Source organism: Tauraco erythrolophus, chromosome 10 (genome assembly GCF_009769465.1).
Source record: "Tauraco erythrolophus isolate bTauEry1 chromosome 10, bTauEry1.pri, whole genome shotgun sequence".
In the NCBI taxonomy this organism is placed as follows: Eukaryota; Metazoa; Chordata; class Aves; order Musophagiformes; family Musophagidae; genus Tauraco; species Tauraco erythrolophus.
In genome coordinates this window covers 22,028,072-22,172,250 of record NC_141474.1, presented here as the reverse complement: position 1 = coordinate 22,172,250, position 144,179 = coordinate 22,028,072, and the positions used below count along the sequence as shown (strand labels likewise).

Sequence of the window (144,179 nt, the reverse complement as noted above, 5' to 3'; positions counted from 1 at the left end):
GAAACAATCTGTTTATTTGGTAGCAATAAGCCCATCAGCCATTTGATGGCCAGATTCCTTGGCTAAATGAATGCCTCTGAAAGGACTTCTTGATCTCTTCTTGTGACAGGATCAAGATCTAGATTAAAACAGAAAATGTGTCTTTGCTCTTCATAGTGAAAAGAACTACAATGCAAATAGGAACATTACAAATAGTAGCAAACCTCTGAGCTCTCCCTCTCCCCCTCCACCTTCAAACTCCACCAGGGAAACTGTGGCTATTTCCCCTTTGTTCCGTCTACAACAACTCTAAACTCATTTACCAGGAGACACGTCTCATTATCAAGAAGCAAAGAATTGAACTTCTTTGCTGATAGGGATGTTTAGAAAATGAAACACCATTATCCACAGCTGTACTTCCAGTAAGAGCAAACAGTCCCTTTTTAGATATCAGCAGGTGGAAATCTCAGCAGAAGAATGCATGTTTATTGTTATGATTCCTGATGACTTTTCTTGTTCTTATTCCACTCTGATACTTGCACGTTGGTGTTTTTAACCTCCTGAACTGATTTGGGGTTGTTACGAAACACCATTAATTTCTATTTAACTACCTAGGAATTTCCTCGTTTAACTTCATTGGCCGGTGTCCCAATTTAGGCAGTACTTATGCCAGAATTTGTGACTGCTTTATGAACTACTTCATGGTGAGGCATGAAGGTCAGAGTGGCAGTTATCTGAATGACAAAGCCATGGATGAGCTGTTCTGCACATTTTGCTGAACCATATTTTTTTAATCAAAATGTTTTAATATTTTTTAAAATTAGCATTTTGACTATGCCAGGATACTGGAGATACGTATTTCATCCACTCGCCTCAAGAATCAAGCAAACTCAGGACACTGAGACCGGATCTTTGAGGAGATATACTGCAACTTCCATTACTTGCTTCAGGTACCTATGCTGTCTAACTGCACAACAATATGACAGTGCATGTGTTTTTAGAAAACATCTCTTTTCTAACTTGGGCAGAAACTTATAGTTCTGTCTTAACACTATCAAGCCAGGACCTAAATCAGAAATTATACCTCAATCTGAAAGAGGACACAACAGTTACCTAATGCTTTTAAGAAAGCTTTGTTTGTTAAATTTATATGAGCTTCCAAATGTTTAAAAATTGCTGACATCCTTTATTGAACTCTTATTGCCCTTTTAGTATACCCATCATCACCTTCCATATTATTGACCTAATTTTCTGCCTACATTTTCCAGACATGAGGTGTAATTAATTTCTAAAGGAAAATTAGCCTAGAACAGTCTTAACTGTTTCCTAAAATATTATGAATTGACCTTCACTTATATGTGATTTAAAATCACAATCTGTTTGAAAATCTGCTGTAAAACCAAGTTAACAACCTCCAAACAGACATGTAACTTATTCCTCATTTTCTACTAATGAGAATAATAATTAATGCCACTAAAAATACAAGAAAAACTAGTAATGCAGGTGTTCTTAAGGAGTGACTCAGACTTTCAGGACTGTAATTTTTCATGTCCATGTTTCTGCTCTCTGCCTGTTGCTAGCTTCAGAACAAGGCAAGCCTCTGCCCAGCTTACCTCTTGAAACTCATCGTTTGCATTTATTTCATTTTTTAACTCAGCCAGACAATATTTATAATAGTGTGCATGCATCAAAAACCATACAATATTGCCTGATGTAAATTCCATCTACTCTAAACCTCCTTTCTCATCTTCATTTGAATATCCGCTTTTCCTTTTGAATACCTCATTCATATTGTACAGCTGGATCTTTGACAGAAGTTGCTCCATGGGGGTGGCAGGGTTAACACTAACTTCAGAGGAGAAGGAAGTCTTGAAGGACTGCTAGTTTATAAGTGGAAGGCAGTAACTCTAACCCTGCATGCCAATGGGGGCTGTAGGACTTGCTGTCAATGTCTGTGACTTCAGAAATCTTTTTTATCTTAAACAATTACAGGCTGAACAATGTGGCATTTAGCCGAAGGATTTTCACTGACAGTTTTATTTGGCTGAGGTGCCCAAATCTGAGCCTATTTTATTAATTTCCATCTATAGTTATTTTGATTTACTACTTTTGTCTCCCAAATATGAAGACTTTTATATCACTGATATTTCACTAAATTTGATTAGTTGCAAAGATGACATTTACTGTTGTCATGCACAAAGAAAAAAAAGTTCCCAATGTTTTGCAGCACGAACTGCGAATAATGTAAAAAAGTCTGTAACAGCTGCCATTGAGGGCGGCAGAAGAAATTTAAGACAAGATGACAAAAGAGGAAGAGATCTTCTGTTATTTGCCTTCTACCACCTTTGATACTGCTACTGAAATGTCTACCTGTTTATTTACTTCAAAGTTGTCTGGAGTTGGTCTTTAGTGAAAAATTAGTGCAGCACTTGAGTATGCTTCTGGATTTGTAGCAGGAGGCTTTGAGGATTTGATTATTGTGCACTTCATTTGCCAACCAGCAACATACTTCCCTATCCAGAAGAGGTTTTTTACATTTTCCTCCCACTGTTTGGACTTCGATAACCAATGAATGGATTGCAATTGTCACAGCACATGGAGACGCAGACTGCCTATTTATCTCTGCATATACATTGTACTAATGCTTCTGAATTTAAGCTCATTGAACATAAGCTGATTACTCATGCAGTTTGAAACTTGGGGCAAAAAGAGTATTTATCTTCTTGATTCTCTAAGTATCCAGGAGTCCAGGGTTTTACAACAAACACAGGGTCCAAAACACATTCAGAAATGCTGAAGTCAGTGAGCAAAGCCAACAGCAATACTTCAGTTCTTCGGTCTTTTGCAGCCTCTGAACAGCCAGAGCACACAGAGCCTCTAAGCAACACTCCCATGTGACTCTTGCACCTATAGGTTTTGTTTTCGGCCACAGAAGGGACTCTATCAAGCCCTGCTCCGTATTGGTTTATTGGCAAACTGTTGATGAGAAGAAGAGCTACTGCCCTGATGAAGACAACATTAATCCTTGCTCTGCCTTCTTACAGCTCTGGCTCAGGCCTACGACTTGTGAAGGGACTGCTACTCCTGTCAAACCAGTGATTCCCCAGCCTGGACACACAGCAGAGGCTGCAATGTGGCACCTTTGGTCACTCCCCCTGTTTTGATTAGTAATAGGAAATGAAGAAAGTTGATAGTCATTGTGAAAAGCTTAGTTCTGCTGGCATCATTGCCAGTTTTCACTCCTCTAACACCTTCTGAAGTCACCTTCCTACTTAACCATAACCCTGCAAAACCACCTCATTCCACAGAAGCCACTATTTCAGCCATTCTTGTCTCAGGAGCACACGAAGGTGTACAGGGCTGATCCGCAGGCATATCTGTCCTGCTTATGCAGGTGCTTAACTTGCCTGCTGCAAAGCAGCCGGCTCACAGCACAAAACTCTTCCTTACTCTAACCACTTTTTTACAAGCACACTGAAACATCTTTCTTGAGGTTTTTCTGTTCTTCTCTCTGGCTCAATCTACCTGATAATGGTGTTTTAACTTCTGCCTCCCAGACGGCAGAGTCTTGGAGTACCAATTTCATTGCTTCTTTTCAAACAGATTTGTCTCCATCTCAGGAGTGATGGGTGAAGAAATCTGGGTAAGAAAGGCACAGTGCAAGCTGTTTGTAGTTTGAGATCTCCATCTCCATTTATTTCTGGGCAGGGAAACGTAAAATAAACTCTTTTCCTCTGCACTTTAATGGGCAATAATGTATCTTGAGATGTTTCTATATTTTATTGTTGTCTTAAAAAAAGAATTTCTGGGAATTTATAGGTCCCAATCAGACCAAAATGACCATTTTTTTTCTCACTGTATTGTAAGATGCCAAAATCTGACAAGAGTTTTCAGGAAGAAGGTCATCGCCTGGTGCTTTTAACTGTTTATGTGTGTAACTTGAGCTACTATCTGAAAGAATGGATTTAGCTGGCCTGTGTTACCTCACTGCTGGACTAGGGAGAGAGAAATTGTATCTGTAGTACTCAAGACATAAAGGTAAGCAAAAACCATAACATGTTTGAGAATTTTAATTTTTATTTTATATTTTGACCTTGCTTTTATATTTTGGCTTATTTCTGTACTAAGAAATTTTAATAAAAAATCCCATTCAGGTCTGTTTGGAGGTGCTGGACATCGATGGATAAGAGAACTCAAAAGTTATCTATAACTTCAAGTTGTAACAGCCTGAGTATGTGATGGGAAACAAAGAATCCTTGGATCTCTAGCCTTATCCATAGCATCATCCTCATCTCCCTGTGTTCTCGTCATATCGCTTCACTGGAGAAACAGTTCAAGGCGCACCATTAGCTCTATGCAGTCCGGTAGGTGCAAGGGGCATGCGCCAAGTGATGTGCACAGCTGCATCCGTGGCAGTATCCTGGGGGTTATCCCTTCCTGAGCTCCCTGTGCACGGGTGAAGGGGGTGGTAGGGCAGAAGCACATGGAAAGCCAAGGGACAAAGTAGGGGCTGAAGACAGATGTGGTCTCTTGGTTGCCCCATGAGCTGCTACTGACGTGGCTGCAGTACGATGGGCAAGAACTCATCCCGCCTGGCTGGGGGGGCAGTGTGATGGGACGAGGCAGACTGGCCCCCCTTGCCGGAGACTCTGCACCCCGGCACGGCAAGGCAGGAGGCTCTGCGCTGCTGTGCGAGGGACGAGCTCCGTGCTCCCGCGTCGGGGGAAGGCCTGCGCTCAGGGTTCCCACCTTCTCGGGTCAGAGCCGGGAGCCTCGGGGCTGCCCGAATTGTCCCGCAGCCCCCTCCAGGAGGGCCGGACAAAGCGCCGCCGGGGCGAGGTGGGGGGGCAGGTGCCGCGTTCCCGGGCGCACTCGGAGCCCGCTGGCCGCCCCGCACGGCGCGGGGCAGGAGGGATGCAGGGGGTCGCAGAGACCCCGGCGGCGCGACAGCATCGCCCTCGCGAAGAGACGGCGCCGGGCAGCGCGACCGCACCGCCGCTGGAGGGTGGCCGGGCCGGGGGCGGCGGGCGGGGGGGGAGGGCGGGAGGCAGGCGGAGGGAGGGCGGGAGGCGGGCGGTGCCGGGCGGGCGGGGGGGCGGCGGCGGGCCCGGCGGCGGCAGCGGCCGGCGGGACACCGCGCTGCGCCGCCGCGCCTCTCCTCGGCGCCGCGGAGCGAAGCGGAGGTGAGCGGCGACGGGTCGGGTCCAGGGAGGGGAAGCAGCGGTGCGCGCCGGCGGGGCTGGGCGCTGGGAGGCGCGCGGGGTGCGAAGGAGCGGGGCCGCTGCGCGGAGCCCGGCGGGTCGGGACCGGTACCGGCAGCAGGCGGTGGCACTTGTGCCCGGCGGCACCGGTGCCCGGCGTGACGGGCTCGCCCCGCCCCCGACAGCGGCGGCGGCGGCGCGCACTTAAGGGCGCTGCTGGCGGCGAAGGAGCGCTGCGGGCGGGAGCGCCGGGGCCTCGTGTCCGCTCCCCGCTTCACCCGGCGCTGCCCGCGCGGCCGCGCAGGTTCGCTCCGCTCGCGGCTGCCGCGCTGCAGCGGAAGGGAAGGGGAGGCAAGGCAGGGTGCCCCGGGTGGGGAGTCTGCCCGCCGCGCTCCCGTTCGGCATTCCTGAACGACAGAAACCCCTTCGGCCCGGCAATGCCGGTGTCTGACCTAGCGCAGAAACTCGGAGACTGGAGCGCCTCTTCGCAGTATGCGCCGTTAAAGCCTGCGCTGTTTTCTGCATGGGAAGTTTTTGCCAGCAGGAATGTCCCGGGAGTAGAGATGGGAGATAAAGTGTAAAGTAACTCTCGGAATTGGCTTCTGCATAAGGCAGCGTCTAAAATACAAGTTCGCGCTTCAGTGAAGGAACTGGGGAGTTGGAGACTTCAGTATTGGTTACGTTAAAGCTTTAAAACATTGAATGGTGAGAGGAGAATTATTTGGAAGATGTTAGAACATTGTTTTGAAAATAAATGCTAAACAGTGAGAAGAAAAATAGAGTGTGATTATCATCTCAAAACATTCTGGTTTGAGTATTTCACTCAAATGGTTGGGCTGATAAGTACTTTCATTCTAGGAGCATGTTGCAAAAAACATTTGTTTATATATGTAGATTAACCACCACTATGTTGTGTTTGGTTTCTCTGGTTATATATACATGAACGTTAATTATTTTATACTTTATTTTGTATATCTTATATACGCTGAGACTAGAGTGATGCTGTACACTACATCTGCATTGTATAATGCATACAGATAATTGTTTTCTCTTGTGACTGCTGCGCATAAAATGTGATGCCATATCATATCACTCAGAAAACCAGTAAATTAGATTTGTACCACAGGCTAATATTATGGAATTTCTGCTTCAAATGTCATTTGAACAGTGGTGTGCCTTTTACAGTGTGTGTGTATTTGTTTTCAACATTGCAGATGCCTTTTGATTGCAAGACTGCCGAGATGTTTTGAGGGCTGCCTCTTGTTTCCTAACCATGAACAGTTCAAAATCACCAGGGCTGGCTGGATTTGGAATCTTAAAAAACACAACCTGCCACACGGAGAAGAAGATTTCAGTTTTCTTTTCAATAATCTTCATGACAGTGGGAATTTTGTCCAACAGTCTTGCAATAGCAATTCTCATGAAGGCGTATCAGAGATTCAGACAGAAATCGAAAGCCTCCTTTTTGCTTCTTGCTAGTGGTTTGGTCATCACAGATCTCTTTGGCCACCTCATCAATGGAGCCATTGCAGTGTTTGTGTATGCATCGGATAAAGACTGGATTCGATTTAACCAGTCCAACATTCTTTGCAGCGTTTTTGGCATCTGCATGGTTTTCTTTGGTTTGTGCCCACTCTTCCTGGGCAGTGTGATGGCTGTTGAACGGTGCATTGGAGTCACTAAGCCGATATTTCACTCTACAAAAATGACTTCTAAGCATGTGAAAATGATGTTGACTATGGTATGTCTGTTTGCTGTTCTTATAGCTTTGCTGCCTATTCTTAGGTTTAGAGCCTATCAAATTCAAGCATCGAGGACCTGGTGCTTCTATAAAACAGAACATGTTGAGGACTGGGAAGACAGATTTTATCTCTTACTTTTTTCTTGCCTTGGGTTTCTGGCCCTTGCTATTTCACTCTTGTGCAATGCTGTCACAGGAATTACCCTCTTAAGAGTCAAATTTAAAAGTCAACAAAGACAAGGCAGATCTCATCATTTTGAAATGATCATTCAGCTCTTGGCTATAATGTGTGTTTCTTGCATTTGCTGGAGTCCATTCCTGGTAAGAGCCCAATGTGTTTGCCAATTTTTAATGCGCTTCACTGTATGAAACTTATACTTTTTTTACCTCCAGGTTTTAAGGTGCTTTAGCTGTGATAACAGCTCCGTTCACTCTTCAATGTATTCATTTTACAGCATATTGCCCATAATGAATGTACCTATGCATATATAACAAAACCGGTAATTATTCTCCACTTCTGATCATAAGCAAAATAGATTGAGTAAGCAAAATGTATAGGGACTGTGAGGGCTTTATTTCCAGTGCTGCAAAGCAGACAGTGGTAGCAGAAAAGTAGCTAGAATAAATCAGAGCAAATATTGAGCTTGTCCAAAAATTCAGTGAAATCTTGGAGTGGCAAGTCAGTTTAGTTTGTATAATATAATTTTTATTTATGGTGGTCTGTTCGTTGTTGTTGTTGTTACAGTTTACTGCTACTTGTGAACTGTGGTATGGAAGATAACAGCTAAGAATGTAAAAATTCTCCACTCCATTAGCAGAGTATTAAAGGCTTTGCTTTAGAGTCATGTTAAAAAAACATGGTTGGCGGTGGGTTAAAACGAAAATTTGGTCTAGATCTGACTAATCTGGGTTTGTAATGTGGAGGGATGGATAGCAAAGCTGCTCTGTGCCGTTGCTGTGCTTTCTCAGCTGTCCTGGCTGTAACTTTGGACCTCTTACTGGTAACTGCTGTGACTCTTCTGAAGCAGTAAGTGTTGCTCATGTCAGTGTGTGCTCTGTCAGAAAGCAGGGTTAAAGGAAGCAAAATTATTATATGGGAAGGAATTCAACAGCTCCTCTTGTATGATGGCCTTATAAAGCTGATATTAACTGTGACTCTACCTGACTGAAGAAAATTTATATTTTAATAGGGTGAGAGAGGTTGTCACACGTAACATGAAATATTCATTTGTTTCTAGAAACAAGGTCCCATAGTTTTCCTCTGATACGGATGAGGAATTTCGGATTGAGTTTACAAATATAGAAATTTAAATCTGAGATCTGAATCAGATCCAGCTATATCTCGTCTACTCACTGCCTATGGTATAGTATGGAGTTACCTGGACTAGTTCTACATTAGATGCTGATAGTAGCCTAGCTGCAGCAGTTAGATATACCTGGCAGGTGGCATTTAATTAATCTGGTGTCACAGACTTCAAGGAGAGAGCCTGGGTATAAATCTCTGCGTCACTGAAATGCACAAAAACTCTTTCACTTTTATTCAACGCGCACAAAATTTTCCCCTGCTTCTCTATTGATTTTCTGGACTTGCTCTACAGCGTGGTTTAAATTCATGTTGGTATTTGTCAGTGTCCTGACTGTAGTGTATAGCATAGACAAAGTCAACAGAGGAGTATACTAAACTTTTGTAGTGAACTTTCTTCCAGTTACTTCCAGACACACAGTCACCTCCTGAAATTTGACTGGGGCAAGCCACAGAATGGTTTTCAAGAAAAGGACCTCAAATAATTGTTTTAAATTTTCATGAAAAAACAGTATATTATCCTCTGGTGACATTTATTTTCAGATAAAATAGCGATTCTTATACGTAGGAAGTAATTTGATTTTTAAAAAGCCCTTGGGTGTCAAAAAAAATATAGACTTTTTCAATTCAAAAGAGATATTTCATTTATTCAATATATGAAGGAACACTAAATTGTAACTACTGTGGTGTTTTTTTCGGTGTTGGTAATTTTATTATGCCCTTCTCTTTTTATTAATTATAAAAATATTTTTAATATCTTGTCAATCTTTAATGAAATCACAACACTACTTTTGTTCAAGTATTTTACTTCATCTAAGTTTTAGTCGACAATGAATTATTATTCCAGCTGCAAAAATTTTTTTCAGAGACCAGTGAAATTGGTTTATTTTGCACTTGGTAGTTTTGGGGAATGTGTTGCGAAGGGAGGTGATACAGAAGCAGTTCTGGTTCAGTGGGTGCAAATCTGCCAGTGCTCTCTGTGTGTTCTGGGGTCACAATGCTTTCCTTCTGAAATCTCTTTTGAAATGAGATTAGCCAAATTACCACCAAAATTAGCCTGGTAGTATGGAAAATAGTTCTGCAATATGGACAAATTTATGTTAGAAATGAGAAGTTTAAAACCCCCAAATGTTACGTAAGGTAGGATTTAGTTCTTGAAACAAAGTTTGAAGGAAGTCAATAATTAGTGTTTTAGGTGCGATAGTCTGGGAAATACAACGAGACAGGTTCCTTGGTAGGTGTTACCTTTCTTAGCAATAGCTCTAATATAGCTCTCTTTAATAGCTCTAATCCTAATAAGGATCAGAGTTGACATCAAAGTTAATTGTCTGAATTACTAATTTTTTATTTTGATAGCATTCAGTTCACTGAATACAAAGAGAATTATAAGCAGAGCGTTAATTTATCAAGCTTTATTGGACTGCAGTGGAGCACACAGATGCAGTGGAATAAAGCTTTGCCAGGAACATACTGCTAAAAGTGCTACAATGAAGAGTTCCCGGGTTTATCAAGGCGTATGATTTGTACTGAGTTGCTGGTTCAAGTCTACTCGTCTGATTTATCTGAAACCTCTCAGGACTTTTAATCTTTGAAATTAATCATTTAGATTCTGTAATTTAATCAGCACATACCAAAATAAGTATTTCTTGAAATAAATATTGAGCAGGTGTTCATAGGTGAAATTATTCGACAAAGTAGCTAAATACATGCTTATTTTGTATTCATTTGCTTGTTTTTCCCAAAGCGAAATCTAGGATTCAGTGTCAGTCTTTGAATTGTGAATTTTACCCATCTCAAAGAACATACAGAACAAAAAGTTACGTGAGAGTGAATTGCCTCTCTGTATACCAGAGTGATCAGAAACCAAACAGACCTTTGGAAGAGAAAGAGGAGGAAGGTGATGCGGTTTATGCCGCATGTGGTTTGCAGATACAAGCATCTGCGTTTATTTGGTGTGATTCTCCATCTGATAGGGAGTTTGCTTTGTTTATTTTTCTTCTGTTTTTAATCTAGTCGGGTGTTATGTCAGTTGTGATACGTGCACGGCTACCAAAATCAACTCTATCCCGTACTGTAACCCAACTACATATTTACTTTGCTATTAGATTTTTTTTTTTTTTCCAAGTGGAGTTGTATATTGAGTCACTGTCCTGTGCTAATATCACTTGTAGATGATATTAGAGGCACCAGATCCTGGGTTGTCCTTTATGGTATCTAGTGTGGAACTGAACTTGTCTTCTGCATCTGCCCAGTGGTAGTTAACTTGTTTTGGTGCCTTTATATATCTGTGTGTATGTGTATATATATATAACATCTAATATTATATATAATAATATATAATATTATAATCAGTCATCACTTCTATTTTAAGACTCCTGGAGATCTGGAGCATTTTTCAGAAGCAGAGCCCATGGCATGGCTCCTGTGGAGCTCTATCTGGGGCTGTTGGACAGGGTCTTCCTTCTGATTTCTTTTCTTCTTTCTGATTTTTTTCCTGAAGATCCATCTCAAATGTTCCTAAAAAATGAACAGCTTTTTCAAGTTTTCTGCTGTTATGTGGGAATCTTTCCTTAATGGACTACCAAAATAAGGGAAACTCCCTGCTTCTTCCTTTATGGGGAAACATTTATCTCCTTTTGAAGAGTTGAGAGCCGGAGGGAATTGACAAAAAAAGCAACAAGTGAAATTCATGAGTTTTCAGATAGTCTATGTAGTCAATGATTTACAGAGGCACGTTTGTTCTGACAGTCCAAATAATTTTGCTTTGTGATGGGTAATTCCAGGAAAATATATTCTGAAGATAGTAACATCAACTTCTCTATGTAGTTAGTCATCTTTTTTTCATCCTTGCCAGAGTTTTAGCCTTTTGCTAGGAATATGTGAATTTTGTTGGATAAATTTTGTTCCCTAGGGTTTGGATTCCCAAAGCAAATAGTTAGGCTGGAGCATTTTGTGACAAGCCTCTCTGATGAAATAGATTGTTACATAAAGCTGGTTTTTGGCTGTGACTTGACGTCTGGCCTGTCATGAAAAGACCTTAGTTTTGGAGATATGTTCGTATGAGCAAATTCTGACTTCAGTACGTTAAATTCTGTGGGGCTCAAGGGATAAACATACTTTAAATTTTGGTTTTGGAGTAGCAAAGTGAACTCCCTGTAACTATGGACAGGAGGGGTTTATTTCAGAGTGAATTTGTCTATGGGAACATATTATGATATTGAGAAATGTCTAATCTTTTTCATGTGCGGAACATAGCCTGAGAAAAATACTTCTACATTTAAATTATTCTTGTTAAGATCTTTTTTCCATGAAGTTATCTGATGACTTTCATTCCAGTTTTACCTCCCCTCTACTGTGGAAAATAGCCGCTCCTTCTGTTTGTTTGTTTTGTGTTGTGTTTTTTTTTTTCTAAAAGAACACAGCTATTTATTTCATATGATTAAATCATTTCTTATTCAGTTGCTTTTTTTACTGCCTAGATTAATTTCTAGCAGTCTCTTCTTGAGTCACGTCTTCTCTTTCAAATTTGTTATGCTAATTGCATCCCTCTGAACTTGTTCTGACTGCTTGTCTCCTGACTGTCTCATGCAATGGGGCTTGATGGTTGGTTTTGGTGCACCTGGGGCTGCATTTAGCTTACAGTTTGCTGAATCACTCCAACCTAGAAGCTCCCAGAGCTGGCCTGAGTGGTCCTCAGTGAATACGTTGCTAGAGGTGGCAAGAAGGACAGTGCAGTGCTAACGGGGGTGCTCTCAGTGCAATACCTTTACCCCGGCCCACCTCACTCTGGGTGCTCCACCAGGTATTTCGGGTGCTGAGACAGGCTTATGGTTGGTATGTGCTGAAGGAGGTCAGCGGGTTGCGGGTTTTACACTAACTAAGTTCTAGGCCATGTAGTTGAATACAGTATAAGGTACTTTCTTGTACGAGACAGTCCCTCTGTGCCTCTCATTTTAGTATTTCTGTATGTGTAGTCATGTATATACTTGCACAGTGACACTTTGCCAGGAGTTAATTAATATCCCTGTTACCCTTGAAGTATCTCCCTCCGTTCCTGTTTTCTGTATTCTTTAACAAGCTGGCAGTTTAAATATCTTTTATACTACCTTATGCTTATATGTGCAATGGGCATCATTTATATGAGCTCATCGCTTTATTGATGTTGTTTGTATGCCTTCAAATATTGTTGGTTGTGCTGTCCCTACAACAAAATAGTTACTTTAAAATTTGTCCCTTCTCTTGTGCTCTCTGGCTGATGATGTTCATAATTGAAAAATGCAGCTGAGGAGAAGCAGACACAAGATGTCCCAAGATGCAGGTCCACGCTTTGCCAGTGAGACCTTTGTCGCCATGTACAGTACCGCCAGCCCAGATCTCAGGGGTGGCTGCTCTGCTGAAGCGTCTGCTTTTACAGACCCACTGGCAAACTACTAGTTGTTAGCCAAAGTGCATCCTCTGTGAGCTCCTGGTGCCTGCATAGGCACCGTCAGTAAGAAGAGTGATCTTTTCTTTTGAAAAAGAATAAATTAGGCTTTCCAGGCATTTTTCCAAATTTCCAAGCATCTGTTTCTGAAGACTGAAGGAGAAACTCTTAACATGTTTCGCCAACCTTGCAGCTTTGAATGCTATTGTAAAAGATTTTTTAGAAGATAATCAATGATAATTACTATGTTTGTGCTGCCTTTTGTCATTGAATTCTTGTCATATTTTGCTAGAACTGTTGCCTGTTCACCCCATACAAAGACAGGATGTGTTGTCAGAGTAAAGAAGATGTGGTAGGAGTTGGGTCTGGGCTCCGCTTGACTCCTTGTTTGCAGCAGGCTGATGGCCACAGGAGACGTGACCTGCTGTGGGACCTCTGTGGCAATACCCCTTGGAATTGTTGTTGCATTTCTTGGGCTGGGTGCAAGTCCATCGCAGGAGCCCACTTCTGCCACAACAGTTTTAGTGAATGAACCAGTTTCACAGGAAAAGGAGGAAAGGTTTTTGCTAGCAAAAAAAAAAAAAAAAAAGATCTTAGTAGATCTTTATCTCTATTCCAAAGCATCGATACAGTAGTGGTTGTTGTCAACTGGAGGTTGTTATTTCTCTTCCAGGCTTTGCTGTGTCAGAAGAGGTCAGATTAGGAGCAACTGAGCTGCTCCCTGAGTTCCTCTGGAAATTAAAAAATAAAAAAAATTTCCTATGAGTTTGCTTGTCTTTCAAGCTACATTAGGAAAAGGGCTCTCGCTCTCCCTCATATTGTGGTCTTTTAATTGCTTGCTGAGTTTCTCAATATATCTGTTAACACTGTGCAAATTCAATTACTATTCTTGCTTGAGGTCTTCTGAATGAGCTTCTAATACTCAAGGTTAAATTGCAGAAATGTTAGTGTCATTGCTAATATTGTGAGCCAAAAGAGATTTTTGGAACAAATAGCTGATTTTAGGGGTTAAGATGAAAGAGAATGCTCATTTTGATTGAAGTTTTTGATAGTCTCAAGACATGTGTCTTTTTAGTTGAGTTTCCTATGGAATAAGGTTTAAGCAGCAACTCAGACAGTTTGAGTGTGCTTTTGTATGTCACCATGAAAATACTCTATGGAAAGAAATTGTAGGTGTTTGCAGAGAAAGAATAACAAAGTTTAATACAATGCATTTAAAAATTCCATCCATTTATTCAGATGTGTTTTTGTGATACTAGAAACCCTTGGATAGATGTTCATGCCTTTTTTTTGGTATTGATTTTAGAGATCTTTCTTTTATTTTGGATTCTTAAGAGGCATAGGTGGCAAATTTCCACCAGGTTAGATGAGAAATAGAATGAATATCATTTTAGAGTGTACCCACCTAAAATGATACTGAATTTCAAAGGTACTGTTTCAGTGTTCAGAATTGTCTGTTCCTATTTTCAACTTTTACAGTTTGTAGAGCTCGTACAGGCCTTAGCCCTTCTGAGAAATATGAATCATTTAAAAAAACATGTTTTTAAGTGTGGGCCAGGCTGTAGTTTATCATAGAGTGCTTAGAAACTCTATGTTAATTGTGGCTATATTTGTGATTCAAGTGCTTATCTCCCTCTACAGAAGTCATGGCATTTAGCAGCTGATATAGATACTCTCTCAACAGGAAAGAAGTTCTGGAGAAGAAATGGACAGTGGTCAGCATATTGTCTTACCCTAGTGACAGGAACCAGGGAAAGAAGAAGAGCTGAGATTAACAGAGGCTTTTGGGGAAGCATAATTTTAGTTTTTGTTATCTATGTTTACTTGTGCTGTTTGGAAAAACTTACGTAAAGCCTTTCTCTGAAAATACAGTGCCATCAGAATGCAACGAGGTTGGTTTGTTTTGGAGAGAAAAAGTAGGGAAAGCAGGTTTCCAGTCATGTGAGAACATTGCATTTCCAAAACAACCCAGTCCTGTTTTTCTTTCAAAAATGCTTGCCACTCAATCTTTAAATTTGTGTTATATATACAGAATTAAACCATAAGGATCTGTAAATTCCAGCACAATATTTCATTCCAAATAGATGTTAATGACTTTCATGGAAATTTTTTTTTTTTTTATTTTGAAGGTGTCATCTCAAAAAATCAAATTCTGAAAACTTCGGCTGGATAAATTTCTATTCAAAATCTCCCCTTGTTTATTCAGGTGATGAAGTTTTTGGATTCTGTGCTTGAAGCCAATTTGATATACATTCCAGTTTTGTTTGATAAAAGTGGATTCTTTCTAATTCCTAGATATTACACTTATTCAGGCCTTTCTTGCTTGAAAATATCATACACTGCATAGCCATTTTTGGAAAATGTCATACACGGCATAACCATTTTTGGATGGTTATTTTAGGAAAGCTCTTTTTCCTGACTATCTGAAGTCTTTAAATGGTATTAAACTTGTTGCTGAAAAGTCTCTGGGACAAATACACTCACATGGAACAACTGCAGAAACTCCTCCATCCTCACCAGGTTTAACATCGCAGACATCAGTGTGTGATACATGTTTGTATGTTCTGTGAGATATTTATTATGTTATTATGGTGCTAATTCATGATCTTAAGTTTCCCATGGTGTTTATAAACGTTTCTAGCAACAGTTATTTGTCTTAATAGCAGTGTAGAATCAGTTCATGTCTGAGAGCTCACATTATTTGGATCCTTTTCTGGGAAATATGCTGTTTAGCTTTAAAGCAGAGCAATAATTTTTATTTTGTGTGCTTTTAAGGCTTAATTTTCACATTTAAATATTCAGAAATTGCTGAATTGCAGCTGGTTACTTGGGTTACAAGCTCCATGAGGAAGGAAGGTGCCTGTTTATTGCGTGCATGAACAGGAGCATGGTCCCGTCGTGGGCTCTGTGTGTGTACAAAAATGCTAACAGTCAGGTAGCGGAACGTTGCAGAAAAGGTTTACACCAGGAGTTACGGTGAAGTTTTAGTAAGTGTGACTCATTCTTTCAGATTCGTTCTCATATCGGATGAGGCGAAATTGCTGAGCGGCTGAACGAACCTGATCGGTTTTGTAGGCAATGTATACCTGTCTCCTGCTGAAGGATTGCTCTTACCGGCTCCAGGCAGAGCAGGGAGTGGAGAGCACCTCATGAGCTTACTTTTAGCTCCTCTTTTTAATGAGTCATGTGAGGACCTCATTCAGAGATGCGTGCCAAAAGGTGTGTTTGAATGACATCGGAGTTGTGTTTCTGCACGGTTTCCTGAAGAAGGCTGAAGATGAGCCTGTGTGTGAGGGATGTCCTGAACTGAGGTTTTTAAGACAGTTAGACCTTAATACTAAACTCACAGAAACCAAAGGTTACTTTGTCATTGGGGAAATGGAAGTTAATGACTCATCTCCAGCCAGTCCTCTGCTTGCGCTGTCGTGGACGTGTGTGCTGGCAGCTGCCCTGGGTGGCTCGGACCCTGTGTACGTTGGCTGTGCCTGGGCTGCACGGCTGCCCCAAATTATGGGAGTGAGGGAGCATGTGAAAAATGTAGTGAGTCTGCCCATGAGAAACCTCATCACTCATGTCGCGACCAACGTCAGGACATGAGGATGTGGAGAGGAAGACTCTGGTGCTGGGGGACACACCGTGTTCCCCTCTACCTCACTGCGTGGAACAATGTTAAAACAAAAGGTGAGGTGGGAAGGGAGGTGAGGATCTGCGTGAGTGATAGCAATTTGTTTTAGGATTTACAGCTGATCCATTCATAGCTTCTTAGTGTACTTCTCCAGAATGATATGTAGAATAAGTCACTTTAATAAAGATGATTTTTTTAAAAAATAACATGAAAGGAACATATCACATCTTCTTTTACCTCTTGCCAGATTTGCAAATACTGCGCACCGAGTCATTAGGTGACTATGACTCCAATCAGTCTTTAAAAAGTTTTCGTTTTCCTCCATTGTGTATGTTGCAATTAAAAAAATAGCTGGGTAAGAACTGACAGATCCTGCATTCTCTATAGAAGAAAATTTTCTTACTCTCAAAGATGTAAGTGGAAGATTTGCCTCTGGTTGCTGAATCTATATAGTATCTTTCCTCAGGCATGTAAATACTGTGGAGGATGACTTTAGTAATAAAGCAGCATGAATGTGGTGATGTTTGAAAAGACAGTTCACTTCTAAGCTATTGATTTGATCTTGTGCATAACGGTAATTAAATGCAGAATTCATTCTATAATTTTAGACTTTTGAAGCTCCTTTTTCCTTCAGGTTGTCCATGTATTTGCCTTTTTTTTTTTTTTTTCCTTCTGTATTCAGACAGTTCTTCTCTTCTTCCTCAGTATTATGTGTTATTTGTCATTCTTTGTTTGGATATTTGTAGGATATCAGCGAGAGAAGTTCTGTTATTCCTAAATCAGTGAGAATATTTGTTTAACCAATAAAAATGTGATTGTTTTCCAAATGAGTTTGAAAACCTAAAAAAGCAAAGCAATAAAAAAAAAAGTAATAGGACATTTCCAGGTTTGAAATTTTACCCAACTGCTCCTAAAGGAAGAATGAATGGATCCTGACCTTAAATACTTACACATGTAGTCTGTAAATACTTATTTGATTTGATTGTTTTTCTCAGGATGATCCTTATTACTCAGTATTAGAAATACCATATTGTTTTCTGGTCCCAGTACGTCCTGTAAAATTTCTCTCAGCATTTCTGGGTAAAGAATATTTTAATTTTATCTGTAAAATTAATTTTTTTGTACAAGAGATTTTTGTTATAGGCCTTGTGTTAGGCAGCAATATATTCCTCACTCTATGGAAGCAGGCTTTCTTGTAGCTCTAAGACATGTAGCTCAGGAAACAGCATGTTTATTTGACTTTGATACAGACACTGTGTCTTTTCATTATGAAATGAGTAGTCTACTGTTTTCAGCACTAAACTCTTCTCTGTCCGTATCTGTTCTGCTTTCCTTTCAAGTGACTTGATCAATTAGGCTGTGAGAGTAATTATATTGCTAGTTGCACCAAAGTATTTCTAATTTTGAGAGGTGGAAAGGAAAGAAGGAAAAAAGGCTGCCAATCCAAGACAGAGATATCTGTATTCTTTCAGAGAAACAAAGAGAGGTGACCTGGAATGCTTCATTCAAGTCCATCCTGAATTTATGTTACTGCAAACCAGATACAAATAGGAAGCATCTAATGGGAAAGTTGACAGAAAAACTTCACTTTCAGTTAATGTTTGTAAGTTTATGCACACAAAGAAATCCTCTTCTCTGTGAGGCTTACTTCATAATTGCATTCCTGCCTTACATAGATTGTGATAATGCCAAAGGCAGATAATAAAATTTTAATACTCAGTATAATGTCATGACACTCTAAATTATTTTTTTTTTTAGCAAATTTGACAAATTCTTCTATACAGAAAAAATCCTATTTCAAATGATGTTTCTACATGTTTGTTCTGAAAGCACATTGCCATAGATAAATATTTTGCATAAAGCTGTAAAAAACACAGACGATGAAGATGCTACACTTTAATGGCAAAGCAATGGAGTGCAATAGGCTTCGAGTCCTCTGCAGACCTCACCCGCAGAGCCTTCACGGAATGTCATGGCTGCGGTGTTGGGTATGTGCTGCTGTACTGCAGTCCTTTCTTTGGCGTTCGGTTGATGTGAGGTCTGCCCTGCCAATTTGGAGGGGTGTCTGCACGTGCTGTTTCCAGGCACAGGAGAAAAGGCGCGTGTATCCTGAATGGTCCCGTTTTCATGAGGCAGCAGCATCGGCTGTGAGAAATTGCCTGGTCACGGAATCAGCTGTGTCTGAGAAAGGAATAGGAGAAACGTCTTTCATTTGCTTCGTATAAAATGTCGTGTCTTCCTCTTTTCTCTGTGCTTTTTGACTTTTATCACAGTAGTAGTGCTTTGGGAACACCTCTGAACTCTGAGTGCCTTTAGCTTTACAATGCTTCCAAAAGGTTTACGCAGCTCTGTTTTAAGGAGGGTAAATACGGAGCACATGGAGGCTAAATAAACTTCTACAAAACTTTTTTTGCAACGTCAGCTACCTTTGGCCATCACAATCTTTTCTCTCTATTTCTCATTTGGGTTCTGTGTTCCCCAAGAGAGACTGTGACCCTGAGAGGGGAAATTTTTTCTCAGACTAACTGCCTTTAACAGGGTAAGTAGAATCGCATGTTTATGGATGCATATCATGGCAGGTAGTAGTTGCCATCCTTGATTTACTTGGTTTGGACTAAAAATTGGTTTCAGGAGGTAGACACAGATATTTCCCCAACTGAATATTTAGCCAGTAGATCCACTGTTAATTTTTAGTGGCATTATTATTTTTTTACAGAAGTGTACATGAGAGAAACAGGAGACTGCCTTATTTTGCTGCTACTTGTCAAGAGCTGATCCTGCAAAACTTTACACATATCCCCTTAAAAGTACCCTCTGGACCTTAACGTGGAGGAAAACTTGCTAGTGCATTTTGTCTCCTCCAATTCCTTTTTAAACACCCTTTTTTTTTTTTTTTTTAAATAAAATTACTATGTTTTCTTAAAATCTACTTGATAGGCCAAATGATCATCTGGTATATAGAAACTGTAGATATAGTTCATGTTTTTCCCTTAGAAAGAGAAAGGAAAACATTAGGAGAAAACGTGTTGCAGATCTATAACATAAAAAGCATTATGTGGCATAAGTAGTACAGTGTGTGTACTAACATTTTGATTGCAGAAATGGTTAGCTACATTTTTTTCTTGGAAGCCCTTGCTTTTAAACTGATTTATATAGAATCAAATAAAAAATAAAATGTAATATACTCAACTTTATTGCAACAAATGCTTGTTTTATATACTGCAATGTCTGTATAGCAATGATATAAGCAATTTGCTGTCAGTGTTTCTTTTCTAATGACTGTTCTTAAAAGATATAAAGTGGTACATAAAATGTAAAGATAGATACATTTTGATTTTTCTCTCTCTCTCTTGCATATTTTTTCTTAAAATCTGTGTTTATAGAATACTACAAAGCAGCATCTTCTACTCAGCTCTTGCCTATAGCAGACTGCAACTTCTTTGTAGCACGTATGAACAATAGAAGTTCCAAAAACTTTTGGAAATTCAAAATAATTCTTTATTCTTTGTTTCTATGCAGTGGGACATAGTCAGTAGAATACCGTCTTGAGTCCTGTGTGGTTTAGGAGAAGGGAGATATGCACCTCTGGGTTCAGCATAGACATCAGTGACAAAATATAAGTACTCCTCAAATACAGAAAAAAAACACGGACATTCTTCCATTAATGGAAATTCTCAGAACTGATTGTAATGCAATCCAAAGGAAGAGGAAGAGGTTTGGGAGGGTCTGCAAGGTTCCCGCTGGGAAATGGAGCCTGAAGGCTGAGCTACAGAGGAAGAGAATTTCTGATATTTGTTTGCACATAAAGAAATTGGCCTGTCTGCTCTGCTTTCCATGTTGCTCTTTTGGTGACTGGTGTTTATCCAGTTTCCTGAAGTCAAGGATAGAACCTGGATTTAGAGCCTATGTGCTGAAATGCATCGAAGCAGTATTAGGGTTTGCCTTATTTCCTAGCAAGCTGTAAAGTCTGCTTCTTGTTTTGACTGGCTGTCCTTGAGTACTAACAGGAATGTGACTAAGCAGCACTGCCATTTAGCTTATTAGTTGTTCTCATATAATTGAGATCCAATTGGAAGGGAAATTAAAGACATGTTGTTTATATTTGGAGAGTGGCATGAAGCTTTGGAGCAGTTTTTTTTCAGTGTGTTGCACTGAGCTTTGTTCCTAAGGGAAATGGCAATTCTCTGCTGTTATCTGTTAGATGCAAAATTGTAGGAGTCAGCAATTTCAAAACGTTTTTAAAGCTTTTCCATCAGACTCTGGATCTTGCAAAGTGAGCTTTGGTTTTAGTGAAGCCTAAAATTGGGCAAAAAGGATGGCGAAGGTTTTGCTTGACACAAATTTGGTTTCTTTGTATTTATTTTCAGAGACAGGGAATTCTCAGATCTTTCCTTAAACCAACAAGGACTAATATGAGTCAGAGTAACTTTGTATCTTACAAGCACACAGCTTTAGTTTAAAAAGTAATTTTTACAGTTACACTTTTATACTTTCCTAAAGAAAGTTTGAACTGCATTGGTTACGTCATGCAATACTTTCATTGTTTTGCAAACCAGAGAGACATACTACAGCTGTGTCAATATAAACATTGTATAACACAGCAAAGTGCTACTTGGATTTTACTTTTCTAAATATATTAGAAAATGTCATGAATTACATTTATTATTTACCAGCTGGGTGTTATTTTTTTGAGTCATACTGCTGAATCTGCATTAATATTAAATTCAGTTGTAGAGATCAAAGGCAACCAGATATGATGCAATCCTGTTGCCTCTTCCTGCTTCCCCACTTGTATACTGATGGCTACAGAGAACCGAATTCCTTCGTCGTACTAACCTGATGGACCTACATGAAAAGAGAAAAAAAAGTCAGTCTTTGAATTGGTTTCTTGACTTTGAAGTAGTTGTTGAACAATATTAGTCAAATAAGAAGAAAAGAAGTGTCCTTTCAGTGAAATCCTCTATTAAACAGCTGGTAGTGTCTTACGTATTTTTATAGTTTATGATTTCAAAAGGACTGTGGAAGAGTATTTTAATAATTTAAATGTAAATAAAAAATTTAAATGAAAACATTATAGAAATAATAATTTATATTGACCTTGCTCCATTCTACCTCTATTCAGCTGGAGTTTAGGGTCTTCTCAAAATCATCAGATGACTTTTTAGAAAGGCTCCAGCAGCCAGGACATGGTCTCCTCTTTTCCCTCTCTTTGCATGCAGTTGGCTTCAGTTGTCTGTAGTTTTCTTCCCTCAGAGACGTGGAAGAGCTCCCAAAGCAGTGCAGGCTCTATGGAGGAGTGAGAAGCTATTTCACTTCATACCCAGAGACAATGTGATGGTGACATGTCCGTCACTACCGCTGCTCTGCCACAAGTATTTTAGAATAAAAATGCTTAGGAATCTCTCATGTTTGGGTTTGAACTGAGATTCTCTGTCTTAGTCCAGGCCTATGCAGAAATCTCAGCCTTTTAGAACTTCAAAAAGTTTGTTTTACATTGGTTTTAGTGATACAAGAAATGATTTTTTTTTTTTTATTATTTCAGTATAACACTCCTAAGTGTAATATGAATAATATGGCTAGATAATTCTTATTTTATGAAACAGAATTTGTGGATAATCTAGATTTTATCTTATTATTTCCAATGCAGAGATTCACAACTGAGTTGCTTAAACATTTTGCTATGTACATAAGCTGTACTTGCTACTTGTGAGTTCAGATATATTATTTTTTTTAATATCCAGTATTCAGAAGAGGCAACTTAATTGTTCTGGATGAAGCTTCTCTGAGTATCAGAATCCATAAAATTATGTATCAGATTTCCTTGTTGTCCTAATTTACTTTATGTAAATCTGTAATCAAACCAGAGGTACTTTATGTTGATCCAGGAAGTTGAACAGCAAACGAAAGGATTCACTTAGAGGTGATTACTACTAAATGGAAAGGAATCTCACAAGTTTGCTAGATAATGTGAGAAAATAATACAGTTTTACAAAGTCTGTATGGCGCTACTTTTTCTGCGTGGCAACATCTGCTGCCTCCTCTTCTGGGCAGGAAATCCATTGGATTTGGCATTTATTAGCTTTGCAGAATGTGAGAGAAGAACAACAAATCAAATTTTGAAGCACCTCCAGAAGCAGATTGGGAAGCTGTGTATCTCTATTAAGTTAAACATAGGATATGTTGGAGAAGGACATTGGTCTATGAGCTCTGTTGTGCTGTCATCCACTGCCCAGTCCTACTTGCATGAGTAAGGAGTTCTCTCTCTGAGTTTGGCTTGTGGTGTTGGACATTTAATAAATAAAATGTAGGACTGTCCTGAAAAAGCATCCCGTGCAGAAGCCAAAGGAGTTGTCCAAGTTTGGGTGGGCTGCTGATGTCAGAGTGGAATGTGCACAACAGTTGTGGGGTGAAAAGCAGATTCAGAGAACTGACTTGGAAGTATTTGTGTTGGCCCAGTGCTCAGACATTCCTCCTCCTCCTCGCACTGGTTCCCAGCTGTGCTTCTGTCAGTCTTACCAGCTTCCTTAGGAATGTTCCTAGGGGCTCTCTTCGTGGCTCCCATAGATGTCCGTACAGAAACACTTGATCAGATACTTAATCAAGCAAGTACAGTCTCCTTTTACGCATTCACTCTGTTCCACTCAAGTTTATACTCAGATGTGGTGACTTGCAAGCTATAGGTAGGGCCCAGGAATACGGAGAAGCATTTTAAAAGGAGTAAAATAGGTTTGATGGAATCTTGAGCAGTAGTTTTCTCGATTTAGTATTATTTTTTAGGTTGTAGGGTCGTTTTTATTATTTTTTTTTCCTTACAATGTATCTTTATGAAAATACAACCCTCTGCACTCGGACAGACTGACCTGATGTCTCACCACCCAATAAATCAGTGTACCCATAGCATCCTGTTTCTTAGTGAGGTAACTGTATCACTTTAAAGGCTTTGGAACTGAAAACCTTACAGTGTTTCATCTTTCTACCAAAAAAGTCTTCATGTGCTTTTAACATTAATAATAGAGAGAAATAATTTACTGTCCTCTGGCAGATTCCTGGCTTTGCAGAGTCAGGCTTTCTTCACACAGGAACTCAGGTTACAAAAGCTCAGTGGCAGAAGGCTGGCAGAAGGCAGGAGCCCCAGCAGCCTGTGTGCCCCTGGGGATGCTGTCTCAAAGCCTGGGTTGCAGCTCGGCAAAGCAGGGATGTCAGTCATGACTTGATGGGCTGGTGTAGCTCTTGAGTATCTGTGGCATCCAATTATTATTACCCAGCTGGCTTGAATTGAAACTGAATGTAATTAACTAATTAACTAAGGTTGAGACCCTGCTTACAAAAGGCGGGCCATTTCCTCCTGGCTGTGGAAGATGCAATGGCATCCTTAGAGCTGCAGCCCAGGCTGGTGAGCAACAGGTATCCTCTGGCAGAAGCGGTCCTGCTGAGCTGGACTGGAAGACTAATGCCTTCACCCATGTGAAACTATTGGCTTGGGCAGTGTTGTTGCTGGTAGAGGTCTGTCCATATGCAGCACCTGCATAGGTGAATGAAACCCTCTGTGTCTCTATTGGCAAGAGGAGGGGTGTCAGTGGCCTTTGTCACCATGGCTTAAATTTTCCTAGAAACCTCTAAACCCTCTGGTGTCAATAAATCATGTTCTGTTGAAGCTTAAAATCTTCTTGATGAAATCAAGGTGCTATATTTTTTATGCAGACTTTTATTTGGAAAATGTGAAAAAGTAAATACCTCCTTAAAAGTGTTCTGATCTACCAGTGGCCTCTATCCTTGAAAAAAAATCATCCCTGGAACAGTCTTGGCATGCTTTGTTAGCTCAAATTCTGGATGAGTTTTTATTCCTTACTTGATTCAGTCTGGTTTTGGAGGGTATTCTCTGGCTGGTTGCTTTCCTCTGCTCAAGGTTCAGCAGAAGTCATTCAGCAGAGACGCATGGACCTCTATGTAAAATTTTAGAGCGTTTCTAGGATTTTAAATGTTACATGCCTGAAAGTATTTACTTTGCAACTGAGAAGTATTGATGCTGTGAAGGTGTGCAGATTAGAGATGATATTGAAACAGTTTCACTCATACACATGCTGTCTTGTTGTATTTTTCTGATGCATAATTTTAAAATGTTCCATTTTCAGGTGACAATGGCCAGAATAGGGATAAATGAGAGTCGTTCAATGGACACCTGTGAAACAATACTTTTCGCTCTCCGAATGGCAACATGGAATCAGATTTTAGATCCCTGGGTGTACATCCTTCTCCGGAAAGCTGTGCTTAAAAACCTGTACAAGATCACGAGGGGATGCTGTGGCATGCACATCGTAAACTTACACATGTGGGAACTCAGCTCCATCAAGAATTCTTTGAAGGTTGCAGCAATATCTGAATCACCAGTAAGTTCCAAACAAATAAACCTACAGCCACTTAGCTCTATGGGACAATAGAGTTAAACATGGTATATGAAGAGATGATGGAAGCAACGGTCATACATGGGCAATACCTTAAAATGAATTCCAAGGCTCAGTGGTTTGGCATTTGTTTTAAATTGTGAGTGGATTGCTCTTGTTGCTTACCGGTTTGATATTGCTACTCCAAAAGACACACTTGAATGTTTTAAGTCATTTTAGAATACATTGCTTCCAAAACTGGTAGTAGAATGATAAATCATTCTCTATTTCTCTATTCCAGCCCCTAAAGTGAACAGGGTTCCTTATAACACTCCCCACCAAATGCTTTACCTTAGCAGGCTTCTTAAGGACACCTGCAAGTGTGAAAGTGATTTCCAAGGTGTTTTTTAAAAGGGGTAGATTTTATCTACCACTGATAACCCCAAATCCTTTGCAGAGTCACTGTTTCCTGGGTGAAGTCCACCATCCTTTCCATGTGGGAATTCTTTGCTTCTAGCCTTTGAATTTTCGAATAGGATGTATAAAAGACATTTTGCTTGTGCCCAGCTTATTAAATGATCTAGTTTACCTGGTTCATTGAGTTGACCTCTTAATTAGTTACTATTCCATGAATTTTTGGTAGAGCTGCAAACTTCATCAGTGTAAGTGTTCCTTTCAAATCACTGATAGAACATGAGGTTCCCTGTGTGAACACAGAGGCAGATCAGCTCAGCTTGCTTACAGTTACATTTGTAGATCTATCAGTGAGTTTTTAGTACTTTCAACACATTTTGTTGAAATTAACAGACATAAAGCTGTGGTTAGTCTCTGAAAGAGTAGTTAGTAGGATTTTTTTCCCCCCAAACTGAAGGAATTTTCCTGAAGAGTTCTCCTAATGCATGCACTGAAGTGCTCACGAGGCACATCTGCTTTGTTTGTGAAAGGTCACACATGGCTCCCATGAAAAATGTGTGTGACCAAATGAGCACCTCTGCAGGGAACTGCACTGGGAGCGTGGCTGTGCTTGGGAAAGCAAACAGCACGCTTAGCTGTTGCAGGGTCTGCGTCTGAAGAGCTGAGGGCATTCGCTATAATTGAAGGTACCAGAAAGTTTGCAGGACTTTCCACAGGAGGCCCTTCACCTTTAATGCTGCTAAAATAAGCTTTGGTTTTTGTGGGTGTAATTTGTTCAGAAACAAAAATGAGAGTATCAGAGCCTTTGTAGCAGAGGGATTGTTTTAAGATAGACACATCTAATATTATTTTTACCTACTTAACTTCTAATAACTGCGTTAGTGAACTGTTGGTGTATTCAGACAGAGTAGTTAAAAGCTGATTCACAAAGAAGACAGTCTGAGGAACCAAAACTATTCACAAACTACAAATTTATGTTGTATACGAGAATAGTTAAAGTCAGAAAATAAAAAAACCACCAAAGGTTTAAATATTTCATTTTTTTGTTTTAAAAGCTATTTCCTTTTTGTTTTAAAAAGGTTGAAAAATAGATGGGTTAAATAACCCTGTAATGAAATGAAATGGCTTTGTTTACCCTAAAGAATTTCTGTATGTGATTTATTTCCTCAGTCACAGAGCTGATAAACCGTGGACAGATTTGATACTGGTATAAACTCTGCAGTGTTGTGTCACGTGAGTTCTGTTGAAATCTGGATGTGTTCAGTCAGTGCTGAGTTTGGCTTTTTCGTTTCATACAATGTGATCCCAATGTATCTGTTGACATAAATTATTTGTTCTTTATGGAAGATAGTTGTTTTAGCAGCTGCAAAAAATGTTAGTCCATAAATTGTTGAGATATTTGATTGGTGAATGAAGCTCATCAGTGTTCCATTTTGTTATGTGAATAAATGTAGCTTGTGTAGTTCATACTGGTCGACTTGTAAAACAAACAAACAAAAGTTTATATGTATATGTGATTTCTTATATTTTCTGTACCGATACACATTGTATGTAAGTTGCAAAGCCTCATTAAAATTATCTAATTGTATCTTGAGAGTTATGATGTTTTTGCATAAGAAAAGAGATCTGAAGTTGCAAAAAATGATCCTTATGACAAAACCCCTCACACTGGATTTAAGCCAATCACTGCCATTCACACATGTGACAGCAGTTGTGAAGGTAGAGAGGAGGATTGTGAGAATTCAAATAGGAAATGCCAGTGTTCATACACTTCATTGTCACATGAGCAGCCCAGTGCAGTTGATGCTTTAAGGCAGGCAAGCTCAAGTTCTGATGATCCATGCCTAGAAAATAAAAATAAAAGTGTAGCTGAGGGAGACCGGCGTTTGAAATTAAAGCGTTTTTATCCAAATATCTGCCAACATGTTACACAGGCTCCTGATTAGTTTCACATCCACTATGAATCCTGAAAAAAATGTGAGTTTTGCTGTTAATATTTTCTCTTGTCTACTGATGCAGTAGTCTTCAAGGGACAGCTCAGGATACAGCCACCCAAGGATCTGTTACCACTGAAGATGATTTGATTATCACTGTGTTCCATCTCACAGGAGAGCCAACAATGTGCTGCGTTGTATGATTAGAAATTATATGTTTTATGGAATATGAGATTGTAAAAAAAAGGGATAGCTAAGGAGAGCATCACACTGGGATCTGAGTATTGTCCAGGCAGAGAGAAAAGGGCAGTGTGCTCAGCAGCATGCTGCTGATCTGTTTAGAGGCTGGCTAATGATGTGAACCGTCACGAGCTGCCTGTTTACTGCCAGGCAGTAATTAGTGTCCCCAGAGCGGGCAGGGGCAGTAAGTATTCTGATGGGAAGAAAGCGAATCTCATTTCTGACTAATGAATGAAGGAAATCCTCAGGGTGGGAGAGTATTTTAATCTAATTGGGGTCTTAAGAAATGGCAGGCTATATGAGGAAGCCGAGGTCCTAGCCTGGGCTGAATCAACGTGCTGAAGCAAAGAAAGCATCAGTAACAAGTCGCTCACCACAGGGATGAGGCAGATGTCTGTAGTTTGTTACCTAGATACAAAGATGGAGAGCAAGGTTCAAAGTCTTTTTGATCTGGTTCTTGAGGCAAAACATCCACCTTGTGTGTTTGTATATAAGTATACATATAAGATATTTATATGGAAGTATTTTTATTAGTCTGATGCATTAGGAATTATTTCAGGTACAGCAATACGTGCCAGCACTGTAGCTATGGTGATCTTTTAGGACAAAGGACTCAGACCTTTTAGATGTGCCTCCCCTGCCAATACACTCCTCCAGGATTTTGCTGGTAACACAGCACACCTCTGATTAACTGCATAGACTGGTGTGAGATTTGATTCTTAAAGCTTGGGTTCTGGGAAAAGCACTCGAATCCCAAGGGAATTTATAACAACTATCGTGGCTTTTGTTGTTTCCTAAAAAACCCAAATGCTTTTCACTTTAAACTTCTGTGGTCTGCTGATGTTAAAAGTGGCAAAATTGTTCTTTGATTTCAGCAAACAGTGACTTTTGATGCAGTCTCACTGCATGATGTTGAGGAAAATATTTACTCCTTGTATAGACAATGTTTTTCTGCTGAATGTGAGTTAATTTTAATGCTCACTAGAAAATCTTAAATACTGTCAGTGTAATGCCATTCCAAAGATGAGATAAAAGAGGGGCTATTTAATATGAGTAGTTGCATTTTGTGTTCTTGAGATAACCCTGAGTTGACTACTTTGTGATGAGGAAGAGCTGCAAAGAAGAAAACCAATTATGAATTCCAGTGCCCATTGGCCATCAGATAGTATGAGCGTGTATCTCAGATGCAAAATATTGCACATTAGCGCTATGTTGATTGGTTCAGTAACAACATGCTTTTTATTCTCATATAAATGACTTTTCAAAGGTGGTTTGCTCCTTGTCAGTGGATGCAGCACAGCAGACTGGTGGTGGCAGGTATTGTGTGTTCCATGGCTTCTCATCTCAGGCACTGGAGCTGGGTAAGTGATGGGAAAAATACTATATTTGATTCTCTGCACTGAACAACCTCTGTCACAGCTCGCTTTCCTGTCACCACCAATAGATACAGCTAGATGCTTTGGAAGGAGACCTTTTGCTGTTGTAAAAATTCAGACTGTCAAGTAAACAAGCCCCTCTACACCGAAATGGTCACCAGGCTGGTGTTAGAGCAGCTTCTTGGGCTGCCAGGGCATTTTTGGAGCGAGCTGGTGGCATGGCGGCTGGGAGGACGGGCGTCTGGCCACCTGCTCCTGCTGCTGCCTTTCCATGGGCTTTGGCATTGGAACGCGCTGCTGGTTGGCTGGCCCTGCAAAAACAGCAAAAGAAAAATGAGTGGGCAAAAGAGGGAGTAGTTGTTTACAGGCATAATGAGTTGATTTGCTCTATGTTGCAGTGCCAGGTATTTTCAAGGGCGAAGCAAAGGGAGCGTGGGGGGAAGCACATCAGCAACGGGGAGGGCTACGGGACCTCCCTCGCTCAGCTGTTTTGTGAACCCTTGGCCTTGGTGTGGGGAGATCAGGCTGGTGAGCAGGACCTACACTTGCTTATCATTATGGGAGTCTTAAGTGTAACTCACAGAATCATTAATTTATTCTCTCTTCAGGCTTTTCCAAGCTTTCCTGGTTATTTAAACTAATTAGGTCACAAATAATTTCCTTTTGTGAAGGCTGGAAAAGGCAATGGCTATTGCAGATTCTTTATCATCTGTAATTTGTTCTTCTCTGATAAGTAGCAATCCATACTTTTTCTCACTTTTCTTTCACTTCAGTAGTATCTGGCCAATCAAAGCAGATTTGTGATCCGACCCTTAGTGTAGCTGATGCTCTGCTTTTGTGCAGGTAGATACAATACACAGCTGTGACTGGCTCAAGTGACTGAAATACTGTGGCTGAGTACAAATTCTTATTAGCAGGCTTTGTTTTCTGAGAGCTGAGTGAGGGAATGTGCAGAAAGGATCCAACCCTAGCAGGACAGCAGAACGTAGGTATGAGTATTTCCAGCTCTGTTCTCCGTGTTCCTTCCAGTACCAAAAGAAAGGTCCTTTTTGCATCTAACTGTGTTTTGGTTGGTTTTGTTGTGAGGAATATCTGTTCCTGGAAACCTAAGGTCTGATCAGAGAGCCTGAAGTTTGTGCAAAACCTAAAACATTAGGTCTTACTCAGTACAATTTATTCATAAGAAAGAAGAAAACAAATGTAATGTTTGCAGCAAGTTACAGGAAGAATTAATAACAAAAATACCAAACGTCTAGCCAATCACAACTATTTGCCATAATAGCTCTGACCATCCTCGTGGAGAAAAGGCTTCCTGTGAACATTTCAGCAATTCCAAATGATGATACTTTAAGAACAAATCTATTTACCTCACTTGTCCCTTTTTTCTACCACCTCCTGTAAACAACATGATGTCTGAAGTGATTGGACAATGGTTAAATATTAAAAATATAATTCAAATGCACTTTTTAATAAATTATTTATAATTAAGATAAGTTGAAGAGTGACATAGATGTACTAAGGACTATGTTTCTTAGCAACACATTCATGCAGTCTTTAAAAAAAAATCCTGTGGTTGCACGAATATAAACATGTATCTATCTAACTGTTTAATTTCAGCACCATGGTTGCAAAATAAATATTTGCTACAGAAATTTGCAAAGATAAATCAATTTCACTTTTAAAAAAATCTACTGCCTCTAGTAAGTTGACAAGGTAAAATATTTGAGGCAAAAAATTGTTATCAGTAAAATATTGCTACCAAGTAGCTACCATTCCCAGCAAAAGTTTGTGTGTGTGTATTTACTTTTTCTCTGAAGCCAGCAGAAGAAAAATGCTTTAAATGCCATTATCAGTTATAAATTCAGTTATTTGTAATCTGAAACAATTTCTTCATTGGTTTATATGTTTCCGTCCTATTTTTGCTTCAAACACACTGAATGCAGAGCTGTGTGGAAGTGAGGACTTCAGCAGGAGAACTCACAGTAGCCCATACCAAAGCAGCCTGGTAGCCTAGAGCGAAACTTTTGCAATGTCGCTTGGACCGGTGATAAAGTCTAAAGTCCATTTCAGGACTCACATTTTTTACTTTTATTATCCCTGACAAGCAGTGACTTCTAGTAGTTTCTAGGGTGCCTTAATTTTCACCCCTGAAGTTGCCCACATGCCTGAAACACCACGTGTTATCTGCGGCTCCTTCTGATCTGCTTAACACTATCACGAGAGGAAGATGAAGGCAGACCTTTAACCCATGATCGCCTCTAGCAATTCAACCCCTGCTTCCTAAAACTGTGATTTGACATTAGTTGTCTGTGTTGAAGATACTCTGATTTGCAAAAACCACTGTGACTGTCCCCCGGCAGGGAAGGAGCAAGACTCTGCAATGCATGTCTGGAGTGCTCACCCCTCAACAGAAAACTGTGCTGGGCCCCGGGGCCCAACTATTGCTTCACTTGTGACAATTAAGTCCCTTTGTGAGTATGAGACCTTGAACTTGATGCATTCATCTAGTATGTGGGTGACGTGACCTTCTCTGTTGTTTTCCCTTTTCTTTTTCTGGTATTTTTCCACTGGAGTGCAAGTATCTGAAGCCCTCAGCTGTTCCATCTTGGCTGTTACTAGCCCCTCTGTGGTGGGCAAGATTTCTCTTTCCATGGCGATAAGCTCCAGCAAGGAGTACCATCAAGTTTCAAAAGCACAAAGTGATACCCACCTTCAAAGCTTGCCTTGCTCTGAACAGGGGATTGGACATGATGACCTCCAGAATCACTTCCAACCTAAATTGTTTCATGTTTCTTTTGCAAATTCTCAGCCATATGTCCCAGGTCAGGCTTGTCACCATTACAGTTTATTCTTTCATCTGTATTTGAGGTTGCTGAAACAGGATTTTTGGTTGCTGAGCTTACTCTGTCAACAGACTCGTGCCTTCTGATAAAATCTTTGGTGCACTCTGTACTTCTGATGTCTGAAGTTCTTTGCAGTTACCCTTCTTCCAGCCCGTGTTGCCTGCTACTGTGGGAGATCAGCAGTGCTTACCTTTAATCTCGGCTTTAAGCAATTCAAACCAGATACTTTCTTTGATAGTACATCTTGGCTCTTGAAATTTAACAGCGCACATTAAAATTGCTCATTTATGGTTTTACATCATGTCTCAGAAGAGGATTTATCTCCTCCAAATGCACCCACATATTATATGATTCTCTGCAAATGTGTTTAACCAGGAGGTAATTTTTACTGCTCTACTACAGTCCATAGAATCAGAAACTTGCAGGCTAATAGCACATGGAAGGGCAATGGTGAAAGTTTTTTTTTGGGAAAAAGCTGGAATAAAAAAAACCCCTGATTTGCTTCTTGCTGAGAGCTTTAGAAAATAACCATAAAAAATTCCTTTACCACTTTAGTTAAGAAATCTAAGGTGTCTGAATCTGACAAGATATAAATAGCACCTTACAGCTTCAGTGATCCTCTGCCTCTCACTTTTACATAGCCATCACGCAGGGCCTTGCCTTGTGCAAATGACAAGGAGTCCTAGGAAATGTGGAAAAATACACACAAAAGAAATGTACTCACTTTTACAGTGTCGTGGTTTTAGGCTGATCCAGCAACTAAAACTCACACAGTATCTCCTTCTCCAGTAAAGTAGAGAGGAGAGGGGAAAAAAAAACCCAAAGGGACTGAGGGTTGAGACAAGAACAGAGGGAGCACCCACCAACCATGGTCCCGGGCAAAACAGACAGGGCTTTCTCAAAGCAAAACAGTTTATTAATGGTTACTTAAAAGGACAAAGGGAAACAAAACCGGTTACTCGAGAAGATAGAAAGAAACAAAACCAGATTTTAAAACCGACACCTTCCCCCCTCCTCTTTCCTTTTCCTCCCGGCTCTACCTCCTCCCCCCAGCAGCACAGGGGGCAGGGACTGGGGGAGTGCAGGTCAGTTCATTCCGTGCTGTTACTGCTGCTTCTCTCTCAAAGGAGGAGGAGTCCTTACACCCTTTTCCCCTGCTCCAATGGATCCCCTACCCACGAGGAAAAATCCACAAACTTCTCCAGCGTGAGTCCAGCCCACTGGAAGCAATCCTTCCCCACAGATTGCTCCGGTGTGGGCTTTACCACAGTCTCGGATACTTAGGGAGTTGTAGCCACTCGCTCCAGCGTGGGTCATCACGCAGACTCCAGATGCTCTCTGCCTTGTCGTGCGTCCCAACACGACCATCCTCAGGCTCAGGCATCTTCTGTCCACGGGCTGCAAGTGGGTCTCTACTCCACCGAGGCCGTCCTGGTTGCAGGGGGGCCGCCTGCTATCTCACCATCAGCCGTAAGGGAAACCGGGCTCCGGCACACCTCCTCCCACTCCATCCTCACTGACCCGGTGTCGATGCAGCTGTTTCTCTCAGATCTCAGTCCTCTCCAGGTGAACTCAGCCCAGTGGGCACCCCGGGAGTGGGGTGCCCCCGAGTTCCCCAGCTGGCTCTGCCGCTGCCATTCTCCGTGGGCGGCGCTGGCCCGACTCAGGCAGCTGCCCAGCCGGGAGCCAGGGAGTGGGGGCAGTGCCCTCCTCCCTTCTCTGCTCGATCCTGGGCAAAGCACCTTTTCCGGTTCCTTTGTCCTGACTTAAATAGGGCAATTTGCAGAGGCGCTGATTGGCTCAACTCCGAGGGGGATGGCAGTCTGATCTGGTGGCCGGAACTAAGCCTAAACCGGTTCCAAAACCGGGGAGTTTGCAGGGAGCAAAACCCCTCTCCTGCCACCAGAACCACCCCCCCCTCCACATCAAACCATGACATACAGTAAAATTATTTCATTTAAAAAAAAAAATCTAAAATAAACTATATGAGAGAAGTCACCACTTTTCATTATCTATTGCTGTCTGTTTGAGGACTGCCAGACTAAAGCGTTATAGCTACAGCTCAGAGGTGTATTTCGTGTGTCACACCAACCTCTCCTCTGTACCTGTTCTTCAGGTGAACCTTCTATTGTGTGTGAGTAGGAGCTAATGGCCAGAAGGAAGGATAGTGGTTTGGATGATTTAGCCTTCAAAGCTGAATAAACTATTCTCATATATGTAAGAAGTGTTTGTAGTTCTATACAGAAATATCAGTCTTTGTACATATCTTTTCAGTAATCTTCTCTTCTGAGAAACCATTAAACCACTTTAGTGAGAGGCTATCATTTTTAGGCTGTGGTGTTTCATTGGTTCAATGCAAAAGAACCAGTAAAGTGATTTTTAAAGTGTTTGCAATGCTTAATATTACATTCTATTTGCTATGTTTACTGAGAGCCTGTTCCTCTTGAATTCACTGGCAGACTTCATACTGACTTTGATGGAACAGTTTTCATTTCTAGAAGATTTGACGGAGCTGTAGTAAATCATTCAGTGCTTGAATAAATACTGATATCTTTTTGGATTACTTCCTTCTACCAAATAACTTGCAACTTGACACAAGTGAATCCCACAAAACATCACTCACTGCTGCATTTCACTCCCAAATAAGTGTTCTCGTTTCTCCATGTTTGGCTGGTATGTTTCTGCTCAATTGAGTGTTTTCTTGGGAAATAATAAAAAATAAAGAAACTATTTCCTGAGAAATAGTTTATATGCTTTCAGTGATCTGAAGAAATGCCCTTGATGATTTGCAAATATATAGATATATATATATAAATATATAGAAACAGATTTCTCCCCTGAACTTTTGTAAACTTGATTTCAAATATGTTTTGAAACAGAGAGAAAGCAATTGTCAAGTGAAAGTTACCATCATTCATATATAAAAAGTTACTTCCCTTTTTAAAACACTTCAGGTCATCAAGCAGGGTCTATGCTTTTTGCTGTAACTAAGCAGATGATTCTTCCAACTTGCATACTTCTTTACTAAGAATTATCTAACTCATTGTGAATAATATAAGAGGAAATGAATTATTGTAATACTGATATCCCAATAATGGAATATCACCTACTACCTCAATATACTAGATGCTCGTTTTTGGTCAGCAGTTTGTGCTGTAAATAGTCCCGCTAATGCTAAAATGTCAGTAGGTCATGAAAATGTACTGAGTTTAGGGTGGTAATGTGTAGAAAAATAACATTCTGAGTCAAAACCTTGTTAAGGTTATATGTGAGTGTCGGTGGCTCCTGCTAGTGTAGCAATTAGTATTGTACGGTCATATATTCTGCCACATTTTGCCTAATTAATTTTGCTTTCCCAGGTATGAAAATTAGAAACTTTAGTTTTAGAGCTGTGCAGTGAATACCAGGGAACTCAACCCAGGGTGTATGTGTCTGTGCACCACATGTTTTCCATAGAAACATAGAATTACAGTCATTTCACAGTGTAAATGTTCAGCAGTGAAATATAATAAAGCAGTAATTTTAAATGGATTATTAAGAGTCGGTGATGATATTTAAAGTTATTATTTGCATGCATTTTTTATTTTCTTCCATAGAAAAGGCTTGGGAGATGCAAATAGAATAAAATCAAGAATGATGTCAGACTATTGTAAGTATGTGTCTCAGCCTGATCTCACTGCTGGTGCGAGGCTTGGATCTTGGATATGTTAATTGTAAGTGAGATCACGAAACATCTGGAAAAATCCTGAACGACAAAACCAAGCCAGTATAACTTCTTATAAGGTAAAAATATCAAGTGTGATGTTGTCTGGTATACTTATTTTCAGGGAAATTATGCAAAGAACAGATGGGGAAAGTTACAGATGTAACCTTGGATTTCAGAATAGCTTTTGACAGAGTCCAGTACCATGGCCTGGATAGATGAGCTTAGTCCATATCTTAACCCAGATCTCCAAACAAGGCAAAACTTGGCTGGAGACAAGGAAAAGTATATGAAGTGGGTTAAATGATAGTATCATACAGATGCCAGCAAAATCCCAGCCAGAGGAGTGGCTCTTTGAGATTGTGCTCTTGCCAGGAGACAAGACAATGCGGCAGCGCTTCCTCGTCTCTTTTATGCTGCAGGTCACTCCTCAGAGACCCCAGATGAGCCCCATGTGTCAGCGCTCCCCATGTTCTTCTGGGTGATGCTCCTGCGGTTGGGATGTGGTGTTTCAGCAGTGTCATCGATGTTGCTGAGCCCAGCTGCCATGACGTGCAGGCGTCCTCCAGGGGCTGGGTGGAACGGCCAAAAGCCTTGCAAGCCTCCAGCGTCAGCAGCTCCGCTACGCAGTTTCCGAGGTAGGTGAAATCTCTTATTTATACTCTGGTCAGTGCAAGAAAGGTTGGTTTGAAGCCAGGATGGTGAAATGAATACGGATTCTTTTCACTGTGAAAAAGAAGAAAAAAAATCAGTCCTGTAGTGGATTATTTTTTTTAATAATAAAACATCTCACCTGAAATACAGTTCTGTGAGAACACGCTACCCAGAGGGCAGCTCCAATAAGACACTTTTCTTGGGACCTTTATTCTCCAGGGAGATTGAGGTCACTTGAGAGCAATAACTAATCATAAATTTTCCCACTTACCTCAGGCCTGACTATGTGCAGTCAGAGCATGGAAATCTCTCAAACAAGCCTATGTGGAAGGTCGGTTCAGCTTGCAGGAGCAGAACAGGAATTCCTCGTTCTCTTGAGACGCTTGGGTTTCCTGCCCTGGGCAACTTGGTAAAATCAACCTGCAATGTGGTCAGTAATTCCACACAAAGGGGTTCACCTAGTAAGTAGCAGTCTCAGAGAGGAGAGGACACCAAAGTAAAAAGTCTAAAAAATTCCAGGAACTTTAGCATTTTCTATGGAAAGCAGTATTGCCACTTTTGTGAATTGGAAGAGAAATCAAAGCAGGGCTGGGTGATTTTTGCTGGTATTTCCAATGTTATGTTCAGCTACCCAATATGGGAGAAACTTTGTTTTTCATTTCATTTGGTGTGACATGGGGACTAATTTCTGAGGAGATCCCAGGTTCAGCTCCTGTAAATCCCAATATGGAACAGTGCCCATTTCAAATTCCGATTTATTAAATTCAAATGGTACTAAAATTGAGACTGAATCAATTATTTTTATTCATATGGAAAAATAGCTTAATCTGTAATCCTAGCCTATTACAGAAGAAACTATTAGGAAAACAAACCAATAGAGAGAGGAAAAGATACCCCCCATTACTTTGATCAGCACTCTTATTGCCAAACTCTCTTGTAATTCCTATTTTTCATGTTTCCTCTAATTTTTCCACCTCTTTCTTCTCCTTTTTGATTGTTTTGTACCTTCTGTGTTGGTGGTGAGAATTTGTGGTGTGAATTTATGGTAGAAATAACCAGATCTTACACTGTTACAATTCTGATATACTTTTAGATCACATTTCCTTTTGCCAGCTGTCCATCTCTACTGCTTATCTTCAGAACTACAAAATGCTCCTCCACTATTTTGCATATTGGTATTTAGCAGCAAAATCAGTGTATAATGTCTTTCAATATTACAAGCGATGAAAAAAGACTGAGTTCCAACAGAATAAACAGAGGACAGCTATCAGTCAAACGTACGTGGCAGAGGACTGACCCTAACGCGACACACTGTATTCTTAGCACTGCAATTTCCCAGTTGCCTGTGTGCTGTGCAAATGAACGAGTATAAGGACAGGTGATGTAACTGTCGCGTTTTTGAGAAAATCTCTGTTTGGAGGGCACATGTGGAACAGAATTAACTCCCTGCGGTGGGGACATGAACAGTGCCTGCAGCCCCCATCCCTTCACCACGAGGTCTGCTTGGCCCAGGGAATCAGACCAGCTTTGCTGCATCTTGCCTGCTTTCTCTGCAAGGACAACAGCAAGAACATGAGGGGAATGTAGCACTGTGCTGCTGATTTAATGACTTTTATGCACTGTGCTTGGTGCTTCTCCCCGCCCCAATATTAACAAACATTTCTTACCACTTGCAAAGAAACTGAGAAATGCTAGTGCTCGCTCTCTAAAAGTTGATTCTTCAATGTCTTTTCAAATTGCCATAATCTCTGCTACCAATCTAGAGTGGCTTGTTCTGATGTGGCGGTGAGTTATTGTTGCTGAGAGCTGCAGTGAATGATACCACTGCTACTAAGCAATGATGATTCATGTTGCAGTTTTCATGAGCGCGATGTGTCTGCTAGTCCTACTCTAATGCCTCAAGTAAAAATGACAGTTCTAAAAATGACAGGCCTGCCTAAGATAAAAATAGATGTGTGAGTAGGGTTAAAACAATGATGCTCAGTAAAGCCACTTGTGCGGAAGACAGTATGTTCAAGTTCTGCCATCAAGTGGGAAGGAGGGTTGGGGTGAATTCTTCAACTTGCACAAGAGGAACTCACCCTTACGAGGAAGGATTCCATTCCAGCAGTGGCAATCAGGGAAGTTTCTGCTTATCTGGGGAAGATGAATAAGTAGCTCCCTCCCCCATTCCCTGAGATATATAAATTTACTCAAAACTTGTTCACTGTGAGCTAATAACTCTGTATGTGTGAGGCAACATGCCACTATTTAACAAACTATTTACCAAAACAATGCAGATCTTGCAGGAAAAATATTGTCACAGGGCACAGGCTTTACACTTTTCTGGCTGTTTCTTTTTGTGTCAGTAAATATGTACATTTGCAGTTTGAAGCTCTGCTCCTTTGTTTGACTCTGCTCAGTTTGTTTGAGTGGAGAGAACTCAATTTATTTATATTTAACATAATTTTTATATTTAAAAATTCCCTATAGCAACAAAGACTTGACAAATATTTATCAAAATCTTTGCAGTTACTCTAAATCTATTAATATGTAAACAAAATCCCTGATACATTAAAGGACTAACCTGACAAATATCTTCTTGAGACATCGTGACAAAATATAAAAATAGCTACTTGGTTCTTTAAAAATATCCCGAGGCTAATCCTGATGATTAGCCCATCAGAAGGCTTTATTGACTTTCACCCAACAAAGAAACACAGATGCCTTCTTCAGTGTCAAAACTAGATGTTGTTTTTATGCCAACATCCAAAGCTTCCGGCCAGCTTCATTTCTCCAGACTGCATATCCTTCCAATTTATACAAAACTCTGAGTGATAAACATAACTAGCTTTTATCCATCTAGTTGAAAGTGTTATAGCACTCTAAGCAGAATGAAAAGCTTGAATTGTGGAATGGTTAGAAAAAGTAAGACAGAATGAATGTTTTTTTTGGCAGCCTCAAGAGAATTTGAAAAACAATGAAAATGAATATTTTTATTGAAAACCAAAGTCTGATTATGTTTGAAATATTAGTAATGGGCATAAATTCCTATTCATTCACAAATGAGTAGTATATAGTAAGTTTCTATGTTCACTAGAAACTGAAAAAGTTTCATTTATAACTGTTTTTAATGGTCATATTACCTGTTCATTACCTCACTGTAGCTGTTCATTACCTCACTGTAGCACTCAGTGTAAAATGCCAAGCACAGAGTGTTCCCTAACTAGCTTTCTTTTTTCCTTGTGGGATCTTGGGATTGTCTGTAGATGTAGAATAAGACACAGAATTCAGAAGACACTAGTGAGAATTCCTTTGAACTATTTCATTTTATTAACATCTAGTTCTCATTTATTTGCATTGTATTTTAATAGAAAAAAGTTTCCTGAAATAACCTGAAAGGTGTGATAAAGATTTATGTGAATTCCAACTTTCTGTTACACTTCAGAAGTCAAAGATGGCTGGAATACAGTTTATTTTATTTTTCCACTTATTATTTGATGTGGAAAATCAAGTGTTGTCCTCTGCATCGATGTCATGCCTCCTCTTTTTCCTTTCCTTTCCTTTCCTTTCCTTTCCTTTCCTTTCCTTTCCTTTCCTTTCCTTTCCTTTCCTTTCCTTTCCTTTCCTTTCCTTTCCTTTCCTTTCCTTTCCTTTCCTTTCCTTTCCTTTCCTTTCCTTTCCTTTCCTTTCCTTTCCTTTCCTTTCCTTTCCTTTCCTTTCCTTTCCTTTCCTTTCCTTTCCTTTCCTTTCCTTTCCTTTCCTTTTTTTTTTCTTTTCTTCTCCCTCTCCCTCTCCCTCTCCCTCTCCCTCTCCCTCTCCCTCTCCCTCTCCCTCTCCCTCTCCCTCTCCCTCTCCCTCTCCCTCTCCCTCTCCCTCTCCCTCTCCTCTTGGTGTGGAAAGAAACAAGACTTTTGATTCTCTTGAATGTTCAGAAGTATATTTGGGCACTGAAGCCATGGAGATCTTTTTAAATGATGATCACCTCAGCTTAATGTCATTATTCTTGGTGAGAAGATAAAAGGATCTGTCTTCAGTTATATGTCAGTAAACCTGCTCATGCCAATCTACAGAAGATTAATGGTACAGCAGTAAAAACAGACGAAGCGATTCACATGGTTTTCATTTTTTAAATATGATTCAAGCTCAGCCACAAAAAGCCCTATGAACTTTTATAGCTGAAACACAAATACGTCAGAGAACGGAGGGCTGTATTTTTAAGGCTCCGAAGGCTGGACAACTTGTGACATCCAACTTCCATCAAAACAAGCTAGCCTCCTTATCACCACAAGTTGTAGCAATTGTGTGCTACACAGTAAGATTCTTTGGTGAATAGAGCAATATTTATTTCTCATGCCTTGAAGGTAATGAATGCATTTCAGACCTGTATCTCCTTTGCTGAAGCTGTGCTTTCTTGGGAGGGAGGGCTCAGTTTGTGTAACAGCAGTTTATAAAAGTTCATAGTCCAAATTGTGAAAACCATAAGGAGTTAGAGGAGGATCCCTTATTTGGATGTCAGCAAAACGCTGTCTGATTGCTGCCAGCAGCGTACATACACCTCAGCCACAGCTATGCTTTCTAAAGCAATGACATTTACTTTTTTTAATCTACTTTGAAATAATTTGTTGAAGTCAAGAAGTTACTTCATTTGAGCTGGTAGAATAAAGATAAGTATGTAGATAGGTATTAATACACTTTTAAATTGCAATTAAAACAAGGGAAGCATGATAAAATCTGTAGAAAGATTCAGTCTTGGATTTGATTCTGTTTTCACAGTGATGGAAATAAAAAGCATTTAATGGAAAAAGAAAACCACCCCAAACAATTTAAGGATATGCCAACACTTCATGCTCCAGCGTGCAGTGGAGTGATACCTATTCTAACTTCAAATAACACAGCAGGAGTACCAGAAACAGTGTCAGTGCAGTGTGGAGCATGCAGGCGTGCATGTTCTAATAGAATTGAAGAGATGGCCTTGTATTCATTCAGGAATTAGCTCATAAGGAATGCACATCATTCAAATGAACATGAAAGAAATAAGTATACAGTGAAATTGGCTAATTTGGTTCTATATTCTAGTGGAATTAAAATGTTAAAGTTTTATGTAATCACACATCAAAGCTGTATTGTATAAACGATACAGAATTGTATTACTTAGTAGTAGATTTAATAATTGCAAGAGAGATAAGATTTGCTTGCAAGTCCTTTTCATGTAATCTAATACAGACCTCTTGTTAGACTGTGTTATGTGGGTCAGGAATTTAGATCATGTTTCCAGCTCAAATGGCAGCAGAAACCTGCCTGTCTTTGGTTATTGGTTTGCTATAAATATGAAATGGTAGCGTAATGTTGAATGCCCAACCTGGAAGGAAAAAGCCAGCAGAAGTACAGATCACACAATAGTGGCAGCCAGGCTTTGCTGAGCAGGTATGTGTGTTTCATCTTGAGATCAGGCAGGAAATAGGACACGGTGGGACAGGTCAGCACAACTGGATGGGGATTCAAAGCATCTGAGGCAGATCTTGAAGCCGTCAGAGAGGGTGATAGTCGTTCAAGCTCATGCCATGAGCAGCTGCATGGATCAAATTCATACAATGCAGTTCCAGTCCTGAAATAACCTTGTGGCCCAGATGTAATGTTCACAGTCTCCTATCCCATCCCTTTCCAGCTCCCTGCATGGCAGAGGTGGGTAGGTGAGTTACACAATGGGTGGACCCTTTTCTCTTCTAATGAACTCTGTGTCCTTGTCTATGGGAGCATCTGTGAGACTCCATGAGAACTCAAAGTACAAGAGGTTGCATTTGATGAAGTTTGAAACATTAACCTTTTGCTTGAAAAATTCATGTTGGATGGCTTCCTGAAGAGAGTCTTTTTGGGAAAAACTCAACTGAAGTTGTTCAGCTGTCTGTGGAGATGGGACTGAGGAATGATATGTTATTTGGCTCACAGCCGGTGGGAAAAATATCTAGGGATTGTTTTGTGGTGCATATGTATATGCGATGCAAACCTTGGCTGCAAAGGCAACACTGATTTAGGCATTTCCTAACTTCTGAGTGCTTATCTTTGAAACTTTCATATCTTTAATGAAGATTTTTATTAGTTGTATACAAGATAGAGAAACTTGGCTTAATAAAAACTTTGACTGATATGAAATCCCATCAGAAATAAATTGAGAAGGAATCCACCAGCCAGAAAGTAGGTAGTCTTTCTTTGGGCTGTTTCCATTCTGAATTTCTCTGGAATTGCAAACATTCATGCCTTTGATGAAGGGAATGGTATACAAAGTTTCTGTGAAAGGGACAAGTTATGTAAGAAAGGACAAAGGTGTCGTGTGGGAAACGAGGTGGTGTAGAGCACAGGCTAAAGAGCTGCATGCGGGTTCTGGTCCTTGGAGTGCTGCTTGCTGGAAGTCTGAATCTTCAGACTGTGGCATAAAAATAGCTTTTCTTACAACACTGAAAAATGATAGCAGCTAACAGGGGAACCTCTGTCAGTGAGTTGCTCTACTGCAGTTACGATGAAGAGGTAAGCTGGTTTCTATCTTTCAGGAGAAAAAATTTTTAAGTCAAAAGTGTAATTTGGTTTTTTTGGGAAGAAAATTTACTTTTGAGCACGAAAGACTGTGAAAACCTCATAAGACTTCTAACATTTTTTATTGGAGAGGAAATATTTATTAGCTCTTAAAAAACCCCTGCATTTTCCTGATTCCTCCATTTCCTATTTCTACAGAATTCAAGCTTAGTCATATTGCATATATAGAAAAATTTAAAAATATGTATAATTCTTTAATTTTAGAAACAATAGTATTGTTTCAAACTAAAAAAACTTGTAACTTTATCTACTTTCACATAAGACACTGCTAGTCTCATAACTGCTGGCAGTAAAATAATCCTATCTGTTTAACTATCGGTAGGCGTTCATCTTTTTATCACAGAAATATAGACTTGCTTGAGATCATACACCAAATAGTAATAACGATTATGCAATGGGAAAACATAAAAGCAATATTGAAGTAGTGAAGGAGTCAAGTTATTTAAACATGATTTTTCTGCTAGTACATCTGTACATAAACAGACATGCACACATGCATGTGTATGTATAACATGGCATAAAGCTTTTAATTCAAAGAATTAAAGAAAGCTCCAAGCCTTGTACTTCCCTTTAAAATTATTAAAATGGCGTGTATATCAAGAGAAGAAACAAATTCTATGTGCGACAATTAATTATGTGAAAAATAATCTATGTAAATAAAATACATCTATTCAATATAAAAGTCATTCTGCTACTTTCATTGGTGCAGAGGGAAGAACAAAGCATTTCTATTGTCTGTAAAAAGGATCATTATTTTCATTTTTCTAGCCTGACATATTACTATCCTCATCTGAAATACTTTTATTACTTATGTTGTAAGTTCATCTTTACTTTGCTTTAATGCTGCACTGATTTCAATTTACCTAATTCATAATTTAATTGTTGACCATTATATTACTCAGCTGTAATTAGGAAACCACATGGGAAAATGAGATTCTTTACACTTGTTACTACCACACTAAAATCATTGCCCATTGCCCATAGTGTTGCAAGGCATTAAAATGTTCTAGTAAGTTAGTTTAAAAACACAGGAAAACATGATAGTATGTTTATTCTTCCCTGCACTCCAATCTAAATTATTTTGTTATTGTTATTTCTCAGTAAAGTGGTTTGGTTTCCATTTTGCTGTTTACTATCAGAGAAAAAAAAAGAAAAAAAGAATCTTAAAATACTGTAGCTGAAAACACTAAGCCTTTATCTTACTGGAATTTTGATTTGTTTTAAATCATTGTGTCTAATTGTGTAATTTCTTCAAGTAAATGTTCTTTTAGAGGTAAGCCTTTTTTTTTTTCCCCCCTTTCTGAATAAATATTTTCTGATTTGATAAATTTCTAGCTATCTCTAATCAGATGGCAAAGGTTGCCATTAAAATTGGGAGAGGTGGCTTCAGACAATAGGACTGGTGGGTGCAGCTCGGGATCCTGAAGGACCTTGAAGGGAGTTCACCTGCCAAGGTCAGAGCTTGTACTTGGCCCATGCCTCCTTTAAGCACAAGTGCTTTCCACAGGAAAGCAGGAAGACAAGAAAAGGGACTTTTCTTCTGCCAGGCCACTCTTTAGAAGATCAATGCTATCATCTTTATCAAGACTTTCGAGCAGTTAATCTTCTGATATGCAGTGTGAGAAAAGATGGAGCTGCCTTCAAGCTAGGCAGTATTTAGTATATTAGACTGTAATTTTTAATTTGTTGAGAGCTTTGTTTCAGGTATGGAGGACCTAGAATTTACTCTGTGCTTTGTTTGAGGGGCTCCAAACTTTATTCTTCCACCTTCCTGAAGAACACCCATATAACCAGGAAAAATGCTTGGATGTGCTCAGGCAAAGAAGGGAATGAAGATGGGTTTCCCTCACCTTAGGTGAAGGCTGCACTGTGGAGGTGTTTGTGTAATGGCATATGGGCTAAGTGAAGAAGAAAATCTTCCTTCAAGTTGTAACAAGAGAGTTGGAGCAGCCACTGATGCTTGCATGGTGCTTGATCCTGTACCTCTGTATTGAGCATACTGTAAAACTGCACAGGGGATCAGAAAGTGGCATGGGTGGAAAAATGCTGGAGCTTTGAAACTTGATCAGCTTCATCCATCAGCTGGAGACCAAAGAGATCTCTCTGCCAAAGCTGAGATGCTTCTGGGTGTCCTTGGAATAATTAAGTGCTTGTGAAGTGAAGGGTTTTTCAGGATTGCGACATCTGATTTGTATGACTGAAATCCATTTTGTATCTCTATGCAGTCTTTCAGGAGACTCCTGAAAATCTTTGCCCCTCTGTAAGGACAAATATGACAATTCCTGAGAGCAGACAGATGCAATTCTTGGCCAGGATTGCACTTTGCCTAGCAACAGAAAGCAGAGGTGTATAAAACTACTGGCAAATACCACTCTATTTCCCATCTGCACCATTAAGTTCATGGGCCTTGCTGACGCTACACAGGCCAGTATTCAGCCTCTACCCATATGGCAGAGTAAAATGCTTCTCTAAAATATGCGAGTACTCTGCAGAGAGCCTAGGTGCTCTGTTTCCTTCCTGTCCTGCTCCGATAAAACTGTCCCTGCTCCCATACCGTTTACCCTGTGGAGAAGAGCTTTAAACATAAGCTGCTGCTCTTCTTTCCCTCTGCACATACCTGGGCCTTTTGGGGCTTGCTGTATAATCAAGATCACCAGACAGGACACTTTGTATCAGACACTTGCTTATATGATGAGCTATGTAAGTTTTACTGGTGTTACACTGAAAAATCATAGAATCATAGAATGGTTAGGGTTGGAAGAGACCTCAAAGATCGTCCAGTTCCAACCCCCCTGCCATGGGCAGGGAAACACTCCACTACACCAGGTTGCCCAAAGCCTCATCCAACCTGGCCTTGAATTGAAAAAATGTATTACAGTGTATGTTCCTGAAATGTACTTCATGTTGTGACTGAAATTGGCTTATGCTCTTAAGAGTACAGAAGTACTAATGATTTTCAATAGTATTTTTATTAGAGTCTCTAAGATTATAAGACTCAGTCAGTTGTTCAAGGGATTTAGTCAGATTTATTAACACATTCTAAAGATCTTCTGGCTGAGTGAGAAAGTGGGGGTGGAATTTCTATGAGCTAGACACTAACTGAGCTGTCTTACTTTTGACAATGGACTTGTAATCACTTTTCTTTTGTCAATGTCAGAACTTTGTTTATGAAATCAAAACGATTTTGTCTAAGGACGTGAGGAAGCACAGAAAAAAGTTACTTAGCGTATATGTTTATTAGAGATTGTATTTTTTGGTTGATCTGTTTTACTTACTACATATTTGTTACAGCTTTCATCCACTAATGGCTTACAATATTTTCCCTTTCAAATTCTGCATTGCAAAACTATCATAAGTGGATTATCTTCTTAAGTTTATTTGACATAGATAGTAATAATTTTGCTGTGTTGGTTTGCTTTGGATTTTTGTCTTTTGGGTTTTGTTGTTGTTTTGTATTTCAGCTTCCAGGAGAATCATACAGATGAAAAAAACCCACATCTGAAAACCAAAACAATTGAGTGTAATTTTCTTTCCCATCAGCATTTACTAGCCCGACAGGAAGAAGTTCATAGCTGAACAGATGGAGTCAGTGCAAACTAATCACTACATCTGTTAGATTTTGAAATTATAACAGGGTGTTTAATCCCAGCTCTGTGCAAGGAAGACTCAAGAGTTTACAAAACCAGAGCCTGATGGATAACTGTAGAGAGGGGGTGGAAACTTGTTATCCATGCAGAAAGATGGAATCGTGAGTCGGGGCTCTTTGGCAGCCATCAGTTAATCTTGCTCATTTTGGTTGAGTGGCAAAATTCCTCATGTGGAGAAGAGCAGCCGGTCTGCCTGGGTGATGCCAGGAACAGTGGGAGATGTGCTCTGTGTCTCAGATATTTAAAAAGAGAAAATCGGCTTTTTTCCAAAGCCCTGAAGAGGTCTAGAGCAGAACAAGAAAACAAGCTGTTGGTCATACTTTCCATCTGATCCACAGGTTTAACGTGTAAAACAGGAAAATCCCTCATGAAAATATCCTCAAGTGTGCCTTAAGCACATCATATAATTTTTAGGATGACTAGAAGGTTCTGAATTAAATAAAACCAACCAACCACACGTTTATGTGAAACAAAACAGAAAAAATATTTAGGCCTGTGTAATGATCCAGAATATTTTACTGGACACTGTGTCAACAAATCAAATGAAGGGAGGTTTGGAATCTTGACATAATATGTAAACAGAGCTGTACCAGGGCAGCTGTAAGGAAACACTTTCTTATTCCTTTTTGAAAAAGAATTGGAAAATCCAATGTGAAATCACTTTGACCTGATTTGATTTTAGGATTCTTTTGCATAGTCTGGAAACTATGTATCCAATATAATGTTGTCTTTGTATAGTATCTGTACAATAATGTTCCTGACAAGTGCAAAATAGATAGGGTGTGGGTAGTGATGTAATACCTAAAACTTTGCTGACTGTGCTTCTTCAAGCTTGACATTTTAGAGGATAATTCCAGTCACAAATATTGTTGAGCAAATCTGCCTGGGAAATGTCACATGCCTTTTCTTATATTTATCTCTCTCTGTAATTTCTTGAATGTGTATATTCTCTGTTGTGTGTAGATACACATGTGTTAGTCCAAAAGCTAAGCATCTGGAAATGTTCTGCAGCTGAATTTCAATGCAATCTCTTTAATAATTTGCGAACTAAAGTATAAAAGATTACTCTTTGAAATATATTCAGGTATCCCATAATAATTGCACATGCAGTCACACATGGAAATTTTATCATCTGGGAGACACCTGCTTGATTTTATTTACCAACTAGGTAGTTTACATTTTTGAGCATGAGTTGAATGGTCAAGGAATACATTAGTAGGCATATTAGAAAATATTGGGCCAATGTGGTCCATTACATTGATCTGTCAGCGTACATATAATGCTGTACAAATAGCTTTAAATTTCCTAATTTATTATGTATCTATAAATGAGCAACTTTAATTGTTGGTGTCCCCAAAAGAAAGTTTTATTACAGATTTTTAACATAAGACTATAAAGGAGGAGAAGGAGAGTAAGTCTGAATTTTTTACCAGCGAAGAAAAGACAATTAAAACTGTGACTAAAATGAATTTCTACCTTAAACCCAGTATCATCTAATGAACAAGTTTCACATATAGTAGTTTTAATTCACTTAAGGACCATGAGGAACTAGAATGAAAAGTAAATATGAATCAAAGCAAAGAATTATGATCTCCATGGATTCCTGTATAATTCATGTGTTACAGGGTCTGACATTTCTGCATATTGGCAATGGGAGTTAAGAAAGACCAGGTAATGTTACTGACTTTCAATGTTTTTTCCTCTATTGAGGATAATGAGGTCCGCCAGTAGGTAAGACATGTGATATGTATCTGTGAAGCCAATAGTTCACCACAAGCAGACAGGAAGTTTTCTAGTTTGAAGAATATGAAACAACACCAAACTATTTCACTTGGAACTCCCAAGTGTGCTTTTACCTTTCTAAACCATTTGTGAATTTAAAGAAGCTCCATGTCATTCGAAGGAATAGTTTCAGGCTTCTGTTTCTTTTTTCAAGTGGTATTTATTTTCCTTGCAGATGTTATGAGTAAAAATTCTTCATAGAAGTAAATGTTTAAAAAATTTAGTTTACTTTCTTTTATTGCACCTTTTCTAATGAGTAATGCAGCTGCATGGTGTTCAGTTGTACCTCAGAGACAGTAAACAGTTGCACTGTGTTTCAGTGCTTTTGCTAGTATGCATGTTCTCCCACCGCAGCCAGCCCCACAGCTCCCCAGCAATACTTTAACAGAGCGATTCTTCACATCTTTGCTTTCTAGGTACACATAATGCTAGCAACAGTTAAAGTCACAATTTCAAAGTCTTACAAGTGCTCCATTATCTACATTACCAGATAATGTACTGTTATGTTCTATGATGCCTTGCCTCGTAGGAGGGACTGTGATGTTCCTAAAACAGCCTCAGAGCTGTCAGGAAAAGATGAATCTACTAGTTCTTCTGCTCAGTTGTTTAAGTATGCTGTATGTTCTCAGCTGAGATCATCACCTCCAAATTAGTATCCATTCCTTCCTTCTTTCTCAGTTCTGAGAATAAAACTGGTTTTGAGCTGCTTGTGTCTATCTGGACCTTATGCCACTGTCTGCGTTGACAGTGTTTGCTATTGTATATGCAATACAGTATTATCAGCTTAAAGTGAAGACCTCCATCATTCGGATTTTATTTTTGCATTCCTTTTCCTCTATATTTGCATTTTCTCGCTAATGTGACCAGACTTCTCAAAGAGTGCATTCCTGTTTTAAGTTTTCAATTAAATAAGACTTTAGCCAATGACACTGTTTGCTTTAGGACAAAGCTTTGTAGTTTGTGCAGTTTGTAAAGCTCTGTGTTGTAGCACGTTAATAAAGATGGTTCAACTTTGTCAGAGAACTGGAGTAACACATACCTCAACTCATACTTTGCTGAAAACTGCTTAAATTCGTGCCACTACATGATGCTGTGCTATCAGATCTGGCTACACTTCATTGTAGTGTCTTCCAGGTTTGAATCTGTTTTTAACTAAGGTTTTAAAGTGGTTTAAAAAAACTTCCGCTAGAATGCATTGGTGGACAACATAATTGTTTATATATATTGTGCAGGAACAATACTCTGAATTCCAGATAGCCAGAGGTGGTAGAAATGTGCAAACTTTTGGGCATTTTGGAATATTTTTTTGGCTTGGGTGTTTGAGTTCAATTAATGTGAAGCCAAGAATGTGTGCCTTGAAATTTAAATGTTGTACTGTCTTTCAGATGCAGTCCATTTATTTTCTGCTGTAAAATTATTCACCAGTTCTCTGAAAAATTCCTTGGAGTTACTGTTACTCTTGTTATTCTTTCTGTTTATGCTGTGAAAACTCTGTTGATATTCCCAAATTCTTGCAAAATGATATAATCCTTTGAAGTTTTTGCATCTTTCCCCAAATACAGGGGTTTGTTTAGTGATATTTTACCCTTCTGTTTTGTTTTACAGTCTTGAAGATTGAAGTTAACATTTCTCTCTTTATCTCCCACATTATTTTGAAGTTTTTCTCAGCATAGCATTCAGCTTTAAACTCTAATAACTTTTGCTTGGCAGTAAGTAATTCCTAAGTTTTCTAGTTCTTCTGAATGTTCTATTGTAGACTCAAACTGTAATACAGTCTTAAAGAGCTCAGCTTGGCAAAGAATAACTTGTTACTTTTAAAATAGTCACAAGCTCTGCTTCCTTTTTATACTTTATCTAAAATTCTCTTGTAATTTTGAGTGTGATAGATGTCATATGTCAGTATGTAGTTACTTATCTGTTTAACCAGACCAAAGCCTACTGAAAACTGTTTCAGAACTAGCAATATCCAGAAATAAAACCACCTTCTACTTGTCTTCCTCCTCGCTCACTCCCATTGCTTCCTGATACAATCTCTGATTTTGCTGTCTCTGAATTTCCTGGTACGTTAATGCTGCTGGAACTTTTTTCTTAAAGAAAAGTCTTAGCTTGCTTTTGCCTGCTGTGATATGTTTTCCCATAGGTCTGATGGAGGTTTGCTTCAAAGGGTGTCTAAGTTCCCGTATTACTTGATCAGTAGAGTCTTCTTCATAACCAGTTTCAGCTGCCTCATGCCACTTTCTACTATCAATCTTCGTTTAGTAAGTTCTCTGAACAGAGAAGCTGAACATCTGGCTTATCCCTCTAGCGAGATGACATATGCAATTCTCAAATCTATTGATTCATGCCTGATGTAGAGACAGGGTTTTGATTATATTAATTTGCTGATATTTATCTAAATAAACGATGATCATTCTGCAGGAAAAGCTAGCTCTCCATTTCCCTTCTCACAGAAGCTTTATGTAAAAGAATTAAATAAAATACTGCATTCTAGTTGCAATCTCTGATAATCAATGCATACTGGATGGTAATTTGATCAGATGGATTTTAAGCTGGCCTTTATTTTTATGAATAAATAGGCAGTTTAAACTGTAAGAAACTAGGTAGTGCTCTTTTGCCATGTTTGCTCAGGTCGTGACAAGATGAGGTCCAATTGCCTGGTGGTCTAGCAGGGACAGAAGGTGGAGTTTAGTCCTATCTCTGTTTCCAAATCACTGTCTTATCTAAAAAGTCAACTTTCAGATTCCCTCTCACTTCGTTGAACTTCTACTGCTGCATGAATGGTGACCCTTCATTATAGCTGTCTCAGTCTTCTGCTGCTTTCTTCTTCTGTTTTGTTTTCTGCTTGTGATTTTTGTTTTCTGCTTTGTGATTCTCTTCCTCAGGATCAGAGCAGGAGAAAAAAAAGGTAATATATATCACATATATACAGAAGATAGAGTGGGCTTTCAGTAGTTTGATACCACAAGTTTGTGTTTTATACACACAGTCAGGAGTCAGATACTGCCTTCCTCATTGTAAAGGTAGGAGCTTGATGGTCAATTCTTGCTCTCATTCTGATCTGATTCAGGTTCACACATTTCCCTGGGTAGCAGTGCTCATTCTGGGTCTTAGTGTTCACAACAGGTTACTTTTATCTTCAGTAGCATTTAGTAACAGTTCTTAATACCATTTGGGCATAATTCCTGTGTGTTATGTCTTATAATTAATAACATATTGACTATAATTAATTAGTTACTGGTGGTTTTGTTATTTCTAATAGAAAAGATGGATAGTTGCAGTGTTTATGGTAACACTGTAATAAATAATATGGGGTGATATGATGCTGTGCTGAAACAGTGCCCTGAAACCATGTAAACACCTGTTTCTTTCTAATTACAAAAAAAAAGTGTGAGCTGTTTTGTTTTTTAATCTTTGATTTCAATGCTCTGACCTGGCAGTGATTCAATATGTTATAGCAGATACTTCTAAAGTGAGTGAAAGTTGCTTCAAAATGTCTCCAACAACATAGAGTGATCTTCTCTCTTTGCTATGAATTAAAAAGAATTAGAAGAAATTCAAGATTACATAGACAAAAAAAATTGTTTGGAGAAAATTTCCAAGACTGCTAGCAGTCTGCTTAAACTGCCAGGAAGATAAGTAGGGAGCAAATACAAAAGACAGTCTAGGGCATTCTGGTGTCTGACTGTCGTAGAAACAAAAAATAGAGTAAAATATAAGAAGAGGAGAAATCTGTTAATTGTTGAGAATCAGAGGGCATCGAAGATCCCAGTATAAATATAATTGTGTGATTTTGCCTTGCAAACTGGTTCTATTCTTACCAATCATGAGTTGAGGAAGGGAGAATGTTGTGGTTTAACCCCAGCCAGCAGCTAAGCCCCATCCAGCTGCTCGTTCACTACCCCTGGTGGGATGGAGGAGAGAATCGGGAGGGTAAAAGTGAGAAAACTTGTGGGTTGAGATAAAGACAGTTTAATAGGGAAAGCAAAAGCCACACATGCACACAGAGCAAAACAAGGAATTCATTCACTGCTTCCCATCGGCAGGCAGGTGTTCAGGCATCTCCAGGAAAGCAGGGCTCCATCATGCATAACAGTTCCTTGAGAAGACAAACATCATCACTCTGAATATCCCCTTCTTCTTCCCCCATCTTTATACACTGAGTATGGTATGGAATATCCCTTTGGTCAGTTGGGGTCAGCTGTCCCAGCTGTGTCCCCTCCCAACTTCTCGTGCAGCCCCAGCCCACTCGCTGGTAGGGTGGTGAGAGAAAAGGCCTTGACCCTGTGTAAGCACTGCTCGGCAATAACAACATCCCTGTGTTACCAACACTGTTTTCAGCACAAATCCAAAATATAGCCACACAGTAGCTACTGTGAAGAAAATTAACTCTATCCTAGCCAAAACTATGTAGGGAAGGAGTAGGGAAGAGAAGAAAGCCATGCCAAGGCTGTGAAAAGAGGGCAAGGACTGAGAGAGCGCGGTGCTCTGACTTCCGTGGTGGCCGTATGCTGACTGAGGTGGACAAAGCAAAAGTGTTGGAAGGAAATACAGCATTTATCTAGAACTGAAAAATGACTGTTCTCAGCCCTGGCTACCGTATCATCATTTGAGTATTTCTTGCTTACTTAGAATCGAAGGAGCAGCCTATTTCTCATACACGAATCCTTGCACATATAATCTCAAGCTGAATAGAAATTAAATGTTATCTCTTGTTCCTTAAAGTCTCTGACAAGCAGTATATCTTAACACCATGAGTCATATCTGATGCTCACTTAAAAATAATAAACAGTGAATCATTTCAGAAAGGACATACAGCTAGAGGATACAATTTTTCACTTTTTATATTCTCTTCCTCAGGATGAGAGTAGAAGAAAAAATCAGTAGTCTTAAATAATTTTGGAAAAAAACTTGTTAATGTATTAGTAAAATAATAATTTATGTAGCTGACAGATTTTTTTTCTATTGCATGTCGGGAAACAAATTCCTATATCATTTATGCAGGAGGAAAATTTTAAACCAGTAGCATTTCAAGAAGGATTTAAAGGACTCACAGTAAAGAAACTAGGCTCATTTACTGAATTTTATGCTTTATTACTGGCTTGAGAAATGGAAGATAGGATTTATTACAGCTGAAGACACTTCCACTCTGTCAATGAATCAGACAATGAGGTTCACATGTCTCGTGTCTGAAAGAACTAACGAGATGCAGATTAAATTAGGCTTTCTGGTACTTCAGACTACATTTGTGAAGCCTGTGTTATACACTCACATACATGCTTTAAATGGCTGTAAAACCCCACTTTTTAATGGTATTAATTGACTGGAAATTAAACTCATCGAAGTGGTCTATTCAATAAAGCCATTAAGATAAACCAATTTAACACATTAAAACCTAATGAGCAATAAGACCAAACCAATTATCCTGTCATTAATTAGTAAGGATTAGACTAAGAGGTGATAAAGTGCTTTTCACCTGCCTATCATGAAGCCCTTTGTAAGTCAGCATCCCCGAGCCACAGAGAGAGAGACTGATGTGCTGAAGGTCAGTAATAGTAAATGGGAAATAGGACTCGGTTCTACTGGGGCCCAGTTCTGGGACCTGTGCAGAAATGGCCCAATTACATTGACATAGCTGACCTTTTCTAAGAAGCATTACTGAAGCTAATGTCATGTATTGCTGCAGAAAAACATTTTGACTTAATAAAAATTTCCACTTTGAATTCTCTTTTTACAATCAATAATGTTTTCTTTCCAATTACTGTAAAATTGTTCTTCAGCTTTGGTCAGAATATTCAGCAGTGGAAAAATGACCTTTCGTTTATTTCAGAACAGTTTAAAAATTTCATGAGTTGACATGGGAAACCCAGATGTTTTTAATTCTGAGAATTGAGAAATAGATTTTTAACAGGAAAACTACCTTGTTTGATGTGCATCCTCAGAAAGGAGGATAACAGAACATTCCCCAGTTCTCTGCTATGCTGTCATTTATATAAAAAGATGGAGCGGAAACAGTTTCTGGGCATCTGTGCAGAGCCTTAGGAAGATCCTGAAGAAATCGAAAGAAAACTAATAACCCCACAACTCCTGCATCTTCATCAGATATTAAATCCCCTATCAAACCTCTCAGAGTAAATCTGGTAGTTTTTGTTTTTCTTGTCCTTAAATACAGATAAGGGGAACTGCAAATACAGCTTACCAAAATACAATCTCAAAAATTAGCACAGCAGAGTCATGAAATGCTGACTTTAATTTCTGAGAAGATGTCTTTTTAAAAATCTTTTTGTTTGTTTTTTTTTTTTTTTTAACCAACTACGTGTTCTATGACATACTTGCATGTCACATTCAGCAAACAACATGGTAGGATTTCCACACAAATGTGGAGGAGAGTACTGAACCTTCAGTTTTGGTGGCACTTGGGGTAATGGTCCAGGCAGGATCTGAAGCAGAAAACTTCTTTGCAGGACGGGCTTTGTACTGCAAGTCTCTCAGCTCTTCTGAAGTCAGCGTGAGCCGCAGTGGAACGCAGGACACAGGGAGAGCTCTCCCCTGCTTTGATGTGACTGTTCCTCTGAAGAGACCTGTTTCCAAAGGATTTGTATTGATTTTTTCTGACTACTTAATTCAAACAAGGTATGTGATGTTTCTCTCATAATTTTGAGTGAGAATCTACTGTTTATAAATATGTTTGAATGTATGGGTAATTTTAAGGGAAAGACAGTTAATCTCAATTATGAGTCACATGGTATGGACAGGCATGGGTCACTTCTCTCCTCTTTTGGTGATATTTTTACACTCTTTGTTTGGTAACCGGGCCCAATGGCTAGCACAATGGTTTCAGTCTACAGATTTAATCTCTGACTTGTTTGTGTGAAATCCATCAGGAGTAAGGTGGAAAAAATAACCAGGATGTCACTGGGATTGCCTGTTATACTGCTGAAGGGTTTGGAATACTCATTGCAATGGAACCAGGGGAATGCCATCGTTCCTATGTTGTGTACAGGAGATGAGAGTATGATGTGGCAAAAGTGTAAGAGATCAAGGGCAAAACAGATATATTGCCACAAACTGTGCCTTAAGGATCCCGATGTTTGATCTGCAGTTCCTATGGGGACATGCTCTCTTTTCGATGGTATCACCAAGCTTGATTTTTAGAAATGACACGTGTCATTTTCCTGCTTTCTAACATCTGAGTGTCTAGTGAACTCATAAGCCAGTGCAGTTTCTTTTGTTACTTGGGTAGAGGCTTTCCTTTTAACTTGAAAATGTATTTAGAACTTTGCTGGAATTGCACGATTGAAAGTGATGACATTGTAGTATCGGATGATGATTTTGTTTCACAGTGATGGTTTTATCCTTGGTAGAAGGAAGGCCATTTAGATTTTCTTCAGTATTCTGTTTCTTCATTCTGAAGGGCTCTGGAGTCCCATCCAAGTCGTATGGATGACGGTAACTTGCTATGCTTAAGCAGGTATAAAGACTTCTTTATATTCACTAAGCAAATAGTTGGTGTGACTTAAGATGTTAAACCGAGCAAATAGAGAATGTGTCTGAGCTCCAGGTTGCAAATCCAAGTTAATCAGGAGTTTTGGCTAATAAGGTGTGGGTGGGAGTGAAGGGAGAGAGGGATTTGTTTGGCTGACTCTGAAGTCAGGAGTGCGTGCGAAGGGGCTGCAGAAGTGGGAGCATCAGCCCCTCGCACAGGTGAGTATGGATCTGCTGTGAGACTCCTTCCTGCCTCGTGGGGAAGATCCCGAGTCCTCGTTTCCGTGTGTTTCATTTCCACTCTGGTCACAGTTCTCATGGTAACAAAAAGTCAATGTCATGGCATTGTTCTTTCTCCCTTTTAGATACTTTCTTTGATTACAATAGTAATGTTACCATGAATCCATATTGCTGTACCTATTTATTTACAATGAATTATTACTAATATTTTAAATTATTAATTTTTCCTTTTTTTTATGGTCAGTGTTACTTGGTTGCACTGCTTTGGAACCACGCTGTTAAGAAGGGGTCTTTCAAGAATAGTAATTTACCTCAAAGAACATTTTAAATGGGTTAATGTGTTATATTTTTCCAGCTTTCTAATTCCTTATTTAATGGTTTATTTCATGGTTTGGTGTTCATTCTGCTCCAAATGGCTTTTTACCTAGAAGTGCCAGTCCAACAAGGATTCTGTTCTTAGGCTCAGACTGGTACTTGAGAAATGTGGTACAGCACAGAAAAATAATGAACAGAGGTCAAGAAACAGTCGTATTTATTGTCTTTCAGTGACTGTAGTTTACATCTAAACTAAGTTGGTTTGTTTCTTTAGCCTGTCCTTCAAAGTGAGTTCTTAAATCCAACAAGTTCTTTTCCCTCTTTCTCAAACATTGGTGGTAGATGGCTAACACATGGTAAGATTTGGTCTTGCAGGTGGCATGACTCCTGTTCATAATCTCATTCCCTCATACTGTTGCTAAGCCAATAGAATTTACAGGAAGGAGTGGTGGTAAAGGGCTGTTAGTTCTAATATATTGGGAGCAGCTACTCTGGATATACTAATGTGCCCTGGGAAAAACCTATTTCTCAAAAAAGGAGGAAAAATGAGAGTGTTGGAGTTACAACTCCTGCATTCTCTTGCTTGACCAAGCTAATAGAGGGGCAAAGAGCTGAGTTTAATGGACATGCCTTTGGCAGGCATTTGCAACATTCTCTTCACTGATGCAACCATAGTGGTTTCCCAGGTACAAGTCAGATTGTTAGAGAAGAAGATGGTTCAGGCAGTTAGTACAGTGCTGTCTCCAGCTCTTCGCCTGCTTCACCATAATGTCCTCTTGTCCTATATTGTACTGCAGAAACAAACTGATCTGCTGCACTTAGTCCTGCTTGGGATCAAAACTTTGACTGAAAATATTTCTCAGCAGTGAACATCCATCCCAGTGTTTGTCAAACTGTGCATATAATTTGAAAATGAAAGAGAAGCAAGTCTACTATGAGTCTAGTAGCCTCATCTACTCAAGGCTGAACCCAGCTTTCATACATCTCAAATGTTTTAGCATTCACAATCAGATTCTGCATCAGGATCAGTGTCTGAACACCAAATTTCAGTGACACAGAATGGAGCATGAAAAAATTAGACATTTTAAACCTTCTAATGAGCCAGGAAACTACTTTGACACAGAAGAGCAAAAGTAGCTTGTCAAAAAGGAAAGGCGAAAATAAGGTTCTTCTCTCTTTCATTTTATATTCTCAGTTCCAGATTTTTTAGTTCTAGAAAAGCTGGATTCCTGTAGAAAAATCCAATTTTCAGCCTGCCTTTGTGATCAGAAGTTCCACAATACAAATTAATTTCCCAGTTACTGCCAATTGTTTTATTTCAGTTCACCTCTAAGTCTTCAGTAGAATTTTTCATAAGTAAAAACTCTCATTGGCAATTCCTGAAAAACGTGTGAGTTCAAAGGGTTCATGATGTACCCTTTATATGTTTTGCTGTCTGATTAAAACTTAAAAAAAAATAACAGAAGTTAACTCACTCGGGTAATCTGAGCACAGTCCCTTCTCTCGTATCTTTGGAAAGGGAAAAAGAGAAGCAGAACATTCATACAGCTGTTTTTAAAAGTTGGAGAAAGCAGGGGATTTATGTCTATAAAGCTTGTGCTGTTATGTGCCTTGAAAGGCTCGCTTGACCATTTTAAGTAACTCTTCAAGAAAACATTTTTCAGCTGTTATTTCTGTCTCTTCACGTTAAGTCTTGTTTCTAGTAAGATTATTCAACAATTCTGTTGTAGTTGCTGTGAAAACCTCTCATGTTCTTCTGCAGTTTCTCATCTCACCTACTGATTAATTTTTTTTTTTTTCCCTGGGGAATCATGGAGTAATTTAAGTAGGAAGAGACTTCAGGAGGTCATCAGATCCAAATCCCCAGTCTAAGTAGGTCTAACTTTAGATCAGGTTGCGAGGGGCCTTGCACAGTCAAATTCTGAGTATCTTCAAGGATGGAAATTTTAATGTCACTGTTAAAATTCTGTTTGATTTCTGTGGTGTAGGATTTAGGCCTAGTGTATTTTAGCCTAAACACTTTAGTACTCAACATTCAGGTGGTCACCAAAGTTGACATTTCTGTGATGAATCTATGGCCTGGGACAGGCCTCAGAAAAGAGTTGGATTTTCATAGCTGTGTAGCCTCAAATGGCATGATGAGAAAGTAGCACCCGAGACTCATATAAGAGATGTTTTCCTGTAAAGGAACGATTGGTATTGAATCATTTCATTGCTAGTAAATATTGCTAGCAATGTATTGCTGCTGTATAGTCAACTTGTACAATGGTGACAAGCCAGCTTCAAAGTACTTAGCAATGCAAACGTATGTTCTATTTCATGTTTTTACTTTAGTGACTTCAGTTTCAATGGAATCTCGTTGTACCTTTGATTCATTGAAGAGCATCCTAATATCTCTGTCTTGTTCAATGACAGAAATTAACCTCATAAATAGGGTTAAATGGATTGAGTAGTGGGACACAGCCATGTAATACTTTAAGAGTAAAACCACTAGGATATGATTTTTTTTGTTTTGTATAATGTACACTGGTTGTGCACCTGTCTGTAAAGATTTAAATGCAGTTATTTCATTTCCTGAAAAAAAGAATATAGCCCAGCTGAATATTCCATTCAGAACTTACTTCTGGCTAAATCTGGCTAAATTTACATATCTAAAATTGTTTTAACAGACATTTTAGCTATATAAGTACTAGTGTATATGGAAGCCGCAGATAGCATATTTGGAGTAAATATGTCTATTTCTACTAAGTTACCGTAGATTTGCATTAAAGCATACAGTTCTCCTGAACTAAACTATGATAATATACCTCTTAAAGAAGAACTAAGGCAAATGATTACACCTTAAAAATGTTGCTACACCACTTCTTTGTTGCCATAAAGGAAAAGATGACAGAATAACTTGAGATACAGAACTTTATTTTTTAAAAAATGTTAATAATATATATTTTTTGTGATATGTTTATTCTTCCAAACTCATAGGATATATCTGAGAAAAAAAAATAGTTTCAAAGGTAAAACACATACATTTTATTTTCTCATGTGTGTTTTCAGTTCTTTGTTTTTAAATGCTCTTTTTAGCAGTGGGCAGGCTTCTGTGGAAACAATCTTCTTTCTCTACATCTTCCCTCCTGGGAGGGCTTTACATCATCAGGTTACAGTGAGGAATGGGACTGAACATTTAATGTCAGGAAACTCGTTCAATTTTATTGTGACCTGTATTGTGGGAAATGTGTGGTCATATTGCTTTCCTAATTTCTCTTTCATGCTGGCTCACTCCCAAACAAGATTTAGGAAGACCAGATTCATCTGGAAATGTACTTTTGGTTGTTGTTCTTGTTTTTGCCAAGTTTACAATTAAAAGTGTTCAGCAAGCCAAGAAACCTGACTCTCCTCTCCACTCCCCCCTCCCCAGCTTTATTTTTTTTAATAAGCTTTTGATATTTGGAATATTTTTGTACTTCTCTAGCCTCATTTTATGTGTACACATATAAATATTTGAGAATATTTTCCATGGAAAGTCTTGATAGCAATAGTCCATAATTTTTAGAGAGCAGAGAGAGATGCTCAGGTTTCTCTAATGGGGACAGCTATGGGGCTTATGAAAGGATGAGGTTCCAGAGGGCCTAAAGAGAAGAGCAGGCCCTTAAATGTAGATCTCTCCACTCTATATGAATGTATTACCACATGGATTATGCAATGTCTCATAAGGAATCTCTCTCTTTTAGGAAATGATAGTTCACACCAATAAACGTCAAAACCTCAAAATCCATAGTGAATGATATTCTTATCACTGGCTAGCTGGACTTCTCATTTTTTCTCCATAATTTGTTCATCCCTTCCTAGGAGAATGGGGCAGCTTTTTGAGGTAGTTCAGTTTCACAATGTTAAAAGTACTGCTCTAAACCTAAAGCATGTAGTAACGACCTGGGACTGGTGACCTTCCCTGTTAAATGAACAAAGAAAAATAGGATTTTTCACATACAAAAGAAAGCTGCACAAGTTAGACCCTCTCTGGTAAAAGACTCCGTTTGATCACTGAAAAGCTATTCAGGTATTCTGTGATCATTTACTTGCTAGTTTTCGAGGCAAAATTAAGTCATATGAGCCATTGAGCTTCCTGTAAGAACCAGAGCATTTCCAAAGAAAAAGACTTTAATGTGACTGTGACCTATGGCTCCTCTTAAAATGTTTAAATGAGAAAAAAAAGAAAAAAAAAAAGCAATAAACTCTCCTGTCATCCTGAAAACTTTTGAGGCTGAGATGTGCTCATGAAACACTTCCTCTCCGCACCTTGAGGAGAAAGGGTGAATGGACTTTTTGTATCATCTCTGAGTAAGAAATGAGCAGAATTTAATATAGTGCAAGAATGTACACCGAGCAGGATCAAGGGCTGATTTCTCCCCACGTGTGATGGGAGATGCATTGGTCGACATCAGGGAACTCACCACAAAAAGGTACAACTAGGAAAATGAAGATAATGCTTCAGGGAGAGGAAAAACAGCTTGCCGAGACTGGCATTGGAACACTCACTGCTCAGTGCCCCAAGGGAAACTAACGCCTAAAACACCCCATGCAGAAGGGGAATTGCTGCTCTACTCGAACCCTCTTCCAAAAGACAGTTTATGTGAGGAGTTAGGACAAAAGCAAGTGGCTACATCAAAAGTCTTAACTTACTGTTTTATGTAGAAATAATTCAAAAAGGGAATAAAACTAAACCCATCCACCCAGAATTAGACAAAGCCCTTTGCTGGGTTTCATTTTAAGCCCTGAGTTTTTTATGCTATAAATTAAACTGTTGCATTGCCCATGCAGCCAGAAAAAAAGATAGCTTCTGTAAAACAGATTGCTACCTCTTACAGTTTCAGTGTCAGGTGGTGAATGCGATGCTGGCACTGGAAGGAAGATGCCAGCTGGATTGCTGTGGTACCCAACATTGCTCTGGGTAAATGTGCAGATCGCATAGTTTAGTTTAAAGGCTTAAGACATCTGTGTTTACATAGGTCTATACAGTTATCTCTTATTCTAGGCAATAGATAGTCGAATGAGTTTCTTGTCCAAAGTCTCCGTGAGCTCTCAGTAGGGAAATACCCTAAAAGCTCTACTTCTGTTCTGAAGACATCTGTTTTCTGTCACTAGAAAATCCACAAATCCTTGAGAAGATGAGGAGAAACTGGGTCCAAGGCTGCAGTCTAGCTAGACTACCCTTTACCAAAAGCTTTGCTATTAGCTAGTTTGGGAAGTTCAGGAAGGAATCTATGGAATTAGCACTTAGTACTGTAGATGAAAGTACTGAGAAGAGACTTTGAGAGCTTATAACGTTCTGAAATTCTTCATTCCATAAGACATCTGGAAAGTATTTGAAAGCAGTGATTAAACAGATGTAATGATGATCCTTCTTGGGTAGCTGTTTAGCAGTGAGAAATGGTACAGCATATACTCAAAAAATGAGCCAGGAGCAGAGGCATGCACTTCTCCAAATACTGACCTCAGTACACTTTTCTCTAAAACTCTGGTCTCTAACTGTAAGGAAGCCAGAACTGGAAATAGCAACTGCATGTTTCGAGCTACTGGATCTCCAAAGTGCTTTTTGTTTTTCCGGTGCAATTAAGTCATGTTTCTGAAGAAGCGAGAAGCTTCCTTTCTAAAGACGAATCATACAGTAAAATGCTCTGCATTTTGCTCTGAATACTGGATCCCAGTAAAGTAAAACATGGCAGTACTGAGGTTTCCACTAAGCTTTCCTAATACAATTAATAATGTTATAGCTCTTTTTTTTTTTTTTTAAAAGTATACTGTGACTCTCTAATGTTTTGTTCAAGTTCGTTTTTTTTTTTTCCTTGACTATGAAGTTATTAGATAGAATAAAAAACAGTCTGAAACTGAACCTCGTGTTTGGCAAGGGGAATAATTTTTACAATAATCTTTCCTTGATTCCTGTCAATTTATCTTTGCCTTCAGTCTTCAGAGATGAGCAAATAGTGCCATTTTATATAGATAGGTCTTAGGGACTTCATACAACCTCATCAAACAGATGCAACACTAGAGATGAGCTTCAAGCATCATGGCTGCAGCCTCACTCTTTTAGCCACACCAATTCAGAGTTATTATGAATCCACTTTTGGCATATTTTCTTCACCACTGAAATTGGGCTGGTTCATCTTCTCACTTCTCAATACTGGCAATCAAAACTGCACAGTGTTATGCAGGGATACTTTTGATTCCTTTAATCGTGATGAAGAAATGCTTAGCATGCCCTAGGAAGACTTGCTGTGAACAAGTCGAGTATGTTGTCCTTGGACTCTGATCTCTACAGAGTTCTACTCTCACCTTTCCCAAAGTGCTTAGCAAAGAAGATTTCCCAAGAAATTTGTTGAATCAAATATTCACAAAAAAATGGTATCTTTTGTCTAATCAGTGTCTGAGGGAAGGCTAAATAGGTTAATGAGAGAACCCTGAGGGTTGATCTGAAAGGAGAGTAAGGATATTCATTGCAATTTAGGAAGGATATCTTTGAAATACTGAAACCAGTGGGTTCCCTGCCTCCCATATTTGATCTACATCAAAGGCTAGTTCCAATCTCAAATGTGTTTCAGGGGTCTATTCAACTTGTGTGCCAGGAACTAAAGACAAATATCTTCAGTACATAAATGAAAAGAATTTTATTTTTCCTGGAACTGCCAGCCTAGCAAATTCATTTTTGGCCCTGGAAGTCAAATCATGTTCTTTACTTCTATTTCATTACCAGTAGTAAGTGGTCTGCAGGTCAAATTATGCTACCAGAAAAGTGTATAATCTGTTCTGATGGCCCTGTAGCAACAAAGCAGGAGCATTGCACTGCGGAGTAACAGAGCCACTGGAGCAGCAAAAGGTTGATGCCCAGCGAAATAGAAAATGGTGTTAAGATTACAGTGAAGCATGTCTATGCTTTTAAGGTACAGATTGGGAAAATAACTGATAAGTAGAGATGCTGCCAGAATATCGGAAAAGCTGTTTCTCATAGAGAGAAGCAGATATCTCCAAGGTTTTAATTTTCTCTTCACATGCCATAAACTTACACTTTGTGCAGGCTTTTTCACTGATAATATGCAATAGTCAAGAGCTCATGTCCGGCAGCCCCGAGGGACAGCTTTCTCAAAGGGACATTTCTGCTGGGCAAGGGCTGGCGGGTGCTCTGTGTGCTCTGGACCCATCCCTTCCTACCATGGTATCTTTCCCTCTGCACTCCCCTGAGCACCACCTTTTTGGGCTTAGTGGAAAAAATTGTTTCAACGAGTGCCAAAATCTGTCCCTGATTTTGTTCAAACCCCTCAAATGTAAGTCTAAGGTACCACAGCAGTGGCCAAGCTTTGCTTGCTTGTGCAACAGGTGCTGAGGAGGCTCTCGTGGACCTGTACAGGGAGAGCGTAAATCGTGTAACTGCTGCTGGCAGCTGCTTCCCCCACTTGTGCCAAGTGCAGGGACAGAGAAATCGAGAGCTGCTGCTGGTTTATTTGTTCACAGCATCAAGAAGGATTTATGTGATGGATGTAGCAGGAATGAATACAACTGTTTCTCTTCCATGAACATGAGCCACAAAAGACCATGATACAAAGCCAGAGTATGATCATGTGCATATAAATATTGATATATACTCATGCATGTGAGTATATATATTATATACATGACATTTCTCCAAAGAAGTGAATATGGGAATAACAGTGAAAATAGTTTTCAAGGAGAATTCCCCAAATAGCTAGCCATTTTAGAAGACCTGACCTTAAAGATGTTCACAAAGAAGGACTATTTCGAACTGGCCAAGTGGGCAAGTAAAATTATTAAGATGTGGGTTGGTTTGTTTTTTTTAAAGGCAGACTATGATTTTAACACATTTCAATGTTTATGAAAAGCTGTGATATTTTTCTCAGGAAAACACAATAATGATACCAGAACAAGGCAATAATAATTGATGTTATATAATATTTTGACAGGATCAACTTCACTGAAGATTCAGTCATGTTCAGTTTTCATTCTGATTTTCATCAACTTATGCTAGTTTTTGTTTATGTGCTTCTATTAATTTTAGTGACATTACTCTCAATTTGTACTATCATAACAGTAAGGAGAGATAGTGTTTTAAGAATAATGGATTAGTTCAAAAATATTTTCATTTCATGTTGATCAAAGATGAGAGGATACTATGCTATGCCCTGGTTTCTTTGCATTGACCGGTACTCTGGTGCAGGGCTGACAGTCAGGACATTCTCCAGCCTTCTTCCTCTCTGATTCTCCCCTGTACTGTGACTCTCTGTTCATATACAGACATTCTCTACTGATATTTATTGTTCTGTCAATAGAAGACCTGTGATAAAACCATCAGCATTAAGAGAAACAATCTGCACAATATTGATGTGGGCAATGTGATACAGTGTCTTGTATCATTCAAGTCATCGTGAAAAGGAATTAGTTTTGGTAGCTTCAAGGAAATGTTAGCTCTATCTGCCAGTATTAGACAATCATTTTGGATAACTTACGATCTTTATTTCAGCAGTAGAGAAAGCTGCAGAAACTGGGATGCTGAAAGCTGCTAGCAATGGCAGAGGTTGTCCTAAAGATTTCTAAGACTTTTTTTTTTTAATCAAAGTGCCTGGGAATGGAATTTAATTTAAGGTTGAAACTCATTTCTTAGGTTGAAAATCAAATAATAACTTCCTTAAAGAAGTTGTTTTTTCAGGTCATTCCACTTTCACATTGAAAATTGAATCTCACCTTGGATTAATCTGAACTTTGAAAGTATCTTTTTCTTTTAAACAAAAAAGTAATGGCTTTTAAGGAAAAAAAATGGATTTTAAAGAACAGCTGTGTTTTTCCTGTTAGTGGTATCTTTACAGACAGTAGTCTCAAAAAAGCCTGAAGTGAGTTAGTTGCATCTTTTCTTTCTAAAACCATGTGAAGACTATTTGGCCCCAGTTTTTATTTTTCCCCAATGTTACATTTCCGTGGCCTTCTTTAGTTTATTGTCCAGTTTGGGCACTTTAGTTCACAGACATAGTCAGACGCACTCATGCTTATATTAATTTTGGACAAGCATCTTTATATAAAATTATCTTCCCACTCTTATTGCTTAATTTTGCATGCAGAGACTGAGCCCATTTATTTTGCCTCTTAGCAGATGGCTAGGAAATAAGGAAGGACAGCTAAAGCCAAAGTTCTGCCTTTAACACACCTGCCTCTGCAGCCAAGCAGCAGAGGCAGAGCAGTGGAGTAAATTGGTTTGGATATGTTTCACAGTGACTTATTGTGCATAAAAACAGTGGGGAAGTGTGCAGCAGGCAGAAATGTTTTTTTCAGTAACATCCAGGCTCCTCTTCTGCCTTATGGATACAGAAATGTTGCTTCATTACATCAAAATTAAAAACTCCCTGATTTCTACATCCAGTGTATCAATGGTTTGAAGAGCAGAAATCTCTTCCCGTGAAGACTTTCACACTTTTCAGTCTTATTTCTTTGGTCCTATTCTGGGCAAAAGATATACAACGTGATATAAGTTGGCGGGTTTTTTTTTGTCTTTCGTGGAAAATGTGTCAACAAAATTTTTCAGTATGAAGCATGATTCCCTGGGAAGTCTTCTAAGTATCTGTTTCTCTCAGGAGAAAGAAAAATTAATAACACTCATAAAGCTGCTGCACACCCTTTACCTCCTTTCTCCTACTAACCCATCCGAGTTGCCAGAAGCAATAGGACCACTTCTGCCCTTCTCCTTCGTAATCTATCAGCTCCTTGATACGTTACTGTGTAAGGGCTTTTCTTGCTCTTCATCCCTAAAGTTTTTTCCTCTGTGATGCTTGTTTTCAAGCTTATATGAAGTCTAACACCAAGGAGTTTGTTTAGCAGTTAGTTCTGGAGAAATTATAGAGAGCGCAATGCTAAAAATTTTATTTTCTATACCCATAAGTGCAAAATATATAAAGCCCATAGAACTTCACAGTAAAGAAAACTTCAACCTGCTCAAGAGGGTCCATCTGTGAGGTGAAGGAAGAGTGAGCGTGGGGGGGTCAATTTTAGAGAAAAATTGATTTAGGGAGAAGGAACAGAATGGTGTGTGGGGTATAGAAGAAAGAAGATTAGAGGGGACAGTGTGAAAGTGTCATCAGTAAGTTTCTTTGCAATAGTGAATAAACCCAGTTCAGGTCTAAATCCAGCTGTATTTTGCTGACACTGGAATGAACCAAGGAAGCACAGCTTCTGTAGGGATTTGCTGGGGGTTTTTTTTTGGCTTTGAATTTGGTCCCCACCGTGTTTTGCATTCAGATGGACCTAAACGTGCAGATTCAGACTCCGCAAACTGAAGACATGAAGCCAGGTTGCTGGTTGTAAGCACATGAGGGTGCTGCATTTCAGCGTACTCTGAGCGCATGCGAACACTCGCACAGCTTGACTCATTGTGACTTACAAATCCATGCAAGAGCTTCAAGAACTTTTTTTTTTAAGAAAACCAGTGAAACAACTCGAGGCTAATTTTCAGGTTTGTCATGAAATCAAGGGAAATCTCTTTTAGATCTAGATTTCCTAGGATATTTCACTCTTTATACATCAGTGGCCATCCTCTGCTTAGGGCTGTGGAAATCTGGGACTGATGTGTGTGTGCTGACTGATTATATGAAGAGAAACACACAGCCTTTGGTTTTGAATTCCTTACTGAAAGATTTCAGTAGGTGCTGCAAGAGCAGTAATAGTGTCAGGAGAGAACTGCAAGACAGGATACTTCCTTCCTTCTCCTACCCTTTGCTGAACAGTCAGTAACTCAGGGGAGAATACAGGGCTAAACTGACTGTGGTCTGATATATGGACATCTGTTACTTCTTTTGGTATTCTGAACTCTTTTATAGGTCAGAAATTTAAGAGCTGATATACCATGAAAATATCATGGGTTGGTTCCGCAAAGCTCTGCAAATCTTTTTTTTTTTTTTCTTAGGGAAGAAAGGAATAAGATTTCATTCTTTATGGTGAACTCGTAATTTGAATTACTGGCATTAGTCAACGTGTTCAGCAGTTTAAAGGGGATATAAAAGTACACTGATTGCATTAAATGAAAACTGTGCTATTTAGCTGTAACTGGTTTTTGCAGGTTATTTATCTACCAAGAATTATTTCTGTTTTTACAGATCCAAAATTTATTGCTCTTTAACGGAATACAGAGCTTTCCTTTTGTATTCAGATTATGTGTTGGGGTGATAATCAAGAAATAATTGTTTTAATGTGTCTTCAATGCTTTTGCTAGGTTTTTCTGGAGTTGCTCAAGGATGCATCTTTTAAAGAACTGCCTTATTATTGAGCATTTTTTAATACCTCACATAAGCTTATAATTGTACTGAATGTTACATTATCAGTAATCAGCTACACAGATGTTGCTAACAAGTATATTGCTTAAGATTAGCATTGCTGGATGAATTATCTGCATTTTACTCTGCAAGCATAGTTCAGAGCTGAGAGACAGTGTAGAGTTGCAGAGGGTGAATCTGGCAAGTTTGGTGTCCCCAAAACCTCATGTGCAAGTTCATTTCCCCTGTTAAACTCTACATATCTAGAAAGGATGGAAAGACCTTCAGATTCTTTTCTTGCTATGGAAAACAGAGAAGTCCCCAAGTTTGCCCCCACAGTGTGAAATTAGAAACAGAAAAATGTTCTAACCTGAAATTTGTAATGTTTTTTTTTTTTTTTTTTTCCCCCTTTAAATTGTACTCCAGATTGTCACCATTTTGGAGTGCTGGAAGTCTGCAGGAAATAGGCGTATCTGGCTAATATTTTAAGCATAAATTATTGCTGCTCTTCTATTCAAGAGACACATTTGAAGTGTGATTGGTACCCAGTCCTGTTCTGGGATAGCCCCATGCTTTATCAAATCAGCATCACATCATCATGAAATGATCTCATGTTTTCTTTATTTTAGAAAGCTGGGCCTGAGACGGGGTTTTCCTTCTACCTGCTGCCACTCTTCATTGTAGCACTTTCATTTTAAAATTTTAAACATGTTCAGGCAGGAAACTAGAAGATTTCTAGGCAGAAGGTGATACAGGTCTTTGATTCCTTGGTCTGCTTTGAATCATCTTGAGCTAAACTTTCAGGAAGTGCTCTTATGACATTTCCCAAGTCTAGACTGGCATCAGCCTTAAAAGAGACACCTGAGCCCTATCACTGCAGCTAAAGGCTGCAGAGGGTCCACTGTAAGCCAGAGACTGAAAGAGACAACTTAATTTCCGTGCTTGATGTCACCATGCTTGATCATACAGCTATTGGGGAGAAAAATACAGGAAATGAAACAATGCCAGGTCAAATATGCCTGCAGAAGGAATACCGAGAATCCTTGAGAAAACAATGACAAGCAGGAAATGCAAAACATCCCGATGGGAGAGCGAGGAGGACCTCTGCTTGCCCGGTGTCCGACCTGGCGGCAACCAGCACTTGCAGTAGATGGGGAAAAGACTTTTCTCCAGATGCACACAACTGACTTTCGCCATGTTCATAGATGTGCAGAAGTTATTTGGTGGGATGTGTGGCCATGCGGAGGTCTCAGTGGGCAGTGATGACGTGCGTTGGCAGCTATGCTGGGGCCAGCAAGCGAGGTCCTGTGCCCCGGGGACAGCACAGCCACAGACAGCCTGGGGCAATGTGACTCCCCCAGGGCCTGTGAATTAACTTGACAGCTTGAGGATTTTTGCTTTGCCTTCTTCTAACAAAAGGTAACAGTGAGGGAATACACTTTGTACATGTATTAAAAAAAGAAAAGAAAAGAAAAAAAAAAAGTAAAACCAGAATATTACAGAACATAATAGGAAGCTCTGCATCATAAACAGGCAAGGATGTTGTATGCCATAGCACAGACAATATACTATGAGGGCCATCTTGTGGTCGGAGAAAGTTTATTTTCTGTGAGCACAGGAAAAAAAATATTCCCAGAAATTTATTCTATATCTGAAGAGACTGTCAGCTAGATTGTAATTGTTAGAAATTGGTTCTGATCTGTTGTAAAGAATGGAGTTGCTCTGCTGCTGGTTGTTAATCAGGTCATTAATCCTCATGTGATTGACAGCAGGGTTAGCTGTGATGCTGTGCCAATGAACAAAGTAATCTGTTTCATGGGTTGGAAAGGCTGTTGCAGACTAATAATGGGAGTCAGAGTTTTCCCTTAATGAATATTTTATGCCTATTTTCTTTGGAAATTTCTTTCATCCTCTGTATTGTAGAAAAGCTCTTTGAAATCCATGGATTAAATACCATCACAGTGCTAGAGTTAAGAATGCTATTAGCTATCGTCAAATAACAGTTCAAACCAAGAATCAACATCTCTTTCATGGTTATCATCCAAAGAACCCACTCTGTGTGAGATAGGTTTCTCAGCTGCACAGCTCTCTAGCTCTACATGCCAGTGCTCTGGGTGAAAGACTGAAAATATTGAATTCAAAGTGAAGCCTGCCCATTCAGATCAAACACATTCTCCATCACAGATATGGAAAGTTGAATATGGTCTTTTGTGTATCACCTGATCCACAGTCAGAATTACTCCATTTCCCTTTTCTTGTGTGCTTCCCAGTGAATCCAGACACCTCCCGGAGAACCCAGGAACTTTATTCTAATGCTTCCCTAATGGGAACCGTCAGCCAACAGTGCTGAGCAGGCACAGTTCTGCTTAGTTTATAGGACCGTGATCCATGGTCGATTAACCAGGCTTTTTCGGTTCTAGAAGAGGTGTGTTTACAACAAAAAACAGCCCCACCGTCTGGTACCATTGGCTGCAGGGCTGCTGTAGATCAGTCACAGTGAACAAACGTTCTTCTCATTTGTCAGCCAGCCTTTTTCCGCACACAACTGACTTTTCTAATAACGTTAAGTGTTCCTTACTGCGCTGTTTTACTGCTACTTACGGATTATTTAATTCTCTTAATGGCTCTGCAATGGTTCCTTTGCTTTCTAAAATTATTCTTTAAAGTACTTGTGCAGAGGGAGAAAGACAGGGTTGATTCCTCCTGCAAGGAGCTGTTGACAGATTCAGAGACGCTGGCTGCTGAGCACTGCTGTAAATATTCACTATCTCAGCTCTGCAGGCTTAGCTTCTTTGTTTGGATGTTTGGGAATATCTGATAGTGCAGAATACAAAAGCAGAGCAAGGGTGAGCTGCCTTCAGCTTCCAAATGAAAATGACTGATTATAAACCCCATATTTTAATGTCTCTGTCTCTCCTAGGGACCTTTTGAAAGTTAAACCAGCAAAGTCCCAAGCAGACTTTATAAACCAGGCATATCCATCTGTTGACTGCAGTACAGGCATGTGTCATTCACGGGGATTATGTTTACTGATTCCCAAACTCCTGGTTTTGTAGCACTCTGTCCCTCTTCTCAGCTGCAGGATCTGGAGAGATGGGCTGTCTACACTAGTCAGGAACCAGCTGATGAGATTTCACTTGGAAGGAGGTCTCATTGTCAGCAGCTATTCAGTAAAGACTCAGTTGGCCTTGTACATGGTGGGGTAAAACAGCCTGCCTCCTGCTTGCCTGCTTGGGTGGGGGAACCATTGTCACCTTTCCAATAGGGGAAAAGAGAGAAACATGAGAGGAGGCACATGTGTTCTCTGGGGAATGTCTCTTCTCCCTTTCCAGCTCTTTCTGTGCAGGATATATGAAGCGTATGGTGCTTTCCCAGTGCCCTCTGCTGTGGGCTCATGATTTAAGTCAGAGCAGAGCTCTCTGTCTGGTGTACATCAGTTGGGAAAGTAAGCATTTCTCAATAGGTCGTTCCCCAACATTGAAGTATGTCTATGGGCAAAGAAATCCTCGATGCAGTGAAGGGATTGTGAGCTGAGTGAGTTGTAGCATTCAAGTGTTTTTAAGAATTTGTATTTTTTTAAACCAAAAATGTTTCTTACCTCTATCTGTCAGAGTATACAAGTATTAGAATCCTTATTAGAGATACAGGTGAGTTTTCTTGTGTCACTGAAACGTTCTGAGGCACTCTATTAGAGATGGAATATACAATCTGACAGAAAGCGTACCAGATGTGTATAGAAGTATTGGACACAGCACACTTTCTTATGTTCTTGAATGGTCTGGTGAGAAATAAAAATAAAAAAATCCTTCAGAAATTCAGATTAGAATTGATCAAAAAAATAAGACCTTTTTCAAATGAAGGCACATATCTCTATGTATGTATGTGTACATATATGCACAATGCTGTTAGTTCCTCACTTTCCACATGAAACAATCAAGATCCTTGAGCTGCAAAACACCTGGTTCCAAACTCGTTTGCTACTCTGTCAGCATAGGTGTGTGTGAGAACTTGAGGGGCATTTTGACATACTTTTCCAGCTTTCGGAGGGGTAAAGATATGTGAGTCCAAGGTCGATTTGTGGGACTTGGCTTCATGCTGACATGTATCTGTCTAGTTGGAATTCTCTCTGGCAGATGGAGAAAATTTTATTTCAGTTTTCTTGGAGAACCTGTGCAGAGGAATGGAGGAATCAGTGGTTCAGCATAGGGGAGCAGCCACCTCTGAAACCCTTTGGATATGGAGGGACCCTGGCGTGAATGGGCTGTGGTGCTGAGTTCTCTGCCTCTGCTCAGAGAGAGGCATGAGGCTGAGTCCCCTTTCTGGCTGTGCCAACAGGACTGTTTACTCACTTCTGCTTTTTCATTTCGCTGGAAGGGTGGCAGGATTTAAGTATTTCTCCCACTTGTTCATTTCCATTTCTGACAGCATTTGTAGCAAGCAGTTAGTGTACAGAATTACAGCTCTTTAGCGGGTGAGAAAGCTGCTTGCTGCAATTGAAACGAGACAATTAGACACTTGACAACAGACTTTGATGCTTGCAGAGAAGAAGAGAATAAATGAGACATGTCAGGAACGATTCTGATGCTGTACTCAAAGCTTTGGGTGCCTCTTGCCAAACATCAGGCCAGATGTTTAACCCTCCCAGCTTCTTATGGCACTGCCGCTTGTTAATAAAATGTTACCACTTAAAGAAAAAACAAGTTTTTTCCATCTGTGACTGTGCTAAATGCTGTTTCCTGTACTGAGACATTTCATGGGATTTAGCCTGTTTTTTTGAGGAATCCTAGCTGCATTGCCTTCCTCCTTGTAGAGCGAATAATCGCCCCTTTGCAAAAAAATACAGTCAAACATCTATCTACTATGCTCTCTAACAAAAGCCTCAGTATATTTTCATATTAATAACAAAGAACTTTGAGCATTGGCATGTTCCTTAGTATTAAAAGGGTCGCAAAGACAGGAAAAAATTAACACTGTCCAATTCATGAGCAGGCCTCATCAAAGTAATTCTTAAAATCTGGTTAAAACTCATTGATATTTTTGACTGTGCCGCAACTGACTCATATTTCACAAAAGGGTGGGATCACATACAGTTCAGAAATAGTTAATGCAATTGATTAATTATTAATAGTTACCTTGATGAAAGCAGACCATTGTGTTATTTATTACAAATAACATACAGATCAGCAAATCGGTATCAATGGTACATATCTATATCTGATGTTTTCTGTTGATTTATTTTTAGCTCTCTGGAACTTAAGAGTATTTATGTGTAAAGCATGCTCTTAATGTTTTAATTAATCAGTTTATCTAAAGCAGTAATATAAAGTGGGACTCTGTGGCCCTGGTGCTGTCTGGTTTATTATCACCCTGCTACCATTTTGGCAAACAATGCACAAATTTCACTCTGTAAGAACTCCCCTTGGATTTACTAAGGAGCAAGAGAAAAGGAAAAGAGAGAGGATGTAGAATAAGAATGCTACGTTTGCAACTTGTGCTCACTTTTTGTCCCCTGTGACAGTATAGGTTTGATGTAATATTTAAATACAAGCAAAGCAAAGTTATTGATACAATTTCTTTCTTGTGCCATGATCTATTTAGGCTGAATTCTGTTGACAGCTGAATAATAGTTACCTGCCAGTATGATTACAGCAGTGTCCGCCTTCATTTTCAAATCCAATTTGCATTTAATAAAATGAAAGATGAAAGCAACCTGGCTGAAAGTGCATCATCAGCACTGGCTTGCTGAATAATGGATTTGAAAGACTGGAAAGAAGTCACCAAACTAGTTACAACATTTGAGTGAATCTAGGGCAGGGAAACTTCGGCATGACTTATTGCCAGCTGATGACATAAATCATCCAGGAGAGTCCAGTGAAGACCAGCTACCGAGCTTATTTATTGTAGAAGAAATTGGCATTAATGAGCTGGAAGAGCAGAACACCGTCATCTGGGATCAGAATATCTGTGTGTCTTTCAAAGTAATGGTGACTATCCAGAAAACATTACAGCCAACCTGTCCAGAAAGACCCCTTCCTCCAAAACACGGGAGTGTTTCCTGTGAACTGCAATGTCATACCAACATATTGCATTGCGCCTTGTGCAGCACCAGGAAACACAAAGGCTGGAAGTGGTCTGGCCATGATAGCATGGGCTAATCCATCACACTGGGGAGGTCAACAGGCCTGTCTGGGGAGTGGAAATGGGGGGATGAACACTGTAGCTGTTGCTGCTTTTACAGCTTGGTTTTCCTGGGTTCAGCTGACATTGCCTATATTGTTCTAATTTTGACTGCATTTCCATAGTGTCGCTGTGGGTATGAGGGTTGTAGGGGGAAGCTTGTCACAGTAAACCAAAAATCAATCCCTAGTGAAAACTGCTGGGTATCTCTCTCCATGATTCTGCTTTTTTGGCACAGGCAGAGAAAATATTTCAGCTTTGGTTCATGTGGGTTGAATGATTGCTTTTTGCTGCCTTTGAGCAGATTGGATTGAAAGTCTGTGGTTTTGGGACTAGTCTTGATTAAGGCCTTTTTTCTCCTCTGGGGAATAAATATTCAGTACTCAGTTGGACTGGGATATTTTCCAGTGCGGTTCTGTGTTCAGCTGTGATTTCTGTTTAGTTTCCATTTCTAAATCCAAATCAATGATGACTCTGGATGCAGAAAAAAAAATAAATGGAAGTGGTTTGGTTGCATTGTGGGTATTGGATATAAGACGCCTTCCCTGATGCTGTACATATGCTATTTTCTTGCCTTTATCTGCTGTACTTCTAAGGCCTGTTACCTAACTGACATTTTCCTGGCTGGATTTCCTGTTTTGTGTTCTTGTCTCAGGGTATTTATTTCTCTTCTGTCTACACCTGGTGCTCATAAGTGTTTTAATTTTGTTTTCTTGACATGTTTCTGTGATGCTTTATTTTATAAAAGAGGACACCTGGCAGGGAAGCCTTGTTTAGCCCATCGGTTCTCAAGAGTGTTTATCGAATCAAAGAACTTCCTGATGTTTCTGAAAATGTAAATAAGTTTGGCTACATCTAACATTCAGAGTTGTAAGTTATTTCAGTGGTTGTCTTTTGCAGGAAATTATAATTATGCAATGTTAATTTCTTTCAAGTTTTAGTGTCACATGGATTGCAAGGCATGAGGGAAGATCTTTGGTTTCAAAAATCTACATATCTTAAAAGGGATATGACTTTGGATATTACTGCAGCATGGCCCCTATAATGCTTGTCATTTTAACAAGCTGAAGTTCGTACCTAAAAGTTAAGCTGTATAAAACATGCTTCTGAAGCAAGGAAGGAGAACTTGAACATACTTAACCAGTAAAGATGAACAGAAAAGCTGTATAAATCTTACTATGGGAGCTGATGTAACTGGAACCAGGATGTCAAAACTTTTAAGGGCCTGACAGCTATCAGCAAGACCTTAAGGGGGGGGGGAAGCTTTTGTTCAGTGGAGCTGATGAACAGCTCGCTAATGTTAATAGGATATTTTTCCCGTACTTCAAATTTTTGGACTTTGAATCAGGTCTAACGTTCTCACCGAGTGTGTGATATTGCACTCCCTCTGTTGTCAGAAGAATGACGCCTTCTTCACAAGAGATTATTTTCTTTCAGAAAGGGAGGGACCCATGAAGGAAATAATTGATAGTCTTAAATCCTGTACTTTGGAATTCAAGTTCTTTTTTATAATCCTCACAGAATAGGAAAAATGACTAGCAACTTCACAATACTTAAAGCACACCTGATAATGGAGTAATTATTTTACACAAGAGCACATTCTTATTGCAAAGATGAGCATTTAGTCCTGTCTATACACAGCTTTGTAATAAAGGTAATAATTTCCACCAGAACATGTATGATTAACTGAGCAACTCAGTATAGAGTTGTCAATCCTGAATGTTCTGGAGGCAAGGAAAGAACAAGGACACCTTGTCTCTGATTATTGTTATTGGGGTGGGCAGAAAGATCTTATGAATAGTGTCTCAAATCACCTTAGGTGTATCCTTTATATCTACGAAATATGAATATAACTGAGAATGGGGGGTAAGGGAAATAAAAAACTAGAATGACTGCCTGTTGGCTGCTGAACAAAGCTGTCCCTAGGAAAAATCAAACTTGAAGTAGAAGTAAAAGATGGGGGAAATGCATGATCTGTACCTGAGGAGAAAAACATGGAAGTAGAGAGAGAAAAATTAACACAACTTAAAAATTAGGAGAATAGCATTATTTAAACTAAAATTATAGTGCACTGAAGACAATAAATATGTTTTAAACCATAATTTTCCCCATTTTGAACCATTTTTTTTTCTTTAAATTAGTAAGAATCAGAAAAGTCAAATTCTAAGTCATTTTGTTAAAAGACGCTGGAAATGACGATATTCTTTCTGATGGCACATACAAGTGGATTAGTGTAACTTTAAAAAAATTATTTTAGTTTTTGCTGCTACTTAAACTGATAATTGTATTAGTGGTTCATAATCTATTAACAGCAATATTACTTTTGGGTATCTTGGGCAAAAGACACAGTCCAAAAAAGAAAAAAAAAGATGTGCAGTACAATCCTCAATGTGCTGGGAAAATACTTGAAGGGAACACAGTGGAAATTAAAGCAAACTTCTAGAAACAAACATTTGTAATTTACAACTTCTATCAATGATGTGTCTTTGGAGAGCAGCAAATCACAGCAGCGGGAGTTACTGTGCTGATTCAAACCACCAACCTGGTGACATCTTTGGAAGGCGATCACTGCAGTGCACTTTAGGGTAAGCAGCTTTCTTGGGCCAAGCACTGCTCCTGTCACCACAATATAGAACAAAAATCAAGCTCGTATTCTCATCCCTGAGATTTTACATTGCGTGGAACGAATTCAGATTAGCTTTTGCTTGCATGTTGTGTAAGCAGTGGAACTATCTGCAGTATTTCAGTTTGTTGATGTCCTGTGGCATTGAATTCCACAGACTGCATTTGCATGAAGTAGGATTTTTTAATTTGTTTTTTTTTGGTTTTGTTGTTTTGTGGGTTTTTTTTCTTTACTTTGGACTCTTCAGTTATTTCTCACTTTGAGCATTAGTTTGGGAAGACAAAGGAGTGTGATCTCTATTCCCTGAGCCCTGTTACAACAAGAGTTGTTTTATAGGAGCAAAGCACAGACAGAGGACAAGGTCAAGGATGCATTTGGTGGTGAGGACACAACTGTACCAAAACGTCAAGAGCAGTTTGAATGTCACATCAGTGTTTTATTTACCCATTTGTTGATTTGCTATTGTTCAGGTGCTGTCCCCTTTGGTGGGAGGCATGGGGTCTGAATGAGAGCCTCTTGACTTTTGAGGTGTTAGTAGTACCTATGCTTACACAGGTATTTACTTGTAAGTGAGGTGTTAATTAACACTTAAGGGAAATATCTACTTTCTGTATATATGGAGTAATATTGCTAGAAGAAACCAGATGTTTCTTAGTACCAGGTCGTTTTAGTGATGTAATTTAATGTTTTCTTATACAACCTGAGAAGATTTGCTATGGCACATGGTTTATTATAAAATGACTGGACAAATAATATTAATCTCTAGTTAAAGAACCCAAGCTTTGCAATAGCACTGTGCTAGTAAAAGCATCGGTACAAACATTCAGTCACCCTCTCATGTTTGTGAAGCCTACAGATACTGTGAAGGAGATCCTTACTAGCTTTGAGCTACTGAAATGAGATGTTGCCCTCTGTAACATTTGTCACGTTACCCATCTGGACTGGGCTGTATGCAAACACACACATCATCACCCAACTACCAAACTGCTGAACTAGGTTAATGTGTCTTTGTTCTTTCTTTGCAGTAGGTAACAATGAAAGCCATTTCATTTTGGGAATCTGTTATTAATTCCGCTATTTTCTGCCCCTTTGTGCTGCTGATGGTTTCATTTCTCTATTGAAAGGAAACTCATAAGACCATAAGGAAGGCCATGCCAGGCCGCAGTACTCACCAACTCACTCTTGCCCATTCAAAAACGTAGATAAGTTCTATAAAGCTGTGGGCTTGAGGTTTAAGGAAACCTAAGCCTGCACAGTGCCAAAACTACTCCTTAACATTACTGCTAGACCCTTTCAGCTGTCTCAGGGAGGTTTTTTCTACATCCCATTCTCTGATCAGCTAAAATCTTCCTGAAATCCCATCCTTTCTCCAACGGTATTTTAAGAAGGGATGGAACATAATGAAGCTGATTTTTTTAATCTCCCAGTTTACTCAGAGTGGAAAAATACACTTCTTTAGATGCAAATATTGCATAAAGAAACAAAATTTTCCAAAGAAATACCCCTTAAAAGGAACATTTTCAAGAAACACACAATGAGATCTATCATTGAATAGTTGAACCTGATGCTTGCATTTATGAAATCCTGTTTGTAGAAGGTATTTACAGCACCTATGATGAGCCTGATGTATTTCATCCTGAGAAGAGTCACCGCCTTTTTCTTGATTCAAATTACTTCTATTTCCGTGAGATTGTAACATTGCTACTAAACGCATAATTATATCAAAAGTTACTCACTCTGCACCGTAACTGTTTATGAGAAACCGTTCTTTTGTTTTCTGTATTTTTTTTGAGATCTTTTTTTTTCTGGTTTTGCTGATCAGTTGATCTTTTACAATAAGATAAATAAAATTTTGTGGAAATCAGTTTAGTGAGAAGAATTGAATGATCAAAATGTCTAAACAACTTTGAAAATAATTTCCTTGGCTTTTCAGGGAACAGTTTATAATCTCCTCATTTCAGATAGTGTGCTATGTCTAAAAGAATTGTGGGTCCCTCTCATTAAGCACAGGCCAGGACTGCACCAGTGATCGCAGACTGGTGGTTGTGTCAAAGCATCCCTAAGATATGAATATTTTTATTTCTTTGGTTAAAATCTTAGCAAGGTGGGAAGAATGTTATAAAATTGCTCAGGAAGTTACTCAAATTAGACTAAAGCAATGAGACTTTGCATAAATCCCTAAGTGAGCATTTCAGTGCTACGCCAAGAGCACTAAGGGGTGGTTAGTGGTAACAAGATGAAGGGGCTGAGTGAAGATGTAGTCATCTAGATATTCTCAGGATGAATTTCTGCTCCCAGTATGAGAACTTGTGTTAACTTTAGCAGAGCCTGTGTCCTCAGTTCAGAGCAATACTTCCTTTTTTTTTTTTTTCTCTCTGAATGTAGCATGAAAAAAACTTCAACAAGCAGGGCATGCTACTTATCTGTTGGGTTTGTCTGTAAATGTATTGAGTTCATTTTTTTTTCTTACAGAATAATATTTTTCTGTAAGAGTGCTCTTGGGGTAAAAATACATATACCAATACTTCCTATATATAAATACACGTTTTATCACTGAATTCTTTGGAAAAAATTATTTGAAGATTTAGTGTATAAATCCTTCCTAATTGTGTGTCAAAAAATCTCTTCACTTTCTTGTGATGATAACTTTGTTGCACTAATATTTGTGTTCAAAATTATAAGTGATTGAAAAATGGGAAGTAAAATTAGATTCTCTTTTCAATGTGCATGTCTCAGCCACCTGACTCAGGCTTTAGAAATGACAGAAGTGTTGGAGAAACTGAGACTTTCAGTGCTATAAAAACCACAGGCTGATATCGACAGCTAATCAGAAGAAAATAACTTTGTTTTCTGAATTCCTTCATTCAATAGCATCAACACTCAGAAATTCCTATCAGGTTAGAAGTTCCTGGCCTGACACTCTTCTAGTCAACATACACAGAAATTCAAAAACATATTCCCGAGTTACAGCTGTATAACTAGACTAGAATGTGCCTTTGGAAACACTTGTTCAGTTACGCATGTACCACACTATTAGTCTGAGTCCTGTGTTGTTGGTGAGAACTGCAGGGTTGGGTTTCAGGTGGAGTTCAGGCAGGTAAGGCTGTGGGGAAGGCGAGTGATAACTACAGCCCTCTCTCTCCATCTGCAGGCTCTGTGATGAACTTTCAAGTGACTGTAATGCAAGAAATTAAAATATTCCCTCGACAGCAGAGATAATAATTCAGTCTTTGTTTCCAGGTGAAAGCGCAGACACTCACTCGCCACTGCAACAGAAGTAATTTCAGAACAACAAGTGTTAGGGAACGGTCCGTGGGCTACAGTGAACTACAGGTTTATTGCCTTCGATATCATTTTTAATCTGCTTGGATTCAGATTACCCAGGAATTCTTGGAAAGATTTTTTTAAATTGTCTGGGACTGAGAGGAGATAATGCTGTACATTTTTGAGGCAAAGTGTATGCATAATGTCACCTGAAGATTGATTTTTTTAGCATCATTATCAAAATTTGGGTTTATTTACAGGTAGTTGACCCAATGATTCAAAGATGTCTTTTGGTAATACAGAATCAGAAACATGAAAACAGTCTGACACGCCAGTCAGGAGTTTGCAATCTGGGCCAGGCATACCTAACCAAAAAAGGACACTAACCTTGTTTGCAGGCTCTTTTCACATCTGGCTGAACAGCAAAGATTTATTCTGGCAAAGCGGTCTGTATGGAGAAAGGCAAAGGGCACAAGCAGGGTGTGATAGAAAAATAAGTCAAACAAGAAAACTAACAGCTGGCGTGAGTTGGGTTAACACAAATATCAGTTTATGACACCATTGGAAAAAGAGCATAAGGCAAGTTGGCTAGGCAAATGCACAGATAAAACTGATGTGTTCTTTAAGGGATGTAATTTGCTGGAGTTCCAGAACTCGGAAGGTTTTTGTAGACAATAAAACTGTCAGCAAAACAGTCTGCTCTATGATCAGTCCTTATTGAAACTGTTATTTAAAATATGTCTAAAAAATTTATAAGTAACGCAACAGATTAGTGAGGACATGGACTCAGTTTTGCTTGTGCAGGAGTGACTTGTCCAGTGCTTTTTGATGGCCTTTACTATGCTTAACCGATACAGAAAAACAGTCACTCCAAAGATGGCAAAGTCCATGGGACTGTACTGATTTACACTAGTTAAAGATTTGTCTTCTTGTGCTTCTTTTCCTTCAGCTGAAAAACTGGGGAAAAAGTAACTTCTCTTCTTGTTTCTCTTGTTTGTTCCAACTCTGGGCCATGATGACAAGGACTGTCATTTCTGTTGGGGCAGCGCTCTGACCTCAGTAGCCCTGATCTCAGGCTGAGGTTTCCAAGCACTGCAGTTAAAACTCTAACAGTGTTAATGTTACCAGTAATAGGCATGGCATCTGACGATGAGATAGATCTGTAAATACATTTTTTTCACTTTCCCTTTCAACAGAAAAAAAGTATCTCCAAATTACTGGGATGGAATTTTTCTCTTTATAAGAGCAGTGTCCATGGTTACCTTGCTGCTGCCAGTCATGCCAGTGTTATTATCAAGGTCTGACTGTTGCAGTCATGCCTAATAAAAGTGATTGTGTTTATGGAGGTTTTATTAGTCAAAATTATATTTAAGCTGAAAGGTTTACTAAAGATGAAATGGAATTTCACTTTGCATTAAACAGGAAAGAGTATGAAGGAAAAAATACTATTACAGTAAGAGACAATGCACTCTATGCGAGTTTATAAATTTGATCCTAATTTTGGAAATGGATCTCTAATCTTGCTGTGCAAGCAGCACATGCTGCACAATAATAGCACAGCCATGACATCAGGTTTTAAAAACTGCACATTCAGTGTGGCAGACTTCCTTGGAAATGACCTAACTTTTGTGGACTGTGCATCAAAGGCAGGTTAATGTCTTTTTTAGATACACTTATTGTTGAAACTGTGGTGACCTATTTTTAATGTTGCACTGCTGTATCTCCTGGTTATCTGCAAATGTCTGAAATTTTCATCAAGACAAATTATGCGGTAATTAACTCTTGTAATAGCAAGTCATGACTATCGTCAGGCAAGTGGCTTATCTTGCAAACTAGCTAAAGTAGACTCAGGTTCTCCTAGGAGGTCATCTAGTTGTCTTTGATGTTTGAATCTTACATATTTCTTCATCCCTATGAAATCTGCGTACCTTCAGGTTTAAATGCACCTCAGCTCAGTGAGATAGGAGGTTGCATAGGGTAAAACTGAGGGCTAATTCTCTAAGGAGATACAAGATATTTTATGCTGCAAGTCAAGGTATCTAACTCTTGGGTGCCCTGATACTCCATAGGATCAGTAAGGCTCAAGGATGTGATTCATGCAAGCTGCTACATTCAGAGCCACTTCAACAGGCCAGGGGAAATGTCCTTTCTGTCAGATAGGCACTTAACTCCGGGCTGTAGTCAGAAGATTTTGTACACAAAAAGCTCCATCCAGCACTGAGGAATGAGGCAGTGCCTCTTCCATGCTCCCTGATCTTAGAGTGCTGACCTGGAAATGCAGCTGTCCAGCAAATCTCATCCCCATTGTAGGGAGGATGAGATGTGTTAATAAAGACAAAGGCAAGTGAATTACAACATCTTACTATTCCTTGTCAAATCATCTTTGCTTCAAAATCCTTGAGGATGCTTATTCTAAAAGCTTCCAGGATATTCATTCCTAGGTAGGAGGTTCTCAATATTGTTTTTCTTTTTCTGCAACGTAGTTAAGTATTATTATTTGAAACAGGGAGATGATGCCTCAACTAAAGGGATGACTGCTATAATCATGGAATACCTTTGAAATTACAAGGGAAGGATTTGTGCTCCAGGTGCAGGCAGTACCATGGATACTGAGGATATGCATAGTCCCAATTTAGATATGCCTAATAGTAGTGAAGCAGTAGTAGTCACACTAATGTTACTGACTACTATGTATAACTTCACCCTGACCCAGGGAATGGTAAGGTAGTTTGTACTAAAGTATTCAAGAAAAGAGAAGAAATTACGTCTGAAGTGTGCCGTGGTGGGCCAGCACAGAGACACATACCTAGTGGCAATCAAGCTGCTGCAGAACTGAAATAATACAGTTGCATCAGCACGTTGTAAATAAGGTCTGCCAAGAGGACTGGCATCATTATCTAACCTAGTGATTATGGAGCTTGGCCAAGAGCGATGTATTCTTGGTCCCATTCTCTATGTCCTTGATTATTTCTGGCTTGTATTTGTTTTTTAATCCAGATACTGTCTAAAGTTATATGTTTAAACACCCCAGGGAGCAGAAACTGAGTCCCAGATCTTTCCACTTGGTCCAGCTTTACACTTTTTTTGTAGACTCTGCCTGGCCCAGTCCCTCCTGCGTTTTCACGTGGGAGGTGGAAGCTGTAGTTTCAGCCCTCCTCAGCAGGGAAAAGCCTGGAATCCAGGTCTACCACTTCCCAAGCAAATACTCTACTTGGGTATTATGCAAAATACCATGGCTGTGAATAAAAACTTGGCATGCATTACGATTGCTCAAAGCATACCAAATAAATCAGACTCTTCAGGAGGGACAGCTAGTTTGTAAATCCCAAACAGCCTTTGTTGACAGAGAAGTGCTTAGATTGTCAGCTCAGCTTGGATTTCTGAGAAATCTAGTGCAAAATCCCTTTGTGTCTTCAGTTTTCATTACCCCCTGAGCTGTGCGGCAGAGTATCCGTGTTCAGCATTCAGGATGAAGTGTGTTTCAGCTCTTTGCCTGTCCTGTGCACCTACAGCAGCTGGGCTGCAGAGCCCTTGTTCTGTAAAAGGTTTTGTGTCCAGAAAGCAGGAGCAGAGTGAGAGCAGAGAGGTGCTAACGCTGTTTGAGGACACGAGCCTGGCAGCACGCGCGACTCAATGTATCAAGATTCATAAGAGGCTGGTGAATGTTTCAACAGGGAAGGTGCAAACAGATGCCCAGTCTGCTTGTGTGCTCACAAGCTGCTTCTGGAAGAAAAGGAGAAAAAAGGTTATAGATAAAATGAAGAAGTTAAATTTTAAAAAGTGTATGAGCACAAATGGATGGCCTAAATTCAGCTCTTAAAAAAAAATAGCCTTTTAATACACACTTGAGCTGTTAATGTCTCAACCTTACCAGTTTCCTGAAAAGTGATGCTTATTACTTCCAATCTGAGTGCTAGAAGGGACTGTCCAGAGGCTGTGGCCTATACCTAAGCAGCCAGGGAACTTAATAGCAAGGAATAGCAAGTTCTTTTCTGTAACTATGCTGCACTTGGCTAATTGCTCCGTATGTCCTTGAAAATGATGTCTAATGTCAACAGCACAGGTGACGCATTTGTGACTTGGTTCTTGGTTCAGAAATGTGGAATTAGAAAGCTTGACATGACTGTCTTGGGTACGGTTCACCCTACATTACTCAGAAACTTCTTACTACGTTGTCATATCTTTTCCTGGGCAGCATTAATTCTCCAGTTGAGCTACACAATGGCTTACATATGCTAAATCTATTTATGTGTTCACAGTACAAAGCTTGCCAGGCCTTATTTGCATTTGTGGTTTATGAAACCTGAACATGATTTCCGGAATGCATGACTGTGCCATATATCGTCTCCTGATACGCTCTGAAAACCAATCTCCTAATGACTTTTAGCCTATTCCTAAGGCTACTTACATTATTGTAATGTTGTTGAGTTACCTCTAACAGAGCCAGCAGCTCACTGCAGAGATTTCATTCCCCTGTGAGATGGCAAAGCAACTCTTTTTCTCAGCTGCGTTGGTTGTCTCACTGCAGATAACTCGGCCCAGATTTGCATAGGTGTTGAATGTCACAGCTGCATGTCCCAGTGGCTGCAAAAGGCACTGGGGAGTGCTCAGTGCGTTCTGAAAAATGAGACTATTCAGATTTCAAATTTACCACTGCAAATTAGAGGAGTGGAAAGTATGAGGCAATGAAGGATGGGATTTATTTGCATTCTCCTGATTCTTGTATGCTGGTGTGACTACTAAATATATTTTGAGATCTCCCGAGTCTTTGAGAGCACGTAATATTTTTGTCTTAACAAGGGAAGGAAGAGAATGATGGATGAAATCCGATCGTACAAATTTTATTTAAACATGCTGTCATTGATTTGCATTTTATTTCTTGGTCCAACTGGAGCAGGAAAATCCTGCTTTTTCAGCTCTGCAAGTTCTATGATTACACAAGAACCCCCTAAAGAGCCGATAAAACAAGTGTGACAACTCAAGATAAGTAATTGCTTCTGGCTAATTGTTTCCAAACTACAGATGCAGTCATATAGTCAAAAATCATCACGGCCAGTTCATGGAACAGCTGTTTCATATAGAAATGCTGTGATTCATTTTGTATTCCTGTCCATTATGTGCTCTTGGTGAATTTAGTGCAATTATGTGTAGAAAAAGGTTATTGCTTTTTTTGAGGGAAGCATTGGAAGCTGCCATTTTTCAACTATGTATTTCTGTGCTGTGTTATTCCCCCAGACAAAAAGCAACCAGAACGGTGTGTTAGAAAGACAGATTGTCTTCAAAAACACGTGAAAGGTGGCAGTCTGATTTCAACGCAGTTCTGTGTAATCTGTAATTGTTTTCTGTCATGTTAACTGCCCTATTTGGTAAAGATGCATGTTGATAGGGAAAATATCCAAATGAGAAGTGAAAGCATATCCCAAAGAAAATTGCTTGAGAGAAGTTTTGCTGGGCTGTTCCTTCTGTAGCAACAAATAAAAAAACTATCACACAAATAAAAGAAATAAAAGAGATTCTGCCCAAATTTGACTTTCCACCTGTGGGAATGGATGTGGAACTGAAGCCACAGTGATCCCGGCTGTTAATTTTCCTAGGTGTTTGCTCTGTTATCTCACTTTCCTCCCTGTAAAATGGGATATTAATCCTTCCTTCTTTCAGAGAATTACTTGGGTTTTGCTGAGCCCTTTGGCACTATTAATGAAGGATTTCCTCTGTGACTTAACTCGCCTCTCCCGATTTGCGCAGACACTCCCGACTACACCAGGAACCTTTCTATGCAGAGTCAGATTTGCTGTTTTTCATTAGGAGCTGATGAATGTAAAGCCGAGATTTTCCCTGAGAACCTGGAAGAGAAGCTGAAATCGCTTCAGTGAAAAGTGAGCCAGGGTGGTGAGGTTTATATCCCTAAATTAGCACTGAAGAGAAAAGGAAAACTTAAGAAGTAATTTCACAGTAAAGCCTCAGTAGGCTGGTGAGTAGAAAAATAAAGTATTCCTCATCCATGAATCATGCTCACTCCTGGGGAGGAGAGATAGATACTTATTGTTCTTGCCATTTACCCTCTAGCCAGCTGTCTGAAGAAGAGTCATGCACCTATAGCCACATGTTGAAAATATCTTCTCTGCTCTCTCGAGTTGTTATAATGGTTAGAACAGAGAGGAATTGTGAAGGACTGCATTATTCTCACCATTTAATTTTGCAGGATGCCCTTTGGTGTTTCTGCTCTGCAGTACAGCAGAATCATCCTGATTGATGTATACATCTGGTGGATACCAAAATAAGGCTACCACTACTAAGAAATACTGACTTTGATGTCATGAATTAAAAAAAAAAAAAAAAAAAAAAAAGCACTAAGATCATTTTGGAAGTAAGAAGTAGTAATGCTTATTTATTTAGCAGCTGTGGCACAGAAGGAGAACACCATAAAGCAAATAAAAAATCCTAAAGTATGGGAGTCTAGTGCTAGCAAGCACCAGTTCAGTCTTATCTCCTATGGATACAGTTGGATGCAGCAGCAGGAGTGTTATTTTCTCCCTGCACGATACGAGTCACTTCCACAGGAGACAATATGCAATCCTAAGAGCTAAGCACTAGGTGTTTCATATTTGCTCAATCTCTTGCTTTGAGTCATTGATTTCTTCACATTGAATCTCATCTCTGGCCCAGTTAGTGAGCCATTAAGTGAGGAGTCTACTGAGCTGATGAAATAATAATTCTGTTTACAGAGCGCCTTCTCACCAAGGCACTGTAGGTGCAGCACAATATCTGCTTAATTCACACTCTTTTAATAATTAAAGCTTTTCTACCTAATGCCTTTGTGAAAAACTGAATTCTTGTGTTGTCTTCAAACAGAAGCGATTGCAGAGAGGCTGCCTGGGGAGCAATTCCTAGAAGGTTGCTCATTTGTTTGGCACCAGAGAATCCTTTCCTCTAGAATGAAGGAAATGTTTCCTTCTTTTGAGGAAGATGCTCAGGCCAGGTACACAAGCACATTGGCTGAGAAGCAGAATGTGGTGGTTGGTACTCCATTTCTGCCATACTTGTGTCCCATTACAGACCACCATCCTCTCAAAACATGGTTAATGTAACATTTCAATGTAACATTTTTTTCCTCCTTCTAAATATTTAAGATGTGCTGAAATTATACATATCTCTTAAAGAATAAATTGGCTAACAATAGCAGAGAAAGATACCAGAAACTTCAGAAAAGTAAGGGCCAGGATGACTTGCTGCATCAAGCCCATTCCAGAATGGCAGGAGTTTACCCACCCAGCTGATGATTCCTCTGGAGCAGAGAAAATCTTTTTTCATATGGTTTCAGACAATCACAGCATTCACATTAAAAAAAAAAAAAATCCGATGTCTAAGTAGAGAAAGAAGGAGAAAGGACAGAACTGAGGTGTGCTGGCTAAGCAGCTGATGTGCTGTCTCATCCCCTAATACTTGCATACTGCTGGCTTAGCTACGAACAGTTCCTCCGTGCTCGGCTCCTAAGAATCTGCAGGGGCACTTGGAAAACCTGTACAGAGATTTATTTCCCTGGCCCACCAAAGCACATTTTTGTATGCTTAGTAAATCCAGCGCAGGAAAGCTTAAAGGTTAGTTACAAAGGCAAAAATATATCCTTAATTCCTTTAACCATAAAGGCTTGGTTCTCCTTTTTTTCCGCTCTGTAAACATTCACGAAGCTTTTGTAAAAAGACACATTAGGGCTTTGTACGTACCTTGTGTAGGTGTAAAAGTGACTTAAAAAAGAGACTGTAAAGGATCAGATGTCATAATCCTAAAGTGCCATTATTACTGATTTGCATCTGTAGACCTGCTTTTGAGCTAATACAGTGTAATTAATTAGTTACATTTGCTGAATACAGCTCTGAAGTGACCATCTGCAGTGGGATGTGAAAAAAAAAACTGAGAAACCAGCTACAAAAAGTGGTGACTCTCACACCTGGCTAACATGACTTCCCTTCACCTGTGTGGAAGAGCTCCTGAAGCTAGAGATTTTCTTTTAGCAGAGTTTAGGTTTTGGGTCACATCACTGCTTGTGTTTGAAATATGCTTTGAGGAAGTAGAAAGAGTAGCAGGGAAAAAGATGATGGTCTGTGTTGGCAGGAATGAATTAATTTGCCTCTCGCACCCATGCAAACATTGGCTTTGGGAAGCAGTATCCATTCCCACTGCCACAGCGTGTCTCTTGATGGCTGTGTCAGGGGACTGCTGATATACTCAATATGTTTCACTGGTTAGGATGAAACATCTTGAAAATGTCCAGCTTTCTCTTAATGTTTTTTTATTTCTCTGCCCTCCCTTCCTATGTTTGAAGGATCTCTGGCTAAGGAATGGTGTAGAGATAGATGGTCATTTCAATTCACATTGTGTCATCTCAAAGACTTTTTTTGAAGGTAATAGGCTTTAGTAGTAGATGAATAATTCTGGTGGTGTTAGCCAACTTTTGAGTCATCTCTTTCCTGAAAGCCATCATGTGCTGTGGTGTCTGGGTGCTGACAGAGGGCTGGAGCTCATGGGGCAAGGCTCACCAGACCTCCAGGAGAGGTGGTGGCTGAGAGCAAACTGTCCTTGCCCAAACTGCACTGTGGTTGGCATGAAGGCATGGGAGCAACTAAAACTTACAATCTCCTCAAACAATGCCTTTGAAAATATTTTCCTAAGATTTTTACTTTGCTTCTGTCACAAAAAGCAAGACTGAAAAACAGTTCGAGAGCTCTTTAAGATAAATCCTTTTGTGCCTTTCCTACAGATGCAGGTAATTGCAGAGAGATTTGGGATCTGTCTAAGTCAGATCCTGCCCATTAAAAAATATATCTCAGGGTTGGATTTGACATGCAGTGTTGACATCCTTCTTTCTATAGTAAGGCAGATGATGTGTTTAGCAGACAGCTACTTTGACAACGTCCCTTCTGAGTAGCTGAAGGAAAATGCTGAAAATTTCCTTTTGTTTTTGATATTTTGTGTGCTTGCTAGGCTAATCTTTATAAAATCCTGACACCAGAGGAGGTCACACTTACTGCTACCAGAGGCAGATGCAACTCCAGAGACATTAGTGAAATCATATCTCATTGCAGTTATGAAACTGGACCTTACTTTGAAGAAAAACATTGCCTTGTTTACATTGAGAGGAGAACAGATTCACCAGATTTTGAGCTTTGATACCAATTCTGCAGGCTTACACAACCACAGAATCTTTCCAAACCTATCATTTCTTTCCATTAGGAAAATCACGCACACAAACCTTTCAAGAAATTATCAAAAAAATATTTCCTCCTTGTAGTTTGAATTGCATCTTGAGATATTCCCTAGACATTGTACATGTTCTTTGCTTTCTTCCTTTCACTTTGTTAGAAATTACTTTCTGTAACCTAACATTGAATAGCTAAATGCTATATTATGTGATAATGACTAACTCCAGAAACAGACCCTGAAGCCATTATAAAGAGCTATTGAATGAGACTTGAACTGCCAACATGCTCCTTCAGAATGCGATGAAAGCCAGGCAAGTGCCTTGTAGGAGTCAGTCTAGATGCTTCATTGTATCACTTCCTTTAACAGGAGATTCCCAGAGTGGGATCTCAACAATTTTCAGGAAACCTTCCAACTGGTTACTATGAATGTATTTTTCCACACGGTGAAATATATCTAGTTTGTTTTCACTTATGTTGGTTTGACTCATATCAAGATGCATACTAAATTTTTAATTGAATGTTTGAGAAGAGTGTTTGACTTACAAATTTATAAAATTTTTAAGGACACGGGTAATGAAGAGGCAATACGTTTTGGCAGAGTTGCAACTGTGAATACTTTTAATGTGTCTGATATTGGCGTGTCTGGTAGAAGATACCGTTACCATATCTTTTCCGAAGGTATAGTAAAACAAAGAGACTTCTTCTCACGCAATAAGCTATAATTTAAATTGATTACATATTAATGCAGAGATTTTTTTTATGCAATGGCTTGGCCACGTTTGCCCTCTAGTGGCAACGAGTTCGCAAACAGCCGTCTCCCAGGAGCCCAGCGGGAAGAGCCCTCTACAGAGGACATAGATAATGGATTTTGTTTAGCTCCGTTGTCTGATTTACGGTTCAGTCTATTTATCAGACTCTACAGTGAGCGCATAACTGTACAGGGAAGGCTTTTTCGCACCTAGAGGTCAGGGTGAAGTGTGAGTAAGCCTACTTTCCCGCTGCTCCGTTCCCTCAACAGCAAGGCTGTAGAGGAGATCATCAAGTTTCTTATCTGGAAGATAAGCACAGCAGCAGCTGGCAGGAGCAGAGGGGGCTACAGTTAGGTTTCCTGGGGGCTTGCTGTGGGAATCTGTTCAGCTTGTTGAGACACACTTGATTATGTAGTGTTTTCATTATGACCCTGCTTTCTGTCTAACAAGGGTAAAAATAAGCTCCACAAATAGTATAATGAAGAATTCAGGCAAAGAGAAGAACTTAAAGTAGGACTAAAATTGAAAGGTGTTTTTATATGAAGAAAATCTTTTGGGGAGGGAAGGGGGTAACAAAACCCAGCAGATGTGAAATTGCTGTGTGATAACCAAGTAAGCAACCTCTTAGTCTGTTGTTCAAAAAAATTATTGCAGTTTTCAGACTTGAGTCATCAGAATAGTATGGCAGACTATGACACATATTTTGTTTCTCATACTCTGATTTAAATGATCTACCAATATTTTTGAAGCAGAAGAAACTTTTTTCTTTTTTCTTTTTTTCTTTTCTTTTTTCTTTTTTCTTTTTCTTATTTCTTTTTTTTCTTTCTTTTTCTTTTTTCTTTTTTTTTTTTCTGAAGTGCATGTCAATGTGGAGGAAAATGGTGAGATTCAATGATTTAAGTGCTGTTAATGCAACTATTGAGGAAATGATTGAAATTCCAGGATGATGTAATGTGGAAATTATCAGGTATCTTCCTGAGGGGGCTGACCCTGGGTCACCCCACTTCATCTGTATTCCAAACACCCACTGACTTGAGACCATTTGTTTTTAAAAAGTACTATTTTTTTACCATCTTAGTTGCCTTAAGATGAAGTGCTTGTAGAATGGTGGAAGTGTAATCAGAACCTCATTGGATGAAGGACTTCCCGAGCTAAAATATGAGTTTTGCAACTTAGCTAAGCAAATACATTACAGCTAGCAGTGATGAAAATCTCACATTGTCTCCAGCACAGAGGTTATCGAAGGTTATGCAAATGTAAGCTGTTGTGACAGGGCAATGCTTGTCTCTTGTGCTCGATATGGAGCTGCAGCTAAAAGGAGACTTGATGACTGAAACAATGGTGAAGGGGTGGACACAATTACAGAAAATATTGATATTGCCATTAAATATGGTGCAGTTTAGGCATCCAGTCCTGATCACCTAATCTCAAAACAAATCTGTTGCATATACAAATCATTGAAATATGAATCTCTTTAAAATGAGACTTTTAAGGAAAAAATGTTGTCCATAAGGACGATAATGATAAGGCAAGAGTTCAAGAGGAGCAAAAACTTATACATTTCAACCACTCTTCAGTGCTATGCTGAAAATGTGCAGCAGGTGAGAAAAAGTGACATTCAAATGTTTGTACTGTAAACGATTTAGCCTTAGAATTGCTAGCAGAAGCTTTGAAAGAAAAAAATCCTTCTGAATTATATTTATGTTTGTATTGACATGATATAAATCAATACTGTAGTCTGAGCTATGACTATGCCTTGTCCAGGCCAGGATTCTCTCTGTAGATGTTCATGTAAAGCTGCAGATTTGGTAGGATGGAGGAGCACACAAAGCACAGAGCTTTGCTTGTGCTGGTAACCTAAACCTTGACCTTTAATACCTAGTCTGTGCCTACCCACGAAGAGAAAGCTAGAATGGGATGCCAAACAATGTACAGAAAGTGAGTGCTATGGGCTTCAGATCCTTTCAAAAATACAAATGAAATAAACCCATCACACCACACCTGAAAAGCTCCTTTGTACGAGTGAAGAGGCAGAGGCAGTACTTGCTGCCAAAGGGAATGACATCTCAGGGGAGTTTCAGGCTGTCACATCGCGTTTTGCTCTGCGCAGGAGGGAGATGTCGGCATCCCAGCATTTCTCATAAGCGGAGCAATCCATTTTGTCGATCCACCAGCTGGCCAAAAGGTGGGGGGAGTGCCAGCTTCCCTGTCTGCCTGGTGCTAACCAGCTGGCCCTGGGCATGCTTAGGAGCCCGCAGAGCCAAGCTGAAGGCAGGAGGCAGCGCGGGGGAGCTGGCTGCTTGCTGGACTCAGAGCTGGCAGCCTCACCCGGCCCAGGAAGCTGTGTAATCCGTACGGCTGCAGCTGGGGAGCTGAGGACTTGGCAAAGGGGCAATCTGCCTGCCAGATTTATTTTGGTCTATCAGACAAGGTCACCAATTAATTCCTCTGGAGCATTTCAGTTTGGTTGCGTGCAGATTTTCCAATGTAAAGCTGTAGCATTGTTGAGATTGATGCCCGGCTTCACAGAGGAAAGTAAAAGACTTAGATACAATGTAGGTGTTTATTCTCAAGACTGAAATCCTTAATACTCCCTTCTATACCTTTAAATAGCAAAATCTGTCAGTCTCTAATTTTCAGAATCTGTGCAGCTCTCCAGCATCCTAAAGAACAGCCCTGCCTGTGCTCAGAAGCGCTGAAAAGGCCACATGGCTCAGTCTCTTCTCACGCTAAGACATGAAAAGCCTCACACAAGATGTTCCTCCCTCTACACCCTTTAATCTCTATCAGTGGACCCCACAAAAGCACAGTATCTGTGATTATGCTCATTCAATGACACAGCTGAGATTCCCACTTTTTTTCATACAATGATTTAATGGGTTGAACAGTCACCTGATATATGGGACTTCTCCCCACCCCACCATCTCCCAGCTGAGTTTCAGAAGGGGCAATACAGCTGCCAGAACGTAGAAGATGATTTTAGGTATGGAAACCTGTTCCCATGCAGCCCACGGCCCTGGGAAATAGGATGTGTATGATGATCCCTTCAGCATTTCCTATTGAATAGTCTAGGTTATCAGGCTGGTGGGGGAAGATACCTTAGATCCCACCTGAAGTGCTTAACTCTCCTTGATATATGGAATTTAGTACATCACTCTGGCTCCAGACACATGAAAGTCAGGTCTTGCAACTCAGCAAATTGTAGTGTCAGAGACAATGGAAGCCCTGTGACTCATGGGGTAGAGATGTCCAAGTTGGTATCGGATAGAAGTGGGAAAGCCACATTTCACAAAGGTGAAACACCATTCAGAGACAGTGTATCTGCATTGAGTCTAAAGTAATGTAGACACATTAGTATCACGGTGAGATAAATGTTTGACTGCCAGTTCCAGCCGCAGCCTGAGCCTGTGTCAATCTCTTACGCTTATAGTGAATTTAATCTGTATATCATCCCCCAAGTCTCATGGTCATGAGCAGATCTTGAATATTAATAGTTTTATTTTGACCACATAAGCAGGAATCTAAGCAGAATTCTAGCATGTTAGCTTATTCAGCCTGAATTCTTGACTCTATTTCTTTTGCTATAATTATCTTTTTATCAGCTGGCAAGAAAACAAAGCATCAAAGCACCTCTAGCTAGAGTAAATTCTCAACTGCATGAGAGACAGATATGACCACTATAAAACAAGGCACTTCAATATTGTTTCATGTAATGATCTATAATGTTGAGTTAGTTCTACTTGCGAAAGTTAAGACAATATGTGGAGGAAATAATGTAAGAAAATAACAGAGAGAGGTTTGAGGGGAGCTAGTCACGATATTTCATGCATTTGTCACCACTTATTATATTTTGAAATTCATTTTATTATTTAGAAGATTGTAAGAGTCACGGAAGTGCCCTGAAACTTCAAAATGAAAAGAGACTATAACCCATTTCCCCAGTGAGATGAAACAAAGATGTGGCAGAAGCCCGAGGACTGTAATTTCAGTACCCTCGTTTAGCACTATATTTGTTATAGTGACCCTTGCAGAGTTCGCACGGAATTCAGGATTTGATGGTGCAAGTCTCCAATAAGTATTCTTTCTTCAAAGCTTTCACAATCTATGTAAAGGCAAAATGCATCAAAGACAATGTGGAACGTGGCTATCCAGTAATAGGATCCAAGCTTACTTGGACTAATGGTATGTGCAATCTGATGAGTCCCAGTTAGCTGCTGCTGTAAAGATTTTGACTTAATTTTGCCTCAATTATGCAGATGGTAATTGGAGTACTCCCGGATAATCTGCAGAGGTCTTGGATGTTCAAACTCCTTCTGGGCCCTGAACTCCCACCTCACCTAACATCAACAAACCGCCTTTAGAACGACTGCTGTGTCGCTCATGCCCCTGGCCCTTAGCCTGTTTGCAACCACAGAGTGGGGAAAGATACTGCAGCAGGAATGCACAGAGAGAAGAGTGGGAGCAAGTCTGCAAAGCTCCAAAAGCTTCAGCAGGCTGATGTTTTAACATGGGGTGCAATGCGAGTTTTGAAGCTGCTTACATAGCTTCTAGATGGGGCATGGTGCTCAGTTGCAGGGCTGCCGGCTCCCTCCTGGGAGCTGGGTGAAGGTATGCTGGGGTGCCCATGCTTGTCCTGCTGTGAGAAGCTGAAGAGGCCAGTGGACACAGATAAATAGAGAAGGGAAACTGGGACATCAGGAAGAGGCTACAGATCATGAAGGGAAGTGCTGTGATCAGGTCTATCTGTACACATATGTAATTCCTGCTTCCCAAAACCCATCTGAAAGCAAACTCAATAATATTAGGACATATAAGCATTTGCTGTGAGTTACACCTAAGTGAACTGCATTGGGGAAAAAAGCAGGAAAACCAAGTTTTTTCAGTACATTGAAGCATTTTTGGGTACCAAAATAATAACCTTCTCACACTGATTGAGGAAGAACCATAAGTACTATTTTTGAACAGCTTTGGATTTTCTTAGTAGACTGTTCTCACAGACCTGCTTGCCATGTAATTACTGCCTATCCAGCAATAACAGAAATGAGAATGTCTTAGGCAATGTCTTTTTCCTCCAGAGGCAATGTGAAATGGTGTTCAGAAAGGTATAGAACTGTAATGTACTTACAGGAAAAAAACACATAGTAATCAAGTGTGTAGGTTAGAAGGCAAAAAAAACCACCCCAAACCTTGATTAGAATTTATATAAAACTGCCTGGAATGTAACAGACCTATAAATAAACCTTGAGGAAAAAGATTTAAAACATTGTTAGTAAAAAAAAAGGCCAGTAGATGGCATGAGAGACCTTGAGATTCAACCTAAGGCTCAGGTGGCCATTAATAGCTACTCTCTTCTGCAACCTTCTGTGCTGTCTCTGGTTTTAGCCGTAACTACTGTATTTGCTAGATTCCCGAGGTTTCTTATTCATCAGCTGCGCTTAGATCCACACAGTACATTTATTTTTAGGGACAACTAAAGTTCGTTTAATAACTCATTCAAACATGCTGAGTAAAAGCCTAGCTCTGTTGAGTTTAACCATTGACTTCACTGGGGTTAGAATTGTACACGTTATTTTATTTTAATGCTCATGCTGCGGAGCAGGCATTTCATTTCCAGGAGGGGTCTGATATTAACGATTTTGTCCTTTCCTATCACACTGCAGCTTCTTTCTCCGGAGCAGAATGACCATGCTTTCCTGAGAGTCACTGTGTCCTTTAAAATTAGTGAATCAAAAGAGCCAGGTCTGATGGACAAAAGGTTTGTTGTCTTTGTCTAGGATACAAAAGACTGTGTTTCCAACAGCCTTTTGCCTATCCCACTGTAATAGTAGGATCCAATTGTAGGCTTTTATGAATAATCCACTAACCAAAGCTGACTGTGAACAAATTAAGTACATTGTTTTGATTTTTTCCAAATGTATAGTTATTTTACACTTGGATGAATCTGAAAATGAAAACCTTCAACTTTGCAATAAAATATACTCATGTGGTTAGGAGATCTAGTGGAAAAATTTACTTTTCATCTCTAGAATCACTGAAAAACTTGCAAAAGACATATGGGACTATAAATTCATAAGCATTTCTGACTCCATCAAGTAGGTAAGTAGTCATATCCTTCTGATGCAGAAAATGAGGCACAGAAATCCCCAGCCTCATGCAAACCCACATTATTGAGCTGCAAAGGCAGGATTAGGACTCAAGCCTGGCCTATGCTTAGGCCTGCATTTTTTTTCTGACACTTTTTTTAAACAATACTGGAGTACTATAATTGCAGGGTCATATTCCTTGATTACTACAGTAAAGTCCAGCGTTCATTAATTCATATAATCGAGAAGCACTAGGAATGAAAAGTAGAGTGCGTAAAAGCTCAGACTGTGAAGTACACATTTTAATACTCGGTAGGCTATACAGTTTTGGTTTGCTTTATAAGATAGGACAGGCGTGATTTCCAAATGAGGTTTAAATCTGGACTGCAGATACCCTCCCAGATGGGTTGGAAATGCCTATGTGGTGCATTAGAAACTCCGGAAGGGCTTTTTCACACTTGTACTGCTAATGCTCTTAATTCTTCTGGCAAAACAAGCTGGTTCTAAGTGTTTTGCTTTGCCGTACCCACTGCCAACCTCAGGCTTTACTAACTTCCATTACATTTGGATTTTACAGCTGCAACATCAGCAGAGTCTTTCAGTCAGTCAAAGGCATTCAGCTGTCTCAGCAAGAGGGCACTGACGAACAGGAATTGGACAGAAATGAAACTGCCCCTTCGAAATGGTAATGATAAGAGCAGTGTCTGCCCCGTGCCCTGCGCAGAGCAGCAAGAGGAGGATGCCTGAGTTTGCCGCCGAGCACCTTCCCCTCTGGCTGCCTCGCTGGTAGAGCCATGGTGAGTGAATTCCCTGGCCGTGCTCTGACATTGTGGGGCGTTTTCACCTTTCTTTCCTGTCTCTAGGACAGTGTGTGACCTTGGAGTTTCTTCAAGACTTTTGGGCTTGAGCCGTCGCACGCAGCATCTTGCTGTTAGGAGCTTTATCGCCCTTGAACACCACAGCCAGTGGGAAGAGCTAACCAGGTAGCTTCTGTGGGGGAAGAGGTGTATGTGTGTGGTTTTAGCAGGGGTACAATACTGTTTTCCAGGCATGACAATTTAGCAGAAAGAGATATGTAGCTGTTCTGGTGGCTCCTTTTCATTGGGGCACCAGAGGTGCCTTCTCGTTAGTGCAGGATCCAAAGTGGGGCTTCAGTAGGGACAGCTCTGACCTGGCACGCTTATTGTTTTTTAATACAGTATGTATTATTAACTAATATGGGACTGCTGATCAGTATTTCCCTCAAAGTTTTTTCCAATTACTTTAACCATCTGTAAATTTTTTCCTGGAGAAGACATTTGACTTTATGAGCTGCTTGTATTTTTTGTACTGTACATCCCAGCTTGATCATTTTTAATTAGTGTCATGCTTCTGTGTAGATGACTGTGTTTTACTGCGAGCAGAATTACTTCACTTACTAATGACTCTTTGCTGTTACTAAATTCCTGTTCTAGTAGTTGAGCATGAAAGTTTTTCTTCCCTCACTGCTTTTGTCTTACGTGAAGTAGTTGACTGGCAAAAGGTTCCCTTTTGTAAACAAGTGGATTAAAGAGCAAGGCGCTGGATTAAAGATGATGGTGTGATTCTATGAAAGTCAATGACAAATCTCCCATAAGCCACAGTGAAAACAATACCAGGAAGAAAAGGGCTCTCCAGGTGTAATCTTAGTGTGATTTTTTAAAGGAAAGTGGAACACAATACATCTCCCCTCCTGTTTGGGGCTACCTTTTTTGCAGTGTGGCACGTCTGATGAGTTAGCAAAACACAGCTTTTGTACAGGGAATTTGTGAATGCTTTATTACAAACAAAAACACAAAGAACTCATGTTATTGGTCTTAGTTTGAACATACTTGCATGAAGGAAAAGCTGTTGAATAGAGCACTGGCTATCTGCATATAGACCCAGTGGACATGCAGGTTCTCAAATACAACATATAGACTAAATTAAGGCTGGGGGAAGGGAAAGAGGCAGATAATTCCCTTTTGCCCTCTGTAGGTTATCTTCGGGAGAGAGGCTTAGAGGCAGAGGCAAACATGCTTGCCGCAGGGTAAGTGCACTGGTTTGGAAAAACTCAAAACAGTATTTTCTTCTGGAAGTACTGAAATGAGCACAGTACGCTGAGAAAAAACTGGATCTTTTCTAATTTCAAATTAGTTGTAAGCTGCAATTCGAGAGCTAGAGAAGTACTACACATACTGATGTTTCTGCTCTGAGAAAAGTTATTCTGTAATTGTTCAGCTATTTAGTTTTCAATCCTCTTTGTGATAGCTCAGTATTTAGTTAAAAATAAAAGTATTTTCTTTAATGACATTTTCCTGACAGCATTTGGGTTCAGCAATACCTTGCCCATGCTAAGGCTTGCCTTGGAAGAGCATGCCGTCTACTACTGCCTGTTACGGAAAACATATCACGGCTCACTGCACAGCTGATTCATGTACAAGGTGAAGGAATATTGTGCCATTGCTCAGGGTCCGAAGGTGCCACCTACTCCTGATCCCCTGGGGTGGGAGGGAATTGCCTTTCCCCACAGGCCTAGCGAAAGCTGGCAGATTGACACTTCACTGGTTAAACACAGCCTAACTGTCCTGCTTGTGCTTCATTTGAGCTCTATGATGCTATTAATCTTACATATGTTTCTATGTATTAATTTTTTTGCAGTACTTGGAATGTTACCTGATGTATTAATGTTCCCTGAAGTTTTCGAAGGCATCATTTTCATAGATATACAATAGAAAATGGTAAAGAAACAAACAAAAAAAAGTTCCTATTCATACTTTTAGCTCATGAAGCAACAGCACATCCATTGAAATGTAAATTAAAATGGGGACTGTGTCACACACTATAGCTCACTGGAAACCTACAGTGGGGGTCTAGCAGTCCAATTCATTCCTTTGTAGAATGTACTAAGGCTAATGGTCTTGCTGGGAGTAAAATGTATTTTTTTTTTCAGAACAGTTCCAAGAACAGACTTTGCTCTTTACCAGAAAGCATAAAAGAAAACAAATGCTTACTGTGTCTTTAGTGTGTTAAATATGAAATTCTTTGCACAATAGAATGTTAGCAGTAGCCATAATAATGTTTTCCTTTCATCACCTAGTGAACATAATTCCAAGAGAGGACTGCTGTAATTATATTTCAGATAAAAGGAAGCAGAATTTCTGGATAATATTATAGTTAGTCTGATTGTTTTGTTGATAGGGAAAAATAAAAAGAAAGACCACATGAATACTTATTTAATGAACAACATATTTATTAAGCAGTGCAGACTGTACATAATGTATTTGACTTTGGATGCAATGCAGTAGGCTTATTTTCTTCAAGCACATTTCTTAATATTTTACTACAGCTATTACGTTCCCTTCTTATCCGTCCAGCTATTCAATTATTTGTATAGTATGTCTATAGCACAATACTAAAATGTTTAGCTTAACTACAGTCGCTAGCGCAGGTACAATCAATGTCAGCATCCACAGACTCCACAACATCCTCAGATGCAGATTTCTTATCGCTGCTTCTCTGCCATTCCAGCAGGCTTACAGCAGTATCTGTCAGAAGAGTGAAGCCGTTGTTAACTAACATCAAGCAAATTAACACATTTCAAGGAAATATTGTTTTGATGGCTGCCAACTCCCTCATCAAGTAAAGAATGAAATCCTGCCCCCACAACTGACATCTGACTGACTTATTGACTTGGAGCAGGATTTTCATCCATGATATAATTACTATAATGCTTCCCTAAAACCAAAATGAATAACATTTCATGAAGCACGCAGACAACAAGCAGGAGGCTGTAAAAGTGCTGGAGATAGCCACAGTCAATGTAAGACCACCACGAACCAATATACATCAGCAATCTCTTTTTATGTTAGTGCTGCATATCACTGCATATTTCAGCTGACTATTTGTCGAAGTTCATTCTGAAGGATAAGCCCTTTGGAGAATTTTCAGAGGTTCATAAACTTCTAATTAAAGTTTCCCATATATTGTGAAATCTGGCAGAGCATTGTCAGTTGCAGTATTAACCTTACCACACTGCTTTATCAACAGCAGCTTGAATAAGCCATATCCCTTAATGCTGAAATAATCTAAATGGAATAATGATATTCATCCTTCCAATAAAAATTCTTAGCTAGTTGGAGGTTTATCATTGCATCTGGAAGAATATTAGGACATCCATTTAGATTAAGTTTGTGTAATGAGAATGGGTAAAGCTTTCATAATTTTACCTCCATTTGTTTTATCCCTCAGTTGGACAATACATTTATAACATGCCATCTCTCATCACAGGGAAATCTGGAGACTGCTGTATGGGTTTAGGTTGTGTCAGTCACTTATCTCCTGAAATGTTAACATTCTCCTTGGCTAAATTACTGTCCAACCTAAAGCACAGGTTTTGCATAATAAATCAGATAATAACTATTTCCCAGAAACGTGCTGGAGATGCTTTTTAAAAATATAGAATATTTTTAAGCTGTGAAATGAGAAATGCTACAAAATGTCTGGGTTCTGTTTTTTCTATACATTAATTCTTGTTATGCTTCTTACTCTTGGGCACACTGTGGGTCTGATCACATTCATATCCATGTAGGAAGTAGTTCCCTCGGCAAACTGGATCATGGCTGAGTAACTACGATCCCTATGGGTAGGGATTGTGGCATGTTTGAAATGTAAACCAATACATGGACTTAAACTTGGAGAGATGTCTGCCTCAGTCAAGATCCTAAGACTATAGTCTCACTGATTTCATGACAACAGGGGAAATTCTGCCTTCTTTAATTTTTCCTTGCTCCACCAGTGACAGTGCTGGAGTCCCTCTCTTTTGAAACAGCAGACTGTCAGATTTGAGTTCTCATATAAAGAGCTGAGAACAGGTCTTTGTCCAGTATACACAAATAAATATTCTCAGCTTGAGAAAGAAGGGGATTTTGTTTCTGCTGCTTCTCCAAGTCATCGAACAAAGAAAGAAAAACAGTTTTTAAGGGCTGGCCTTGTATTCCTATTGATGCTTAGCCTGAGGAAAAGCAATCATCTTGCTAAAAACCACAAACGGCATCTTTTCCCTTCCTCCTTCTCCTCTTTCTCTCTCTCTTCCCTGTCCTCTTTCTCCTCCTCCTCCTCCTTCTCCTAAGGATAAATAAATTTAAAAAACCCTCTTGATTAGGAGTGCTGCTAGCAGACTTCTCAGTCTCTGGTTCAGTAAATGAACCAGAGAAGCCTGCAGTTGCTGTAAAAGCAGCACTGGCTACAACAACTAATGTATCTTTTTTCCGATTTTTCTCTTTCTCACACATTTCTGTGAGGGAATGAGACAGCTTTGTTATAGCCTAATATTCTGAGGCAGTGAGCGGCCTGGGGTGATGACATTTTAGAGATACAGACTTGGACATACAAAAGAAATCTGCGAAACATGGATATAACAAGATTTTCGAAGTTTTTTTGTTGAGGGTGGGTTTTTCCTTTCATAAAAGAATGCATCTATTCACATCTCAGGGAGCCATCAGAAAACTATTAGCACTCTCTCTGTGCTACTTGTTGAACAGGCTGTTGTAGATGGCTGACCATTATAGTAAGATACTCGTTGCTTTTATTGGCTGATTCAGCACATGGCAGATTTCAATAACATGAGCAAAGTGCAAAGTTTTACATAGATGTTGTTTAAAATCAGACATAAAATACTCTGTTCTCCAGTATTACTCAACGCAGGGATACATTGGCTTCAGTGAAACTACACAGGAATATCTCAGCTAACAACGGATTTGGCCAACAATGGTTAACACAGAGAACAGACCATTTCAGTAGATATTCCCTAATGGTAGGCTTCCCCCTAAGGTACACAAGTACTGTGCAATTCATTAAAAGATTTAGGCATCAGAAATATCTGCAGGTTCCAGGCTGGATTCTCCTCTCATGCTTATAAAACTTTAACATGAACCTGTGTTGGACAATGCACCACATCCATGACAAATTGGTGTACGTGAAAGCAGAAAAAGGCCCAGTATTTTCAAAAAGCTGGAGCATGAGTGTATGTGTATAAAATATCTTCAAAAACAAAACATTTTTTGTAACAATCTAGAGGACATTTCAGCAATGTGCTTTTTGCTGATGCATTGCACAGTGCCATAGCATGGCAGCCTAATCATAGCAGTTATGTCACACTACTTGACTGACTTTCAATCGCCTTCCTTGCCCTGGTCTACACAAAATTGCAGGCTGTAGTGTGCATAAAAGGACTCAGTGTTGCTTATCTCAACTTTATGGAGATTCTGAAAATGTGAAAAAATTCTTATCAATCACTACTGCCCCTTTTACCACCTCAGATGTTTTTCTCAGATGATGCTACCTGCCACCATCTAAACTAGCTTTTAGCTGGCCAGTACTGTCAGTGGTTATAGCAAATACTAATGGGATTAAAAACAGCAGCCCAGAGACGAGCCGGAGCACTACAGGTCTGTGCGTGGCAGTGCTGTGTTTTGTTCTTTTGAGTGCTCTGACAGAGCTCCTACAGTACGTGACACAGCGAGAGAAAAATATTGTACCTTTTGGGAAACAGCGGAAGCCAACCTTAACCGAAGTTTTTTCGATTGGAGCGCAGTCTTTCATACATTTCAGTACTGGGTCAACAGAGTAGCATGTAGATTCCTCTCCATCAACAGTAGGATTTCGATTCAGCTTCACGTAACTGCGCTGCAGCTTGCACCCTAAGAAGAAAAGGAAAGGTAGTTAAAATTGTAGAAATAAATCCCAATCGATCCTTGCAATAATAAAGGTCCGTATTTTCTCTTCAGCTTTTATTAAAACACAGGTGCCTGACAAATCATTTTCACAGTAGCGAGGTTATCGAGATAGAATGATAATAAGTTGGGGGATAGAGGAAAGAGTCTGAAAGGGGAGCTATTTGTAAAATCTAATTGCACAATATAACCCAAATGGAATCATGTATACCCAGTTTTTTAGAACTACATAATACACAGAAAATAACCTCTCATGTCTGAAAGCTATTAAGAATAGATACTGAAGTACAATGGCTACTTCATTGCATTAGGAAAAATGTCAACTGTAGCGAATGGATAAAAAAAAAGGCAGCATTTATATAATAACATCAAGGATAATTTTTGTATTGGATGATTTTTATAATGCTGCAATTATCTCACTAGAAAGGCATAATGTAACTTAACAGGATCCCAGCTATGACTCCGTTTCCTGACACACAGATAAGTACAATCCTGCTGCCACTGAAGTCAAGGAGAAAACAACCATTAACTTCGATAAAGTTATCTCAGGTCTAAGGTAAATGGAGACCTACAGAACAAAACTGTATTGATGTTATGGGAAGCCGTCATTATTTTTCCAGCTACATGCGAGAAGAAGCTCTTTTACTTCAGGAGTATTCCTAAATACTTCCCTGAGATTGCCGCCTCAGATGGTACAGAACAAAAATGAAATTTTGTGCCCTCTGAAAATTTAGATAAACTTAAGATCTGACACAGCATTCATAGTCTGCAACTTGTTTGATTAAGTCTGCTGAAAACAACTGCTTTGATTCATCAGTGAAGATCGCACTTATTTCAGTGGCAGCAAGATTAGGCCTGATTTTGCCTCTCCAAGAAAAAAGCTACTCAGTGTAAGAAATTATAGTAGAATTAATTTTTAACATTGAACAGCACATGAAATAAAGACTTTTGCTGTAGTATATATTCTCCCTATTCACAGGCAGTGTTTTAAACAGTCAGGGGTTAATGAAGTTTAAACGGATATATATTGCTATTGTCTTTTCTAAGTAAAAGATATCTGCTGCTTAAATAAAAAACCCCACATTTTGTAGCTATTGGCAGAGGAAAACTGAAATCATATTCTCTCCAAGCACATTTTTTTTTTCAGATCTACTCACCACCAGAGCAGGTTTCTTCTAGCAATACCCATGAATGAACAAAAGCAGAACAGCTGTGTGCCAGCTTATGATTTGGCATTAGGAGTTCATTGTGCTTTTCTCTGTCATTATTTCCACAAACTCCACAGGTCTTTCCTCTCATCCATGAAGCAACGGTAACCTATAAAATAGCACATCTTTGTAGTGAATACTGAAGTGTTGGTCTGTTACATTGCCAAGGTACTAAATGGAGAGAAAGTAGTAACCTTGAAAGTAAGCCCAATACCTTAAGGATTACACCATCAAAAGTCACATTCTTCAGTCCCTGTGTTGGAGCTTCCACGACGACTGTTGTTCCATTTTTATAAATTTTAACATTGTCTGTAAAAAGATAGTGAATCATAAAGTGATATGGAGAAACTGAATAGCACAAAATATACCATAATGCATTTTCATTCACAATGATAAATTTACTGCTAAAGTTGTTTTTTTGTCAAGAAAGCAAAAACGGCTGAAATTATCTCTTGATTTGTAAAAATATTCTACTGCTGTTCCCTACAGTTGGAACTGACTTTTGTATCCAGTGCTAAGTCTCAAAATGATAATGACATTGGTGATGCTCCAGCTAAATACCTGAACCAAAGCATCTAACTGTGACTATAAGAACCACTTTTTTCCTAAACAGTCACCAACCTGGATATACCATACATGTGAGGAAGGGTTTTATTTACCTACCAATTATGCTGGGGGAAAGTAAGAGTGTGTATACTATAGGAAACAGGAATGCAAGTCAATATGAATCTCAACAAAGTAAAGTCTCTAGTATTTCCTTGAATTAATCCCACATGTGTTTCCTTTACATTGAGAGGTTCTGTGGAATTATAAAAACTTCTTGAAGGTATTTAGTTTCCAGGTCACTCCTGGAACAGTGGGTATTACAGCTTACCTTTTTCATACTCAGAAACTCCACTGTGTGATAGAACCGGTTCTTCATTACATGCCACAAGGAGAGCTGAATTTGTGGCAGGAGAGATTGTGATGTTCCTTCAGAAAAAGAAACAAAAAAGAAGAAACCAGTGGTTAATGTGAAAAGTAGAGATATTTGTGACCAAAGCTAACAGGGAACCAATTTGAATATCTGAATTTTGAATGAATGTATGAATTAACCATTTTCTTTCCAAAGTGCAAAATTCACTGGAACGTTGGGTTTTGAGAGTCAACCTTTAAAGAAAAGATAGTGTGGGAACTTAATGAGCTGGTTATCAGATAACTGTGGCTGTGAAATTGAAGACACAAGCAACTAAACCAAAGAGTCTCAGTTGAGGATTCCTTCTGGAAATCCCATCTTTCCCCAAATGTCTGATTGCAAACCAGTTTCACCTAGGAGCTAGACATCTCCCATGCCCAGACTAACTCCCTGAAACTTTATACCTAATTCCTGAGCCCTCAGGATAAACCACACTTACGCTGAGGTTGTATTTATGTGAACCTCTCTTGAGAAAGACTGAGTATCAACCTTTCTTGTAGTAATGATGAATTTTGGGTGTTCAGTACAGTCTTGGGCCACTATCAGGTTGCAGCTTTTATTGAAAGAATATGTATGGCTGAAGTGATCGAATGTTTTGAAATTTCCCTCGCTGACTTCACATGTGGCTGCAAAACAAAACCAGAAAAGAAACGGCAGATGTGACAATAGCATGTGTGCAGCCACAAAGTATTGAAAGCCACCTCTGTGAGACTGAACTACTCAGCTAACAGGAAAGAAACTTCAACAACTCCTTGACAGAAGCTTTCAATGCCGCTAGAGTCTGTAAGCACAGGAGAGCATTACAGAATAACTACCAGATATAGACTATACTAGTATTGATTTTGATTACATGCTAAACACAAACCTCAAGCTAATAGGGACTAAAATGTACCAAATTCTTGAGAAACTAAAAATAGCAACCGTGATAAAAAGTAGTTCACATTTCCCACAGAAGTGCTAGGCACCGACCAGCTAAGACTCACATGACTCCTTTTGAAGAAAATAAACAGGGCAGAAAATATATGATCTGTCTTGTACCCATCACCTGATGCCTCTCAATGCAGAGATGGCACCTTCTTAGAAGGGGCAAAAGGCAACCTCTAGTCCTTGCAGATGGGAGTGATTCCTGAACTCTGAATGTTTACATCCGTTCAAAATCTCTTCATTCACCTGCCAACAAAGATGCTTCTAAGTGAAGGAATGTGCTGTTGAGAAAGCAGAGCTGGAGATGCTATGTTTCCCTACAAGAACACCACAAGGAAAGGCAAGGCCCAGTCATGGCAGAGGATGGATTTACAAATGTTGCATATTCATGAGACAAACATATAAGTAATATTTACATTGATCTTCTTGTGCTATTTGCGAAGCTATTTTAGAAAATAAATTCCAGGCAGTGATATCCGGAGTCTTGTAAGATGGAGATGGGCCTAAGGGCAGAGTGAATGGCATTCGGAGTGCCTGATAGTACAGTGTTACCTGAAAAAGCAGAAATGAAAATACATTAAGATAAATTGAACCATATAGCTCAAGATATGACTGTAAACAAAACAAGACTCTTATCTTGAAAAAAGAAATCTTGAAGATGCATTTATACAATTGCAGTTGTATTAGTCTCTCCAGGATGCACCCAAACCTTAAGCTTTTGTGAGGAATCATTGTCTTCTCTTCTAGTCGCACTTCTTGACTTTTTAGAGAAATTGTTAAGGACATTGTAAAATAACTGACATAGATGAAGTTTAAGTGATAATTAAGTGACTTCTTAAACAAAAGGTAACAAGTTAAGTAACTGAGTAAGTCGATGGATGTGTCTGGAAAAGTGAACAGCATCCATTACAGGCTGAAAACTGGCATGATGAGCATTGAGGTAAGATCCCTCACTGTAGCTACAAATTACATTTACCAAGAGAATCAAATTAATGCTTAGTGTGCCTACTTCTTCATTATCATATATTAAAGATCCTGCAATACTGAATCACCATGGAAGGTTAAAGACACATTAATTTCTCTGTGTATGAACAGCTAACTGTTATTAATTTGTCAGAGATCCATAGGGGAAATTTTTCAAAGCGGTGCATAGGGATTTGGTGGACAAGGATCAATTAATCAGTGGGATTCTGCAGATCCAGCTTGTGCAAGCTGCTCTAAGAGTGTAACTAACTGCTCCAGTTTGGTTAAGGCAGAGTTGCATTTGTGGCTGTCAGAACTTGCTTGTAACTGTCTCATCAAGCATGGTTACTGCAGATGTGGGACTTGAGTGCCAACATAGATAGATGCCGTGCATGCACAGATGGAGTGCAAGGTGTTCTCAAGGCCTCCATTATCTGCTCTGAGACACCTACATATCACATGGAACTAGTCATACTGGGTAAAATGAATAAAGGCGTGAGTGCAGAGCAGTCATACTTGAGACAATTTGGGCCTAACTGCTGTTTTCAGCATGGAAATAAGGTGTTTCACTACAAAGTCTGATTTTCAACTACATTGCTGCTACATTGCACCAAAGCATCACAAAATCAAGAGTCCTCTTGTACATATTTCAAGACCCATGTAACGTAGTCAGGTATATAGCAACTTCTCTAAAATGGAATATTCTGCTTTTTTTTATTTACATTAAGTATCAAAATGTTATTAGTTGAAAATCCATTTAAGGTAAGGAAAAGGAAAATAAAAATTGACACACACCCCAGGAGCTTTAATTACTGTATCAATTGTTCGTGGAGATGTTGCAGCTGCCCTTACTATGCATTCATGAGATGGATTTCTCTGATGGGCTTCTGAGAATCCCAACACAAGTGCTGCTCCAGGAACGTATTGCATGAATCTAGAGATAAACAAGATGATGTGACGCACTCAGGTACATGAGCAAAAGCAGACATGGGAGAATGAGGACTACTAGTGGTTCTGAAAAATCAGGGAAACAATGGAATCAAATAAATACTACTTTGGGTCAAATTAAATGGTTGGTTTTATCCAGAGGAAACACATTGGTTTTATTTTGCTCATTTTAACTGGTTATTTTTTGAGACTGAATAGAAGAACATTTCAAAACAAAAAGGCATTTTGAACTGAAATATCAAATAATTTAATATGGAAAATGAAATTAAGCATGTCAAGTTTTTAAATATTTAGGGGATATCTTTTAATATGAAACAGAACACATTCACGAAATACTTTTGTGCCATTCAACTCATATTTTCCATCCAAAAAAACCCTGAAACGTTTGGGTTAAAAAATTTAATTCAGTTCTTTCAGTGTTTTTATAAAGCCAACTAGTATAAGAAAGGAACTTAGGAAAGAGTGAATTACATACGCTGTGCTTGTCTTTTTTATCCAGGATGGAAGAGATCCCCATTGCACCTTTAGCTGCACGGCCGGCTTCCTTGCCAGTTGGCCTGTGGTAGCCACGGCTGCTATCTTGTAGTCCCGACACTCCTTGCCCCATCTCAGTCTGGCCTTTACAAACAAGGAAACAGTCACCCAAATTTCAGAAAAGAATTACAGAACCAACTTTACCATTTCAAAATGCAAATTTTTCTTCTTTCCCAAAACTTCACATTGTTCCTTAATGTTTCCAAACTGTAAATCGGCTCACAGAGAAATTTTGAATACATCTAGAAAAATCTGAGGCATAGCAGAAAAACGTTTGCTAGCCTGGGCAGAACTGCACATACATTTTCTTGTCTCAAAGCAGCCTCTGAAACATCAGGTTTTTCATAATTTCCTGAGATTTTCTTAGACTTGGTAACTTCATAATCGATATGTATTTTTTTTTCTAGAAGACGACTGCACTATAATTTCTAGCAGCCTTCCCCAATACCTCTTGATTTGAAACCAAGTCCACTTTTTTCAATACTGAAATGTCATGCTGAGTTTGTTAACTGCATCTGTGAAAAGCAGAGTTTTGTAGATTGTTACGCAAAGACCTCTAGCATTAAAAGGCACGTGGGAAACGCAGCACAGCGAGGTGTGAAAAAAGTAAAGGAAAGACCTGTTCCTTCATTTACGATGCTCTCTCAGGCATCAGCCCATTACCTGATTTTACTTTTTCCATCTTTTCATATAAATCCTAAGAAGTACAACTTTTCAAATGGATTTGAGTTATGAGTCTTCTGAAATGAATCATATAGAGAAAAACAGGCGGATTCCCAGAAAAGCAAACTGATAGTAGAGCAAATAATAAATAGGTAGCAACGGAGCAGTCATATCTTCAAACATTTTTTTATACTTCTACTGGTCATGATATGATGCATCTTGAAAGTCAATATCTTTTTTTGTCAGATTTTGAAGTGGCTGATTTTTTCAATTTTGTATTTTTTAAATCAAAAGAACAACGCAAAATAGGAACATTTTCTGATATTTCACAAACTCTGTGAAACATTTCAAAATACCTATGTTTTTCCTGTTTAGTTCACCTAATCAGCAGGTGCTCTGTGCTGATTTAAAAAGTCTGGGCTTTTTAGATGTCTCTCTGGGCAAAGCTGCCTGTGTGCTTACCTGTGCTTTCAGAGGCAGTATTAGAGCATCAGCACATGCTTTCCAATTGGTTTCAGCCAGCTGAACCACAACTAGTTGCACATCAACTTTGGCAGCATCGGAACGAACATATGCTGTAGCTTGATAACCTTGATTTCTGTTGTCACTCCTTACTGCCTGTGCCACAATTGTAATGCCAGGTGGAATTACGTCTCCCAGGAAGTTGCGCTGAAAAACAACCCCCAACCATCTGTGTTTAAGTATTTCTGTGTAGTCACTGGAGAGCCTACAGTCCACTTTATGTGCACTGACAGCAGGAAGCAGCCCTCGTCCTTCATCAGTTTCGTCTGTGGTACGTATTTCTATATCCCCAATATTTAAGGATAAATTTGGATGGAATATTCATTATTTCGTTACTACCAGAAATTTTCAAAGACATGTTTGTTTTGATGAGGGATCCAAGACTCTTCCAAACTATCTTTATGCATGTAGTAAGATCTTGTTCAGTATTTTAATATTTCAAATAGCTGCCTACAATACGTACTAGATATCTTCATAGCAGTATACACATCCACAACATATTTTACTATACTACAGCTCCTTCAAGTCAATCGATTATTTTGAAATCCTTCTTAGTAGCAGTTCCCACAGTCATCACCTGCATTTGCACAGCTATTTGTTCTATTATTATGTAGATACTTTTACTTAGCACAATTATAGAGTACTAACTGTGTAATAAAGATAAAGATGATCTGTGCTTAATGGGACTTTACATTTATGGATCAGTAATGACCATGGAGAGTCTGCTTTTAGTTACACTCTACATGCACTCATGACTTCAGATCTATATCTAAAAATAATTATATGGATTTGAGCTAAAAAAAAAAATCTTTAAATAAAACTTATTTATTTTCTCAGTTTTTACCTTAATGCAACCTATATTGCAAACACCTTTAGAAATTAAGGAGAACATACTAAAAAAAAGAGCAAACAAAACTCTAAAGCCAAGGGAATTTGGAAAAAAATGTCTTCATGGAGGGAAAAATGTCTCAATGAACTTTAGACTTGCAGAATACTTCCTGAACCTCTCCCCTCAGCTGGTTAGAATGCCACCACACCTACAGCTCCTTCTCAGCAGCCAGCAAAGCCCGGCTGCTCACTCGTACCGCGCAGACAGCGGTACCTCGCGCGTCAGGCTGGAACTGTGGCTGTGGTGAACGCTGACTCCTCTGCTCGCGTGGCTCCTCCTTGAACTGTGGCCAGTGCTTTCTCCATGGTGGTGGCGGTGGCTGCTGCTGCTGCTGCTGCTGCTCAGGCGACTGCTCCTGCCACTGCTGCTAGTGTTGCTGTAGCTGCTTCCTGACTCAGAGGAAGATGACAATGAGCTGCTTGGCTTCTTCCGATCTGGATGCTATGAAACAAAAATAGGTTAAATAACTATGGCATGGCCTCTTGTTTTACAGTGTAGACATCAAAATCAGAGCTATGAACCTCCCTCTATAGGTAACAGATAGACTTAGACACATCTAGAGTGTTTTTATTATCATAATGCAGACATGAAATATGTTGGGTAGGAATGTGAGATAAACCTGGACCTCTCTGCTGATAGGAAGGCCATGGAGACAGTGATTGCAAATGGCAACATCAGGTTGTCTAGGTTTAATGTAAGTGGTCAAACATATTCATATTTTTTAGAAATAAAAAAGAGATTACAATTTAATTTAAAACACTGTAAATCATCTTCCTCTTTCCTAAGCAGGATACATAATAACTTTACAGGTAACACCTACAAAAGCCACTACATTATCATTCTTCTAATTGACACCTAAAATAACTTTGTGCCATAATGCATACTGAACCTGGTTTCCGATACAACCCCCATACATGATGATTTTGCCATAACTGCCTTAAAACTGTGGACACAGCTACTCCCGTTGGAAGATCCTGCTGTTTTATAATTCCCTTATGCTGTTTATTAAGTTAGCTTTGACTGCATTGTACAACATATAGCTCAAAGGTGTCCTGACTGAAATGGGAGGATTGCAAGTACTGCAACAAAGATGCAGTACAATAGCTGGTACTTTAGTAACAAATCTGTTTATTTTGGCCATCACTGATGTTGTTATTGGACAGTATGGAATGTTCAAGTGACATGAACCAAGCAAAGCTCTTCAGTTATGTGCTTGATCATATCAACTGTAGCCACCACAGGAATGTGTACTTGAATAGAGACCTACCCAATGGACATGAGCAGACCTGAAATGGAGCCGGTATACTTTTGGAAGGTGATATTCCTGCAAAATTCCAAAAGAAGTTATTACCTACAGCTCAGCAAGAATCACCTCCTAGCAGAAGTCAAAGCATTAGAAAATGTTACCCATTCTGTAGAAAGGTCATCACTACTGTGCCTTTTAAACTGGGACTCGACATGTTTACTCTCAGCTTGTCTGTCATATTTGCTGTGGCGACGGGAAACACCAATGCTTTCACTGCTGCTGCTGGTGCCACTGCTGGTGCTTCTGCTGCTACTGCTGCTACTCTGTGTTTTATGCTTCTGCTCATGCACACTTCTCTTCCCAGCAGTGCTGGCACGTGGAAATGATGTGATCTTGGACTGCTTCTTAGCCTTATGCTTTATACCAGATGCTTTGCTACTGCTGCTGTTGCTGCTACCTGTGCTGCTACTGCTGTTGCCTTTGCTGCTGCTGCTACTGCTACTACTTCTGTCCTTGCTGCTGTTACTGCTGTTGCTGCCCTTGCTGCTGCTACTACTGCTACTGCTTTTGCTGCTGCTACTAGTGCTTTTGCTGCTGCTACTACTGCTACTACTACTGCTTTTGCTGCTGCTACTACTGCTTTTGCTGCTACTACTGCTCCTGCTGCTACTACTGCTTTTGCTGCTACTACTACTGCTCCTGCTGCTACTACTACTGCTGCTACTACTACTGTCCCCACTGCTACTGCTACTGCTGCTGTCCCCAAAGGGGTAGAATTTCTTTCCTTTAGCTTTGGACTGTCTTGCTTTCAGATTTGTCTGGATGCCTCCCTGTGATGCTCTGTTGTCAGAGTCGCTGCTGGAGGGGCCACTCCTTGTACTCTTGGCACTTCCACTGGTGCTGCTGGCACTAGACGATGAGCTTCCGAATTTTCTTGTCCCCTAGTCAATGATACCATTGGAAAAACAAAATTACATAAAATCAGATACAGAGAGCTGTGAATCTCTGTGCTGCCGTAGAAGAGAAGAGGCATGCCTGATAGATTCTTGAAATACATCACAATAAGGCAAATTGATGTGTTAAAATCACACATAAGTAGAACACCCCAAATCCTTTTGTGATAATGAACATGTGTAGAAATTGTTTATCATACAATTACATGTAATTAATATTGGTAATGCCAGTGCTGCAGCTGTGACTATCTCAGGGCAAGCCGTGTAAGTAGGTGTCATACCTTTTTGCTACAGTTGCAGTAGCTGTAAAGAACAGATTACCTTTTGGGCACACTCTTAAAAGAGATTTTCAGAAAAAAACTACAAAAGCAACCTGCTCTTTCTAATGTCTTTCACCTGCAGAAGAGATGAATGCAAACAAAAAAACTGCAGAGAGACTTGTGTACCCAAAAGTCTGTCTTTATTTCCCAATTTTTGTACACTTTTTAAACACGGAGGCTACTTAGCAAAAGAAATATGAATAACTAAGCTTTGTGTAATGTCTCTCACAAATATAGAAGTACATTTTTACAGCAGTACCTGGTCATCACTGTCACGAAGGATTTTCTTCACTCTCTTAATTACTATTTTGCTGGAAGATACTTGTGCCCCTGGATCTTCAAATGTTACTAAACGTACCATTTTTGTAGGAGCTTGATCTCCTGCTTGAATTGTGACTTGTATTTTTTCAATAGGTGTCTCTGAGTAAACTGAAATTGCACGACAATTAGTATTACTGTTAGTATTAGTTACTGAATAATAGAACAAGACAATTTTTATTATAATTTATTTAACAATTTTTCCCTAAAAAAAAAAAATATAAATGCTCATTGAGTATTTTTGGTATTGAGCAACCTTGTTAAAAAATTTCTGTAATAGCTAAACCACATACTAGCAATAACCAAATTTTAAAATATTAGCATGATACCAGATTATTTTGCAGTCAATAAACAGAATGATCAGCAGATTTAAGCCAAGTGAATTGGACTGCTTAACTAGATAACGCTATGGGAGAGTGAATTAGGCATCAGAGAGGAGCTGAGGCTCAACTCCTGAATCGTAAAGAATGGCCCAATGGTTAGGCCATTAGTTTGATACTTAGGAGACCGAGATTCAGTGGCCTGCTGTGCTTTTACTTCTTATGATCATGGATTAAGACATTAAGGACTAGATCCTGGCAGGGTTCATCCATAATTCCCTTTAAGAGTTTGGGTTTATAGAGTGTAGCTACAGGGCACTGCATCAGATCTGTTGCCCATGTCCAATTGCTCTGTGCTTGCATCCCAAATCCAATGATTCAGGACGCATCAGACACGCTCTGCAGGCACAGATCAACTCTGCTTGACGCTGGGCACGCTGAGCGGCGTGGCCGGGAGGGCTGGGAAATAGCTGCTCAGATGAGTAGGGGAGAAGCGGATTCCTGCTACAAACGTAATCTGTTACCAACACTGGCAGGGCTGGTATGTCTAATGGTAGTTTTACTGGTACTGAAGATACAAAAGAGATATACATACATATACAAAAACATATGCCTATATGTTCACACCCTTACCCACCCACCTGTTACCTTCTTTTTGTGCACAGTTTTATTTACCTGGCTTGAAGCTCACTCTAAGTGCATGCTCTCCAACTAGGTAATAAAAAGGCACGTTTTTGATAAATGCTGCATGTACACTTTTTCTCTCAATGCACACTTGAACCCCAAATGTACTTGCATTGGAGCACGCGGACTGAAAAAATGGCTGTTTCTGGGAAGAAGAACGTCCAAAGGAAAAGGGATCTTCCAATGAAACATCTTCTGCAGACTGTCTGTCCTATTAGATAATACACATATCAAGTTAAACTGGACAACAGTAAGAGGAAGACGTGCATGTTATGAGTCCTGCTTCAGTTACAGTTACGTGTATTCTGCAGGAGGATTTAACCAGCTTATTTGGAAGGTGACATAGAACAACCTGATTTCCAACTGGACAAAATTATCAACTGAATGGCTTGATTAGACTATCTAGAGTAAAAAGAGCTTCAGGCTATAAGAAGGGAAAATTATATCACAAAGTAATTCTAAATATTTAATTTTATTTTCCTCAAGTATTAGACAGTCTTAACAGGTTCTTGATTAATCTGAGTGTGCTCTAGAGTGACTGGAGTTCTTGCCTTTGATTTACGATTGGGTACAAACGATAGAATTTTCTTGGACATAGATGAAGATTCTATCTCAGTTGAGGTCTGACATGAATGTGAGACTATATCACCTAGATGGTCAAAGCATATCAGATGTTAGAAGTTTCCACTCAAAACTATGTAAACTACATGTGCTAAGCAACACTTGCAGAAGAACAAACTAAAATTAATTAAAATTAGACTTAAATCAATGAAATGAAACCTATGATTTCCAGGAGCAACAAAGCAAATAGCTAAAGACACATAATCATAAGCTTTCGTTTCACATGTAACACAGGTGTGCAATTAATTTTTTACTCAGTTTATAATGTCTCACAAGATTCCAAACTTGTATGAACTCCACTGAAAAATGTGAATTTTAATGCTAATCTTTTATTTTCAAAGGAAATTCTAATGATACTGGGAAATGCTCCACTTACTGACATTTTTCAGTTTCTGTTAATTTAAGAATAACTATGGAGTGCTGAGTTTTCATGAAGGGCATCACAGAGGCACAAAGCAGAACCTTGCTTGTTCCAGGATATTGGAAACTGCTCTCACTGACAGTATGTTTGCCTATTGACTTCTCCATAGGAAAATGCTGTAATTATCCTCTGTTCGTCTCTTATTTTATCTGAAAACCTTTCAGAGTTGCAAGATAACAATGAAATCATAACAGGGCAGTGTATTCCTCAGCTCTGTCAGTCTTTCACTGAATGGTCACAGTAATGCCTTCACAACGCTACCCATCATAGAAAACCTGTTCTAGTTTTTATGGAAAACTGTAGGTCAGGAAGCCATTTGACTTGACACACAAATTGACACCCATCCTTGAATCAGGATGCCTGTAAGCATTAAACTTGGTTCTACAAGGTGGGCAATGAAGTGTCTCATGGAACATTCATGCCTGTCCCAGGAATGTGATGCTTGTATAATGGTTGCAAAGTATGCTAAAGATTGTGGGCCTATCCTGTAGATGGCAGTGTAAAATTAATTACTAAAGAAAATGCTTTTGCTTTTGAAAAAGTGTTGCAAGTCTGATGTATTACACTCTAGATTTTAAAATAATCTTACTATGGGGCTATTTGTGTTATTAGATTGAACCTGACTTATTTTGAGCAAAGCAGCATTGGTCAGAGACGAAATGTACATTTTCCTATGGAGAAAAGAAATGGTCTCCTACTGATTAAAAGCCTCAAAAGGAATAGTCAGACACTACATCATTTACCCTGATTTTATCAGTCTCGCCTGATGCAGAATCTGAATCGAAGGACATCTTCATTATGTCAGGCACTGCTTCAGGTAGAAGAACTGGAGTTATCTTACTAGCAGTCAAATCCCCAATATTTCGTGTAACAGCAAATGTCTTAGACCTGCAGAAGAAACATTAGAGGAAACCTATATCAATAAAGCACTGCTGAGGAAAAGACCTGAATAATGCCTTGTAGCACGTACTTAGCAACAAGTATCATACCTTGCAAATTGCTTTACAGATATTTACAGCATCTTTCCTGTTAGTCTTATTTCAAGGACTGCTAAGAGTGAATAGACATGGACCAAACTCAGGGGCAGATAGCTCAGTTAGGCCTTTAGAATTACGTGTACAGGTTAAAAGCATTGCAGTTGACAGGATCTCTGTATGCCTAATGCCTTGAAAAACAGCCCGTTTACTTAGAAGCCTGGATGCGGACTAAGTTATTAAATTTTTGAGTCTCCTATTTTGTTCTTCTGGCCTTTTAAATTTTTAAGCTCTTCTGCGTGTTCACTGCTAACCTTAGTTATGATTTCCTTTGACATTATATTTGGAAAAATACTGCCAAAACTTCAAAATACAACTACTGAATGTTATTTCTTGTGCAATTTTTGTTAAAGCAGATTAAAGAAAGGAGCCTGAACTCATCAAAGTAACTGTCTCCAGACTGATCTAACTGCATAGGTACTCATGGTTTGGCCATGGCTTGGCAGGACATCACAGAGAGACATGTAGGAAGGTTAAGAGCCTATTTATGTAAATGTGTTCAATACATAGTTTCCAAGTGTTGTTGGCTCTTAACAGTATTAGTCAGAACTTGGATAAGTGATACAAGGTGCAGTATGAGACAGACTCTCATGGCTAAATATCCTGACCCCTTGGCTCCATATCCCATGTTCTTCATCAAAGTTGTTGCAGTGCTGTGACAACTATGAGTTTTCCTTTAGGTCAGAGAAATATCTTGAATATTGAATCCTTTGAGAGACAAAAACTTATTATGCTAACTCTATCTTATTAGCCATTTACCAGCGCTAACATCCAGCTAGAAATTCCCCATGTGCTGTTTCTCTGATATGAAGTTGATCTGCTTGCCCTGGGGTTTTTGTGGTCTGCCAACGGAAGTGACCTTTGTGACAGTGAGCAGAAAGATGTTCTGCAAAATGGTCTCTATTTTAATATGGTCCACACTGTACTAGCCTAGGCAATTCCAATCTAACCTATTTGAAAGATGAATTTGTATTCATTCGATAGCCCTCTCTTCCTCTTGAAGGCTCCTACTGTGCTGTGTGCACTGTAAAGCACACAATTGCACTTCATGTGGAAGACCTCAATAAAACGTGTGTCACCTGTGGGCTTTGTTTTCTTTTCCATCTCTCTCTTTTTTGAGATAAGGACATGACAGCAACGCTCCACGCTGGGTGAGAGGAGAACCTTGAAGAATGGAATCTGAAGTAAAATATTCTCCCTAACAAGCCGAGGGGATAAAAGAAAATACAAATCAACTTGTATTTCAGATGGCTCATCTGGGTAAAGGGACAAAAAGGGAAATGGCTTTTATTTTAATCCCATTCAATAATTCAAATGACCACTGAACTGCAGGCTGGGTCTCCAAGCAGAAAGCCCTGGGGATTCTCTTCCAATTTTTTTTAGTATTTTCTATGCCAATAGTCTACTCCTGCCACCTAATGAAAGTGGAGGATCGATTCCTCCCTGTTGAGCACAGAGAGCTGACAAATGTAGCTGCATCACAGGTGACACATGTCAATGTCTGCAGAATCACACGGCACAGTAAAAATAGGCTACAAGAGCCAGCTCTGGTGCTTTAACAAGAAAAACAGTCACAAAGAAGGCCTAAAGCTATGGTATGAAAGAATCTGTTCTCTCTGATCCCACACAAGGGAGAAAAAATAAAAGGGAGATTTTCCAATATGTATTAGTGTATTTTTTGGATGAGAAAAGAAGCTGTGCTATAGTATAAGTCAAATTCACTGCAGGGGTAAGGGACAAGTAATTCAGCTGCGTTGGGCCCACTGATGTTTCAGTGAGTGTGGCCTTACATACATTCCTAACATGGGCACAGAAGAGCTCAATGTCTGTTTAAAACAAAAAAAATCAATGAAAAACTATTTTCCCAGGTTTTAAAGCACAGCATGACATGGTATCTAAATAAATGAGAAGCATGAGACAATCCTCCAACCAGATCTTTAGCTCTCTTTCTGCTGTGGTGAAATGAAAATTTCTGCCTTTCCTACACATCATCCTTCTGACCCTGTTGCAAAGGTGTTATAAAAACAGAGGCTTGAAGCACCAGCCATTACCCTTCTCTGTCCCCAAACACACTGCGCTGCTTTGCGAGCTCACAGCATACGCTGGCTCATCTGCATTTTCTGTTACACGTGTTGTATACATGTTGTATACAGTGTTGTAATTTCATAATTCATCTTATAAATAAGATGCCCATGTGAAGCAATTTCTGCTTATCTTAAAGTTAAAACAAGCAAAAAAGCCCTAAGAGAGAAGCTCTATTCAAGATTATGTATATACTTCAGTAGCCTATCATTATGAATATGTGATATATTTGCAAAGTGCATTCTCTGGCAGCTCTCCATATTTATACTTTAATCACAGGGCTCTAATTTTCCCTGAAATTTATTTGGTTTTTACTTCTTCCTGTAAATTTTGTTTAAAAGTATGTTTAAGTTGCCATCTGTGGTATACCAAATAATAATGTTATAAGAGCCTTAAAAATAATCATTATTTTTAATTAAATTTATCTTTGATAGGATTGAATTGAAACACATGCTATATATTCTCTCCATGGTATGATTAATTATTTTGCTCTGAGTTCTGCTATAATGAAAGTCGAGTCCATAACGGGCTGATTTGTCTTGGGAATGCAATCTTTCTATCACCAAAGTTTTCATTATTTTTCTTCTTTAGAGTCTGTGATTGCTCACCTGAGTTTCTCTTTGGCTCCTGAAAACTTATATAAATCCCACAGCTGTGACAGGTTATAACCTGTACAGTGTGTAGGATATAACGGAACTTAATGTTATTGAAGACTGTTTGCTTCCTGCGTCTGGGTGTGAGAGTTGAAGGGGAAAATAATATTACATCCTGACCAGCTTTAATGACATGGTACTATATAAGGTAACCCACTGACCATCAAGACAAAGTGTCCAATACTAAAATATTTTCAACAGAGCTCACGAACAAATGAAAGAGCAATAGCTTTCTAGAACCGTTTCTTTAAATGGGGAATTTAAAGCTAACAGGGGAAGGTTTCAGAATATCTCTAAAATACTGAATTCAATAGCTTCTTTATTCTTTGGTGCAGCTATGCAAAAGAAAGAGAAAGTCTATGTGAAACTAAAATTTGTGACTCATGTATAGAATATATACGTATCTTTCTCTCTCTCTCATGCCTGCTTATTTCTCTTCATACCTTGAAGATTTTACTTTGCTTGGTCTTTGACCTCCTCAGTGATGTCGTTCAATGTTACATTCTCTAGTTATTGCTTTGCCTTCACTTGTACTCATTGCTGTTTCATTGCTCTGTGTGGTTTCCACTGACCATTTGTTTTGTAACGGTGAACGGGAATGCTGTTTAGAGAAAAACTGATGGTGCTAAAAGTTAGGTAGTGAGTATTAGCTTTCTCATATACTTGGCATTATAGAGCTATTTCTGACTGACTACTTTGCTTTATAAATCATAATGCTGCAGGGTCTAGAGCAGGGCTTGGGCTGGGACTCATGGACTCCACTGCTGTAATCCCTGGCTGCTGATCCTGACTTGCTTTATGCTTTCTGGCAATGTATTTAACTCTCTTCGTGTCTGATTTGATTTCCCCTTTAGTCAAAGCAGGAAAATATTTTTTCTTTTGCTTTGTAAGGAGGATCTTTCTGCTAATATTTGTAGCTCTGTTTGAGGCTCCAAACTCCATATCAGTTTGGATATTCTCTCCAATATTCTCATTTCAGTTCATCATCCTTATTGAATTCATTAATATCTGCCTCACTGTCTCCAACCGTGAGCACTAGTGAAAGCAGATGCCTGCTATTCCTGATGATCTTGGGAGCAGACTGCCCTGGTCTTCACAAGAAACTGAACAAAACTGAACAAAACTGGGGCTGTGGTGCCCCAGCAGCTTATGTGCAGCTGACTGATGCTCTATGAACTGCCGAAACCCTCATTCCTCTGCACAGAGAAACTAATTACAATCACATTTGATGGGGCAGAGGAATTGTCTTAGGGAGGACAACTTAATGACAAATGCCTACTAGGATGGTCTGTGACCACTGAAGGGCAAGAGAGGATAATGATTAGCCTAACTGGTGGCTAAACTGAGGAGACCTGCAGAGCTTCTCTGGGCCAGCAGCCATGAACGCCAATTGCAGCTGATCAAGCAACCGAGCTCTTTTTTTACAGCTGTATTCGTAGAGCAGAAACTTGTTAACATTTCTGCAGATTGTATAATAGCTGGTTTCCTTCGTCATGGACGCTTTTTCCTTTGTGATGAATTTTCAGCTTGTCTTCCTCAGTATTTTTTCATGTATGTGTGTGAAGGTTTTCTAAGCTTTGGTCTGCTGCTTTGATTCCTTGGACATACTCTTTCTGTTTTCATCCTCTCTTTGTGCTTGTATTTCCATCTGTTTTCATTTGCTTGGCATCTGGCTGCAACAGTTTTCCAGAGTGTATTGTAATTGCATGCACTAATAATAAATCAAGTAGACCTAACAGGCAAGAAAACCAAATGGCAGCCACAGGGAAACAAGGTAAAAACACAAGAAACACCAAATCCTCCATGCTTCAAGGCATCAAATGCAAATATATATGGGTTATCAGTTATAACTGATAGGATTCAGCTGGTTTATATCCTACCTAGTGTCTCCAGTTCAGATATATGTACTTGGATAGAAATTTTATACCATTTGTGTTTCCAACAGCTTATGGGTCTCAAGAACTGAGAAATGGTCCTAAAGAAAATTTTCATGTGAAGACCACAGGAAGCAATGCATATTTTCAAGCAAAGCTTTGGTATGTGTCACTTCATTTAAAATAAATAAACTACACCAATTATTGCCAGTTATCCAAGCTGCCAGTCAAAGACAAGATGCCTAAGCAAATGTTCTATTTGGAAAGACTCTGCATTGCTACATAGAAAGATAAGTGCTATGTCTTACCTTACAGTAATTACGTTAGTCTCCTCTTTACATGGTGGAATTTCAATTTTGATATTTTTTTCCTTTATATCAACAGTGGCAACAACATTCACAGGTACATGAGCATTCATTTTGGTGTGTGCTTCCAGCCCTGCCTGGACCATGTGTGTGTTGATCCCCATTACAAAGGTCATCTCCTTAGCCATGCTGAAAAGGTAGAATGAGGATAAAATTAAGTTCATAGGTCAAGCAGCTGCTGAATTTTTAAGGCCTCTCTCACTTGGAAATATAATTCATTTATTTTATATTAAATATTTACCTTAGACTCACTTTGGATCGCAGCCTAATGTTGGCATTTAGTAACTCAGTCAATCTGAAATCAGACTTTGGAGAAGGTGTAATCTGTGCTTGAACTATTACAAAGAAACCAAAGAAAGGTTAAACATCCCCCCCAATCCTGACAAGCATGTTTGTATTGCTCAAGTCTTGAAATACGTTACCATTTCCTGCCACTTTTGTGATGGAAGAATAATAAAAGCTGGTCTCTGTTGGGAACCCAGTGCAGGTGGGCACAATACAACGAATCTCAGAGGACAGTAAAGCCTTGGTCCACTGCCTCCCTACACCACTTTGGAGGCTACTGATTATTCTCTTTATCGAAGGGATTTTTTCATCAGGTCCATACCATGCCTGCAATTACAGAGTTCAACTTGTCTGAATAAGCGGAACTTGAATATCATGATCTGTGTGATTAACTGCTCCTCAGGGGAAAGTCTGCCAGCAATGATTATAACTAATCCTGGTCAAAGCTTGACCTTATTTGCCTTGATTAATACTAAAGACAAAAAAACCCTCTTGAATTAAAACGTTAAAAAATTGAGAGAATTTGTGAAAGAAACTACTTTAAATCTTTCGATGCTCGGGTGGTGGTGTTTTTGAAATGATACCTGCAATGCATTTTGGATGGCGTTTTTATCAAGTCCACCAAAGAACAGCTCTTGGTTAAACATCTTCAAGAAGACTGATGCAAAAGGTTTGTCACTGGAGAATGCCTTCCAGTCAGAGAGCTGCATGAGAAGAGGAAGAAGGTCTGATTCTTCATAACATTTGGGGAAGCAATGCCTTAGAGATTTTCTTTTCCCCAAGAATTTACCGTTTTCAGGATTTTCTTGAAATCATAGTCAATCTCCCAGTCCCTGTCAGGAGAGGAACCTTTCGCAAACATCTCCTGCAGTCCTTCAACCGTTATTCCCACCTGTGAGAAGAAGTAAAGCGTAAATGTCAATTGGATGACGGTCGTAAAAAGGGATGAAAGGGCAAACTGCAGGTAGTCCCCATTACCTCCAAGGGATCAGCCACTCTTCCAAGGAAATGTGTCCGCAGCTGAGACATTGCCATTGTTGGGATTAAGCTGCCCGCATTATTCAGTACCAAATATTTAGCTGCCAGTCCACTCATAAGGAACTCTGAAGAGAAATAGGCAGTAAAACACAGCACGGCTAATTTTTAAAGCCACAGTGTGCAGATCGTATCAATTTACTAATTGCATAATTCAACAGATACAGCATAATATGAGAAAGGCCAGAAAACCCAGCTATAAAACTGGTGATATAAAACAGTCATAAACAGAATATTCTGCATTTTTGAACTATTAATGGGCAAAATTACGAGCTCGCCTGCTCATTGCATGGTGGTTACGCTATTTTTCCGATTGCTTTGCTGTCTCATTTACATCCGGTCAGATTCTGTAACGTCAGCTTTTGAAATGGTTTTATGAGACATCATTTAAGGGAACTTGACAAAGGGGATCAGAAATGAAAATAGATTTGCCATCCTTTGCTAGTAGTTTAGGGAAAGTGATATAGATGTCCTGTAAGGACAGATGGTGAGGTGTAGATTTGTCTCTCAAATGACTCAGAGGCAATTTAATACATCTAGTTCCAAATGTTGTAACTCCCTATATGCAATGCACTAATTGTTAAGCAATTGTTAACTATGAAGTGAACTTCGAGCAAACATAATTTTTATTGATTTTCTCTATTTTAGATTTATCATCTATAATGTTCTTAGATACAGATAATCAGTGCAGAGCACAGTCATGTATTCTTTCCAGTCTTGGTACAGTCTATACAGTCTTGTTTTCTGAATTAAAGTAATCCCAAAGCTTTTCTAAGTTTCCTTAGGTTTCAAGAGAAGCAAGGCTGACATGATACATAGGGATCCCTGTCATGCTTCCCTTCTTCCAGCCCTCCCCTCTTTTCTCTTCCTACACTAGTTGGAGGACAGGGAAGTACTTTAGGAGTTCCTGTGTTAAATTTCTGCTGTCCTCATGTTAATAGGCACCACATACTGATTAAATCTCAGCACCACCAGAAATCAGCTTTGGTAATCTGGTAAAGCCAGGACAACTGCAGAGCCCTGGAAGATCCAGACCATGAATTTCAGTACCTGTACAGAAATTACTGATGAATTGTAGGAAATAGGTTTTCAAACACTATGAGAGGGAGTGAGTCTTTGACCTCTTTCCAGAAAAGGAGTCCCTAAATTCTCATAAATTATTTAGCCAAAAGTTAAAGAAAAGATTATTGCTTGTTCACAAATGCGGGGCATTATGAATAATCATGCCCATACTACTTTTCTACTGCCACTCTCTGTGTTTCAGATAACATCTCACTTGTGAGTCAACACTTTCCCATTTTCTCCTGAATCTATGCATGCTGACAGGGGTCTGGATGGTCCTTTACCCTTGTTTACTCCTCACCCAAAGTCATTTTGTATCAGATTGCTGGGACTAATTTTGATTTCTAATTTGTCAGGACAGATTTCAACTTTTCATGTATTTGAGAAATAGTCTGTTGGAAAAGCAATCCACTTAGTCTACTAAGTCTGTATGAATGTACATCACCTTCACTGTTTTGCTATATGAAGCTCCTGTGCTACTCAAAGTGCTAGGCACTATCTACCTACAACACACATGCTTCAGTAACAGCTCCTACAATCAAAATACAGGTGTGTATGCCACCCCATTGATGGCAGAGGAATCAGTGGGGAACCTTCAGTAGATGGACAAAAGCTCACATTTTAATGCTGATCCTATAGAAAATAAAAAGCAAAGCAATGCTACACTGTGACATTACTAATAAGCCGACTCGAGACTTGGAAATGGGAAGACTAGTATTTCTCTGAATGAGCTTAACCAGAACAGTCCCAGGTGTCACATGGACTAGACATTAGAATGAGGCATGGTATTTTCAGTGAATTTGTTAAGGCTCTTTTTGTGTTCTAACCCATGAAAACTGTTAGTTAAAAACCCCCATGGTATTTACTGATACTTAATAAGAAGTGTTGCTCATAAATGATTACATGATTATACAGAATTCATTGACTTGAAGAGAGCAAGGATATTTTCCATACCTCAGGCATTACATAGCACTAATGCTCTAAAAAAATATTTACCAATGAAAAATCCTACTGACACAATCAGATGACACACTGTAGCCACTTCACTGTGAGACCGTGACGACACCTGCATGTATCTGACTAAACGTCTTGCCCCAAGAAAGAGGGAAAGAAAAATCGGTGATCAAAGAAAGCAGTCTTTGGTACCTATGAACATTAGTACACATATTTAATTATATGGATCTGTAAAAATAGAGAGTCAGATTCCATCAGTCCTCACATTGAGCAGAACCTAGGTCATCCCTTTGATTTCAGTAGCAGTGTGTAGAGCATGAAGCACTATTTGTGGTGGCCAGGTGAGACAGATTTCAAATTAGAGACAGATTCAGCCGATGTTATTGGCCATCATTAAAAATTCAGCATCTAGCACCACAAAGATCTGTGATGCTGAGGGCACATTTTTGTTTTTAGCAAGGAAATAGGTACCGCATTATGGTCGTCACTATGGTAACTCTTCCAGAATGGACTCACTGAGACACATTTCACCTATGGCTAGTGGTGACAAATCAAATCAGAAAGCTGGAGGACAGATCCTCCTCCCACACCAGTGTAATAGACAACTGACTTCATGCAGCTAACAGAGTTACCCAAGTCTAAGATTAGCATGTGAGAGAAATGCATCTTGTTCCTTATTCTTCAGGATGAGAGGTTTAAATATTACATATGCACGGTAGCCAAATTTCTGACACTGGTCTTCACCAAGAATTAACAGCAATTCATTGATGTGCTGCATTTCCAGGCTACAGCCAGAATAAAGTAATCCATTTCACATGGTCCTCCACCAGCTACCCTCATGTGCGCCGCACCCTTCTTTCTCACTGTGTGAAAATTCATATAGCTTCATTTTAAAAGCAAAAATAAGAGAAGAAAATGAGTACCTAAAACTAGAAACATATCTGCGTGTTACTGGAAAATGCATCTCTCCTTGAGTGCATTTTAAATGGTACAGAAGTTCACACAGTGCATATTAGTGGCTGTATTTCTTTGGGCACTCTCTGTCTCCATCTCTGAGGCAGCAAGCATGTGTATCATATATCACTGTGGTTGTTGTGGTATGTATTATATTTATTTTCATTACAGAGCCGATTAAATGGTCATGTAAACACCATGAAACAGGGGCAGGCAGGGCAAAAACAAGATCTACAGAAGTCTTTCAAACCACTCCCTCCTTCCAAAAAGAAGGCAAAAGTACTTGTAAACTTAGCACTGTGGATTTCAGATGTTTCAGTCTCTTTTTCTATTGATTACTTTGAAAAGAATCTTTACATGTATCAGTGAATAACGAAAGTGCTAAAAACACTAGATAAACAGCATGTGTAAGGAGACTGTGTTTGTAGATATAATCTCCATAGTCTGCCAGCTACATATGCCAAATCACTGAGGTTGTCATGGTCATTTACATAGAGGAGTTGCTTGAAAAATCTCTACTGAGAAAAATAACATACACAGGAAATAGAAATAGCTACAACTTGGCCCAGCAAAAGGTGTCTTCTAATCTGGTCCTCTCTACTCTGACTACATTTTTATGTGCAACTCTCATTGATGTAACTGGTCAGCATCCAGATCCCATGTGTGGATCTGCTCATTCCAGTAAAGGATCCTGGTAGGAAGGTGCAAGAAAAATCTTTAGATCATAAGCCTGAGTTAGCTGTTCATGGGTGCAATGAATTATCACATCTGAATGTTTTCAAAGCTTGCTGTTTCTCTGGGCATTACTGTTGGGGTGAAGAGTATTTAGTCTCACATTTTAATTCAGTAAGAATTGTAGGTGTGCAGCACCGGTAGAAATTCATCCACTTCAGAAGTAATTTAGGTCCCTTCTGTTTGTTTGGTACAGAACAATGGTATGAAATTCTTAAGCACCACTGAAACTACGGCGTTTGATACAGGAGCATGTGCCTCACCGGCTAACGAAAATGGAGGGTTAGAGCCCCACAAGCCCTCCGGTAATTTCACAATTTTTCACAACATGCAGCTAACCAGCTGGCTAGGAGAATTGGGTTCTTATACTGTACAATTTTTTTCACACATTGACTTGTATAGATTTCTCCACAAAATCTTCTGAATCTTACCTTTAAACATACTGAAGCTGAAAACCTTGCTGAACAGATATCCAGATCGATCAAATTTGGAACTTAATACTCTGACAGCCATTCTGCAGGCAGAAGCCCTGAAAAAATTCAGTGAGCACATTAACATCTCAATTAGTTTGCAACAAGTTTTTCATTAGGGAAGGGGTCCAGATTTTCCTTACACTGCTTGAAGATCTGGAGCTACGCTTCTACCCAGGGCCCTCAGGTGGGAGTAGATGAAACTTGCCACTTGCATGCTAGGTTCCTTCAGCACAGCATCAGCTAATGTCATCAGTATTGGAAGACCCGGCCTGGTTTCAAGTAAAACCACTGCAGCTAACATTCGGACCCGAGGATGAATTTTACGATTCAGGAAAATCTCAAGGGTAATAGCCTGGACCTGAAAACAATAGATACATTCAAATTTACAGTATGTTTGAACATTTTGTTAATAACCATTCATTACTGGTGAATGATCTCTTCATCACTAGTACAGTAAAAATCTATATTATTCAATTATTATGGCAACGGTATTCCTGGTTTCATAGTCTGAGGGCTGGAAGGGGCATTATGGTAACATAGTCTGACTTCCTACACAATCAAAGCCAAGGAACTTCGGTGGATAACTTCTACATCAAATCTATTAACCCTTTTTGAGCGATAGCAAAATGTATGTGCAGCACAACCACTCTAGGTAAAAGAGATTTCATGGACCCTTTGCATACCTGAGAAGTGGTTTCAGTGATCACTTACCCCTACCCATAAAGGTATGCCTTATTTATAATTATTTGATCTCCTGAGGCCCTTTCTGCTAAATAATAGAATAAAAATGAAATGAGGAAACTCAGTTTACTAACAGAAATCTCTATGCCATGTAGGCAGCTTAAAACCAAAGGTTTATGCAACAAATGTAATTTCCACAGTACTACTTGTGACTAATGTATTTGACCTCAGCGATACTCAGTATCAAGACTAATTTTGTACTGGAACCTTTGCAGATTCCATGAACTGCACTGAAGCCTTTGACTCCAACTTCAAAATGGATGTAGATGGTGTGACACTGTTCTGGCAGCCCCTCTGCACAGTCCTGTCCTGCCCGGGACAGCGTGTGTGCATGCTCTCTAATGAAAAGTCTGATCCAGAAAACTTCAAAACTTTGGAAACACCCTGACTGGTTTTATTAACTTGAATATGCTAATTATCAAATACCAAGGCAAAAGTGGTGACAAGGATGCAGTAGCCTCTTTCTAAATGTAACTACCTTTTGAAATTAAACAATAAAAAAGACAGTGTGGTGTGTAGCTAGCTGCAAACCAGGCATTAAACTGGTTTTGAATAATGAAAAACACAGTCACAGTCATTAACTTACTCCAGATCAATTTCTCCAAAGAAAATGCACAGAAAATGGAACTAAACAGTGGTCTGGGGCACATGTGGAAAGCCAGGCTAAAGGGCAGAGATATAACATTGTTTCCAAGCATCAAATTGTTTTTATTCCCTTCCCCAGCAAATACCTTAACTCTTACCCTTGCTATTGTCTCCTCCCTGCCTGCTTTTCCCCATCTAGCTCCTGCACTCCAGTAAATTGTTTCTTTATTCTTTTGCTTAAAAGCATACCCTGGCACACTATTGTCTGTGGATCAATATGTGCACTCAAACTGGGAGTCATATGCAAAAAATCAGTATAATGGAAAAACTGATACAGATTAGTTGAAGAATAGTTAATGAAAGCTTTTATTTTACTTTTTACATTAAGAACAGACTTACATAAAACAAAAAAAAAATCAGTATCAGGAAAAAATACTGAAAATGCAAGGTTTCTTTTTAGAAGCAGATTGCTTTAAGGTGAAATTGTAAAGTGATGTCTGAGGTGGATAAGAGTATGCCTGTGTAATCATTGTATGCGATATCCAATCATTATCTCGTTCAGGGACAAAAGTCACATTTAGTAAATGTTCTGTTTACGACTTAAACTCACACAATGTCTGTAAATTTGTAATTAGGATGCAAACCTCTAGTATCTATTTACAATACGATCTGGTCTTGAATTATGATTAGATGTGACACTAAGTATTAAATGTCAATTCTCTGAAAACCTTGTTTTGTGGTTCTTTCACATACCAAAGTTGAAGTAGCATTAGACACATTTTGGTCAATAATTTAGCTTTCTGTCTAATGTCCTTGGAAAACAAATGTTTGCAATGGAACTACTGATTTGTCTTCAACAACAGGGTAATGACTCTATCCTTTTAATGGGATTTTTGTTGCAGTCTGAAATACTGGAGGTTAATATCAAAAAGATTAGGACATGCCAACTAAGGAATGGTTAAGTATTTAAAGCCCCCCACATATTATAGCTTTATTTGAAAAATAAAGGTTTGCTTTCTCCTCATCACCCACCATCAGTTGGCAGCCTTGTGTTGGGTTATCATAAGTGCAAAGGAGCCCGCTTTGTTTCCTTACCATTTTTGGCTCTTTCATGCCAATGTTTTTCAGGGCCATCACAGCAGTTGTATGGACCTTGAGTGGCAAATCTGAGGCACCAGCTGCATATCCTGGCAAAAATTTCTTGATGTGCTTGATGCTGGCTGGATGTCCTACATTCCCAAGGGCTTTCAAAGCCAGGGAAATTTCTTCTGTGTTAGACTTGCTCAATGCATCTCCTGCAAAGCCATGAAGTAGCTGAAAAAAGAAAACAAATCTTTTGTTGAGTTCAATTCTAGCTCTTATCTGTATCCCATCCCCCAGCCTATTCTGAGGTTTGACTTTGATAATTTCAGTTTATTCAATTCACTTATTTTAAATATTTTCGAGTTCTTTTTGTCCTCATGAATAGGACATTTTATTCATAGAACAAACATAGCCAAGAAAGCTGCAGTGAACAGCTTCCTCATCACTACGCCTTAAAGTTGTCAAGTAAGATTTTTAAAGGAAAAAATAATGGATAGGAGCTAGTTTCCACTGTCTTTCAGGGTGAGTTGAGAACCCTGCAACAGTGCTGCTTAAATATTTCTGTCTCATGGCTGAAGACAGGTGCAAAAATGCAGATACAGTTGAATTCTTCAGACCCTTAAATAAGATTCCTGAAGATACAGCTAGTGGTGGTGCCCTTAATTTTAGCTATGACAGTCACTTTTTAGGGTGGATTAATAGCTGGCAATGAGATCATCAGGTCATTTTACAGCCTTTGATGTAAGCAACTGGATCACACTTACATTCACATGGCAAGATTAGAAGTAGTTGTCTGAAGGCTGAATGTGAGAAAACATCTAAATCTTGATAAAAACTGTTTTCAATGCTAAAAAATGGCTCTAAAAATGGCTCTAAAAAAGAAACTGTGATGTTATAAAACAATACAGTTCCCGTGCTTCAAAATATCACATTTGAGATCCATTGATGGTGTAGGAATAGTCCATTTGATATTGCTAATCAAATGAATAGAGATCTGAAATGCATTGACTAGGCCTACACAATCATTTGCTTAGGGAAAGAATTTCCATTCACAGGCACCGGGCTACTCAGATTTAACTAGCTCAAGAGCATTGGTGGCAATCGTAACACAACAAATGCTTGTAGGAATGTCAGGCATGCCTGTGTACTATGCGAAAAAAAAAATGACAACAGGCACACAATGTATTGGGAACACCCTGCTCTTACTGGGCATGGTGGACCAACCAGCGATGAAGACTGAAAACACCTGAGCTGAGTGGCTGACCTCTGTAAACCATGACATGCATCTCTTGAATAGGGAAATGTTATTTACTGCCTTTTTAAATTGTTTTCAGGCCTGATGATTAAAAGCAGTGCAGAACAGGGAGGATATTACTACTATTAAAAGCTTACAGTCTACGTGGATGACTGGGCCCTGCTTCTGGCTGAGAAATGGCTGGGCTACATGACTTTGGGCAAAACCCCAGGCTTTTGTGTCACTTACTTTATTTATAAGTATATATAAGTATCTATATTTAAAGTATTTCAGAACAGTGCCATGGGACTTCATTAATAATTGGCAATAAAGCACTCAGAGATACTCAGATAGAAAGTGCTATGAATTATATGCTTCTTCCTCTCACTCTCTTTCGTGTGTTAATCTAAAGATAAAAATGCTGTATTTAACCAACTGGGTTCCTTTCCCCCAAGGAAACACTCTAGTGAAGTAAAATACAGGTTTCTGAATAACGAACTCAAGACTTAATTTTCTTATAAATGATAAATAACAATGTGGTTACCTGGAGACATTCAGAGCAGGAGTCTGATGAAGAGCACTGTTTGTGGCATAGTGACGCGTAGCTGAGATGGCAAACCTTTCCAAGTACAGTACTTGAGCGAGGACAATGTTTTTTTCACGATGAGCTGGGGAGAAAGCAGTTGTTATCACTAGCATTAATGAAGAGCAACAATATTAAAACTTTGTTTCTGCCAAATGCAAGGCAAAACCAAGCTTTTGATATTTTTCTATCAATGGATTTATAGTTAATCAGTGGATATTACTGTATTTGACAATGCAATCGTAAAGTAATCCCAAGTAACATCTGGAAGGCAGATCTGTTGCTTTTATAGTGTTTCAGATTTAAGTTTGGCATAAGCTATAATCCAAAGGGAGGAAATCACCCAGTTATGGAATGGAAAAAGACACTTTATTCAAGAAACATTCATCATTGTTTTATAATTGCCTCAGCTATAGTTTCAAAAACGTGAGCTACATTGTGAATGGACCTCAGTACTTTGGGCAGACAGGAATATTTTATAAAACGTAGGAGCTGACAGGAGGCAGCAGCCCACTGCTTCCTTGAGTGGAAAGCAGAGCATTATCGCGCAGTAACAGCCGAGCTGTCACAGCTTTTACAGAGGACAAAACTCTACTCTGAGATATGTGGTCTCTACCTAGGGTATGCAGAAAGAAGTTCCTGCATCTGAGGCTAGAATTAGATCCCGCAGAAGAGGAAAAAATTGTGAAGATCATTAGACTTTCTCCTACATGGGCTCCATATTGGCATAATTCCCTTGACTTCAATAGATCTGCTCCGATTTATACTCATCCTGCTAGGTCAATCGGCATGAATATAGGACGTAACAAATATATATTTCTTACTCCCTAGTCTTTGTAGACACTCAGAGATCTAATTTGATGTAACTATAAAGTGCACTTGGACAAAAGGAGACTAGAAACCACTGTTTGCAGTGATAACCTCCGTCACTGAGGGGTTTCTTTCCTTTTTCATTCTGGATTCATTTTTGCCCTTCTGATTTGCATTCTCCTCCCCTTAAGACAGTCAGGAAATAAACTCCTTTCAACCTCACTAGAGGACATAAAACCTTTATATTTTAAAAGTCTTTGCAATCTTGTCAAAGGAATAAATATGACAGATGCTAAAATCAGTAAAGAGTGATTTGAGAGCGTTTAGAGAATCCTACTGTTGCTTCCTCCATCACGTCCCGAGTTGGTGTGCTTGAGTGCAAAGCCACAAGCACCGTCTGAGCTGCTTCCCAGCTGGTGAGTTCTTGTCTTTCCATTTTATGCCTCAAGAACCTGAGTGCACGATGACTGGCAACTGCAGGAATTATATCCAAAATATAGCGCCTGTAAAGGGAAAGGCAAGGACTGATTTCCAGATCTGCACTTGAACATAGTAATTCCAGATGGTCTCCTACAGAGCTTATCAGCAGAAGGACTACCACTCATGGTGCTCGTACCTGTATGCTGGCCGACTGGAGAACTGCTTCCACACTGACTCGTAATTCTCCTCTTTTGCTGCACGGAAGAGGTGCAGAAGCTTGAGGGCTTTTGCTGGTGCATCACTGAGAAGCTGTTCGGATGTGGTCTCTACTAGGTCTTGCAGGCTTTCCTCTATCTGTAGGAAGATTAAAATGCAGGAAGCTCACATATATTGTTTCCCACATGCACAGATTCCAACCTCCAACAAAGAGTCTGTCCAGCAGCTGAACTTCACCTGGCTTTCCACATCTTTTATTCTGAATAAGTGGACAGGAAGCTGAAGTAATTCACTGCCAAACTGGTACTGAAGTGACCCACGATTCTGGAATTCTTTTGGTGGGATCTCTGCCGTGTGCTTCTGCACGTCAGTCAGAGCAAGTTTCTGCCTGGAATGGAGAAACCCAGTGAGATAACATCACAAGATTCAGGGTACAATCTAAAAGAAAACAGTAATTCTGCCTCCCTGCATTGCAATGCAACTACAATTGTTTCAAAGGGTTTCGTTATTGAGGGACAAAGATATTTTCCAATGGATACGTTTGGACATGATGCTCAGAACGGTACTCTGAGAAGGTGCGCCCTAAGACAGCAGGACTCAGATCAGAGCCAGCCTGTGCCTTCCTTGGGGAATAATACGGCTTGAGAATTTAAGGAAGGACTGATAGATGAGAAGCTGTGACCTGAAGAAGATCACAGGAACCATGTGTTGTGTCTTAAGGAGTAAATTAAGGGTTATAGAAAAATAACTGATGGAAAACTTCAGAAATTATCACTTAATTTAAACCTTTTAAAAAGTTCATAAAAGCTTTTACGTGTCTGTGCCTCCTGGAAGCTTCAAAAGGAATTAAAAATTGTTAAATACAATAAGAAATGCTACAATCTTTTTACTTGCACTATTATAATTCCCTCCTCACTTGGCCTGGCAAGCTGAATATTCTGGAGACTGCAGAAGATAAAAGGTTCTCATGAAGTTTCAAATCACATTTCCCAAACAAAAAGGGCCCGATAAATTCAGGATTAGTCTTTGGAAAGTACTCAAGTATTTGGAAACTTTTCAAGCAGCACCAAACCTTCATCCTTTGTTATTAAGAATAATTCCAATGAGAGACTGTCTTGGTAAACATTTGCTATCTTTGCTATATTTTCAGCTAAAGGGTTGCATCCTATCCCACCAATTATGTTTAAAATAGGTCATTTAGGACACTATAATAAAGTTAGGCATTTGTACTGACCAACTGAAAACATTCCAAAAGCAATATTGCTGTACTACACAGCATCTCAAAATCTCTGTAGAAAATTGGCGTGTTTATTTTGGAATCTCTACGATGATCTTCTGTATCATTTCTATCCACTCCTTCCATATGGATTGCAGAGAACTGCTGCAGAAAATAGCATATAACTGCTTTGCAGACAAGCTACTGGAATTTGAATGGAAATCACTACAGAATCAGCAGAGATTTTTTCTCTCTTGAAATTTTATACAATATTATTGAAAGGGCATTTGGGTCAGAAAGTATAACATCAGGTACACTTGGACAGATTTAACTTCCCCTTCCACAACATGATGAATCTATTATGTCTTCATCTTCATCATTTTGGGAAGAGATATAACTGCCTAGAATAGATGGGAAAATGTTATACTCTGAAGAGCAGAGTAAATGAATACTAAAGATAGGATTAAAATGATGAAAAAATAGTAAAACCTCTTGGCTTTGAAAGGTGCTGCAAGAGGCTTATGCTGAACAGGTCTGAAAAATCAGCTTGAAATGTTTTAGGTCCTTGATGTTAGATTTTCTTCCATTGTTTATAACACAGAAAGCTCATTGTAGAAACAACTTCTGAAGACTTGTGTGACATATCCACATCTCAACAGTTATCTTATATTTGGCCCGTTCTGCTGGGCATTGCAAAATACTCAGAGATAATGGGAAAAGTAATGACACTACCCTTTCTGAGGGCTCAAGACCCGAGGAAGAACAGTAAGGCAAAGAGTCTATGCAAGCTTGCAGAAGGAGAGTTGAAATCAGCAAAAGTCCATTGGCTCCAGACTAATGCTCACTTGCAGCAACCTATAATTTGATAAAAGTACTACAGTTGTAGCCAAACTGAACATGTTCATGATTTTAATGAAGCTAATTGGTGATTTATTGATATGAACTTTCTGATGTTGCAGTTTCCAAAACTGTATATTATATCACCAGATTCTTGTAAAAGCTAATGGAGCAATACAAGATTATAGCAGCTGAAGAGTGGGATTGAGGTATATCTTCTGTACAGTAACCTTTATGCAAAAAGTCTCCCTCTTCAGCAGGACACTCCTGTCTATAGAGTCTGTCACAACGGCAGGTAACTAAAAATTTTTTCAATAGATGATTTTGATGCAGATGAAAAAATTTTCAAACACGAAGTTTGGGGACTTGAGCTAAAAATGAGCAGGGATACAATTTCTTAGCCAATCATATTCTTATTTTGTCCCAAACTTGTTTAAGAAATGTGCAAAATTTGCTGTGGAAAAGCAAATACATATTACATGCCTTGTGCCCAATCTTTTTGCAATAAAACCCAATTTCCTACCGAGAAACCATTTCGATAGAAGATTTGCAAGCAGCCCACTGTACTTAGGAAGTATATCAGAATCCGAAGCCCTATCTAGGTTTCTTGTGAACTGGTCTCCAGGGTCTCTTACAGCATTATTATTTTCCAGGGAACTCTCTTCCAGTGAGTAACTGTCTTTCAAAGTATTTTACTGCAAACATATTAGTTCACAATTTTTCAGATGGAATTACATTTGTTTTGGCTTTTATGACATAAATCAAATATCCCTGAGAAGTAAAATAGTCAAACCCTGCTAAGTTTACCTAACAAAATTTGGATAGTGGTGTGCATGTTTCAGATTTACAGCTAACAGCGAAGGTTGTTTTTATGAACTGTTTCGGATTTTATGCAATTAAATACTAGCAAACAACAGGCTGTGGAAGCAAAGGATTTATTTCAGTTATGGAGTTTGACCAGATTACTGAGATGCTGAGTTAGTTGCTGAATTAAGGGCATATGTACAGTACCTTGCTTCTACTATAGCATTTCCTCCTGTTATCTCACTGAAGGGTGCAAACTGGTGGATTTCCTCAATATCAGCTTGTGTAATTACAGCTTCATCACGCGTATATTTGATTTTGTAATTGTAAGTAGCAGTTGCCCGGAAATTCTTGTTTCTCTTTATAATATAAAAAGCAAAGAAACAAAGAAACTAGAAAGTCATTGAACTTCTAAATTCTGTGACTAGAAACTATTACATCACCCACTTCAACCCCCTTATTTTCCAGGGCTGTTTTGTTCATCGTCCACATGAGTGCTTTATGTGAATTCTGTGTGCACACTTCCATGGGAGAGATCAGGCACGCTGCCTGGCTCCATTACTTTTACTGCTAAGAAGTGTTAGCTGGTTTTTCCCTTTCCCAAATATAGGTAATTGGTTATTCTCTTGAGAAGGAGACACATTTTCTGAGGAGAGCAGCAGTATAAGCCATGTGATTTTCTATTTCAAAGACAAGATTTTAATGAGATGCAGCAGTACTTGTCTTGAATAGCAGAAACTGGACATGACTATCTTTTTTTACTCAATGGAGTAGGTGAATTGACTATTGTTGATAATTAATGGTTTCCAAGCCAGCTAGGTTAGCTAGTTGAAGTGTGTCTGCAGTACATGACAGTCTGCAGCACAGACCTCTGCTGCTCTGTGAATCTGATTCTCATATAGAAAGAAAATGTTGATAAGTAGATACAGAAGATCTGTCTCTTCTCTCATTTTAAGTGTAACAAAGCAAGAGATAACGTGGATACTAAATAGCTCCCTGAATATGAATATCAAATACACATACATAGTACCACTCTGGATTTACCTGCTGGCAGGTCTGGCACGGATGAGTGTACGCCGAACCTGTGACCATTTGAACTTTCTCTTCACAACTGTCCAGGTCCTTGGATTTGGTCACATAGACTAGGTTCGCTTTCTTGTTTTCCTGGATTGTGTAGGTTGTGTTGCAAATACCTCCGATCCCAGCCTGGCAAAAATGAGAATGTGATCAGAGAAGTTCACGTTTATGCAAAGCTTCATCAATTCTCCACATGGGCTCTCCTCTTTAATTCTGTATTTTCAAAATTCCTGATAGAAATGAATGCTTTTTTATTTATGGTACTCTTCAGAAGCAAAATCACGATGATTGTTACATTCATCTCTTTTTAACATGTACCGTTTTCCGGTAAGCCAAATCAAAGTTTCACTGAGAGAACTAAAATTGTCAAGAGTTTCACCGAGATGAGATTTGGAGCCTCAGAAAAGGTGTGTAAGAATTTACAGTTAGAGCTGTCGATTATGAGATACAATTTAAGGAATATTGATAAAAAGTGCCAAAACAATTTGATCAGTCAGAATAAAATCTCAACAGCAAAGTATTTTAAGGTTGGAGATGACATTCTGCCCTTAAAATTTGCTTTTATAGACAGCTTATAAATGCCTATGGAACAGGCCTTGCAATAACAGATCATCTGTCACAATACGAACAGCAATAATTAAAAAGAATTTCAGGATAGCAGAGTTTTGATTGCAGGTTTTCTTGAGTTTGCAGTTTTAGCTCAGACCTTCAATAATATTTCAAGCATATATATTTATAAGAGCTCTTAAATCTCCTCAGTCAGTGAGGAGATTTTCGGAGAGGAAAATATTTGATTGCATTTTAAGAGGAAAGGTTATTGTTATTGATAGCATAGCCACTCCAGAGAGCAGCTCTGGGCTATGTCAGAACAGCAAAATGGTCATGTGGTGGTTGGGAGGCAAGACATACTCACTTCATCTTTAGCTTAACAGTATTCCTGAAGATACTGTGGCTTCTGAAAGGGCTAGAAATAAGAATTGCCCAAGCTTTGTGAATGACTTGTACTCTGCAAATACAGATGTGGGGCTCCTCTGCAGACCACAAGGTGTGGTAGAGACATCTAGACCTTAAATGGGAATGTCCAGCCCACCAGGCTGAGTGGGATGAAATAGCCTCCTGCCCAGCTGGACGCTCTAGCTGTGCGCAGTTCACAGCTTGTTCAGAACCCCTTACACTACACCCTGCAGGATGTGATGTGGACTTTCCCAGGTTAATCCCTTAAACATCTCTGAAGCTCAGATTTTGGGACTAATAACATGTATCTTCCTTTATAGAGTGACTTGAGATTGTCAAGCAAGGGTGCTGATACTCATTAATCAGTTGTTTTCTGAGAAAAGCAAAAAAAATTTGGAAATGATTCTAGGAAATGAAGTCACATATATCGCTCAGCAGCAAGAGTAGGACATATTGCTAACTGAATTAGAAAGAATGAAGATGTAAAACTAGAAATGAGAAAATAGCGCTGCAGAATATGAACACCACCACTCTGGTTTTTATGTGCAAAAAGCAGCATGAAAATATTAAATCATGTAGTTCCTTTCCCAGAAACAACTCTAACATAAAAATAATTTTCTTAAAAAATTAAAGTTACTCTGGTCTGCATTTTCAATAAAAATAACATGAAAATATAACAATTCCAAGGTTTTTGCTGATCTTTGAATCAAATGTAGTCTAATCAATGTAAATGTGGTTTCGCAAAAAACACATTGCAATTTCTGTGGTGAATAGTAATATCAGATGATTTACCTTGACTAAGATATTAAAACCTGAAAAACAGTGGAAATTCCAATAGAGCATCAACTGCAGCTGTCAAAGCTATTACAGTAATGTAACGGCATATATATTGTTTTCCTCCTAAAAGAGGAGCTAGAAGAGATTAAAGTATGTATGATTGGTAAAAAAGTTAAATTACTGTTATTTTAGCTTTAATCTTGTGCTGTATGTTTAAACTTGTTTTAATACAGTATTCAAATTTTATGTAGGCTTCAGCTTTCCCAGGAGTTTACTTTCTCTAGAATCACAAACCAGATTTTCTAAGGGTCTAATACTGAAAAGGCATTTTCTGAAATACTTTGATCAATTAGATTAAAAATCTGCTATTCGGTTGTCCTGTTTAGGTACAGATCCATCAAATATTGTCCCACAAGAACGACTTCATCATGATTTCCCAAGTTTAGGTTGTTTCTTGTTAGTAAAGTTTATATCAAGGATGAATTCAGAAAATAAGCTAGAAGAATCTGAAGAGAGGACTTATTTAGTCGCAGAGCGAAAACAACTGCCAAAACAAAAAGCTCACCTCCTGTAAGCTGTATGAATGCTGCATCTTCTTTATACTTAGCTCCAGCACATTCAGAATCCCTCTGTAGATGTTCAAACCATCATCTGAGACAGAATCAGGAGCCATAAGGTTTCCAACATGGCCATTGCTATACTCAAACTTGATGGGAGTACTGAGCTGCCCGGTTAGTACCTGGGTCAGCTTGAGTGATCGAGAGAACGAGCTTGTTGGCCAGACACCGTTGTATTCTGCTGCTTCCACTGAGTGAATCTGGAACAAAGGGGGACTGTAATTCCTCTAATTTTTTCAGTTAACATTTTTCAATGCACATAAGAATCTAGAGCTTCACTCATGTCAAAAACACACTTTTAAACGACACAAAGCCTTTTCAAAGGGAAAGCTTAAAAGTTGTCATATAACATAGCTAGTATCAATATACATATTTCTATACACAAAAGCAAAGAGAATAATGCAAATGACTGTGATATTGCCACAGTCACTGCCCTCTGTTCTGTTTCATAGATAACCCATATTGCCAAAGGTTGACTTGTATGAAGAAGTGAGCCAGAAGAGAGCTGCATGAAGCAGGTTGCTGCCCAAAAGTAGTGTGGAAGATCTGCAGGAAATTGCAGGAGAAAGTTAATGTTGCATAAAGCATCATTAACTCCTGTAGTGAACTCTGCTGTCTCCCTCGCTGGGGTCACAGAGCACAGACAGCACTCAGAAACTAATAACAACATGGCTGCTGGGCCAGCCAGATAGTCATAATTAGCTGGAGCAGTGGAAAGCAGATGACAAAAATTGTCCTTCCCTACACGTTTTGCTGTGGTGTGTCAGAGCCAACGGCTCAGGCGTTGCCCCCAACCCCGTGCAGCACTTCACACTCCAGCCTCGACCTGGGGCACATCCAAGCAAGTAGAAAGTTGTGCTAAACTATGCATAGCTCGAATGATTTCCACCCCACGAGAATAGGGCATGTTTAGCTTAGTTTCTCAGAGGACCCTTCCCTTCTATATATTTTGACAATTTAAAGAGACTTTTCTCTGACACCTCAGGCTGGCGATGGGATGCAGGACGCGGATTAATTTCTCAAAAAGCCACATAGACTAAATCCTTATACAACAAATCACTGGAGACTGCACTTTCATATTTATTTTTGTTATTGTTGGTGGAGATCACTGCCAACCCCAGTAACTGAAGCTTACAGGGGAGGCTGTTATGGCGCAAATCCCTCATGCTGCCTCTTGGACATGCTTCTGGCATATTGCATTCGGGCAGGTTTGGGACTGCTCTATAGGGTCAGGGTGAGGTAGTTTTCCCCAGCCCTCGGGGCCCAGTCAGGACTTACGCTGTCTGCTACATTTTGAACGCAGCTGGCAATTCTTACTTGTGGGTTTGTGATGAAAAAATTGTCAGCTGGAACCTGCCCAGGGAACACAGCTTTTTGCTTGGGCTGAATGCGAACTAGCAGGCTACAGATCAAAGATCGATTCCCTGAACCATCCCTCTGAACTGTCTAATTTAAATAAAACAGTAGCAAAATAAGCTTTTCCCAGGGCAGAGGGGAATAAATGCATTGTTACCTTTAGCTTAGAACTCACCCCAAAACATTGTGAGTTTATTTTGCTTTTCTTTTTTTCTTGCCTGAAATTATTTCTGTATTTATTTTTGAAATGGAAACTTTCTCCTAAATATACTAGAGCGGGTGCTGGAAGGTTTTAGGGAACAGGAGTCAATTTTTGGTGAAGACTCACCCTGGCACACCAAGACCTGATTCGGCAGGAATGGGGTAGGTTGTGGGGCAAAGAAAAGACTGTTTCTGCCTCCTGTCTGCCAGAGAAGCCTTGTACTCACCAGTGTAGATGTGTGGCTCTTATTCCCTTGGGTTTTTTTGAAAAAAAAATCCAGCCATTTGCAAAGGTCATAGAAAAGCAATGTTTCCTGTCTAGATCTATTATAATTTGAACTTAGAAAAATACGTAGTAACAGAAGGCTAATTCAGGCTCAAAGGCTACAGCATTTACAAGCATTTATCAGACAGTCACTGGTCTTTTTAATCTGCAGTTTTCAATTTGCCAAATAAATGCTTTTAAAAAGATCATTTTTCTTCCACACATACAGAAGACTAAGTGGAGTTTGTGTAAAGCAATCGAAGGGCACGTTTCAATACAAGCATTAGAAGCACGTATAGGCTTCTGTTAAAGGCAAAAGTATTTTTCACATAATCAGAACTCTTAGTAATTACTCAGCATGCAGTAAAAACATACAATTGAGGATGACAAAGAATGTCACTTGAGACCCTGCAGAAAAAGAAGCCACCAGATGACATTAATTATGTTAAATATTGAATCACATCCAGCTACTGTTGCATGTTTTACTGTCTTTCGTTTGCTGGTTATGAAATCAGTTGATTAAATAATCCTAGGTTGTACAGTTTGGAACAATTGGATTGATCCAGTAATAAACTATTGCGCATTTCAAATTACATTCCATTGTCTCCCTGACCACAAAGCAGAAGAAATCCTTCAAGCCCAAGGTTGGCTTGAGCTGAGAATTACCCGGCAAAGTGCAAATAGAATTCAGGGCACTGCATAAAAAATAATAGTGTTAGTTACAATCTTCCTGAGTAAGCACAACACATGATGAAAGTTAATTGCTTCCCAAAAGCTTAAAAAAAAAGTCAAGTATGAAGAGAATTTTACCTTTCAAATTGAATACATTTTCTTACCCTAATAAGACAAAGTTTTGGCCCAATACCACTAATTTCCACTTTACTTTTTATTCTTATTCCAGATCTTGCAAGTCCTTTCTCTGGAAATCCACTGAGAAGCACGCTTTCATAATCAAATGTATAAACCTTATTTTCAGTGAAATCGGGTTCTGCAAAGAAATGGTTCCCATAAAACATTAGAGGGACTGTACAGAACATATTAAAGTACCTGTATTAGAATGTATGGAACAAAAAAGATGAATTTGTTCATTTTTGTATTGCACCTGAACAAAATTAGCTGTTGTAAAATTATATTAAACATTGATATACTTTTCAGATTCTGTTTTGAATTTCACTCATTATAATTACAGTAGTTGATAGGAAAATTACTTACGGTAATTAAGATGCTGGGTCCCTGAAAGAGAAGGGGAAAAAAAAAAAAAAAAGAGTAATGAAATGACAAAGCAAAAAAATCCACCCAAAATTGTTAATGTATTTTAGTATGAAAGGCTATATCTCAGCTTGTACATATGGCGTAACTCTTTCTAATTAACTCTACTTCTGGTTCAGCATACAGCCAAAAGTCTTTTTTCTCTAAATAACAAAAAAATTGTCATAAAATAATTTTTTTTCTATAAAATGTTAAAGTCCGTGTTTGTAAGTGAACTATATTTAGATTCTGAAATCTTTTCCTGAATCTATTATTTCAAATTCGTCAAAGCAGGTAAGTTACTTACCCACCAGGGTTAAAACCAGGGCTAATATGAAGCCCCTCATGATGAGGACAAAGTAAGGGTGAACATTCTGGGTTCTCCTTTATAAAGGCATGTGTTATCACATGTTTCTTTTGGCATGTTTATTTGACAAATAAGCGTATTTTAGAATGCATATTGATCAATCAAAAAATAAACATTTCTGAGGTCACGAATGCTGACAACTTCAAATCACCTCATGATTTCAACTAATTTACCTTCTATGTGAAATAGAGGTTTCATTTTCAAAATATCTTGCTTGTTATTTTTTCCCCATTTTTCCACAATGTAGTTACGTAGTAAAACAATAATTAAAATTTAACATTAAATAAAAGTAGTTCCTCAATCATTACTGAAAAATTTAGCTTTTCTCCAATCATGTCTTCAATCTCCTGGTAATTTACTCTTGCTAAAAGTCACAGCTTTGGAGACACCTTAATCTGTTACATTGAAACTTTACTTATACAGGAGAATTTGTGATTGATTTCATAGATTTAGGATTGAGATACCTTAGAGCTCATAGACATTCAATGAGAAACTGTCTTTCCATGGTATCTACCATGGCTGTCGCTCCAAGCATACCTTGTTACCCACACCTGGGAAGACAAATATTGCCAATGTGACCTTCTGTCTTGGTTTCAGCAGGGCCAGAGTAAGTTTTGACTTTTAGTAGCCAGAAGAGCTCTGTGTTTTGAATTAGTATGGGATTTATTATGAGAAGAATGTTGATAGCATGATGATGTTTATAGCTGGTGCTGAGACATCAAGGACCTTTCAGCTTTCCTTTGTTTTGCCAGTGTAGAGGAGCACAACCATCTGGGGGGGAGCATGGCTGGGACAAAGGGTCCACAACTCCCCCTATGATTTGAACTCAGACCTAGGATGGAGGGCCAAATCAGCTAATGGAGTATTTCATATCATGCAACATTATGCCTAGTTTATAGATGAGGGTTGACCAGGAAGCTGGACTCTCCCTTTTGGAGGACTCACTCGATCTCTTCTCAGACCCTCAGTTTCTCAGGGTTCTACCTCTGTCTCACTCCCTTTTCAGGCCTCTCAGTCTTCTGGGACTATGGTTTTGAGACTTAACAGTTTCAGGATCACTTGCTGGGACGGAATGGGCATTTGCAACCAGGTGGCGAGCAATTATACAGCGCATCACTTGTATATATATATTATTATAATTACATATATTCATATATTATTGTTTTATCAATACTTTATCTTTTAAATTATTATTATCAAATTGTTCTTATCTCAACCCATGAGTCTCCTTCCATTTTCTCCTCTAATTCTCTTCTCCATTCCCCAGGGGTGGGGGAGGGTAAGCGAGTGGCTGCATGGTGCTTAGTGCTGGCCCGGTTAAACCACGACACCTTCACACTAGCTTCTGGCTAATGGTCAAAGTTTATACTATGAAAACAGGAGGGAAATTAATAAACAAGTTACATTTCCAGAAGGACCTCAGTAAGATAGGAACGTCGGGTCCTTCTCAGAGAGTTCTAACAGGACTTTCGCTGCTGCTACCCTTGGGAAAATAGATTCAAAATTTCCCACTTACAGTAATAACATTTAGACCAATCCTCAGCAACACTAAGTCAGGAGGGAGTTTGCTCCCTCACCTTGGTTATACGGATCTTTTGCGAGTGTTTAACATTTACTTTGAATTTAAGCTTGTCTTTTGGTCAAATGATAAATTAAATATCACATAAAAAAACACCTGGGTACAAGGGTTACCGAAGGGTCAGGAAGGAGAGCTCAGGAACACGTATCTGGTATTTCCTTGAGGCTATGAAAGTTACAACATACTTGCAAGCAACGCACACAGTCAGGCAGCTAGACTCCATCCTCCAGAAGAAGAACAAGGGAGAAGAACGAGGCTTTCTTGGCTGTTGTGATTCATCAGGGAAAAGAGTGAAACCTGAGCACGCGTTCTGAGGTCTCCACCATCGGGCCTGAGATTGTATTCACTGCAGGCCTCATCAAACAGTCCCTTTACATGATTACTTCATTTACTTGGAGTGATGCCACCTGACTGAGGGATAATGAAGTTTATTATGATGGTGCCAATGCACCTGAGCTGGAGTCAGGGATGCAGCTGGTGGCCCCTCTGCCCTGCGGCTGCTCTCTGCAGCCGTGCCAGCCCAGAGAAAAGGGCAACACCAAGAGTCAAATGAGATCTGTCTTGTTTGGGCACCTTTGTCACCGATACCTCCAGAAATCTTGAGAGTTTGAATATCACAACTTGCTTTCAGATAGGGAAAGATAGGAAACCGGGTTGGTAGTCAGATCTTCCTTGAAATTAAATATGTGTCTAGTAAAGTATTTAAAAATATATAATAGATATATGGACCATTTCAAGAGATTGGTAATTGGGGTTTTGGTTTGCTGTGGGTTCAGATGGCGAAAAATTGAGTGTAGATGTACATTTTCTTCTAGGGTGCTAACTACCGTGTGAGATATGACAAGATGCACGGTGTTTGCTGGTGCCGTGAAATTCGGCAGCGTACCTTGGGTGGCACACATGAACTGCCAAAGGTAGTTAGAAACACCTTACAGATAGTCACAGTTTTTGTAGCCAGAATGGAAGTAAATGCACAGCAGCAGTGTACTAATGTGAGCAGTAACAGGCAAAACTCTTCTGCTTTGGTGACCCTGCTTTGGTGGCATTGCTCATCGGCACCACAGCTCGACCTCTGCAGTAATACTGTGCTGCTGTGCTCAACTGGCCACGTTTCCACAGGACAGAATATATAAGAATATACATATTTTACATACAGAACTATATAAGTCGGACTAATAATTTAAGCATTGTTATTAACAGCATATTGAAATAATGTCTAAGGGACAGGTACATATTAAAA

General features: G+C 39.3%; 2 protein-coding genes across 2 annotated transcripts; one reads left to right on the top strand and one right to left on the bottom strand.

The window, feature by feature from the left end:
* Nucleotides 1-6,432: 6,432 nt before the first annotated feature.
* PTGFR (prostaglandin F receptor) lies at nt 6,433-24,710 on the top strand. Its single transcript, XM_009978254.2, has 2 exons — nt 6,433-7,242; nt 24,405-24,710. The coding sequence occupies exons 1-2, from the start codon at nt 6,454-6,456 to the stop codon at nt 24,708-24,710; spliced, it is 1,095 nt and encodes a 364-aa protein (XP_009976556.1). The 5' UTR covers nt 6,433-6,453.
* Nucleotides 24,711-98,672: 73,962 nt separating this feature from the next.
* On the bottom strand, nt 98,673-141,340 carry LOC104375937 (vitellogenin-1-like). Its single transcript, XM_086617658.1, is given in 37 exon segments — nt 98,673-98,791; nt 101,783-101,944; nt 103,135-103,294; nt 103,400-103,494; nt 104,060-104,157; nt 104,580-104,766; nt 105,481-105,616; nt 106,823-106,961; nt 107,451-107,593; nt 108,635-108,841; nt 109,797-110,024; nt 110,851-110,907; nt 110,991-111,286; nt 111,356-111,770; nt 112,362-112,531; nt 113,416-113,635; nt 115,210-115,354; nt 120,418-120,603; nt 120,716-120,809; nt 120,897-121,086; nt 121,344-121,463; nt 121,550-121,651; nt 121,738-121,862; nt 125,928-126,025; nt 126,110-126,327; nt 128,391-128,609; nt 130,157-130,270; nt 130,272-130,280; nt 131,343-131,508; nt 131,622-131,779; nt 131,879-132,029; nt 134,706-134,857; nt 135,543-135,704; nt 137,872-138,123; nt 140,582-140,733; nt 140,958-140,978; nt 141,301-141,340. Coding segments are annotated over 37 exon segments (5,706 nt in total).
* Between the last annotated feature and the right edge of the window lie 2,839 nt (nt 141,341-144,179).

What these genes read in the sequence shown, in the direction of transcription:
- PTGFR (XM_009978254.2), top strand. Translation starts at nt 6,454, where the DNA reads ATGAACAGTTCAAAATCACCAGGGCTGGCTGGATTTGGAATCTTAAAA. An exon ending in TTTGCTGGAGTCCATTCCTG is followed by an intron (nt 7,243 to 24,404) that starts GTAAGAGCCCAA and finishes TTCCATTTTCAG; the next exon opens with GTGACAATGGCCAGAATAGG.